The sequence below is a fragment of the Syzygium oleosum genome, unplaced genomic scaffold (genome assembly GCF_021117445.2).
Source record: "Syzygium oleosum isolate NSW1041296 unplaced genomic scaffold, Sole_v2.1 Sole_v2.33, whole genome shotgun sequence".
Lineage (NCBI taxonomy): Eukaryota > Viridiplantae > Streptophyta > Magnoliopsida > Myrtales > Myrtaceae > Syzygium > Syzygium oleosum.
The window spans coordinates 2,388,563-2,500,889 of record NW_026607517.1 but is presented as its reverse complement, the minus strand read 5'-3'; the positions used below and the strand labels follow the sequence as shown (position 1 = coordinate 2,500,889).

The following is a 112,327-nucleotide window of genomic DNA, read 5'->3' as shown; positions in this document are numbered from 1 at the left end:
GATAGGTGGTGCTACCATGATGCCGAGTTTCGTGTGCCATGGGTAGTCGAGAGAGAGGAGGCTCTATCGTTGGTGGCGGTAACGGCGGCCAAAATAGCGTGGTGGAGCTTGATGGCAAGAGACGGTGGCTGGAGGTGATGAGGCAAGCATTTAAGGGTGGTGGCTGGTGCTCGGATGGAGGAATTTTTAGTTCTACTGTTGTTATTAGGGCTTGAAAATTTTGGGAACAAGGAGGAAGAAAGCCATGGTGGTGTGCGTGCTTAGTGTTTTCCTTATCAAGCGTCTTCACTGGATTTTGAGAGGTGCATTAAAGGTTTGGCGTGTTAAAAATAAAACCCGTAACCCGACCCGACCTGTATTCCAGTTAGGGTTCCATACGGTTCGAGTCTCAGGTCGGTTCACACAAACATGTTTCATTTTATTTTCGGGTCGGTAGGACCTGACTCGACCCGATTCATTGACACCCCTACTCATTCGATCTCGCACTAATTCGCTCTACATTCTTACTTCAATTAGGGTATAAGTTTTCCTAAATAGGCCAGGTTATGTTAATATGCACGTATGAGTTGTGTTAAGAAGTCTCAATATTCGAGAATTGATGTGGTGTAAAGCAGTTACTATATCCTAATTAGCCGTTGTGTTAAAAGAAATCTCAATATTTGAGAATTGATGTGGTGTAGAGCAGTTACTATATCCTAATTGGCCCATAACTCATTGGTTTAAGCTTTTGAGTGAAGGTGGGTCCAACTGAATATATTAACAGGCTCAAACTTTGGGCTCCCTCTTGGTGATCTCCCCGGACGAAAGGTATCAGTTTTTTGATACTCTTCTAACAGGTTAAATATGGAAGTATTTTAGCAATATATGTTGGAATGGGTATGAATTGGCTATGGGTTAGGTATGGGTTAGATCGAATTGCATTGCATAGAAAATGAGTCAAAACGAGTTGAATGGGTCTATTCAGTTCGGATCTTTTTTGACCGGACCCAAACTCGACTTGATCCACCCATTTGACGGGTCCAGTTTCAATCGTGTATGGATATTCTCTTTTGAAATATTTCGGTCCAGATTGCAAGCTTATATTTTAACGAGACGGTCCACATTGTGAATTGAATGGACTAAGGCCCAAATGACTTGCTGGGCTTGGGCTTAAACCCCCCAAACAGTGGCATCGGTCGCTCTTACAGATACCCCTCCCATGGCTTCTCTCTGTGGTTACTGCCCGAACATCGTCCTCGCTCTTGGCCAATCGCCTCGCACAGAACACACCCATCAACCTCCTCGTGGCCATTTCAGCTTTGCTGATTGAAATCGAACCAGACCGAGGTACGAAAGACGCGATTTTTCTTTGCTTTCCATGGGCGCTTTGTTATGGTTTTAGGGTTTTCGTTTGTGGTCTCGTCGTGGTTGCATGTGGCGTCTAGCTTCAGTTAACGGATACGGTATCTGGGTACGCTTGCTGTGAGGTTATGTCGCGAAATCGAGCTCTTTTTGGGTCGAAAGCTTCGGTGTCCGTTGGATTCGCTGGCGTTAATCAGCTGAATTGATTCGCGGTGACGGCACATGTTTGCGTGTTCTTGTCAAGCATTTGGCGATTTTGTCTTTGGATGATTCGTTTGGACGATCCCTTTTTTTTTTTGTACAGATTGTCTTGTGTGTGTCGCAGGATCGATCCCCCCCCTTTTTTTTTTTTGTTTTCCTGTTCTTGCTGTGCTTGTCCTTCTGCTCCGAAACCGTGTTGGGCTGCCGCTGATAAATGAAATAAAGAAGAGGAGGGACAAAAAGGGTGCAGTGAGGTCATATCTGGAAGGGTTTGATATGCATCAGCGGGAGGGTTCTGATGAGTTGATCCCGATGAAGGGACTGCGATGTTAAATATGCTCAGGAGCGTGGACGAAACTAAGGAGATTTTTACCAATGGGTGCAATGAAGTAATGGCTTCATGTGTTTATACATCTCGAGATGTAATCAATTTACTTATTATTACTAAACAAGAATATAAACTGAACTATCAAACGTAATACAACGAGGAAGATGTGACTACCTCTTTCTTTCATGACAGATGGTCTTTGAGTCGATTTCTTGATGAGCATAAAATCTCCAAAGTTTTGAGTCAATAGGGCAAATGTGTATAATGAAGGTTGGATCTTCAGTAGGGCAAATTGCCCTCATCTGAATTGAATTGTAGCTTGAGGAGAGCATAATGGGGACCTCATTATTGTTTAAATCCCAATATAGTGGAGATGGCTTCCTTTTTTTTCCCTGTGAAGTGTGGTCCAACAGTTCTGAATTTATTCAGATTCTTCGACTATCTTACTAATTACTTGCGGCATCACTAGCTAAATCCCTGTAGTGATGTCAAACCCATGATGGCTTTTAATTTTTCTCCCTCTTGCTCTCTAAAACATTTGAATAACTCCTCGCATAAAGGGAAGATATGTGTGCTCTGGAGTACAAGTTCAAGATGCATATGTCTATGTAATCCTTGGGCACTTTCATTGCAATGGATGTGGGTGTGGGATAATGAAGGATGTGGCTGAGCTGAGGAAGAATTGCTACCTTTAGCCTCTAAGTGTGTGGCGATGTGATTGTATTAGACGGATTTCTTGTTGAGATTTTGATGTTAGGAATGTGGTCCGTTCCGTTTCTGAAGGGAGAGGATGGAGGTGTGGTTGGACTGACAGTTATGATATGTGGTGTGATATTGTGATGTGGACAGGGAGCAGGTTGGAGCTGTGTTGGTCTTGGTGGCAGCTAGTGCGGACTAGTGGTGGTGAATATTGGTAAGAGGAGTTTTAAGAATGGCTTCAATGAGCAGGAGCCCTAGCAGGAGCAGGTCCAGGAGCCCGATCAATCGAAAGATGCGTACTGAGCGCTTTTCCTATCGTGATGCACCTTACAGGAGAGACTCTCGTCGTGGTTTCAGGTGTTTTGATAATGGCTACTCTCCTGCTTTTGGATTCGATCTTATTCCTCTGTGGAACAGGGAGCAAATCATTAAATCGCGGCTTAAATCTATAAAATTGCGAAGTATGTTTAATATATATAATAAACCTTAATAGTCTTCAGCCAAAAAAAAGGAAGATTTACTTTTGTTGAATATTTGTTGCTTTTAACGAGGTTTGCTTGTTTGGTAAATTTTTATTTGTTTGTTGAAAGATGATGAGATGATTATCCATGCTTTAGCATCCACCCTTTCGCCCTTCTTCTTTGCTTTTGTGTGTGTGTGTGTGTGTGTGAGAGAGAGAGAGAGAGAGAGAGCCATTTCCTTTGAGGGAGAGAAAGGGGTGTGTTTTCACTTTGTTTTCTCTCTTTTTCTAGTTGGGGGTGATGTTGTTGAGGGAGGTTAAAGGAAATCCCCTGAAAAGGTTATATGTCAGGATTTCTCATGTCCTCACTGTATGAAGTTACTGTTCATTTCACTAAGATGTAACATATATAGAATGTTGCTGGATGAGAATGCGGGATTTGCTGCTTTTCTTTTGCTTTTGCTGCATTCTTCTCAATTAGAGTCTAGGGAAGGAACCTTAACAAGGGTTTGGACCCACTGATAGACATTTGAAAGGCGGACATGCTATTTTTTGGATTATCTAATTGCTGTATTGGATTTGTATTATTATACTTTTTCAAAATTCTATTGTCTTCTGTGACCCAAAAGTCAGGTGATTGAATTCGTACAAGATTTTGCTGTCCTTGATTCTGCTTGATCAGTGTTTTTTAACTTTTTCCAGCCGAGATCTGTGCAAGAATTGCAAACGTCCTGGGCATTTTGCTAGAGACTGTCCCAATGTGGCAATTTGTCACAATTGTGGTCTGCCAGGGTGAGTAACTCTTTTCTTGAGTAGTCACTGTGATTTGTATCAGGTGCAGGTGCATGTAGGATGCGTGTTTTCTGTTGAAACATGATAAGGATATACTACCAGAGTAAGTGTATAGCATTGGCAAGGGAGTTTTTTCTGAATAGAACATTAGCTGGGGTTTTTGCTGTAGATTACTCAGTGGAAAAGTTAACATGTAGATCTTGCTCCACTTTCTGACACATTTCCTTCGGCCTGGAATGGAATTTGAAATCTTTAACTCAATATGGATCTGCATGTGGTGGAATGATATGTTACAAGCCTGATTCTTCTTAAGGATTTGCAGTTAAGTAAGTGGTTGTCAGGTGGCTTTTTCCCCAGATTTGAAGCTCCAATTATCTTTGGTCCTCCTTTGATAATATATGAAATCCAGTCTTTTTTGTGTCTAGTAAATAATGAATTCACTATTCTGTGCTAATTCAAGGGGTGATAAGGTACGAAGTCTAATGACTTGAGGAAACCAATTAATTTTTAATACCCTATGTACAGAAAGAAAAAAGAAAACCATTGAAAACACTACCAACAGCATAGAGAGTTCTTTTCTTGTTCTTCCTCTCTAGCCAAAAGAAGTATAATGACTTGGAACTATGGTGTACTGTTTAGTAAAACTAAAGTGATGCCATGTAAGAGTCTGATGTATGGGCATTTCTCTTGTTTTTTGTTACCATCATCACGTCAGCAAATGTGGATTGCCGAGCTTGCTATAGAGTGAGTGATGATGCACTGTTCTTACTTAACTAGGCAGCGTCCCTTTTTTAATTGGGTGGATGGTGTTTTTAGTGCTACTGATGTGCTTCCATTTTGTTTAATTAATTCCCAATGGCTTGCCAGGCACATTGCTTCAGAATGCACCACAAAATCATTATGTTGGAACTGCCGTGAACCTGGCCACACGGCCAGCAACTGTTCGAATGAAAGCATCTGCCATACATGTGGTAAGGCTGGACATATTGCCAGAGAATGCAGCGCTCCTCCTGGTGACTTGAGGCTGTGTAACAACTGCTACAAGCAAGGGCACATTGCAGCTGACTGTACGAATGAGAAGGCATGCAACAACTGTAGGAAAACTGGCCACCTGGCACGTGAGTGCGCGAATGAGCCGGTCTGCAATATGTGCAACATATCTGGGCATGTGGCTAGGCTGTGTCCTAAAGGCAATGTTATGGGAGAGCGAGGGGGTGGTGGTGGTGGGCGCAGCAGCGGTGGTGGTTTCAGGGATGTTGCGTTTAGAAACTGCCAGCAGGTGGGTCATATGGGCAGTGACATGGGAGCTTTTACGATCTGCCGCAACTGTGGTGGACGAGGGCACATGGCATACGAGTGCCCTTCAGGGAGGTTCATGGACCGTTTCCCTAGAAGGTATTGATGGATGGCAATCTGTGTCAGTGTTTGGCCCCTGATAGATTTGAGATGTTGATTCGGCAGTTTTCTGTGGCGGCCATTGTTATTAGAATTTGGAGCTTCTACTTTTCGTGTAGTATTGTGCCCTTTTATTATGGACAGAAGATTTTTGCTACCTTGTTCAAGTCGGCAGTGACTGTTATGTATTGAATCTTCGTCTGGAATCTTTTTCTAACTTAAAAAGAAATTTATAAGGGAGTTAAATAATCTGTAGGGAGGTGATCAGTGTGATGGGCATAGGTGCTGAGTTGCTGAAGATCTGTTGTGGTGGCCCAACGTGATTATTAATATTGTTTGTAGGTCCAATAGTTTGCACTTTTTTATAGTAGAAATGTTTCTGGTTTTGGCTATAGGCGGCGGGTCGTTTGGCAGGTTGAAGGTTTCTTTGAGCAGTAGTGTTAATGTTAACAAGTAGTCACAGCAGAGAGATTCTTTGTGTTTTTTTCTTGTAACCCTTGAAATGGGAAGGTTGTGATTTCTTCCCGTGTGCAAGAAAAGACTATGCAGAATCCAAGATATGTGATGCACCCAGTGATCTCCTACAGCATAATCTGGCTTTACTTGTGCAGCAATCAAGATTATGATCCCGTTTGAAAACTTTCATGATCAGGCTATATTTGTTTGTAGATTCACTTAGTGTTCATTGAATTTTGACTCCGGTTCTTCATTCGCTGTGAGCCAAACTCTGTTTTTACCTCTGTACCTCTAAGCACGAAAAGGAAATTGCTCAGTAGGCGCTGTGAGCCAAAACTCTTTTTTACCTCTGTACCCCCTTAGCACGAAAAGGAAATTGCTAAGGGTGCGCATGAATACCATTCTGTGCCCGGGCGCTATTTCTGAACAGAAATGATTTTTTTTTATTCTGTACCCGGAAACAATTTCTGAGTATTTGAAGGCGTTTGATAAATGTCCAAAATTTCTATTCCTAGAGTAGAAAAGAACAAAATGCGTTTGGTAACTACACAAAATTTCGTTCCCAAATAATATTTTAATAATATTTTGAATTGTTTAAATTTTTTTTTCTTTTTACTTTCTTCTTTGGCCATGGCCGGTCGCGCGCGGCCGTGCCCAACCCGTGCCTAGCGAGGGCGTCACGGACCTCGCCGGCCGCCGCGGAGGCGAGGTTGCCCTCGCCGGCGAGGGCGAGGGCGGACCTCGCGCCCGGGCGAGGCGGCCTCGCCGCCCGGCGAGGCTCGCCGCCGAGGCGGCCTCGCCGTCGCGCCACGCGAGGTCGGCCGCCGTGGGCGCGACGGCAAGGCTCGGCCTCGCCCAGACTCCGGCGAGGCCGAGCCTCGCCGTCGCGCCCACGGCGAGGTCGGCCGCCGCTGGGCCGCGACGGCGAGGTCGGCTCTGCCCGTGGGTCGCGACGGCGAGGCTCGGCCTCGCCAGGATCGGCGGCCGACCTCGCCGTGGGTCGCGACGGCGAGGCCGAGCCTCGCTCGATCTAGGCGAGGCCGCCTCGCCTCAGCGGCGAGGGTCCAGCCCTCGCCCTCGCCGGCGAGGGCGACCCTCGCCTCCGCCGGCGGCCGGCGAGGGCCGTGACGCCCTCGCCGGCCCTGGGCTGTGGCCGGTCGCCGGCCACCGGCGCCGGCGGCGGCTCACCAAGAACAACACCACAAAATAAGAAAAGAAAAAAAGAAAAAGAAGAAAAAAACTGATTCTCAAAATTGTCTTAAAACAAGAAGAAACTTTTTTACTTCTTGTTTCTCTTCCAAAACGCTTTCTCGGCACAAATTTTTGCAAAAATGTGCCGAGAAACAAAAAGTTTACCAAACGCATTTCTGTTCCCAAATTATTTCTGGGAACAAAAGAACAGAAATTTTCACTATTTGGCACGTTACCAAACGGGCCCTAAGTAGGCAATGCGTCCGTAGCAAGTTCCAATGACAGGAGATCGGATGTGAAATTTTCTGCGCGTTTCGTTCTTTCTCGGTAATTACATTTGAAAAGATAAGAATTGGGTCGTGTATAAAAAATGAAACTATATATGTATGAATTAAAGAAAAACATCACTTTCTCGTAAGATACGATAGTAATATGTATGAATTAAGAATCGAGGAACATCATATTGTTACCGAATCAGAAAGAAAAATGACATTGCGGGTGGGATTAAGAAGGAGATTAGAATATGGAAAAGAATAACCAAATTAACAGCAAGCCCCAGAAGTACGTCAAGGTCATCGCCGTCCTCGAATTTGCTCGCGTGAAAATAATCAGCCTTTGGCAGCACGCAACCACCCGCTGGAAAAAAAAACAAAAAAAATTAAAATTAAAACTAAATTAGAAATAGGGTGCAGGCAAATTTTAGCAAAAATCGTCTCGTGTTCAATTCGGTTTTTGTTAGGTCTTCCAAATCTCATCATCGTTCTGCCAAAAGAGAGGGAATCATCATCATCATCATCATCTTCATCATCTTCTTGCGACGAATCTCGTTTTCATCGCGGAATGGGACGAGATCTGTCTCTCTAGTTTCGTCGCCCAAGGGGGGGCGGCCCTTCCGATCGCGCTTCTAGTTTTTCCAATTCGTTCTTCCGCTGAGTTTTTCTTTCCAAGGTTTTTTTGGTTCGGAGGATTTTCTCTCGTTTGATGGCTGCATTGAGACGCGCGCTTCAATTGGGGATCAAGCCGGAGAATCGCCTGGCGAGTCTTCGCGCCCTGAGCGCGTACTCGACCTCGAGCTCGTCGTTGTCGCCGAGTCAGAGATTCGACGGCAGGCAGTTCTCCCAGCTCGTGAAGTCGAACGGGACTCGGGCCTGCCTCGTCGACACGCTGGCCCTGGTAATTCATAGTTTCGCTCCTAATTCGTCGTCGTTGGATCTCGTGTTGGAGGGGGAAAATGATTGCTCTAGGATCCGCCAGAATCAGAGACCAAAGCATTTGTTATGTTGGTTTGTGTACCGTTTGTTTCAGGTGAGGAGCTTGGAAGCGCAGGGCGTGCCGTCGAAGCAAGCTGAGGCGATAACATCCGCGATTATTGAGGTTTTGAATGATAGCTTGGAGAACGTGGCTCATTCTTTCGTGTCGAAAGTAGAAATGCAAAAAGTAAAAACTCCCGGTCTATACAAGCTTTTTGTTTAGTTTTTCTGCATGCCGCCTGTTTGATGATATTCCTCAGTGTGAATGCCTGGAGAATAAGACAGTCGAAATGAGCTGTGTAGTAGTGCTGTTAAGTTCTGACTCTAATCGCTCTGTCTGTGATTTTGTAGACTGAAATTCTTCAAGAATCTAACCTTTCGAAGTTCAAGTCTGAAGTACAGAGTTCGCAGGTATGCATCTTGTGCTATGCCTATTTAGCAATCAGTAGCGCATTTTCTTAATATCCGTCATGTAGTAGATAAATTGAATCATTACTCTTCATTCTCCGGTGTTCTAGCAATTGCGCTCCCAATCAAGGAATGAATGGGATCCCTGCGGATAGTTCATCTCATTTTGGACAAAACGAAATCTGGGGAGAGAACTCCACTCATTGCCCGATCTTTCCGTAGTCGTAGAAATAAGCGAACTTAGAAGACCTTTGTGTTTTTTTTCACAGTTCCATTTGAGCTCTGTCTGTTCCAAAATCATGATCTGGTTTGCATTTAAGGAACTCTGGTTTGACTTGAGTTCTTTGTGAATGTGGTCTTAAATTTTGTCAAATGCTCAACATTTCCAATTTCCTTAGCATGAATGAATGCATCTGCGTTAATGGTGGGGTTATTTGGTGAAAGTCGGTGCTCAGAAGGCGAATAAAAGAGGCATTCAGGGGATGTCCAAATTCCTTCATCTGCTCTTGAGCAAAAATAACTTTCTTTTTTCCTTCTGTTGGCTTGTCATGTTGTTGAGAGGGATTCCCATGGATCAGAGCACACATGTTTGTACTCCAATCTTGACCCTGTCCCCTGTTCAGCTAGTGGTACTATAATCTTGTCCTGACTTATCGATTCTAATGCAACTAGTTACATGATTTTGAGAGCCAGTTAAAGAGTAAACTAATACAAACCCGAAGTTGAAATTTTTGCCTTTGGCTTTTGGCTCATGCATTTCACTTTTGAATGAAAATAAACTTGAGACTTACCAAAGTTATCATTGATGATGTGGAAAGCAAGCTTACAATGTAGTTTTGTCTATACTGTAATTTTTAAGTAAAAAAAGTAACAATTTAGAAAGCTATTTGTTCCAAATACACATGCTCGAAGGCTACATAAGGACAAGCTCTTCGTCACGTGTTTCTTTCTTCTACGGGCTTGGGCGAGTGCTTGTTGTTCAGCATGCATTTGTCAGTGTGGTTTTCAATTGCTTGTCTAGTACAGGTGGCTATAACTTTTGCCTTTCGGTTGTTTAAGTGCCTATCAAATGCTGCTGCTATTGATTCTTTCTTGGCCTTTATGAGTGTTACCATATCGGAGAAGTATTGGCATTACTTTCTCACTGGAAAGTATTGTGCTTCTCATTTCCTACATGTTGATACTATTTATTTGCCATAAAAATTCAAGACACATTTGGCTGAATTTAACGAATCCTTGTGGATTCAAATTTGTTGACTTTTGTTCTTTTTTTGAATATTTCAATCAGGGAAATCCATTCATTATCATCTAAATTGGCATCACTTAACACATGAATATTTTTATGTCCATCAAAAGTAAATCTTTTTATTATGAAGTATATGATATCTGCCAAGACTAACTTTTTTTTTTTTAACAATGCAGGAACATCATTTATCTCTTTTGCAACGTGAGACTGAAAAACTTCGTGGTGATATAGATAAGACGCGTAGTGAATTGAAGTACGTCTTCTGAAAATTGTGGATTGAGAGGGTTGAATTTGGTTCGTCGATTCTAATTCTTGAATGTGATCTTTGTTCAGGTATGAGATAGACAAAGTTACTGCAGGGCAAAGATTGGATTTAAATCTTGAAAGAGGGTAAGCAGTAAAAAACTTTCTACTCAGCATTATCAGTGAAGCTTTTACTACGAGTTTTTCATTGATCATACAGTCATTCTGTTCTTTTTCTCACACTATTAAGCGGAAACTTACTACAGGCGGATACGTGATGAACTAGCTAACCAAAATGCTGAAACCACCAATCTCACAAACAAACTCGATCGGGTAAGGTCAAAATCTTCATTTCAGGAGCTAACGACTCTTTGAAATCTGCTTATCAATTGTGAAACTCTTTTGCAGGAAATTCATGGCTTGAGAGCCCAATTGGAAGCAGCAAAATACGACGTGATTAAATACTGCATTGGTACTCTTGTCTCCATTTCTGCTGTTGGTCTGGCTGTTCTTCGTATTTTGATGTAGGGGGTATATAACCCGACGAAACTTCATTTGTGATTTTTCACACAAATTTGGATGCCAAGGACTTGGAAAGATCCAATTTTAGAGGGTCAACATGTCCAAAAGGCAACTTCTTGTTGGCTGGAGATGTCGTCTTGATTTTCTTGGGATTTGTACAATGGATTGCTTTCAAATTTGTATTGTAGTTCTCAGCAGAAAGTTGATCAATAATTGCAACAGTCATGTTTCTTTGTTATACTAGCAGTAAACAATATTGTACAGCAGTAGACTACAGTTGGTGATTCTAGATAGGATGCTGTCTCTACTTGAAGGAGTAGAAGGATGTTTCATTTGCAAATCAAAGCGTTCCATGGTTCCACATGAAAGAGAATTACTTACAAGTGTATGTCCTGTTGACGCTAAAATATTTGCAGCATCTACAGTGAGATGACAACCGGGACATACGTTACAACCAGAAATAGAGCCAGGAACGAGGATAGTGTGTCAATTTCTATGTCGAACGTTGCATAAAGGCAAGCACGGGCGTTTTTCAAAATTTTTGAATTGACACGTAAGTATTTGAATTTTTATTTTTTTCTTACAATCAATTTAAACTTTCTTCCTTGCTTAATATTCTACTTGGACATTCAATGTTGACTTCTTGAGATGATGTCACGTTAGTTAGTAAGAGACATATTAGTTGTCTAAGTCACTACTTTGATAGCTTTCTCCATTTCGGTCCGTGGCCTCTGGAGTAAGCAGATTTGGGCTTAGATGGAGTTCGCTTTCGCTGTTGTACAGTGAGTTTGAATGACTATAACTTTTCAGGCTCAGCAATCCATGGTTTCATATTCTGTGCACGTTAGGTACACCGCGTTTTCTTTTTTTTCTTGTTTTTCGTAATGACATCGTAAGTATGTGAATTTTTTATCCGTTTTACAATTGATCCAAACGTTCTTTTTGTTCAAAAATTATTTATTTGACTTTTTAAACTTCAAAAAAAAAAAAAACTTCGCATCGTGGACAATAACAGCCTTAAGTAGGCATTAATGGTCCATATTGGCATTCGATATAGCCTTTTTAGACAATGTCATGTGAAACATTTTGGACGACTATTCGTCTAAGTCTCCATTGTCTATTCCTCCTCATCATTCAACACTTAAATGGAGATGGCATATTTTTCTTAAATAAGCTATAACCAGTAAAGGAGCCGCGTAAGAAAAGTCGCGTGACATGATATTTTATTTAATCAAAGTCTCACATTAGCCAAATTTAAAAAGTTGAAGTGCTTGATTGACAAAAAAAAAAGTTCAAATATTCAAATGTAGTACTGACCCTTCTTCATTATCACTTTTGGACTTGAATGGGAATGGTAATGAGATCCTGGACTTGATGACTGTCTTGGACTCATGACATAACGCAAAGCTATCTCTATTATTAAAAAGAAAAAAGCAAACGTTGTGCGGATGAACCTTTCTATCGGAAACTGTTCTTTGGGTATTGCAGAAGTCAACCAGAGAGCCATAAACCAGTGGTGCTCATCGCCTTAGGATAGTGGAGAGTTTCTAACCCCTTTTGCTGGACGTATGAATGATCGACGTTCAAATTGACAAATGCCCTGGACTATGATCATTGCCTACATCTACATGAGATGCCATGTGCATCAAGTTTGGGCATAGAAATCATCGATGATGGTCCGGACGACCAACGGTATCCGCACTTCGTGCAATCCATCTTCCCAAAACAAATTTCCGAACGAGTATCTTCCCTGAACGCTCAGCAGCGAATGGAAAATGACTCTGAACTTCAGCTTGCTCATGGAGGAATTGAACGACAAAATTGATGGCTTAACTCTAACATGGGTGCCGACCGGTGCTTCGAAGCGAGCGGTGTAGATAGAATTTATGGGACCGACGTTCGTAACTATTCTTGATACGGTCACCCGTTGCTTCAGGTTGGGAATGACGATGGAAGGCGAGTTTAGGTTTCTGAGGCAATTGCTTGATTCTTTGCACTGGGTGGGTTTCCCTGTCATTGTGCCAATGGCACTGCTGTTGTAGCCCATGGAACAGAGCAAACAAACATAATCTGATATTTCTGTGTCGTAGACGAGACCAGGATCTGCCGCCCGGTTAGCATCAACATGACCGCCTCCGTAGTCAAATGCATCGGCCTGCTTGTGAGGTGCTCCCTCCGCAACAATGTTTTGGCTGTATTGATCCTTTGTGGAAGCTGCATTACAACAGAAAGAGAGACGCTGAGTGGCCAAAATTAGCATGCAACCAATTGCATTCTGCGTAATATCTCTGTCCTCTTCTCGAAAACTTGAATTTGGCCATGGATGTAGATAGGCATAATAAAAATTATCATGAATCATTGTTTGGTAATCTGATTTAAAAGTGCATTCAGAAAGACAGGTGCTTGTGTAGTGTATCCAAAATGCTTTTTGGGAAGCAATGCGACTCTCTCCCTCGTTTCTTTTTAACTTTCTCATTTGAAGCAACTGAAAGGAAACATAGAATAAGAACCTGTTGTGACTAATGAAGACTTAATCATAGCAGGAGTCCATGATGGATGGATTGCTTTAAGAAGCGCGACGATGCCGGATATATGTGGACAAGACATGGATGTTCCCGATTCTATTTTAAAGTTGAGTGGGGGATCCAGCTGAGATGATGCAGGAGACCATGAAGCGAGGATGTTAACCCCGGGAGCAGTAATGTCAGGCTGCGTATTTCTTCAGATGTTAGGCACTCAGTAACAAAGAAAGTATGATAAGATGTGTGATAGATATATACCTTCAGCACAGAGGGAGATAGAGAACTAGGCCCTCTTGAGGAGAAGACAGCTACTTCAGGGGATATCTGTTTTCCGATGACAGTTCTTGAAGATGTAATCTTGATGAGTGGCTTTCTGTTAGAGAAAAACGGTGAGGCAGGACATTGAATTTATTCTCACATGCCACACACCGAATAACAACTAAAGTGAGTTAAGTGACGGTCTGCATTTTGGTTCTTCTGAAACTGTCGTAGATCTGCTAAAATAAATATTGAATCATCATAAACCCGGGAATACATTGGAATGCTAGAGACTCGCCTTCCTATAGATTCGTGTAAAAAATTGTTTGTTTAAAGACGGAAATATCGCCAAGGGGAGGCATCGCTGTGTGAGGTGGTGAAGGGTGGAGGAAAACAGGGAGTAGTTCAACATATATGATTAGGGCGATTGCATTCATACATTGCAACAAGATGTCATTAGTCATCGTATTAGAACTTACCGAGTTGCCTCGATGTAAGTAACCAAAGAAGTTCCGATTGTAAAATCCACCTGGACACAAGGGATTCGCAAGGATACAGTAATATCTTTTGACGGAAACTGTGCAAAGATCAATCCAACGCCCTTAACTGCAGTGACAGTGCTTATGGCGACAGTGGCTGACCTCTGAGATCGAGATTGGAAGCAGAGAACCACTTTTCCTCTGGCTAAAGTAGCATTTAGTGATCCATCCTCGCAACTCCTACAAAAATAAAATTAATTTATACTACATGAGAAGGATTTTATAATCCAAAAGTTGCGGGCTTGTTGAGAGACAGACACTGTGACGGGATAGTTGTTTGACCTTGCACTATCTTCGTCAGAGTTCGTAGATGCAATATCTTCTCCATACACGATGGGGTAATACCTGTCCCTGAGCCCCCTTGTATAGTAAGCCTGACCCTGTATGAGAAAGCAAAACATGTCTACTTCTGAAACATATCAAACAAGAACATCCGTCATGTGTTTCGTGGATTCTATCGAAGACATTTCCACATCGAATTCATCCTCATCTTTATCATTTTTCCTCCTGAACCCCACCATCTTACCCTTTTGGATAACTAGTTAGGATTAGGTGGCACTTTCTGTCCAATTCTGCCAAAGCCTACGTGGGGATAATTCTGATGCACTTAAACTATGAATAGAACAGGAACGAGAAAAGTACCACAAAAGTCTGGTTGTTTCCCAATGTGATCGCGGTAGGAAAGGCTCTATCAATTGTGCTAGCAGCGACAGTTATGATCCACGGAGCAGTATTTGTGACGGTTTGTGGGTAAGGACCCGAGTTTCCACCCGAGCACACCACTGTGATACCTTTAGCTACAGCATGGAAGGAACCTATCGCCAAAGTATCATCAACGTAACTAGGGAGTGGAGGAGACGCGCCGAGAGATACCGAAAGAACATCTACACCATCAGAAATTGCATCGTCAAATGCAGCGAGAAGATCAGCTGAACTGCATCCACCAGTAGACCAACAGATTTTATAGACGGCCAACCAAGCCGCCGGAGCACCCCCTCTAGCCAGTCCTCGAGCTAGTCCGGCAAAACTCGCATTTTCTACCAATGATCCAGCGGCAGTCGATGCTGTGTGTGTGCCATGGCCAACAGCATCTCGGGGAGACAAGAATTCGACTCCCTGGGTCGTGTTGAGCTTGCCGAATTCAGCTTCATACCCTTTGATGTACCAACGTGCGCCGATGATCTTCCTGCCCAGAGTGTCATAGTAAGATTGTTAGTAGATCCTGGTCATATCTTTCCCTCCAGAACTTTCTTCAACAACAGTTCACATGACACCATTGTAGCATTATGAAACACGTGGACCATTAAGTCACAGACATGTTACGTTACATCCATCATTGCCTCGCCACATGCGTTCTATCATCATGTCTATCAGCTGAGGCTAATGAGTTCTTGATCACGGAAACGGAGCAATGAATTTATCAGATAGCTACACCGTGATGAATGCACATAAAGTAGTCCAACCTACTGCAGTTGGATGCATTAAATCCTTCTCCTCCTTGACATATCCCCTTCCAGCAAGTCGGAGCGTCGGCCATACCATCATCTTTAAAGCTTTCAGATTCTGGCCAAATCCCTGAGACCCAAAAAAAAAAAGGACAGAAAAAAAAATTAACAAAGAAAAAGAGACGGGAAAGACAAATCAAGAATCAGACTCAAAGTTGACATCATCACTCTTGACGACCAAATCATATCTCAGCACAAACCTGTGTCCATCATACCGATGATAGACCCTGCTCCGGAGTGACTCTTTGGAAGAATTCCATTCCGGATATGACCGTTTAGATGAAGAAAATCCCAGCTTCGAGTGGTTTGCACACTGAAAATGCCGTTGGGAATCACACGAACCACTCCGGGAAGATCTGCATCGAACAATTCATTTCATGAGACTCTCAATTACACCACAATGGCACAGTTCAATGCAAGTCCAAGCTAGACAAAGAAAAATCAGAGTTCACAGTGCACCAACATATATGACACCTGCAATAAGCTTTGCTTGAGAATGATTTAAGATTGCCGCGAACCCCGAAAATCCATGCTTGTAGCTGTACAAAATTGACTCCTCGGCAGCCTCTTCACTATCAGATATTAAACATACGCACTCTTCAGATGCCACTGCAAAATATTTCGGTTCATTGTATGTACTATTTAACACACAGGCTCAACATTCAAATTGCAAAAACAGTCTGAATGAACGTCGTCCAAGTGAATGTCGAAATATTCACAGAAGCATAAAGGTGTGTCAAAACTTAATTGAGCTTTTGCACAGCCGACGGACAAATTATTCCAAGCATAACTTGAAGTCACCCAATAACTAGATTCTCCAAAGGTGAATTAAAAACAACACCCATTTATGATGTATCTTGGTGGGTTATTGATAACAAACGTACAGAAAAAAGAGACGTGATGCATTTTTACCACGACACAAGCATTTTTTCCTCCCGAATTCGACCATAGATTGTAACAGATGGGAATGCAGTAGCCAAAATAATTGAAATACTATCCTATCAATGAAAACTAACAAAATCAAGACCTTCCCAAAATGCCCGATAGAATCTCATGATGGGACTCTGGAACGAGCTCTGGTTCATCATGTTGGCGAGCACCCATGTACACAATGTAAACCTAGAGGAAAACCCACGCATCAAAACCACAAAGAGATTCCATCAAACACCGAGTCAGCACAAAATACACGCAACAACAACAACTGGACTCGTTAGGATTCACTTACATTACTGGAGGCAAGAACCGCGGTATTGCCACAACATTGCACAAGGAGATGGTACACAAGAATGCCGAACATCCAAGGACAGGCCATTGCCACACTCACTGTCTGAGATTTTGAGCTCAAAGCAATACAATCAAGAAAAAACACAAGCGAGCATGTGGGTTTTATATACTATCGGTGATGGAAGCACAGTGAAGCGTGCGTGTTAGCGTGTGGGGACAACGGGCTGTTCACCTGCTCAGCTAGTGTTAAGCGCAACTGGTGGTGCCACCTTGATCCTTACGCTTAAATGGTTGACCGATTGGTGCTCCAAGAAAGCCAAAACAAAAAATTACAGTGGAAGGTTATAATACTTACATGGTCACATGGATACTTCAGACAAAGTGCAGGAATCAGTGATTCAAAGAGATGGGATTTGTCTATCTGGACAAAAGCCAAAAGGATAATGCTGCGACACGACAACAGATTTACGAAATTAACCGCTCAAAGATCTAATTTTAAAAACTTAAATTATTAAAATTGAAAATTCTCAGCTTGCATAGAAAATTCAGATAAATTTTATGGAAAAAGTATACTGGAAGTACTAAAACTTGTCGATGCAATTGAATCCCAAAACTTTCAAAAAGTGCAAACAAAAGTTATGGAATATCTCTCATACGTTGACACGTAAAATAACCTGATTAAATTTTATTATCGAATACTGTGTCGTCTATTTGATACCCCCATTGTTTTCCTTTGTGAATTTGTAAAACAAGTTTTATATTTGGGTAAATGACACGGATGATTATGTGGTCCATGAACTCTAAATTTATTTAATATGGTCTATGAATTTTAACCCAATATATAATATCGTCCTCGAACTTTTAATTTGTTCAATGTGATCTCTAAAATTTTGATACATGTTCAATTTAGTCCATGGACTGTATGAAAATATTTAATATTATCCCTGAATTTGAATGTGTGGAAGGACAACATCAAACATTTTCATACAGTTTAGAGACTAAATTGAACATGTGTCAATAATTTAAAGATCACATTGAACAAATTAAAAGTTCGGAGACGACATTATATATTGTGTTAAAATTCATGGACCATATTAAATAAATTTAGAGTTCATGGATCACATTACATATTGGGTCAAAGTTCATGGATAATTCGTGTCCTTATCTCATTATATTTCGCGCATTATATGTTGCTTTACAGATTCTTTTTTTAAGGAAAGAAAATGTGAAGGGGGGCGTTGACTGGGATTTTCCTCGGGTGGGACAAGAAGTGGTGCGAGGTCCTTTCATTTCTCCACCCCCCCAAAGAGGATATACTACTTGTCTGAGTGGAAGATATTTCAATCGTTGTGATCACAACACAAATTGCGTAACACCGTCCCTTGCGTACGGCCCCGAGCGTTGACCGTTGACCGTTGACTTACGTCGGCCAATGTTGTTGCTGCTACTCTTCGCGTTTTTGCCACTTCATTTGAATTTCTAACGTATGTCCTCCCTGATTTATGAGATGCTGAAATATTCTATGAGATCTGTCATAGCAAATCTAACATGTTGCGGAGATGTCTTGCGACCTCCTCTACTGTTGAATACATATGGTTTATCATATGCTCATGAATGTGTTTTGGTTCCCTCCATGATTGAAGGAATTTTCTTCCGATCAATCTTTTGACCTAGGGTTACCCAACATATCCAGCGACACGGTTATTTTTAATTAAGTTTGCATGTAGCTGATGATGTTATTTGTAATCCACAGATTAAAAGTTTGATTGGAGATAGTCCCTACAATTAGAAACCGAAGAAGCAAATATCAATCACATTCAACAACATTGCTATATGGTAACTGTTTGAAGAATGGTAGATCCCATGGTGAATGGCATTAGCCAAGACATCCTCAAAATACTGATTTTTCATCATAGTAATGATCCCCCTCACAATTACAATTACAAGTAAAAAACAAGAAATAATGATACAAATAATCTCTGAATTTTGGCTCAATGTGCAATGTGGTCCCTGAACTTTTAATTTGTTCAATGTGGTCCTTGAACTTTTAATTTGAGCAATGTGGTCCATGGATTTTCGATATATATTCAGTTTAGTCAATATGAAAATGTTCAGTGTTGTTCTTCCAATAATTCAAGTTCAACGACAACATTGAACATTTTCATATAATTTAAAAATTAAACTAAACATATACAAAAAGTCCATAGACTACATTACTCAAATTAAAAGTTCAGGAATCACATTGCACAATTGGGCCAAAGTTCAGGGACCATATTAAACAAATTAAAAGTTCATGGACCACATTACACATTAGGACAAAGTCTAATAGCCATTTGTGTCATTTTCCCTTAAAAAAACTATTTAAATTGTTTATTACGTAGTAACATATATAAAAAAAATTTCCCATGTAGTCAATAGGTCCGGTTGTACTGTGCATGTATTACGTAGTTTCTCCACCAAAAAACAAAAAATCATAGTTCATGATCCAATGGGGTCGGCCAATTCGAAACGCTTCAAAAGATTAATCATCTCAAAAGTAAAAAATCACCAAACGAATTATTACGTCATAAGCGCGTTTGACCATACTTTCAGTGCCGAGCACTAAGTTTGCCGAGGGCTCATTCGAAAAGATAAACCAAAATGTGTTAAAGTTAATGTGTTCCAAGAATCGGGGAAAGCATTTTTTTTTCTATTTTGATCATTTGATTAGGAAACGTTTTTAAATATTGTACTTTTTTTTTTGTCTAAATAGAGATATCATTTTATTAAACCCGGGCCCACCTACAGGAGTAAGGGGCATCAAAACACAGGATTTCCCAAAAAGGGGAAGGGGGGTTACAAACCCAGTTTCGGGAGAGGGTCTTACACATTGACGCATTTACAACTCAGTCTGCTAATCTATTTGAGTCACGGGTGCAAAGGACCAATTCTAGACTCTCAAAAAAAGCCAAGAGGCCAATACAATAAGTGATAATTGGCTCAACATCCCAAGGCCAGAGGGAAGAATCTCTCAAACAGCTTATCAATGTTGAACAGTCAGACTCCAACATTAGTTTTGAATGAGGCCGATTAGCAAAGTGTTTGAGGGCATAGAAACAGGCAAGGGCTTCGGTTTGAAGGGCGGAAGATGCTCGGACTGGTCGCGCAAGGCCTTCCATCAATCTTCCTTCTGAATCGCGACATACGCATGCAATTGCCCCTTCCATGGTCTCTGAGGGGTGAGATCCATCGATGTTTATCTTAAGCAAACCAGGGTCTGGTGATCTCCATCCCGATTTTAAGTTCAGCGGTATTGCTTCACGCTTTAAGTTGCTTCTATTCCACTTCGCGTAATTACAATGCATGTCTAGAGCCAATTCAATTATGTTGATTGGGTCCGTCTGCTCATGATTAAATACTAGGGTGTCACACACTAACCAGATTTTCCAGAGGGTGACTGCGATGATCTCGAAAGGTATGTTTTTCTGGGTCATATCATTGTAGTTTTGCAACCACTCCTCAAATCTAGTGACTTGTTGGTGAGAAAAATGAATGTTGAAATAGGGATTTGACCAAACCTGCTTTGTCTTATCACTGATAAGGAATAGATGCTCGACTGTTTCGGGCTTTTTTCGACACAATGGGCAAAAATGTTCAGATAATACTGTTCTCTTGAACAAGTTTACTCTTATAGGTAATGCATCTTGGCAGACGCTCCACATGAAAAGTCTGACTTTTGGGAGTGTTTTTAGCCTCCAAATTTTGCTCCATAGATCGTTGGGTATTTGGTAGGAAGAAGAGGGCTGCCCAGAGCCATGTGTGGTCTCATTTTTCACTACTTTTATGGGACGTTGCCACTGTTCCAATCTTACGGAGAAAATAAAAATTTCACTCCATTGACTTTCGAATTTAGATTGAGATCAAAGCGTACTGATGAGGAAATTGAATCATCACGAGACATGCGTAATTATACTTAAATGATTAATAATGAGTGAGGAGAAAGCTCGTTTTTGCTTTTCATGTAGGCCCTGAAACTCATCAAATTCAAGTGTTAATTATGTTTCCCGTCGATGTCACACATTTTGGTGCATATCTTGTTGACTAAGGTTCCTATTGCTCCCCTATTATTGTACCATTGACGTGTTGTTCCCTATCTCTCAGTCTTTCTTAAGAAGTTGAACATGCATCAAGTCATCCCACTGATAACGAAACGCGCAAAATCAAAGGGCAATCTAACTCTCTTGCTTCTCCGTTTAGCGCGCTCCACACGCAGAGAGAGAGAGAGAGAGAGGAAGAGAGACGAGAGTGCGGGGTGAGTATTTTTAATAATATTTTAATAAATTTTTTAGAGTTTTTCATTTTTTTCCTTTTCTTCCACTACAAAAAAACAAGGATTTAGCCACGGAAATTAGCGACGAATAATTTTTCGTGGCTAATTTGCAACGAATTTTTTTTTCGTCGCAAATTAGCGACGAATAAAGCGACAAAAAAAAATCCATGGCAAATTTGCGACAGAATTTGCCACGAAAAAAAATTCGTGACTAATTTGCGACGAAAAAAAATGTCGTCGCTAATTTGCGACGGAATTTGCCACGAAAAAAAAATTGTGGCTAATTTGCGACGGAATTTGCCACGAAAAAATTCGTGGCAAATTTGCGACGGAATTTGCGACGAATTCTTTTTCTGCTAATTTGCGACGAAAAAAATATCGTCGCTAATTTGCGACGGAATTTGCCACGAAAAATCCGTCACTAATTTGCAACGGAATTTGCGACGAAAAATTATTCGTTGCTAATTTGCGACGGAGTTAGCGACGGATTTTTTTCGTCGCTAATTTTGCGACGTAATTTCCTTCATGATATTTGCTCAACAAAGTGTTAAAAGCATCACACATGGAGAAACTGGAGAGAGACATTCCAATTATTCTTTGCAATTTAGAAAGGATATTTCCTCCATCGTTTTTTGATTCAATGGAGCATATCTTAGTTCACTTGCCTTATGAGGCCAAAGTTGCAGGTCCCGTCCAATTTCGATGGATGTATCTATTTAAGAGATAAAATAAATTTCAAAATAAATTTCAAAATACTTTATTATTTATTATGTTCTGATAAACTTCTTTCTATTGCAACAAGGTTCTTATATCATTTGAAAAAAAAAGTGAAGAATAAGGCATGTGTTGAAGCTTCAATTTGTAATGCATATATTGTGGAAAGAAGTGACAACATTTACATCATACTATTTTGAGCCGCACATGCAGTGAGCAGGAAGAAATGATGAGGGTCTCATCGATCCCAATTGCAAATCATTCTCTATTTTCAATTATCTCGATCGACCAAGCGGCGCATGTAAGTTTCGTTGCTTAACGGGCGAAGAACAACAGGCCGCCCATACATATATTTTTATCAATTGTCCGGTGGAGCCATACTTCCAATAAGTGTATATTTGCAAATATATGTATTGCGTGTCAAATATTTACTAATATATAAATGTAAATTGTTAATAGGATTTTTCAAAATTCAATGTATGGACTACCACCAAATGAGTTTGACCGTTTATGCGATAAACAATTTGCAGCATGGTTCAAAACATATGTAAGTTGTCTATAGACCAAAACCAAGTTATTAATATTTTATACATCATTTAAATATATATTATTGACTTTGCGTGTGTGATCTTAGGTTCACGTAATCATGATCAAGTTGAAGAGCAAGGATTGCTATATTATCTCGTCATGGGGTCCACAATAAGCATACGAACTTGGCCAAAGATATTTCATAAACGGGTATAATTTTCACACTCAAGAATATGGAATAGGAAAACCCACAATGAATAAAGGTGTGTGTGATCGGTCATCCAATCGTGGTAATTCAAAAGATGATTTTTATGGCTTGTTGGATGAAATCATCGAGATAGAGTACCCCGGACCATTAATGCGGGTTGTGTTATTTAAGTGCATGTGGTTCGACCCCGTCAAAGGAATGAAGGTGCATACGAAATTTAATTTGGTTAAAATAAATCATAAGAAAAGGTATATGAAATATGAACCATTTGTGTTGGCACAACAAGCAATTCAAGTATATTATGCATCATATCCTAGTTTGAAACCCGACAAAGGCGATTAGTGGGGCTGTATGTAAAACCAAAGCATGAAGAAAATCGAGGAACACCTGGAAGGATACAAAGATATCAACAAGAGGAAGTTTGTAACGCGGTTCAAACCGAGGAATATTACATTCCTACTCTACGAGATCCATGTGGACCAACGATAGATGTAGATCTAACCGAAATTCGCGAATCAAATTTAGAAGGTGTTGCGAAATCGATTTTGAGACAGAGGATGATGAGGATGATGAGGATGATGATGATAATGATGATGACGATGATGATGACGATGATGCTCAAGAAGAAGATCAAGATCAAGACGAAGGTGAAGATGAAGATTTAGATTTTTGAGATTTTTTACTAATTATGTCGTAATTATTATTATTATTATTATTATGACAAGAGTTCATTGTTGTTGTCATATTTATTATTGTTGTTGTTGTCGTAATTATTAGTATTGTTGTTGTTGTTGTTGTTATTATTATTATTATTATTATTGCTATTATTGTTAATTAAACGTTATTGTCGGGAAAAAAATGAATTAGGCGTGTGTGGGCTAGTAAAAATGAAATTGTGGCTAAATCCGTGGCAAATTTGCGACGGATTTATCAATGAATTTCATAAAAAATGCCCACAATTCATTTTTTATGAAATTCGTGGTAAACTTCACGGCAAATTTGCCACGGATTTTGCCACGAATTTTAAAAAAATGGCCACAAACATGCCTAAGTAATTTTTTCATGAAATCCGTGGCAAATTTGTCACGGATTTTAGCCACGAATTTCATAAAAAAATGAACGTAGGCATGTGTATGGGCATTTTTAAAAATTCGTGGCAAATTTATCACGGATTTTAGCCACGAATTTCATAAAAATGAATTTTTGGCATTTTATGAAATTCGTGGCTAAAATCCGTGGCAAATTTGCTACGAATTTTAGTCACGAATTTCATAAAAAAATGAACGTAGGCATGTGTATGGGCATTTTTTAAAATTCGTGGCTAAAATCCGTGGCAAATTTTTTATAAAAATGAATTTTTGGCATTTTATGAAATTCGTGGCTAAAATCCGTGGCAAATTTACCACGGATTTTAGCCACGAATTTCATAAAAAAATGAACGTAGGCAATGGTATGGGCATTTTTTAAAATTCGTGGCTAAAATCCGTGGCAAATTTACCACGAATTTTAGCTACGAATTTTAAATAATCCGTCGCAAATTTCGAGTTCCCCGCCCTTAGTCCCAATTTGCCCGCCCTCTCCCTCCATTCTCTCTCTCTCTCTCTTTCGTTTCTCTCTATCAAATCAGATCTGCTTCCACTTCTCATTCTCCTTCTCCTTCTCCTTCTTCCCTCTCCCCCACACTCCCAGACCTCTCGCGCTCGCTAGGGTTTTAGGTATCCCCTTCCCCCCGCACTTCCTCCCGCGACTCCTCCTCGCCCGTGGCCTCCGGAGCCCTAGAGGAAATCGAGCCAGAGAAGAGCAATCTCCGATTCGATCCCTCCCGGAGCTCACCGTCCATGGCGATCATCTCCGACTTCGAGGAGGAAGAGGAGAAGCAACCTGAGGCCAAGCCCTCGGCCTCGTCCTCGTCCTCGGCCTCCTCCTCTGCCGCGGCGGAGTTCATCGCGAGGTTCGATCCGTCCAGGCCACTGGGGTTCATCGAGGAGGCCTTCGAGTTCGTGGCCGAGCGGAGCGATTTCCTCGCGCATGAGGCGGCGGAGAGGGACGTCGCGGCGGTGTTGAGGGCGGTGAGGGAGAAGCAGAAGCTGAGGTAGGTCGAGAGGGAGAAGGAGAGGGAGCGGGAGAGGGCTAAGAAGGCGAAGGCGGCGGCGGCGGCGGCGGCTAAGAAGGTGGAGGAAGAGAAGAAGGTGCAGGAGGTGGAGATGAAGGATGCGGAGGAAGAGAAGGAGGAGAAGAGTGGAGCGATAGGCAAGGGCTTTTGATTTTTCTTGGACAGTGTCGTGATTTGTTGCTTGCTACGCATGAGCGCGATGAGTGCCTGTCGAGACGCTGCTGGGGTTGAGACATCTATATAGCTTAGATGAGAAGTACATTACATAGTGATCGCTCATGATGTGGCTCTTTTCTCCTGCTATAGTTAGGCTGTGACGGTTTCGCGGCCGTAGTCATCTCTATAGCTTGGATGTTTTCTCTGGTTGGCTATTTAATGGCGATGGGCAGGGAAAATGTTTCATTCTATTATGCTATCGATTTCGCTAAAGTGTGGATATTCTTTGATGGGTACTTGCTCCTTTGTTCAGCAATCTGAACTCTCCCGAATAATTAAATTTCTCTCGTGTTGATCTCTCCTATAATCTGTTTAAGCGTGCATTGGCTTATTCAAGTATTCTTTTTTTTTCTGAGATGGAAGGTACTATTGCCCGTACTCATGTTGGTCTCGAAGATAATCACAGCACAGCTTCGAGTTTTGCTGTGGCACTTGGCAACAGCAGTTGGTCTGATCTTCCGTCTCCAAGCTCTTGGAACATTGATATTCTCGTAGATTCAATCAAGCAGCTTGTGAGTTTGACATTTCTGATTCAATCTTTGGCTTTAATGGTATGCGTATAGTACACTTTTAGAAGCAATTCTTTGAATACAGGCGCCTGGAATCAATTGGTTATCAGTAATTGAAAGCCTGGATCATGAAGGATTCTACTTGCCTAATGAGGAAGCATTTTCTTTCTTCATGTCTGTTTATCGATGTGCTTGTCAGGTGTGTTTGCATGTCTTGTCTAGTTTTTGGAAATTATTTTGCCTGATCATGAAGTTCTATTATGAGCCCTAGCAACTTATCTGCTGAAGTTTATGGAATCTTGAACTTGGGTTGTGCAGGATCCTTTTCCTCTCAAGGCCATATGTGGGTCTGTCTGGAAGAATATTGAGGGCCAGATATCATTCTTAAAATATGCTGTGTCAGCTCCTCCCGAAGCATTTACCTTTGCTCATTCTGCGAGGCAGCTGGTATGTGCTATAGAACTTGTAATCCTTCCCTTTATTGTTTATTTGGTTCTAATTATATGGTAAAATTCTGTGTAGGCTTATGTTGATGCGATATATGGTCATAAGCTCCAGCTTGGACATGCAAATCATGCTTGGTTGTGCCTTGACCTCTTAGATGTGTTGTGTCAAATTGCTGAGGCTGGTTACGCTGGATCTGTTCGCGCAATGCTTGAATACCCTCTCAAATACTGTCCAGAAGTCTTGCTTCTTGCAATGGCACATATTAATGTATGCAATTGGAAATGCATTGACACTTTTCATCGTTTGTCTTGATATAATCATCCTGAATTTGAATCTATGTATTCCTGTGCTTGTAGACTGTATATAATCTCCTGCAGTCTGAAGTCTCCCTTGCCGTGTTTCCCATGATAATGAAAAATGCTGGGGGTGTCGGCATGATCCTTTACCTCTGGCATGTTAACCCGATTCTTGTGTTGAGGGGGTTTGTTGATGCTGCGGGTCTTGATCCAGACTGCATGACTAGAATACTGGACATTTGTGAAGAGCTTAAGGTGAGAGACAGCCGGAAGTTTTTACTGATCCATCCTCTAGGATTTTTTTATGCATTATATTGCTCAGATACCCCGACACTTCTTGTCTTTGTCTTTTCCCCATTAAATGGCTAATGCATTAGACTTATTCACAGTGGACTACACCCTGCGTTTGCAAAGATGGGTTAAAAATATCTTCATGGATGTCTGATTGCATTCCTTGATAGGCGAGTGATCTTTACACTGTTGACCTTATTGTATGTTTTGCTGTCAGTGAACCTATAAAAACTGGTATTGGACTATCCTCTACTGAAAATTGTAGATAAGGGTCGAGATCATGTCTCCTTTGGTGCCCTGAACCAATGTAATGAAATGTATGAAGTGATATTAAGTTGCCAATCCAGCATTCTTATCACTGCTGCAATTGCTGGATTCCAGAAAATGCTCTGCATGGATCCTAGAAGAAGCAAGATGCTCTGCAAGAACTTCATGATCTTATTACCTCAAAGAGATCCCGAGCATGGCAAAATACCCTTGAGAGGATTATGTTCAAGTACATTGAGCTATGTGTTGATATGCGGAGGGGGAGATTTGCCAAGGATGTTCAAGTACATTGAGCTATATGTTCAAGTACATGGAAAATGTAAATGAATGTATTTCATTTTCATATTATTATAATAGTTTGATCACATTGAGCTATATGTTCAAGTACATGGAAAATGTAGATGAATGTATTTCATTTTCATATTATTATAATATTTTGATGTTCTTAAGTGCTTAATCAATGTTAAATACAAATTCTAGAAATTAATTTTGCTTTAAATTACATTTAAAATCGAATAAGAAAATGAAATACATTCATTTTGGTGGGTAATTTAAATTACCCACGAATTTTGCCATGAATAAGTTCGTCGCAAAAAACTGACAAAAAAAAAATTTGGTGGCAAATTAGCCATGAATTTTGCCACAAAATGTGTTCGTCGCAAATTAGCGATAAATTTTGCCACGAATAATTGGCAACGATTTTTGCCACAAAAATATTTCGTCGCAATTTCGTGACCAACAAAAAAAAATTTTGAAAAAAATAGCGACGAATTTTGCCACGAATACAGTTCGTGGCAAATTAGCGACGAATTTTGTCACGAATATATTTCGTGGCAAATTAGCGACGAATTTTGCCACGAATAAAGTTCGTGGCAAATTAGTCACGAATTTTGCCACGAATAATTAGCGACGAATTTTGTTTCGTGGCAAATTATCCACGAATTTTGCCACGAATAATTAGCGACGAATTTTTTTTCGTCGCAAGTTAGCGACGAAAATTGAAATTTTCCGTCGCAAAATTTTGCGATGGCCTATTAGCGACGAATTTTTTTCCGTCGCAAATTCGTTTAGCGACGAATTTTGCCAAATTTTTCGTGACAAAATTCGTGGCTAAAACCAACTTTTTTTGTAGTGTTCTCTTTTCCTTCTTTACTTTTTTTTACTATGGCTGTCGAGGGTCGCAGGAGGCCTCCTTGGTTACAGTAAAAAAAAAAAGGAAAAGAGAAGAAAAGAAAAGAAAAAAAATTTAAAAAAAATTTATCCACGTCAGCACCGGCCGTGTCACGTAGAGCAGCTGGCGTTCACGTTAGCAATTTCCGGCAAAAATTGGCCGGATGAATTCAACTGGCAAAACGTGGAAAGGTTTAAGACCCAATTGATACAATTAAAATGTTTAGAACTAAATTGGTAAAAATGCAATAGGTTTATAACTTTATTGGTAATTTTTCCGGAAAAATTAGATGTGCACGACAGCACAAGTTACTCCACACGATTTGCTCCATCGTCCTCTCGTCCATGACGTGAAGTGCAAGGTGGGTTCGATTGCTTGACCCGACCAAATCAAATGAATGCAAATCGTTCCTCACGTATCTTGGCCGTGAATTCTTTCGGACCAGAGGCAGATGTTTTCTTATCATGACAAAACAAACTAAGCTTAGTCGAGTCCGACAAAATATTTTTTCGGACGACCAAGGGATCGCATGTTCGGAAATATAATGAAGCAGAAGACTCGATTTTAGTTGACCATCATATGAAATCGGGTCTCTTGCATTATATCATTTGCTTGGTTGGCACACATGATGACAAGACAACCACTTATTTTTAACTGCTTGATACGTCACTAATGCCACGAATTGCAATTTGCAAATCAACCTTTTTTTTTCGCTCTCACTCGATCTTCACAGCTCAACATCATGCGTGGAGCGTATCTCCGACCATCTTGCATATGGGTACTTGCTACCTCATATATAGAGACGTCCTGACTTCCAATACGCTCATCAACAACCTCGGATCTTTTGATTTTCGGATGGATTCAATAGTCACGGCTCAAACAAAATATTATGCATACATGTGTGGACCCTTGTAGTAATAATCCTCATAGATGATAGCTGTGTTGGTCATGAGCTCTAGGAATACGTGACACTGTAATTATGATACGGCCCATTGAAGGTGATTCTAAATCATAATATTTCACGTGTGAACCAATGATGATGGTAAAACACCGTGATGATTTATACTAGCAAACAGATTGTTAAACCGATTCAATGACGAACGAGTTACTTTATCAACCAAAACTAGCATTGAAGGGGCAATAAAAGGAAAAACCGATATTTAATTCTAGCCTAGGTTTTATCCAATCACCTAGCCAATAAGATATATAGCATACAAAAAATCCCTCAAATTTCTTATCTCATCCTATCCTATCTCAATCCAAATCCTTGTCCTGGTGACCAAAGGCAACGTTAATCACGATTGCCGAAAACGAATTTACTCACCCGGGGGGTTAAAATCAATCTTGACTATTACACATGTTAGGCAAAATCTATCGAAGTCGCATGATAGAATTACTGATAACTAGACGGAGCCTGCGCAGTGTTACACCGAACTAATATGCTTGATATATAATCAAAGACATTAATAGAGAAATTTTTTTGACAAATTATATAAATGACAATATGAAAATTAGCAATTTTATTTCTTTATACAAATTACGGCACATAAATGCATAATATCTATTTTAAAAATACTGCAAATTTAGATAATCTTAAAAAAGGGGTTAATACCAAAAAATAACTCAAAATTGGTACATTCATAATAAATTTACTCCGAATTAATTTTTTAATCATCAAAAATTCAAAATCGATACACATACGATAAATTTACGGCCGGTTGCAAACGAACGGCCCCTAACAAGGAAAGCTCCACCACTTACACGAGGATGCGACGTGTCACTCGATTCTTGAAAGTTCACGGCGGCTGCCTGGGAGCGTTCGTAGCGTACGATCCCTCTCCCCCAGGAACTTCCAATTTGAAAAAGAGACAGAACACAGAGCAGGGCGTAGGACGAAGGAGGGACCGACCGAAGCCTTTGAAAGTGCCCACAGGCCACAGGCACAGGCACTCTCGTTTGAATGCAAATCTCTCTCTATCTCTACTGAACAGTGAACACCAACTCTAGCTCCAGGAGAGATCAGGGAGCGCCATCCCCGAAGGTGAATGGAGGCGATCAGAAAGCAAGCCACTCGACTCAGAGACCAAGTCGCCAAGCAGCAGCAGGTTCTCCCTCTCCCTCTCCCTCTACCTCTCCCTCCCTCTCTCCTTCCCTCTCTGAAAGCTCGCCGATGACGTGGGTTTTGCTTCCGATGGTGCGGGGACTGGCCATTGCGTTCTCCCTCGGCTTGTCGCTGCCGGAACGCGCGGAACGCCACGGATTCTGGCTGCTTTCGTGCCGTCTTCCGTCCCGATTGGACGCATTGCAGTGGGAACCTGTTTAGAACGTTGCGTTGGTAGCGGGCTGTTGATGGGCCGGTGTCTTTGCGTAGTTTTGGTTGAGTTTGCGTTCGTCGGTCAGCGTTAAGCGTCGGATCTAACGGACGGAAATGTGTGTCTCTTGATACGTTTGGCGTGAGGACTAGGAAAACAAGTCGGTGGGAATGTGACCGATGAAGGTTGACGGCAACCCTTTAATCGGTGTGAGCACAATCTTGACTCGACGTGTGTTTTCAGCAGAAAAACTATGCTAGGGACAATAGATGATGCAAACTGTTGCTTTGGAGGAGCACTTTGTAATTTTTTTTTTTTGAAGATAAGGATGAACGTGCAGCTAATAGGATATAGGGTTGCTGCTCGGGGATGCCGACCTTGTGGTGTATTTTTGTCTTCGCGCTCTATGCGGGGCGCAGTGTCTAAATGCAGTGGCAAAGATTGGAGCATGCCAGGAGAAAGGCTTGGAGAAGTCAAAATTGTCTCTGAAAATAACCCTCTTGTGCGTAGTCATAATCTGTCTTGTCATATATAGGTTCATTAGGACTAGAAAAATTGCATAATCTGGAAGAAACCTGGGGATATCCACGGGAATCATATCTAATTCTCCAACATACCGATGCCATTTATCCATAAATTTTTCTTTTCACTCTAGGGAAACAAATGCTTTGTTTTCGTCTGATTGAATTGTGCTATGTCATTGTCCAAGTCTCTAGTTTCTTTAGTGCACATGCTACATGTGTATCCTTTGACGAGAGGCAGCATTTAACCATTTTAACTATTACATTAGGCTGTCCTCAAGCAGTTTGGAGCAGGGGGATATGGAGGGTCAGATGGCATGATCACCAATGAGGCAGAACACCAGCAACATCAGAAACTTGAGAAGCTTTACATATCAACACGCACTGGCAAGGTATTCCCTCTTAACAGTTATGACTTTTTCCATAGTATACATACCCCCTAGGGAGATAAGGCTTGTTCGTTGTTGCATTTTTCTGTATATCCAATACATTAATGGTCAAATTCATGTTCCAGCATTTCCAAAAGGATATTGTACGTGGAGCAGAAGGATACATAGTTACTGGGTCAAAGCAAGTTGAGATTGGTGAGTTTGCAGCTTTACTTTTAGTCTTCGAATTTTTTGGATTTCTGACTGATTTTAGCACGTGTCAATTTTGTGCATGTGTATCCTATTTAACAGGAACAAAATTGTCCGAGGACAGTAGAAAATATGGTTCTGAAAATACTTGTACCAGCGGTAGTACTTTAACAAAAGCTGCCTTAAGTTATGGACGGGCTCGTGTTCAAATTGAGAAAGAGCGTGGGGATCTCTTGAAAGCTCTAGGGACACAGGTTTGGCTAACTTATTCGCTGTTCACAGATTATGCTTATATAAGCAGGTTGTGAATCATGACATGGAGCCTGCGGAGTTGTGTATTTAAAACTATTGTCGTTTTTTCTGGGTTTCATGTATGGAATAAATATTTTTTGTAAGGGCTGTGTAAGTCTTGATGTGCTTCCAGTAAAATCATGAAGACAAGAAAGTTACTTTATTTGTGTAACTGCTTTTTGTTACAATAATATCAGATTTTAAGAGTGTCTGAAAATCAGCTTCTATATTGTTCTGCTTCTTTAGCTTCACTTCATCTGAATTCGTATAGAAATTTTAGATGCAGAGTCCACTTTTGAAATTCTCATCTATGTTTGACATGCGTGGCGATAACCTGATTTTCCTTACCTTTTTATAGCACTTATTGCTTCATTTTATAGGTTGCAGAACCATTAAGAGCGATGGTAATGGGATCTCCGTTGGAAGAAGCACGGCATCTTGCTCAACGATATGACAGGATGAGACAGGAAGCTGAATCCCAGGTATTCTCAAACATGTTCTCATCCTCAGTAACCAATATATATGAGCTCTTTCTTGAAGCAACTTGATGTCAATACTATTTTTAGTAAAAGATGCTTTGTATGCTTTCTAACAGCATCTTTCCTTATACAAGCGCGGAGTTTCTCTTTTACTTCAGATAAAGAGCAGACTTGCGTTAACATGACACTAGAAAATGTGAACTGAAGCGTTCCCTGGAACTTAGACAGGCTATTGAAGTTTCCAGGCGCCAAGCAAAAGTGAGGGAAACTCCAGGAAATGCTGAGAATGCTACGAAACTGGAAGCAGCAGAAGCAAGGCTGCAAGATCTCAAGTCAAACATGGCAGTATTAGGGAAAGAAGCTGCCGCTTCTATGTCTGCTGTTGAAGCTCAACAACAGAGGTTAACACTCCAGCGACTTATTGCCATGGTAGGCCCTTTGGAATCTGACAAGGACCTGATTTTTTTATTTGCTTTTGTTGTTAAAATCAAACGGAAATCTTACCTCTTTTTCTGGATGAAGGTTGAAGCGGAGCGTACTTTTCATAAGAGAGTTCTTCATATACTTGAACAGATTGAAGGCGAGGTATACTTGTGTTTTCCCAACCTTTTCTTACCTTATTCTTAGGTGTGTTGATTGATCTAAGTTAGGATGATTTCTGTTTCTTTTCCTTTAATTGACAGATGATGTCAGAAAGACAACGTATTGAAGCGCCTCCTAGCCCGAGTTTGGACAACATGTGTGCACCTCCATCATATGAAGAAGCCAATGGCATCTATGCATCACATATGCAAAATGGTTCTGCTGATAGAATGAGTTACTTTCTGGGAGAGGTTTGTGAATGACAGGAAAAGGCGTCACTTGATATCCTTAAACTATTGTTATTGAATGAAAGTCTAATAGACATCTAATTTCTTGTAGGTTACTCAGCCATATCAAGCTGAATCTGATGTAGAGCTGAATCTATCAGTCGGTGATTATGTCGTCGTCCGAAAGGTTTACTGCTTGCCCAAATATATATAGAGTATTAGTCGATTGGTTATTCTAAAATTGATTGTTTGTTCCTGTTAGCTTAAGACGTCTCTTAACCCATCTAATTCCACAACACATTTGGTTTATACAAATTCAATTAAATACCTAAGATTAAGATGATAACTTATGTTTGCGGTTGAGTTAGCGACTGTCTTTTTATGCTTGCACAATCAGATTGTCTTTTTTCATCATGTTTATCCATTTTTAGTTTGCTTATTTCCCTACTGAGGGTGTCAGGTAGGGGCCGAGGGTTAAATGATGTTTGTGTATGCTATAGGACTTGTATGATGTGGCATTGCTGTATTCATTCTGAAGTGCAGCAAGCAGATTTTGGCTGTTTGGAAAGGAAATCTCATTCAATAGATTTGGTTTCCAGATTTGGTTTCCGGAACAGGTTCATGTCACACACGCCCTGCCAAAAGATTTTTCCTTTGATGAATGGTCTAATATGTGAATGCGGCTTGAGTGACAACAGGATTAAAATAAGGCAAAGCTTTCACATTCGAAAGCTAAAGGTGTAGTCAAATGGTGTGTGGTAGAGGGTCCTCTACGTGGTCCTTGGGACTTTATCACTTTTATGTGGCTTAATTAGTGTAGGTAAGCTTAACTATCCTTTGACTTAGTAGTAAAACAAAGATTCATCTGAATTTTCTATTGAGGGGCTATGAATGATTCTAACATATTTTCACTGCTTATTTTTATCCCATTTCATCTGACAAGTACAGTTAATGGAATATGTCCATAGAATTGTTCTTTCCATTAACGTTCTTCTCTAGTGCTTGATGTGCCTATGTACGGGGGACAGTATTTTCCTCCCTGTGGGGGCCGATTGCTCAATTTTTTGCCCCTCAAGTTGATTTTTTCCTCACATCTTTTGATTCAACTATAGAAATCAGAAGGGAAATTATCTGTGTGCTCTTCACAGGTGACTAACAATGGTTGGGCAGAAGGTGAATGTAAAGGTAAAGCGGGATGGTTCCCATTTGGGTATGTTGAAAGAAGGGAGCGTGTTCTTGCAAGCAAAATGGCCGAAGTGTTTTAGATTTCTTCAGTATTCTTTTTGTGGGGATCAATGCTTTTGATATGTACGATATGTATTCTGGGGTATAATTGATGTGTTTGTGCAATCGATGGAACACCTAGCCTTCTTGTTGGGTCAAATTGATGCTCCCAGTTTGTGGAACACCTCAAATTGCTGTTGTGAGGGATCTGATCGGAGTGCTTATCGAGCGAGGGAACCTTTCTGAGCTACTGCTTTACATACTTGGGGTTGGAGTGTATCTTTGCTGTTGCTGAAATATGTCATGCTAGAACAATTAGAACATTTCGTGAAGTATGGATCTATTGGAACGTCATTGTATTTCATTGACAAGGATAAAGGTAAATGCAGAAAGTTTTATGTTAAGGACAGTTATTTTTCATTGACATGGTTAAAGGTAAATGCAGATAGTTTTATGTTAACAACAGATATCATGTCCTAAAGCGAAGGATATAAACTTTTTTAATTAGCCTTAACATGTGTAATTTGCACCAAATTCATCGGAGCCATCGAATGCACCAGGATGCACACGATCCGACCATCTCCACCAGGATGAACCTAAACGTGTCACATTGATTAGATTGTTAAGACCACGGTATATCACGAGCTATAGGAACACAAACCAAGGGATGAGCGATGAGAAGAGCAATCCCGGCAGCTTCGGTAATGTCCACTGAATTGTCCTTGCCGTTAACCACTTTCCAGTCGAAGCACTGGATTAAACCAGCGAGTGTCATTTGAATCACTTGTAGAGCCAGAGAGGTCCCGGGACAGCTTCTCCTTCCACTCCCAAATGGCAAAAGCTCATAATGTTGTCCCCTCACATCTATTTGGCTCCTTCCGCTTCCATTCATGAATCTCATAGGCACAAAATCCATTGGATTTTCCCAGTAATTGGGGTCTCTCCCTATCGACCACACATTGACAATGCGCCTTTGTGTTCACAGGGATGTCGTAGCCTCCGATTTTGCAGTGTTGAGTGGATTCTCTTGTGAAGAGAGGACCTGATGGGTGAAGCCTCAGGGTCTCCTTGACAATTGCTTGGAGATAGTGAAGATTAGGCACGTCTGACTCCTTGACCAGCCTCTTGTTTCCTGTGATGGTGTCAAATTTCTTCTCTTGCCTTGTTCAATATGTCGGGATGGTTGATGAGCTACGCGAGAGCCCACTGTATCACCCCTGCGGATGTTCCTGTTCCGGTTGTGAACGTCTCCTGCCAAACACGAAATCGAGGTTTTCATCACTTGTCCTATGATTGTGCAATTCAGCAAACGGCTATTGCTAGTGAACTTTCTATTTCTGTTGGGACTTCCATGATAATAACAGTTGGACTACTCAATGAAACTGCAGCATATCAACTTCTATTAATAACTAAGAAGTTAGAGAGAAACCATACTAAGATGAATGCTTTGACGCTCCCGCGACTTAGCCTCATGTCCGACTTTTCATCTTCCATTATGTCGAGCAGTACATCGACAAGATCCTTGTTACGCATAGCAGGATCACAATTCTTGTTCCTAGTCTCTTCATGCTCTTTCAAGATGCCTTCCATCATTGCATCTAACCTCAAATGCACATCCTGAAGCCTCTTCCCTAGACCTTGTATGTCCACATTTTTACAAAACCAAATATAATCCTGGAAATTGAACTTGCCGGTCAGCGCCCCGACTTCATCCACCAATGTTGTCACCTCACCAGCCTCATCACTAGTCGCTGAACACCTGTTGCTCATCGTCATCCTAGAGATTATTTTATTTGCAAGTGCCGTGAGCTCTTGGCCTACATCAACCGCCTCGTTAGCTTGGCTCTTCCGTAGCATTCCCTTCAAGAAACTCTCGATTTCTTCCTCTTGAACAGGAACGAATTGGTCTAGCGTCCGTCCGCCGAGAAGTTCGGTCATGCATATTTTCTTCATGAACTTCCAGTAGGGCCCGTAGGGAGCGAACCAAAAGTCGGCCGCTCCATAAGTCAAGCACCGGACAGCCACGGTCGAAGGGCGATTGGAGAAGGAGATTTCGTGGGTTTTGAGGAACTCTTTTGCTGTTTCGGGGGGAAGAAGCCACCACACATGGAACGGAGCCGAAGGACAGATAAAGCAACGGGCCGTAGCATCTTGAGAGATTATGGAGCGCTTGATGAGGAACCGGCCTCAGAAGATGAAGGTGTCCGATGATAGGAAGTCGAAAAGGCGACGGCGGGAGCTTATACGAAGACTTAGCCTTTGATAGGATGAACCTCACAGCAAAGAACGAGATGACCCAAACAAGAACGAGAACTGTGTAATCTTGGATGCTGTTTCCCATTGCCGAACAGAAGAGTATCGGTCTTTCGTGACCTGATGAGATCGAAATGAAAGGAGACTAAGCGTTGGTTTTGATGTCAGCAGCAGGAGTGGTCCTTAAAACAAGAGGTTTTCTCGTGTGTATGTCATCAGAAGTATCTCAAACTCTCTTGTTGCTAAGAAAAAACTAAGTAGATTATTGTGCAACGAGACGCCTTCATTGGTTTCCCCGATGTTCTTTGACCACTTCCTTTTGGCATGCAATCAGTTTCCCATGTTTTTCATGCCCTTTTCGTTCTTTGGATTGAAGCTACCTGATCCCGGAAAATGGGAAAAAGAATCTTATTCGCCACATCCACATTTACAGAAAATGTATGATTTAGAAATATATTTTCATCGTTTACAAAAATATTTAGATATGAAGTATTGTCGATAATGAAAATATTTTTTATCGATCAATTATTTCAAATGATACAAACAATCATTTTCAGAAAAATATTTTTAAATCATTTATTTCTATGGAGTCTCAATCTCCAAAAAAATCATTCCAATTTAACCATTCAAAATATATGTAATTTGATCGTAGATAATTGTAGGTTAAATTAGCCGTTAACATGGAAGACTAGTTGACAGTCGTCCACACATATTTTGGGCGTTCAGTCGTCCATCAGTACTAGTTGACAGTCTTTGAAAGTAGAGAAATTTGGGCGAATTACATTTCCCTCCCATATTTTAACATTTGTTGCAAATTGCCCCCTTGACTTTTCAATTTTTACAATTTTCCCCTAAAACCTTGAAATCGGTTGTAATGTTGCCCCTAACGTTGACTCCGGGCCTCCGGCCATCTTTCTATTGCAGTTCCGATCATGTGCTTGTCACGTGACTAATCCGCTCTCTTATGTACAGTAAATCTCTCCAAGAAATAGCGAATTACATTTTGCCGTCTGGGTTTTGGCACATGTGTTGAGTTACCCCTAACTTTCCAACCTTTTTTCAATGTTTCCCTAGAGTATTAATTCAAAGCCACATCGACATTGATCTTGACAAGTTTTTGCCTTTTGGATCTAGTCTCCTCTCCTTGGGAGATCGACTTTGGCTATCTAAGGAAGAACGTCCTGCCGTCACGTGACACATGCGTGTGGCTATGGCATAGTCTACCGATAATGCAATTACCACGTGCTAGACCGCTCCTCCCCATTTCTCTCTCTTTAAATTTCTTATTTATATAATAAAAATTATTATATCATTTCTTTTGATTATAAATATTTGGCTCACACAAGAACTCCTCAAAGTGGAGTATGTATAATGATTTGATATTTTTAACAATACAACTTGGCACATTGTCTCGTCGCATCAACATTTGGTATTCGTGCTATGTTTCTTATTAAGCGATAATAGCACTAAATCACCGTAGCTCAACAAGCAAAACAGTTTATTTATAGTCATCGATTAATTTGTGCGAATAAACAAATTGTGCAGATTGTATTGGATCTTGTAATGATAAAATTGTCCTCTGCATTTCTTAACTTGCTTTCTGTGTTACCCTATATTGCAAACCCTAAGAAGTCATTTTATGAAAACAATAATACCAAATTTGGTTAATTACATGATGACTTTGAAAAAGAATGAAGTTTGGAAGCCATAATTGAAACGAAATATAAGGTTTGATTATTTGAATAATTATTTCTAAAGTATGGGCTAGATTTGTAAGATTATTTAAAGTGTAAGCCTTGATGAAAATTGGCCAGAGTCAACACCAAGTGGGGGAAATTGCGACCAATTTCAAGACTTTGGGGGAACAAAGTAAAAAGTTAGGGGCAAATCAAAACCAGTGCCGGAATTTGGGGGGAAAACGTAATTCACGTTTGATGTCAGACATATTTGCTTTGTCAGAGGACTAATTAGTTGGATGACCAGCACACGATCAAAGCTTCGATTGAAAAATGGTAAAGGATACATTACAATCGATTTCAAGAGGACATATTGCGAATATTGAAAAGTCAAGTGGTAATTTGCAGTAAGTGTTAAAACGTAGGAGGCATATTAATTTCAGTATTTATAACAGCCGCCAATAATTTCTTAAGTTAGGGATTGTCTTGCCTTCTGCAATATTTGGACAGAGAGAGAGAGAAAAGTTGGTTGGTCTGGTCGTTTTCCGGTAATGCCAACACGCCAAGCCACGTTTCTCTGGGCTCAGTTCATTCCAAGTCTGCACCAAACTCCAAGCGAACGAACTGCACAAAACCTTCCCTGTCTTGCTCTCTCTTCTGCTTCAATTTTCACGGCGCAAACATGAAGCTCAAAGCCCTAGCTCGACCTCCCCTCCCTCCCCTCCCGATCCCTGACATGAATCTTCTTCGTCGTCGCAGTATCCTCCCCAAGAAACGGCCTCTCTCTTCGCTTAAACCCAACTCTTTTCATGGTCGGGCTACTTCAGATTTGCGTATTCTCGCTCCTACACATTTTACCAACAAGTTTATCGCCGCTTGTCTCAGTTCTAGTTCTAGCGAAAAGCTCGGCGATACTTGCGATTCAGAGACGGGAGAGAACGATTATGATGAAGAAGAGAGGGTTGACAAGAGGGCGACGAGAGGGGAATTGGCGAATCAGAGCTTGTGGAATCAAATCGTAGAAATCGTGAAGTTTTCGGGCCCTGCAACGGGTCTGTGGATATGCGGGCCGTTGATGAGTCTCATCGACACTGCCGTCATTGGTCAAGGAAGCTCCATCGAGCTTGCTGCTTTAGGTGAGTTCTCAACTATCACCAGCTTGTTGTGGATTGTTAGTTTGGCTACAGGAACTATTTGGCAACGATAAGCTGTTGAAAGTTTTCAGAAGAGTTAAGCTTGTATCAGGGTCCAAGTATAGCAAACAGGAAAAGTTATATGTTGCAAATTTTTATGATTGATAGGATTTCATTTGGATTCACACTGAAAAAGGAAACAGAGGATATTCTAAGAAGAGCTTCAAAGGAAAAACCTATAATAGAGGCATCATTTGAACCAGCTAATAGAATACCGATTTTGTTCCCTTCAGGGCTTGTTCTTATGGTCTGTCCTGTCACCAGTTTATTAAGCGATTTAAGCCGGTGCCTTAACAACCCTTTGCTAATCACATGGTCTTTTAATGCGCTGACTACAACTTTTATATAAATTTGGATAAACAGGTCCGGGAACAGTGCTCTGCGATAATATGAGTTATGTGTTCATGTTCCTATCAATTGCTACCACAAACATGGTTGCCACTTCACTGGCCAGACGGGTTAGTCCTCCCTGCTGTTGAGAGGTATCGTCATTTTTAACATTGAATCGATGTAAGAGTCTCCACTAATATATTACTTGGTTTCGATTTTGTTTAGTGAACATTATCAAGGAGTTCCCCTTGAAAAAAGTCCAACTAATTGTTTTAAAGAAACATTTTATCTAACTTACATCACACTAGTCAAGGTCCATTTCTTTTTCTGTTTTGTTTCTTTTGTTTAGAAGGTCCATATCTTTCTGGTTCTTCGTTCTTGCCACAAAAGAACACTAGCCAAAAGGTATGATGGTTTCACATGTTACTGAATGAGATTCACAGACCGGTTAATCCTTATGCAGGACAAAAATGAAGTGCAGTATCAAATATCGATCTTGCTCTTCATTGGGTTGGTGTGTGGCTTATCAATGCTTTTGTTTACCAGATTCCTAGGAACATGGGCTCTTACAGGTACAAGATATGTGATTATATGGCTAGCTGTTTAGAATGGATTTGCTGCTGCTTTTCTCTAACTATCTAGTTTTGTTCGTCCATCTATCTTTTTCCGAAAATAAAAACCCTTTTACTTTCTTTTTCATTTATATTGTGCTAGGCAATTAGGAGGGAATGAGGCCTGTGGGCATTTTAAAAAGAAGGAAATGTGGACTAATCTGTTTTTTGTCAACATCTTTTCCAGCTTTTACAGGACCCAAAAATGCACACATTGTTCCAGCTGCCAACACATATGTCCAGGTTCTTCTTTTACAAGTTCGATTATTCTGGGATAAATGCTTTGCTCTTTGCCATCTGCTTCATTATCATCCAATCTGAGCCAATGGCTCAGAAATGCAATTGAGTTTTTATTTTACATTTCATCTGTATCTCATGTAAGGCCTCTTCTGAATTTTGGGTTCAGTAGTTGCTTGCAAACAAGTTCCATTAAGGCCACCTTTGGTTTAAACAGGATTCCTTTTTTTTTTAGATACGAGGCTTGGCATGGCCAGCAGTTCTTGTTGGATGGGTTGCTCAAAGTGCGAGGTACTGTCTGACCCTTAATCTCTGCACCCAAGAATGTTCCTTAACTTGCAAAATGTCAGTTACTAGGCACTTTGTCCCTACCGAAATGACCAAGAGGTCAATTATGGACTTTGTTGTCCAGATAAATTGGGAATGTAGTTATTTTTGTATCTTGTCTGATTTCAAGTGGTAGACTTGATCATTCAAATCTTGTCTTCCCACTTCTGATTGATCTCTTATTTCCCAGTCTTGGCATGAAAGATTCATGGGGACCTCTAAAGGCCCTAGCCACTGCTACTGTCATAAATGGAGTTGGTGACATACTCCTCTGCAGCCTTATGGGCTATGGAATAGCTGGTGCAGCATGGGCTACCATGGCATCACAAGTATGTAACCTGCTCGATATGTTGTGCTCTTGTTTGTGCATCCTCAACGTTTTCAAAGTTGTTAGTGAACTCCCTTACACTTATTTATCAACTCATCTCCTAGGTTGTTGCTGCCTATATGATGATTGAAGCTCTAAAGAAAAAAGGATATAATGCTTTCGCCCTTACTATTCCATCAGCCAGTGAACTTCTGACGATAATCGGGCTAGCTGCTCCAGTGTTTGTCTCATTAATGTCAAAGGTAGGTTAGAGTCACTCAACGCTGTTATGTTGTTAAAGTGTATGAGAATCAAATTGTTCATTCATTTTTACTTCAGCTGAGACTATTCCAATACATTTGATATGTTTTTGACGATTCAGGTGGGTTTTTACTCCCTAATTATCTATTTTGCAACATCGATGGGCACGCATGTTGTGGCGGCTCACCAGGTGAGGATGCTATTGCGCTCTGGCTAAACTGTTTTCTTTCTATAGGATCCTGTACAAGAGGAACTAATGTAATTTACCTACACTTATCATTCCTTATAGGTCATGATTCAAATTTACAGCATGTGTGTCGTATGGGGTGAGCCTCTATCTCAAACAGCGCAATCATTTATGCCTGAGATGATGTTTGGAGTCACTCAGAATTTGGCAAAGGTTAGTGATGCCCTATTACAACTGAAGGGCAATATGTTTCTTGTCTAGGTGTATAACAGCTGCCTTGTATTTCTCGCTACCTTTTTTCGTTGAATGTCCTGCATAAGTTTATAATGTTGTATTTCTCTTGAAAGATATTCCCTTAAGTCTAGCATTGTCAAACAGGCCAGGTTACTGCTAAAATCACTTGTAATTATTGGCACGATATGTGGATTGGTAATTGGAACAATTGGGACATCTGTTCCTTGGTTCTCTCCCACTATCTTTACACCTGATCAAAGTGTCATCCAAGAGGTTAGTCATGACATTTGAATATTGGGAGTATGCTTCGCTGTTAGTCTATTCTTTCTGATAGATCAACCTTTGTCTCAGATGCACAAGGTGTTGATACCGTTCTTTATGGCATTAGCAGTGACACCCTGCACTCATAGCCTTGAGGGCACATTGCTGGTACGTCTACAGTGATCTGACTGAACTAGGATGATTTACATTTGCACTCGCAACTCCAGTTTTGCATTAGTTGTCTGTACATCTACTTCCAGACCTTAGTAAACTCCCGAAACTACATGCATTAATATTATATCACGCTAAATTGCTGAGAGTTTGAGCAAAAAACAGTAGGATTGAAGGATTAAGGAAAGAAAGCTAAGTAATTCTCACATCCTATGACTTGCTGAATTGCTCTATCTGTCATCAAAGGAGTTAACTTCTTCATAGAATGAGTTCCTAACAGAACCCCGCTCGTTTGCTAATGCAGGCTGGACGAGATCTTAAATTCATAAGTTTGTCATTGAGTGGATGCTTTTCCTTGGGTGCTTTGTTGCTCTTGGTAGGGGTCTGGAGCTTACTTTCATACTATGAAATTTTATGATGTCTTCAATGTTTTTGTTTATCCAAATGCCCTAACATTGCTCGCTACTTTTTCTTGTAGCTCTTGAGCAGCAAAGGATATGGATTGCCAGGTTGTTGGTGTGCACTTGTAGGATTTCAATGGGTACGGCTAAATTCTTGCTCCTTGGCTTCTTTTTCTGGCATTAATCACTTGCTCGGGGACTTAATTTTTAATGTGGAACGTGTACTTATTTGGACTCGGCTTATTCATGTGATAATATCAGGCTCGGTTTTTCCTCGCTCTCCAACGCCTGCTGTCTCCAGATGGCATACTTCATGACAATGATTCAGGAAAATACAAGCCGAGCAACCTGAGAGCTACATAGCTTCATATCCGTGTCTAATTCGGCCCGTCAACAGATAAGCAATCATGAAGCAGGAAGAAGTCATCAAAATTGAGCTAATGAAGCTTCCGGAGGAATGAATTATGTACACGGACGAGAATAGCCGCGAATCTGTACATCATGCTAAGTTGGACGAAGTGTTAAAAGGCCTTGTCTATTGCCGTTTTGACTGTTTCTGAATTCTGATGTTTCAGTGTAGAAGAAAGGGGCAATGATAGTGATTGGAATGGCTGTGGCTCTGTGACTTTGTCCGGCACCCTTAAAGCCAAAAAAATGCATGACGAGCACACGATCGAAGCTTCGATTGAAAAATGGTCAGAGTCGCCACTAAATGAGCCATTGCAATCGATTTCAATTTTAGAGTACATATTGCAAAAATCAAATAGTCAAGTGGTAATTTGCAATAAGTGTTAAAACCTATGAGGCATATTAATTTCAGTATTTATAACAGCCGCCAAATAATTTCCTAAATTAGGTATTGTCTTGCCTTCTGTGCAATAATTCCGACAGAGCGAGAGAGTGAGGAAAGTGGGTTGGTCTGGTCGTTTTCCGGTAATTCCTAGTCTGCACCAAACTCCAAGCGAACGAACTGCACAAAATCTTGCCTGTCTTGCTCTCTCTTCTGCTTCCATTTTCACGGCGCAAACAATGAAGCTTAAAGCCCTAGCTCGACCTCCCCTTGCTCCTCTCCCGATCCCCAAGAAACGGCCTCTCTCTTCGCTTAAACCCAACTCTTTTCATGGCCGGGCTGCTTCAGATTTGCGCATTCTCGCTCCTACACATTTTACCAGCAAGTTTACCGCGGCTTGTCTCAGTTCTAGCTCTAGCGAAGAACTCGGCGATACTCGCAATTCAGTGACGGGAGAGAACGATTTTGATGACAAAGAGAGGATTGACAAGAGGGCAGCGAGAGGGGAACTGGCGAATCAGAGCTTGTGGGATCAAATCGTAGAAATCATGAAGTTTTCGGGTCCTGCGACGGGTCTGTGGATATGCGGGCCGTTGATGAGTCTCATCGACACTGTGGTCATTGGTCAAGGAAGCTCCATCGAGCTTGCTGCTTTAGGTGATTTCTCAACTATCACCTGCTTGTTGTGGATTGTTAGTTTTGGCTACAGGAACTATTTGGCAAGGATAAGCGGTTGAAAATTTTCAGTAGAGTTAAGCTTGTATCAGGATCCAAGTATATAGCAAACAGGAAAAGCTAATGTGTTGGAGATTTTCATGATTTATAGGATTTCATTTGGATTCACACTGAAAATGGAAACAGAGGATATTCTAAGAAGAGCTCCATAGGCAAGAACCTATGACAGAGGCATCATTTGAACCAGATGATAGAATACCGAACTCGTTCCCTTTAGGGCTTGTACTGATGGGCTGTCCAGTCACCAGTTTATTAAGCGATTTAAGCTGGTGCCTTAAGAATCCTTTGCTAATTGCATGGCCTTTTAACTTGTTGACTACAACAACCCTTTTTAATTTGAAATTTGGATAAACAGGTCCGGGGACGGTGCTCTGTGATAATATGAGTTATGTGTTCATGTTCCTATCAGTTGCTACCACAAACATGGTTGCCACTTCACTGGCCAGACGGGTTAGTCCTCCATGCTGTTGAGAGGTATCGTCATTTTTAACATTGAACCGAAGTAAGGGTCTCCACTAATATGTTACTTGGTTTCGATTTTGTTTAGTAAACATCATCAAGGAGTTCCCCTTGAAAAAACTCGGACTATTTGTTTTATAGAAACGTTTTGTCTTAGTTACGTCACACTAGTCGAGGTCCATCTCTTTTTCTTTTTTTGTTTCTTATGTTTACAATGGCCATCTCTTTCTCGTTCTTCGTTCTTGCCGCAAAAGAACACTAGCGAAAAGGTATGATGGTTTCACATGTTATTGAATGAGATTCACGGACTGTTTAATCCTTATTCAGGACAAAAATGAAGTGCAGCATCAAATATCGATCTTGCTCTTCATTGGGTTGGCGTGTGGCTTATCAATGCTTTTGTTCACCAGATTCCTAGGTACATGGGCTCTTACAGGTACGAGATGTGCGGTTATACGGCTAGCTGTTTAGAATGGATTCGCTGCTGCTTTTCTCTGACTATCTAGTTTTGTTCCCCCATCTACCCTTTCCAAAAAATAAAAACCTTTTTCCTTTCTTTTTCATTTATATTGTGCTAGGCAATTTGGAGGGTGTGAGGCCTGTGGGCATTTTAGAAAGAAGGAAATGTGGACTAATCTGTTTTTTGTCGACGTCTTTTCCAGCTTTTACGGGACCCAAAAACGCACACATTGTTCCAGCTGCCAACACATATGTCCAGGTTCTTCTTTTACAAGTTCGATTATTCTGGGATAAATGCTTTGCTCTTTGCCGTCTGCTTCATTATCATCCAATCTGAACCAATGGCTCAGAAATGCAATTGATTTTTTATTTTACATTTCATCTGTATCTCATGTAAGGCCTCTTCTGAATTTTGGGCTCTGTAGTTGCTTGCAGACAAGTTCCATTAAGGCCACCTTTGGTTTAAACAGGATTCATTTTTTTTCAGATACGAGGCTTGGCATGGCCAGCAGTTCTTGTTGGATAGGTTGCTCAAAGTGCGAGGTACTGTCTGACCCTTAATCTCGGCACCCAAGAATGTTCCTTAACTTGCAAAATGTCGGTTACTAGGCACTTTGTCCATACCAAAATGACCAAGAGATCAATTACGGACTTTGTTGTCCAGATAAATTGGGAATGCAGTTATTTTTGTATCTTGTCTGATTTCAAGTGGTAGACTTGATCATTCAAATCTTGTCTTCCCAGTTCTGATTGGTCTCTTATTTCCCAGTCTTGGCATGAAAGATTCATGGGGACCTCTAAAGGCCCTAGCCACTGCTACTGTCATAAATGGAGTTGGTGACATACTCCTCTGCAGCCTTATGGGCTATGGAATAGCTGGTGCAGCATGGGCTACCATGGTATCACAAGTATGTAACCTGCTCGATATGTTGTGCTCTTGTTTGTGCATCCTCAACGTTTTCAAAGTTGTTAGTGAACTCCCTTACACTTATTTATCAACTCATCTCCTAGGTTGTTGCTGCCTATATGATGATTGAAGCTCTAAAGAAAAAAGGATATAATGCTTTTGCCCTCACTATTCCATCGGCCAGTGAACTTCTGATGATAATTGGGCTAGCTGCTCCAGTTTTTGTCTCATCAATGTCAAAGGTAGGTTAAAGTCACTCAACGCTGTTATGTCATTAAAAGTATTAGAGAATCAAACTGCTCATTCATTTTTACTTCGGCTGAGACTATTCCAATACATTTGATATGTTTTTGACGATTCAGGTGGGTTTTTACTCCCTAATTATCTATTTTGCAACATCGATGGGCACGCATGTTGTGGCGGCTCATCGGGTGAGGATGATATTGCACTCTGGCTAAATTGTTTTCTTTTTATAGGATCCTGTACAAGAGGAACTGATGTAACTTACCTACACTTATCATTCTTTATAGGTCATGATTCAAATTTACAGCATGTGTGTTGTATTGGGTGGGCCTCTATCTCAAACAGCTCAATCATTTATGCCTGAGATGATGTTTGGAGTCACTCGAAATTTGGCAAATGTTAGTGATGGCCTATCCCAACTGAAGCAATATGTCTCTTGTCTAGGAGTATAACAGCTGCCTTGTATTTCTCGCTACCTTTTCTTGTTGAATGTCCTGCATAAGTTTATATCGTTGTATTTCTCTTGAAAGATATTCTCTTAAGCCTAGCAATGTCAAACAGGCCAGGTTACTGCTAAAATCACTTGTAATTATTGGCACGATATGTGGATTGGTAATTGGAACAATTGGGACATCTGTTCCTTGGTTCTCTCCCACTATCTTTACACCTGATCAAAGTGTCATCCAAGAGGTTAGTCATGACATTTGAATATTGGGAGTATGCTTCACTGTTAGTCTGTTCTTTCTGATAGATCAACCTTATGTCTCAGATGCACAAGGCGTTGATACCGTTCTTTATGGCATTAGCAGTGACACCCTGCACTCATAGCCTTGAGGGCACATTGCTGGTACGTCTACAGTAATCTGACTGAACTAGGATAATTTGCGTGCTTGTAACTCCAGTTTTGCATTAGTTGTCTCTGTACATCTACTTCCAAACCTTAGTAAACTCCAGATACTACGTACATTGATATCATATCACGCCAAATTGCTGAGAGCTTGAGTAAAAAAACAGTAGGATTGAAGGATAAAGGAAAGAAAGCTAAGTAATTCTCAAATCCCATGACTTGCCGAATTGCTCTATCTGTCATCAAAGGAGTTAACTTCTTCATAGAGTGAGTTCCTAACAGAAACCCACTTATTTGCTCAATGCAGGCTGGACGAGATCTTAAATTCATAAGTTTGTCAACGAGCGGATGCTTTTCCTTGGGTGCTTTTGTGCTCTTGGTAGGGGTCTGGAGCTTACTTTCCTACTATGAAATTTTATGATGTCTTCAATGTTTTTGTTTATCTGAATGCCCTAACATTGCTCGCTACTTTTTTCTGTAGCTCTTGAGCAGCAAAGGATATGGATTGCCAGGTTTCTGGTGTGCACTTGTCGCATTTCAATGGGTATGGCTAAATTCTTGCTCCTTGGCTTCCTTTTCTGGCATTAATCACTTGCTCGGGGACTGAATTTTTAATGTGGAACATGTACTTATTTGGACTCGGCTTATTCATGTGATAATATGTCAGGCTCGGTTTTTCCTCGCTCTCCAACGCCTACTGTCTCCAGATGGCATTCTTCATGACAATGATTCAGGCAAATACAAGCCGACCGACCTGAGAGCTACATAGCTTCACATCCGTGTCTAATTCGGCCCGTCAACGGATAAGCAATCGTGAAGCAGGGAAAGGTCGTCGAAATTGAGCAAATGAAGCTTCCAGAGGAGAGAATCATGTGCACGGATGAGAATAGCCGTGAATCTGTACATGCTGCGTTGGACAAAGTGTTAAAAGGCCTTGTCCATTGCCATTTGACTGTTTCTGATGATGTTGCAGTGTAGAAGAAAGGGGCAATGATTGGAATGACTCTGGCTCTGTGACTTTGCCCGGCATCCTTTAAGCCAAAAAAATGTGGGCCCGCTGAAACTTCAATCGTGTTGACAGATTCTCGTTCCGTTGGATTGTAATCTCTTTTCCGGGTCGAGAAAGATAGCCCGTCGATGCTTGTAAGCTTTTGGAAATTGATGCATGGAGTAATCAGATTACCGTTTTCAGCGAACGAGAACGCATGAATTTGATTTCTTTGTCGGACGTGGCTCAAAAGATGGACGGTCTCTGTTTTTCGAAGGTAAAGAATTTGATAAATGTATCGGAAGTCCTAAAACTTATCATGAAAGCACAATTGAGTTCTAAAACTTTTAAAAAGTACTATCAAGTCTTAAAACTTATTACGAAAGTGTAATTGAGTCCTAAAACTTTCAAAAAGTGTACTCAAGTCCTAAAATTAGTCCTAAAATTTATCAAGTTTGTGCAATAAGATCCTTTCATTAATTTCGTTCAACTTGATAAATGAAAAATGCTAATAAATTTTAAGACTTGATTGTCCAAACTTGAAAAGTGTTAGTATTTGATTGCACAAATTTGACAAGTTTTAGGAATTGATAGAACTTTTTAAAAGTTTTAAAACTCGATTGCACTTTCGTGACAAGTTTTAAAATTTTTAATCTACTTGTTCCAATAAAGAATGGTCTCTTTTCAATGACCAGGGTTCTGGGGTTGTTGCTTTTCGATCCAAAGCCTCCTGTGAACTATAGATTTATTCCTATGACAACATCTTCGCAGTTGGTGCTAAAGATACAAAATACATTAACTTGTCCGGGGTTGGAAACTTTGCAAGCTCGTGGTCACAACTTCTGAAAAGGATTCTGGCGTCCCAAAGACCGGTCGACTCAGAATATGCCAATGACGTAAACGTATCAAATGTCTCCGAGAGTAACATCCGAAAACGTGGGAAGAACACGTCTCTTGGAATTGGTGGGGAAGATATATTGGGTGATGCGCGTGAAAATTGATCCGGCCATCACATGATTATAATAAAAGGGACAAGAGCATTGAAAGTCTTAAAACTTATCATAAAAGTGCAATTGAATTCTAAAATATTTTAAAAGTATAATTGAATCCCAAAACTTGTCGCAAATTGTAATTGACTTTTAAAACTTTGAAAAAGTGCAATGAAGTCCCAAGAGTTGTCAAATTGGATCGAACAAAGTGCTTCTGTTGATTGCACTCCTTGAAAATGTAAGGATTCGATTGCACAAATCCTAAGATTTCATCGCACTTTTTGAATATTTCAGAACTCGATTGCACTGGTAACAAATTTTAGGACTTTTATATATATATAAAACAAACCACACACGCGACACTCGCTCTCTACCCGCCAAACATCGTCTTCTTTCTTGTGGTTCCTATAAGAAGGATTTCAACACCGCCAACCCTTCTCTCTCTTCTCACCTTCCTTCTCCCGTCTCTGTTTTCCGGTCGCCGCCGCCGGCACCGACCTAATCTGAAACACAATGCAGATTCACTCTCTTCGCATCCCCCTCCGCGGCCCCGCCCCCGGACGCTTCTCCGATCGTTCCTTCCCCTTCCTCGGTCCTCCTCCTCTCTGTTCCCGCCGCCCCACTCCTCCTCGCCGCTTCCCGGCGGCGGCGGCTCAAGCCTCGTCGAGCCCGCGCTTCCTGGAGGCGAAGCGCGGTCGGGATCGGTTCGTCGCTGCTTGCGTTATCCCTAGCCATGAGATTGCCGAGGACGAAGCTGAGACGTCCACCGGAAGTGGCGACGGTGCTCCCCTGCCGCCGCCGCCGTCGTTTGGCGAGGAGGCGGAGGCGGAGGCGAAGAGGAGTGGACTCTCGGACCAGAGTTTGTGGGATCAAATGAAGGAGATTATGGTGTTCGCGGGCCCGGCGACTGGTTTATGGATTTGCGGGCCGTTGATGAGTCTGATTGACACTGCCGTCATCGGTCAGGGAAGCTCGATTGAGCTCGCTGCGCTAGGTAGCTCCATAAACCTTTTACTATTTCGTTGTGAAGTTATTTGCTGGAGGGAAGAACTTAGGCGACCTCCTGAGCTTTGTCCTTTTTGCTTTCAACTGCAGGTCCTGGAACAGTTCTTTGCGATTATATGAGCTACGTGTTTATGTTCCTCTCAATTGCTACCTCGAATACGGTAGCTACTGCTCTGGCAAGACAGGTAATCTTTTCCTTGAACGAATAGAACTTGTCATAGCGTTATTGATAATTGCTTAGGTGTAGCCTTGCAAATTGCATTTGCTGGAGCATCGGTTTGTTTCTGGCCGCATCCTTGGGAGTTATCGGTTTCAGATATCAAAACATTGTTTTCTATGTATCTGGGGTGGGTGAGTTTGGAGTAACCCTGTCTGGCTTTTGAAATTTGCAATATGTTTTGCTGTGGAATGTGGGAATGAAAGCATATTTCCCAGTTCTGAATCGTTTGGCAAGCATGTGCAGATTACCAGCTTGGATGACTTTTAAGGAGACGTGAAAGCTTTCATTATGCAAAATACTCATACCCAATAGTATGTCATGCAGGATAAAGATGGGGTGCAGCATCAAATATCAATCTTGCTCTTTGTTGGATTGACTTGTGGCTTCTTGATGCTCTTCTTCACCAAATTTTTTGGTTTATGGGCATTAACTGGTACTTGAGACTGCTTTATCCCGCAATTCCCGTGATATTTTACCTTATAATCTGTCACTTCTTTTTTGGTGCATCATACCATTTCGTATGACGTGTTGCTCATTAGAAGATTAAAGCAGGCAGAGAAGAGACAACTATTTGACTCATTAAATTTTTTGCCATGTTTGCAGCTTTTGCTGGGCCAAAGAATGTGCATATTGTCCCTGCAGCAAATACTTATGTTCAGGTTCACTTACATTTTTTGCACCCCACTTCCTGACTCTGGTATAGAATGGCTTTTGTTTCAAGCTGATAAGTTCCAATGCACTTTGTTCTTCTAATCTACCCCAAAATCATAACATCAAAGTAGGGCTTGAGAGGCAGTCTTACTTTAAATGTCTGCCTTCTTGTTTGCGATCATTTGAAAGTCATGGACCGTTGGACGTTTGGCAGTATACATTAATGGAAACCTTGAGATCTCTGAAAAATATACATTTTTTGGAAAAACAAGTCCTGAATCTATCAATATCTGTTGGACGAAAATTGCTAAGTGAGACCACCTTAGATTTTGCAATCCCAAATTGATTTGTCCTGCTTGTTCAAGTCAACCTCACAAGTTTCTCTCAATCATGCTCAGTACATCGTGTGAACTATTTACCTCGATGATTTCTAATTCGCTATACTTGACTATCGTAATACTCGTAATACTTTAGTTTGATGAATATGTTTTCTATCTCATTTTAACTGAACAGAATCGTTTGAATTGGTAGATTCGAGGCTTAGCATGGCCAGCAGTTCTCATTGGTTGGGTTGCTCAAAGTGCAAGGTGCAAATAGTTTTGTCGTTCTATGTATTTATATATTGGATCAGCTCTTCTTAATTGGTCTCTCTTTTAATTCACATTTAAGTCCCTGACCTGCTAGTACATATCGTCTTTGATAGGACTATGCTTTTGGTTAAATCTCCTCAAGAAGGTTTATGCAATAGTTTGGTGGACCTTATAGTTCGTACACAAGTTTGAGTTGACGCTGGATTCAAAAGCAATTAAGGCATCTGTGTGGTTGGACTCATTTTAAAGTAAATGCAGCAACTGAGCAATCAGACTACTGAGGCTTAACCTCATATACCCTGAGCTATGCGTAGTTTTTGCACTATCTTTTATTAGTTTGGCATATATTGAATTAATAATGCAACTCCGTTTCCTCTTCAGCTAAAGAGCCTGAGTGTAGCTTTTCTTTTTTCTCTCTCCTGGGAATTCTAGGCGTACTTTTAGGGTAGCTTTCTCCCTTTCCTTCACGTCTGCATTCCTTTTCCTCTCTCTTGGAAATTGTAGACATGCTTTTTAGGGTAACCTTTTCTTTTCCTGAAGCTCTCCATTCCTTTTCAGCCTAGGCATGAAAGATTCATGGGGACCCCTGAAGGCTCTGGCCATTGCCAGTGCCATAAATGGAATTGGTGATATCGTCCTCTGCAGCGTGTTAGGTTATGGCATCGCTGGTGCAGCATGGGCAACAATGGCTTCACAAGTATGATAAATTTTGAAATACTTGTAATATGCCTTTTAAAAGTCAGGGAACATAATCTCATCTGTGCAATTTTTCCTAATCAGAATACTTTCTAGGTTGTTGCAGCTTATACGATGATGGCTGCTCTAAACAAGAAAGGATACAATGCGTTTGCAATATCTGTACCATCAGCTGATGAACTTTTGTCAATACTCGGGCTTGCTGCTCCCGTGTTCATAACAATGATCTCAAAGGTTTGTCTTGCACTATCTGTGGCTTTTCCGGGTTTCACATAACTACTTCGGTGCATATAAGAGAACTTACCTTTTCAGGTGGCCTTTTATGCACTTCTTACATACTTTGCTACATCTATGGGCACAATTACTGTGGCTGCTCATCAGGTTTATTCCATTGACAATGACAATCGTTATCTTCTCTAGATTAGCTGCTTATTTGTGAGAAACCAAGTGTTTCTTGCTTTCACTAATTGTACTCAATCCAGGTAATGGTTCAAACATTTTGCATGTGTACGGTATGGGGTGAGCCTTTATCTCAAACCGCACAATCATTTATGCCTGAGCTAATATATGGAGTCAATCGGAGTCTGGAAAAGGTAACTGATGGCTATCTTACTATGATGTTTGTGTCATTCTATTCGCCCTAGTGCAAAGATATGCTCTACGTTCGATCTTAGTCAATCCCACTCTGCCCATATGAGCTAATATTTTGCCTTTGTTGGTTGAACTACTCTCAAGATGTCTTGGTGTCAAAACAGGCGCGAACATTGCTGAAGTCTCTTGTGATCATTGGCTGCATACTTGGAATCGTTTTGGGAGGCATTGGAACACTTGTGCCTTGGCAGTTTCCTAACATCTTTACACCCGATCAAACTGTTATACAAGAGGTTAGCTTGCAAACTTTCAAGACTCTGAATACATTGGCTTTACCGGAATCAGCTGTTTTAATATGTTGTCATTCGTTAGTTGACATATGAACAATATCAGGAGAAGCAGCATCCCTGGTATAGTTAAAGGATATTCTGTTATTAAAAGCTGCTTGTTAGTATCGAAATTGTTTGGCTCCACCCTTGAAAAATATAGGGTTTAGGGTTTAGTTCTCAATAACAGATTAGATACGTTATGGTAAGTGATTATGGTAAATTGTGAATAGTATTCTGTATAAATTGTGGCGGGGTATGGCGCATATAGTTTCACCAAACTGTGCTGCGGATTACTGTTGAATTCTAATACGATGTCAGGAGCAGTTGGACTAGCACTCTTGTTTCTCGTAGCTATAACAAGCAAATAAGATTTAAATTGACTCAATGGCCGCATTTATTTACATGCATTTGCTTATATTTTCGACGATCATATGCATGTTATTATCTGGAGGCTAGAAAGTTTGTTCCGATTATGGTGTAGCTTCATGTATCCTAATGGAATTTCTTTTTAAGTTACTGAAGGTTGCCAAAATTGCTTCAGGAAAATTTGCTGATGAACTAATCGTATATTCCCCATCTCTTCTGGATATCAAGTATCTGATTTTCTTTGAATGCCTTGTTTATATTCAGATGCACAAGGTGCTAATTCCATACTACATGGCATTAGCCATCACACCCCCCACACACTGCCTCGAGGGTACATTGCTGGTGAGAATGTTATCATTATGTATTATTACGAGTTCTCTTGTTCCTTTTATTGTGAATCAAAGATCACTGCAGGTTACCGTAAGATTCGTGTTGGTCTTATGTTTCAACTCTTCAGTTATTCAGACCTTGTCTGGCTTATGGCGTCTTAGCAATTAAAAAGGCAAAGATAAGGCTCTTTGGCAGACATAATCTTCTCTCACCTTCTTATACTTGAGCTGTATATTATTATACTTGTTAGGAACTACAGAAGTGTAGTTTCTGCTTTCTAAGGATAGTGCTAGTTTTATAGGCATAGACTGGCCATTCGCCTCCATGCCTCTGCAATTTATGGACCTTCGATGTCCTCCATATGGGCTATTTGAACAATGTCTAGCTATGGGGACATTGATTATGTGTTTGTTAGGTGCTTAGGTTACTGTGCATGTCTCTCTGCCTTACCCATGTCAATTTTGCTTGAAGCCTCGTACCTGAGCAACATAGAGAGTAGCTTTGCATGTATATGCATGTTTCTGTGACTTTCACCAAAATGTTATAAACGACTTGTATTCCTGCTAGGCTGGACGAGATCTTAGATTTGTCAGTGTCTCCATGAGCGGATGCTTTACTCTGGGCGCTCTTCTGCTGTTGGTAAGCTGATTTTTCTTTCCCATAGATCATTACAGAACTAGGTCATTTGACAAATTGACTAACCTTTCCTTTTGTTATTAGCTCGTGAGCAGTAAAGGGTTGGGTTTGGCAGGATGTTGGTATGCACTATCTGGATTTCAATGGGTAAGACTGACACTCCTGCTCATATTCATGCATTTTGTCCTAGGCACTTCTCAAATGGAGAAAATTTTTTCAGGCTCGGTTCTTTCTCGCTCTACGGCGCCTTACTTCTGCCAACAGTGTACTGTACACGGAAGATCTGAGCCGTTTTAAACTGCAGAAGCTAAAAGCTACTTAGCTTATAAATCAGTCAATGAGGCATGTGCTCGGTATTAATACTTGACTGATCATCTGGATAAGGTGCCACCACGTGACTTCTCGTGCTTCTCAGCCATCTAATTTACCAGTTGTATGATGCGTGGTCAATCTGTTTCCTCTCATTGGGTTAGGGTTATTCTATTCTTTGTGCCTCGAAGAGGCCAAGAGAATTAAGCAAGGTAGTTCCTTAGAGCTCTCTTTTGCTTCTTCTACAGAAAAATGGGGGTCTGTAATGTACCATATTAGTATAGACAATAGGATTACCTCTTGGAGGTGATACGACTGAGATTACTTCTCTTGTACTCTTAAAGCTATTTATTCAAATCTGGCTCCAATCTCGATACTGTGAGTGTGACTACTTCTTTCCGGCTTATCTTCGGCGTAAACTATACTTTAGTAACGTAATCGACACTTGCACCATCTGTGTTGCTCATTTCTGGGTTAAAGTACCAGACATTCAAAGAAAAAGAGAGCGTTTTGCAAATCATTATTCTCAATAGCTCCACAGCAGTCGCTAAAATTTAGCAGAAAGCCCATGGGACCCGTTTAAGCTTGCACTCGTTGTCATCAGGTTTGGAGAAGTTGCCTTCTCTTATTTTTGGTTTGGGGGGAGGGGATTGCGTATTTTTGCACTCAATTAATAAAAGGAAAAGAGCAATAAAAAATTTCAAATTAAGCCAACTGTGACATATTTATCTTGAATGTTTTTTGCAATACCAAAAACTCTAAACCTGTACTTCTAACATATATATCCTAAAAAAAAAATTTATGACAACAAAAATCTCAAGACTTGTATTTGCGCAACATATTAACCCTCCTTCAAGATTCCTTTCTCCTTTTTTTTTCTTCCACCTTCGCCACCATCCTCACCGTCGCCAAGGAATAAAACAAAGGAGGACAAAAAAAAAAGGAAAAAAGAAAACGAGAAAAAGAAGCATACGAGTAGTTGACATATTTTTGCCGCATGAGCACCACCTCAACACCAATAGCTTTTTCTGTCATTCATGTAAGTAACCACATAAGATTTTTAGTGACGTTTGTCAAGAAAATCTTAACGGAAGGTAAATGTATCGTATGAGTATTAAGTTTGGGATTTTTAATGTTGAAAAAAAAAAACTTGAGGTAAATATACCACGCGAGTACTGGTAAAATTTTTTATGACATAAAAAAAGTTTAGGATAAACGTGTCACTTTAATTATAAGTTGGGGTTTCTTATGACTTCATTTTGATTAGGTAATTTAACGATCTTTACGATTCCACCTCACTGTAGATTTTTCAGTTACCAGCGTCAGTTGGTCGTAGATATATAGAAAAGAAATTTTTAAAAATAATTGAGCCCGTTATGTCGATCATCTATGATGACAAAAGTCGTAACGCTGGCGTACTTCTCTTTTTCCCCTATAGGCTATGGACACGTGAATAGGATCCACACGAACATGTCAGTAGCACAAGACTCCAAGAATGAATGGACCAATATTGTCAACTCATTCCGCCGTTGCAGACGTAGTCCAATCATATCGCAAGGCTGTTGTCTTCTTTCGCACAAAAGAATCCACGTCGGTCCCTACTCCTGGCTTGGCATATGACGGCGAAACCATAGCATAAAGGACGGGGGCGTCGATGGAATTCTGGTGCATTTGTTTTTATTAAATTAATTTGCAACATTCTCCAACAACGGGTGTTTGGTCTAGTGGTATGATTCTCGCTTCGGGTGCGAGAGGTCGCGAGTTCGATTCTCGCAACACCCCTTTCGCTCTTTTTTACTTCTTGTTCGGCCAAAACCTCCCCCTTCTTCATCTTGTTTTCTTTTCTTCATCTTGTTTTCTTTTTTGGTGGGCAGTTGCGGTTGAGCCTGCCTCGCCTAAAATGTGGACCTCTCTTCCTCACTTCATCACGTGAAGATCGCATTTGGCGCACGGAAAAGGGCATGTTATGTTTGACTTCGGAGGTGAGGGAAATTTATCTTCTTATCTTTTCGCATCTCCTCTGAATGCATTCATCCATTTTCACACACGCAAAGGCAAAACGCTGCGGTCCCCACCAAGGAAGACAAAAAATCTAGAGAGAACAAGCCAACATCCTGGTATCACAACCTTTAAGTACTCATGCTGTAATTGAAGCCTCTTATGGTATTTGCAAATTCTCAACTTCTTAACCACAACAAATTGAATTCGCTCGTGAAAGTGAGCTTTACAGGTGATTTTGAGTGTTTTTCTTAGTTCCCGGTTCTGTCCTGCTGTTGCTAGTTTGATGCTTTGGCTATATGTTTCCCTCCATACCCTTCAAAGCCAATAAGGCGGCTCCGTACGCGGCCTCCGTCTGGATGGCCCGGCTCACGGGTACGCCGAGCACTCTCTCGCGTATCTTTATCCATTTCTCGTTTTTCGAGCCACCTCCAGCTGTGAACACTTCTTCCACCGGAGTCGCCCCCAGATCCTTCAGCAAGCTATACGCCTTTCCCTGCACATGTGCAAATTGACATCATGGGTCCAAGCTTTGCACTACATAACCTCATTTCGACTCTTGACAGTGCAAAAATTAGAAAGTGGGGATACACGACCAAATGTCGGTTGTACCTCGATACGCGCAATAGATTCTAGAATGCCATGCAAGTATTGAACATTGCTTTCTGGGCGTGGAAGTAACCTGCATTAACCATGACTATGATTAGAAATCCCATACTTGTTTAATTACTATCCTCGAATCTTCATCAGATAAAGGAAGGTTCACAATCAGGTTTAGCCTTTTCTCATTGCTGCCTCGATTTCAAATTTTGGTTGGCCAATGATCCGGAAGACATAAGAATGTCATCCACGATCAAGAAATGAAGCCAAGGCAAAAAGCTTTAAGATATCTTAACATCCATACCTGGGCATCATATTAGGATCTGCCACAGGAAACCTTTCGCCAGCAGTTTGAAGAGGGTAATAATCTAGAGGTGATGCTTCCGATGGATCTATCTGCTCACTCAATTTCTCTAATTGCTCATCAGTAAAGATTTGTCTCAAAACAGCTCCGCCAGTATTTGAAGCGCCTCCAACAAGCCATTTATCATCAAGGCGATGGCTATAAACCCCATACCGCGCATCCTCAATCCTCCGGGTGCTCAGCAATTTAATAGCAAGTGTTGAACCCAATGAAGTCACCTAGACGTAAAGTATAAGAATAAACTCTTCAAGCATCAAGAAATAGAAAAGTCTGCATACGATTAAAACAGTACGTCTTTGAAACTGTTAATTTATGCCCAGAAATCTCACAGCTTTTCCAGGTTGTGTTGCCCTTGCAGCAAGAAATGCGGCTATACTATCAGTAGTCCCTGTACACACTACGCAATCATTTGAAAAACCTGCCAAAAAATGTCATCAGTGAGCATCAGTCCCAATGTCAAACTTCAAGCCTACCAGCTCAGCAGGAGCTCGATTTAGCAAAAAGGAAGTTCAGCAGGAGCTCATGTCCAGCAAATACACAACACTAAAATCAAAGCGATTCATAGATCAACAGGTAGGAAGATCACTTGCAAACAAAGTTTCAGGCTAGCTAAGAAGGAAAGCATACCGTGTTTTTGAGCAATGTCCTCTTTCAAATGACCAATTGGTTTTCCTGGAGCTATAACAGAAGGCAGAGCATTAGAATATGGCTGAGACTGCAGCCAAGAAGGGTAGGTCTCAAGTTCTGGATCATAACCAACCTGTGGCACAACAAAGCAGAACCAATGATATCTACCATGAAAAATTGTTGACTGAGGAAAATAATTTCTAAAAAACCAACAAACATGTAGCTCAAACGAATAGTACTTTCAATGCGTTATTATAGTCAGAAACTCCCAGCTTGCCATGCAGAAGCCACAATAACCAATCTGCCTGATGCATTAGAACCACAGATCCTTTATCGGTATCGTTGGAGTTCCACCATGACACAAGCTTGCACAGTGTAGATGAACCAGAGCAGACTGTGTGGTTTTCTGGAGCGATGGACTTCACAATTGGTAAAGCATCGGGACAGCTTTCATTATAAAGGAAAGGTCTTCCGAGTGTATCACCAGATTTGCTGCATCAACATATAAGAGGCCTACTCAGTAGCTCCTTTAAAAGAAACGTTACAAAAAAAAAACTCTCTAATCCCAGTGAGCGGTACAAGATTCACCTGTCAATTATCATAGTGGTTGCAGAAGTTCCATCTACCGACATAGAAGAAATGAGTGAGCGTAGATGCACCGGAATGTCTTCCAGGAGAGAGAAAAGAGTAACTTTCCACGAGGAAACCCAATCCCTTGCGTCTCCGCTCTTTCTAGACAAAACAAACGTAACTTCTCAGTACACTAGGGAATGGAAGGTTTCAGATTAGGAGAAACTAGCAGTTCACCAGGGCATAATTTATTACACTTTTCAGACACATTATCTCTAACATCACTGGACATGCAAAAGGAGACGTTCATCAATAAATTGAGTAAATTTTTAATAAGAGGCCATTCATGCCTTTCTTGCTTGATGATATTAGGGGTACAACTGACGATGTTCAAACCACTTTTGACTGTCTTCATTCATTGTGCATGTTATATCCCAGAACCAGCACCATTTTGCAGGCACGAGTATAATAAATTTTGTACAAGCAAGCTTTACATTCTCAATGCTCGTATCGCTCGGTCACCATAAACTGCTTAATAGTTCCATCTTGTGATCATCATTCTCTAAGTAAGAGGGGAAACAATTTGGGAGTGTGCATTGGCTAAACAGTTCAGGTAGCACGACTGACAATGGACAATCTTTTAAGTGCATCGGCTAAATAGGATAATGAAATACTCATAGCTGAAATGGAACCCATAAACAAAATGTGAGAGTGCAATGACTCCACGTTCCAGTTGAATGCCCTGGTGACCCTAAAGAACAGAATAAAAACTGAGTTAAAGTAGCAGAAGTCGAACCATGTATTCAGGGTACTCCCTTTTTCCTTCAGCATGGATATTGCCTTGCTTGTCTATAAGAGCAAATCTGGCTCCTGAAGTACCAAAATCCATACCAAGATACAGCCTTTCACCAATTTCTGGGTTCATTCCAATGCTTCCGCGAGCAGTCATTCCTCTTCTTGGTTTAGTTTTAGTTGCAGAATTAAACAACCCATTTCTTGAAACCAGCGTCTTTGGGCAACAAACACCTAATAATCAAAGAGCAAACACTAGAAATCATACTATATCAACTCGCTTGAATGGAAATCGATCCTAACATGGTGGATTCATTGATTTGAAATTCTCAACACACGTACTCATGCAATTATTCTCTAATCTCTACGGGGGTAAAAATAAAGAAAGGAAGAAACTAGCGGCGGCACTGACAATGGCAAACACGGGACCGGGCCGAAAACTAGAGGCACAGTAAACAGACATGAAGTAAAAGCAGCAGGAACAATTTTCACACGGGTCATCAATTCAGCGTGGGGCACGCATTGCCCCCACCCGAAACAGTGCAAAATGATCAGTATGTTGGACATGGCGAAATTCACAAGCATCTGCACTTGATTGCTAAATCGCGTGAGTGTCACCGAGAGAGAGAGAGACCATGAACTGAGGGCGATCGCAGCGTAGAGGAAAAGCATGGAGGATAGTTGGAGAGGGAGCAGGACATCGTGAACCTCGGCTCTTGCAGTGACTACTACAAGGATAAAGGCCAAACGACGCCACATGAAATGGATGGTAATCCTATTAACGGACCCATCATTTTCACTACCCAAAAAACAAAAAGAGAAGAAGAAAGATAAAAACAGGACATCATTAACAGGGGAAAACAGCAACATGTACAAAGATTAAAGCAACACAAGCAGCAGACAATCAGAAAAAAACAGAAAAACATGGAGTATCAGGAACCAAGCAGAGATTACCAGAGCAAATGTTGGCAGGTTATCTTCTAATAAAAACACGGCCAATCAGAACGAAACAGAAATCACCAGAGGATCAACTGTGCCGATGAGATATAGCAAAAGGTGTCAATGAGATATCGACATCCCGTCGATGTATCTTCTGAACACAGCAAAGCTGGTGATTCTTGTTTCGCCCTGCGAGAATCTGGTAGGTCATGGCGCAAAAGAGGGACACTTGAGAAAGTTGAAAATAACTTTTAACCATGGCACAAGTTCAATCTCATGTTTTAAAAAGAGGAGAGAGAGGGTCACATTGCTTCGCAAAAAATACAAAGCATTTTACCCGTGTTTATACATGAGTTCTCTCTTTATAACCATTGATTTTCTTTTGATCACCGGCAACGGATATTAATTCTCGTCTAATCAATCCGACAGTGAAAATCCATCTAGATCTAAAGGCGATCAATATCAATCCTTGTCAAACAAATATAGCGGTAAAGATCGAATCCACCTACTAATCTAATAATTCTAAAGAACTTTAGGTTTTATCTATTTGGATAGATGATTTAGTAATTTATTCGGAACGGCAGATCGTGGTGCAGACAACAGAGACATTTAAGAAAGGTAAAAAAAAAAGACTTTTGACCATGGCATGGGTTCTTCTCCATGTTTCCTGTTGGTTGCTACGGATGACAATGTTAAAAAGAAAGGAGAGAGAGTCACATTGCTTCCCGGAAAACAATGGTTCGCCTTACCAGGGAACAGTCATTTTCATTTCCCAAAAAATACAAAAAAAAAAGAAGAAATTTAAGTTTTTGGCTTTGAAAGAGATCAAGTCTTCAAAATTTAAGATGTGATTGCTGCACCCGTAGATCATTAACGCAGAAGACTGTAAATTATATCTAAAAATGGATTGATGATTACAAACTTTTGTTTATCAACGCAAGAAAAAAATGCTTCCTATTTTGGAAGTGGAACGTACGGCAAGGTTGTTGGATTGGACCATTTGTTAGTGAAACAGGCCCGCCCATCTCTCCCTCCAGAAAAGTTGGGCCTCCTTGACCCGTCATTCTACGGCGAGATCCCGCCCTTTTCAGCAACATTGACCCGCACACCCAAATGCATTGAGGCGCAGCACTTAACTGGACATCCACAACTAAAGCACTATATCAATTACAAGATCAAAAACAGAGGTAGTATCATTTGCCTATATCTGCCCAAGTACCCTGTAACGAAATGCTGTCTACTGCAGTGGACCAAAGAAAAACTATTTTACCCACCCGAACCGGTCACGGCCCCGCTCGCATGCTACCGAAGTGGCATCTGTTATGCCCCAAAAGTTACCAAACTCTAATCCGCCAAATCCCTTGATTATATATAATAGACAGGTTCTTCTTTTGCAAAGGAAGGACGCAAATGGAACGAATTGACCGGAGGTTATGAAGCCGCACCATACTCTCACAGCCACCCATCAAACTTGGAATCGGATCGGTTCTTTTCTGAAAGAAACGCGATGCAGACCGTGGATCGAGCTCGAGGTGTGCTGTTGCTCTTGCTAGTGAAGAATCTAATGGCATGTGGAACCCTCACCCGCTCCCCCCGTCCCCAACGAAAAGAAAAGATGAAGGAAACATTACACGAGCGCGCCCTGCAGATGATGATCGCACGTGACCCACTTGCTGCCCGCACTGAAAAGTAGAAAGGTGACAGCTATTGTCAGCTTTGCTCCTCCTCCTGCTTCTGCTGATCATTCCGCACTGAATTCCCTAATTAGGAATCCATATGAAAATCGCTGGTCTTTTTTATCTGAAGTAGATAAACCATGGACCCGTTTGAGTGCCCATCGTTAACCTTATGGATCAGGTAAAGACGCGATCTAATTACGATTCGGGTAAGTAAACTAAACGTAGAGTTATTTATACTTGATATCGTGGAAATCGAACTTGTGCTGTGCATTTAATCCCACACGTATAAGAAATACTCTTTAACGCTGAATTAAATCATGAGGTTCACCATATCGTTATTCACTCAATAAGCTAAGAAAAAAAAAAGATCGACAGAGTGTATGCACTTGCGCGAACTTATTAGTTGAGCTCTTGTTTCGTTATATCAAACACAACTATCCATAACTTCTATCGGAACAATGAGATTGTAATATCGAACCCGTAAATATAAATACTTTGCTTTTTTGTTTTTTTTGGGAGATTCTCTTGGGCAATTGGCCGAAACACCAAGAAGCAAGGTTGGGACCTTTTCCGCATGTGCATGTCGACCCCCCCACAAGAAAAGGAATGTGGTTAAATTGCGATGGACTCCGCACATCTATTATTGCTTCGTTTGCACTCCTCCTCGTTTCAAAAGAACTCGCGGTGTGCATGGGAAGGAGGGAGCCACTCCAACCAACAAGAGAATAAGAGGACAAGATTCAACGCTACTACATGAGGCGCAGTAAATCTCTATTACATCTAATTCGACATTTGCTTGCTGTCTCCTCCATCGAACGCGAGGCGTTTCGCTCGATCTGGTTGGTGGCCGTGGTAGACCCGTTGCGTACGAGAGGAGGTGCGTGCGTTAACTTAAGCGCCACTTTACTTCTCACCTTTTCGAATTTCTTTTCTTCTTTTCTTTTCCAATTCGAGGTTCTTAATCTACATCATTGGATTGGATCGCTATAACGGATAGACCTCATAGGCTTGAGAGGGGAAAAGAGGAAAAAAAAAACAATAGCATTTGCAAATTCAATTGATTCCAGCCCTGTTGGGACATTGACTGCAAAAGCGTTTTCCTTCCCGTTTTGAACCGTGATTTGATATAAAACCTGTCGAAACGAATCATAAACCCATTCTTAAGTCATATGTAGTGAGCCGAATAGTTATATGGATTAAATGTATTCAGTAAATAAATCATAAATGGATTTAAACATTATATAGATTTTTTTTTGTCATAACATGAGTGTTAAATTGATCATCAATTGATCGTAAATGGGTCATATATGGGTTTTGAGTGTTAAATGGATCATAAATTGGTCATATATGAGTCTACAGCTTATTTAAACCCGACCCATATTTATGACTCTCTCTGCTCTCACTCGATCTCGGACTCACTTATTCTCAGTCTCACCTCAATTTGAATATGAGTTTTCTTATATTTGATTAAATATGGAAGACGGGTCAGGTCGAGCATGGATTGGGTATAGATCACTAGATTTGCACTGCATAGTTATTATGGATCTATTTTGATTAGATAATTTTCACTCCGACTCATCCGTTTGACGAGTCTAATCCGATCCGTTGTTTTGTCCTCTTATTCACGTCTGCCCTCGGTCAACTTAACTCGATGCTCTTGCTCCTCGCTAGTTCTTTGCTATTGTTAATCCCCATGCGGCCCCATCGTAACAGTATTCAACGAGAGCTAACAACACCTTGACATGTCTGTCGGTAGATACAGGATTCCCACCCCAGAGCCGCCCTTTAATCGTAAAATAACGAGACAAGTGACAACATTAGGTCGTAATTACTATATATCGGAACATCATCAGCACTAATTGTCTGTTCACAATAATGTAATTAAGAAACGACATAATTTCATTGTCCCGAGTCAACTCGAGCGAGGGAAAGCTTGTTTGATCATCTTTCATTTGTCTTATTCTCCATCATGTCCCAACGAAATCGAAGGCAAATTTGGAAAGATATATGCAAAATCAGAAGTGAGTCTTCATCCCGGCGGCTTGAGTATGTAAAAATAGCTTATGCAAGATATCACGACAGTTTGAACCAAAAAAGAAAGGACGAAAATTGCAATGTTTAATGCGGATTTCGCTTGTCATCGAACTCGCCTCACGCCCGAAACATTTTAGTTTATTAGTCGAAGTAGTGCGAGAAAAACGTGAACCGTTGAATAAACCCTACTTTCGCCTAATTAATCAAGATTTCAGGGTTGCGTGCCGACTTAGGCGTCGAGAAGCCAAATTTGTTGCGGCAAATACAATCGATCGAGGGTTAGTGCAATGATCAAGCTGGATTGTATTATATCGTTGCAACATTTTTTGCTCTTTCTAGCGATGCCGCAATTTGACTCCCACCATCTTTCTCCTTTGGAAATAAGGGAACAATGGGAAATGTGGTGAGTTACGGGCACGACAGGGTGCAGTTCCTTACGTGACAAGCAACCACGGGTACGAGGAAACGTTAAATCGACAATAAATAGTTAAGAAACGAAATAGATTTGTTGGTTGATCCGTCTATCAACCCCTCACGTCCTATATCTTAAAGAAATGAAAAGTTGACCAATTTTCGTGCCAAAAAATATGTATGAAACTATATCGATTATATTTGAGAAAGAAACATAAATAGTTCTTAAACTTTGCCCACAATGTATAATGTCGTCTCATAACTTTTAGTTTGTTTGATATGGTCTGTGAATTTTAATTTAATGTGCAATATTGCCCCAGTACTTTCGACTTGTTCAATATGATCTATGAACTTTTGGTACATATTCAATTTAACCTTTTGACTATGTGAAAAATATTCAATTTTATTCCTGAACTTGAATTAATCGAAAGATAATATTTAACAATTTCATATACAATTGAAGTGTTAGATTGAACATTTATCAAATTTTTAGGGATTGATATCGAACAAATGACACTACATATTGGATCAAAATTAAGAAGTCATCTATGTCGTTGTTCCTTTATATTTAAAAAATATTCGATATTTGCCCGTTGAAATGAAGCCCACACGAAAGGGAAAGCCCCACATACGGTTTCGTTTGCTTAGGCTGACGTCACGTCGCAGGACGGAGAGGGGAAACCAGGGCCAACAGCGGATGATGTCGCCGAGGAGGGAGGAGGAGGATGCGAAAGGACAATCATGACCATATCAGTGGCTTGGCGTTCGTCACATCGCCATCCTCGAATCCGACGTGGAAAGCTGAGGACAGGTGGAAACACCAATCACATGGGAGAGGAGGGAGAGCATCTTCCCCCCCCCCCCCTTCCACCGTCCATTTTTACAGCTCCCATATACACATGTCTCCCTTGCTTCGCCCCGCGCGTGGCTTTGCACGCTCCGTACATCTAATAGTTCTCCGGAACGAAAGCCGGACGAAGTTGGACAAGGTCGATTGACCTCGACTCAAACCCGCCTTGATACTTACTTGATAAGCTATTAATTATATTCCGAACTCTTCGTTACCTATGTAAAAAAAATTCTGAATATTAGTATCGGCAATATCGGATCAAAATATGAGCTGCAAAAAGGCAATGTGAATTTTACACGGCATGATACGCTTGATCTGTACATTTACAAGAATTGGCCCGTTTTCACTGTTGGTCGATTATTTGGCTCATATGATCCACCTCTATGTATCAATCAAAAATTGATGCACGTGGTAATCTTAAATTGCAATTCTCAATGGGAGTTTTCATGATCTAATTGCACTTTTCAATAAAAATGTTTAGGAAGTAATCGAACCGATTGAAATGTTTAGAATTCGATCGCACTTTTTAGTAAATGATTGTAATTTGATCGACCAATTGAAAGTTTTGGAATCGACGTTGCACTCCGCATAAAAATTTTGGGACTTGTGGTCAATATCCCAAAATTTTGAATTTACTTACATTTAAATCCATGTTGGAATTACCTTACAAAAAAAAAATCCATGTTGGAATTAGCATTTATTTCGACTGCTGCATCTGTCTAAGCAAGTTATGTCTAGTCTCTACATCTATTTTTTTTTTTCCTTCACCTCAATTGCATAGTGATAACAATTTACTCAAAACTCACGCACTGCACTTGGTTGAACCCGCGCTTAAAGAGCCAGACTTCGTGATGGAGCAAGATCTTAGCTCGGCCATTGATGCAAAATTAGATTCGGATTTCATTAGTCGCAACAAATATAAAAAAGCGCTCTTTAATTCAACACAGATGAAATTAATGAAAGGACTTAATCACGCTATTTAAAATTTAAAAAGCTCATCAAACTCTAATTACATCACGAATTTAAGAACTCCTCACCCAATTGTTCTAGCAGCAAACATTCGTAGAAGAGTTCCCGAAGACGAGAGATGGATGAACAGCGAAGTTAATGGACAAAAACTCCTCCGTCCACCGACGCAAACCTCACGCGCTCCAGCAGTAAACCATCTTTTCGCCGACTCCCACAACACGCCTGCGGACGCAGTCGCTCCCATTAACCTTTCACGCCAACTGCTCGCACGCGCCTCTCCTCCGTTTTAATCCCACTCACGACACTAACCGCGATGCCGGAACCCGCAGTTACCGCGTCCCACAAGCACGTGCCCGCCTCTCTCACCGCGAGTGCGGACTCCGATCTCACGCGCGCGAGTGGGGGGTCTCCCTCTCCTCCCGGGGGGGGGGGGGTGGGTTTGAAAATTTTACTATTTTTTCCAAGTCTGAGCCGGGCGGCGCCACTGTAATTCCCGCTCACTTAGCGGTTTATTTCCAATTTAAAAAGAAAGCCCCCCGTCTAAGTGCGCGCGCGCGCGACGCGATTATTTTGTCTTGTCCCGTGTTTAAACGCCGAAACACGAAAGCGCCACGTCACCTCACCACAGTGAATTTTTCTCCCCCCCCCCCCCCCCATTTTTTTTTTTAATTTCTCATTTTTTAAAAATCTCCTCACCACCTGCACCTGCAGCACCGAAGAGCCGATCATTCAAATTCAAAACTCGAACAAATGGGAAAAAAAAAACAATTAATTTTTTTTTTGCAGAAAGGGACAACAGAAATTCGGGAAATCCCCCATCGCTCTCTCTCCCTCCCTCAACCTGGAATTGCAACCCAGACCCATTCATCGCTGCTCTCTCTCTCTCTCTCTTTCTCTCTTCCGCCGAGCATCGCCTCTGAGCGCGAGTCTCTGTCTTAAAGAAGAAGGGACGCAGGAGGAGCTCAGTCTCTCGGACAAGGGAGCTAACAGTGTTGCAGAGCAAAAAAAATTTTTTAAAAAAGAAAAAAAATAGAAATAACCGAAATGTGCTTGGTCTCTGCCTTTGTCCATCTAGCCATGTGAGCTCACTGACACATTCTCTTCTTCTTCTTCTTCTTCTTCACCTTTTCCCTCCGCGTCCCTGGTTCGTTTGGTTTTTGTATTCTTCCTTCGGCATTCGGGTTCCGAGTCATTTTGACTTCATCGGCTCGCCCGAGTTGACCGGCCTCCTCCTCCGCCCCCACCTCCCATGGCCTCCTCCTCGTCCCGGGCAAGGAGCAGCTCCCCGTTCTCGTACCGCAAACCGTCCAGCCCGTACTCCTCCACCTCCTCCTCCTCCTCGCTCTCCAACCCGCGCCTCCTGCCTCGCTCCTGCTCCTCCTCCGCCACCTCGTTCTACAACCCCGGCGGCGGCGGCGGCGGCGACGGCTTCGGCTCGCGATCGATGACGCCGAGCCGCTCCCGGTCGGATTCGGCGGACTGCGGCGGCCCGCGCGCGTGCGACGGTCGGTCGCCGGTGGGGTTCCCGTCCGACGAGCTGATGGGCGAGCCTCTGGACGCGCCGCCGCGCTCGGCGGACAGCATTTCGGTGACCATTCGGTTTAGGCCGTTGAGGTAAACGATAGATCTGTGGTCATCGGATCAGATCTAAGGGGATTCGAGTTGGCAAAAGTTTTGACTGATGCGGTTTCGTTGTTGCCTTTTCTGTGCGCGTGTGATTAAATGCTGTGGATTTTGGCAGCGAGAGAGAGTATCAGAGAGGAGATGAGATAGCGTGGTTTGCCGATGGGGATAAGATTGTGAGGAATGAGTACAATCCAGCTACTTTTTATGCATTCGGTATGGTTCAATCTCTAATTTGCTTATTGCAATGTCAACTCACGTTGTTGGGTACGAGGCGGAGGAACTGCTGAACTGGTTATTAGGTATGTTTTGGACTGACCGATGGGTTTGTTATGGCAGATAAAGTTTTTGGGCCGCATACGGCCTCACAGGAGGTATATGAAGTGGCGGCGAAGCCAGTGGTCAAGGCTGCGATGGAAGGTGTTAATGGTAAGTTTGAGCTGCACTTTGAGTTTCAGTCGTGTCACATGGAAGAATTTTTTGTGAAGAGAAGTATTGCAGTTGCTATGATGATTTGCTTGTCGTGTGGCGTGAAGCTCCGTTATTGGTTGATTGGACTCTGCTTGCTCGAATGCAGGAACTGTCTTTGCATATGGTGTTACGAGTAGTGGGAAGACACACACTATGCATGTAAGTTTGGCTGCTAACTCTGATAGATCTTACATTCTCTCTCTCAGTATTTCATGCTGCAACCCGGCGACAGGAACTCTTCTACTCATGAGCATTCATTCTGACTGAAGAGTGTCTGGTTGTTCTTAGGAGCTCAATGTCTACTCCAGTGGCTTTCCATTGACTTATGTATTTCTCGCCTTTCCATCTCATAGATGTACCTATTTGGTACACAAGCTGTTGTATGGCCGACTGATGTCGATATAGGGGGAAAAAGCTTAGAGAGTTTTCGCATAATTTGGACCACTTCATGTCTCATGCCAAGTTTCCGCGTAAATTCAAATTATCGCTTTATTATGAGTAGAGTCCCTCAATTTGCAGAGTAGAGTTCAAGATGGATGGATACTAGAAATGGCTATTGACCCACTTAGACATTCAATTGGGAATGTAGGCTATTGTTACATTCGAGGCTCCCTCCGCTTGTGTTCGATTAGTGAGTCTTTAAGGGATTTGTGGTTATCCCTAGTCTTTTGAACTTGGTTCTTTTGGATATGTATACTTACATGTTTGATCAGAATGGCCGGACTAATTACAGCATTTATCTAGAGGATTATGTGTGTACTGCATAGTAGTTGGGTTGTTTATTCTTGTCCATTGTCTAGTTTACTTTGCTTATTCCATTCAGCCGATGCTTACATCATGCTTGTTTTCTAGTAAGCATATCATCTCGTGAGAAGACTTGGTGAAGGCTGAACTTTTCCAGTCTCAGCCTCTGCTATGTGTTTTTTTAAGTAGCATCCTCTATACTCATTCTTGGCGTCTGCTAAGCAAATATCTGTCCCGAGCTTTTTGAGTTAGTTGCTGCCTTTACCTAATGTTAAATTATCTGTCATTATAAATCTTCAGGGTGATCACAATTCTCCTGGTGTCATACCGCTGGCTATCAAGGATGTTTTTAGCATGATCCAAGATGTAAGTGACTTTAAAGTTTATTAGCATCTTTGAGGCACTGCATGTTCACATAGGTTCTCTTTTGTTTGATGGAACCAGTTTGATTTCTGTAATGTGGGCCTACTAAAATCAGAGGTCTGGTTTGAGATCAAGATGGCATGATTATTTTGGAAACTGGTTCAACATCTGTCATGTTCGACGATTAAGGTCATAGGGGTAGTTCATGGTTCTGAGGGTACGAGTCTTGAAACTATGTATTTTACCATCAAATCTCATTTGTTGAGAAATTACACTCATGTACACAGCTTTCCAGAGAGAAGTGGGATGTTTTCTAGTTTTATTTGTGTATCAGCCTTTTGAGTGTCAGGCAACAATTGCAGGTTACTCTTATTTCCATGATAGATGTATGCTGTATACTTCCGTACTATCATTTATCCACGGTTTGTTGTCACAGACTCCAGGCAGAGAGTTTTTGCTCCGTGTATCATATCTTGAAATCTATAACGAGGTCAGTAGCATCAGAATTCGTCCCAGCTGATTCATGTTTTTTGGCATTACCTGTTTGACTATTGTGGAAGTTATCTGATCTGCATTGCCACTTACGTTTATTACACCAGGTGATCAATGACTTGCTTGATCCAACCGGTCAAAATCTGCGTGTTAGGGAAGATGCACAGGTTTTCTCTTCTGCACTAATTGTTGGCCGTTAACATTTTCATATTGAAACACGTTTCATATTCGCATCTCAGTTTTCACTTTTGTTTGGATCCTGTTTTCAAATTATTCTCCTTAGCTGTCTTATTCTGTCATATGGGCAATCATTGTTAGCGAGGAAAGTTTAAAAGCTTTTGCACGGAGTTCTGTACATTTTTCGTTTTTCCCTGTTAAGAGTTGATGGTATTTCTTGATTATTATGATTCTTTGTTCTTATTCCTGTTGCTGCATGATTATAATCTATATTATTTTTCATTGATTCTCCAACTGTCCACTTGCTTCTTTTCTGAAATATCTATGACCATAAAATTTTTGCAATACTTTGGCTAAGTCGATAATAAAACTTCTTAGGGAACTTACGTTGAGGGAATAAAAGAAGAAGTTGTTTTGTCTCCTGGGCATGCTTTGTCATTCATTGCTGCTGGGGAAGGTATTCTAGTCTCTGCCTCTACTGCTCTGTTTTCTTGAGGGTACTTCTGAAAGATACCCTGGTGAAATGTCTAACTTATTTATTGTTGGTTTGGCAGAGCATCGTCATGTTGGATCCAATAACTTCAATCTTTTGAGCAGCCGAAGTCACACCATTTTTACTCTGGTAAAGATCTATAAATATGAGTTAGAAAGACCTATAATGATCTAAAATTCAAAAGATGTGATTTTCATGTCATTCACAGCATTCCTTCGCAGTGTAACTTGATACCATTGTTTCTTTTTTTTTTTTATTTCTGTTAGTTTCTTGAGATTTTTCTTTTGAGTAGATTATCTTATTGCAGCTCCTTAATACATTCGTTTAGGGCATTCTGGGTAGTACGCGAGCTTTATTAATTCCTTTTTAATTAGTTCTGTAGATTTTTGCATCCACTTTAATCTGCAAGCAACTACAATCTTATTAATGGAGGCAAAGCTCTACGCCTTGTCACAAACAATTTCTTCTGGGGGAAATTTTTTTTTTGATTTCGTGTTCATCTTGGCATGGTTGGAGTAGCCGTTGTGCCGATTATCATTGCCTTTGGTGGAAAATATCTTAGAGAGCCCAGTGCTATCTTTGGGATACTTTTTACAGCAGTCAAGCTTTTCTTGGCAAAAAAACTCCTGGCAGTTATTTTTTCTGTATTCTTCTGAGGCCTTGTATAACTACTGGTGTTCCTGCAGATGATTGAGAGTAGTGCCCATGGTGATGAATATGATGGAGTGATCTTCTCTCAGTTGGTATGATAGGATTAGATTTATTATTTACCTTATCAATCATGTTTCTGCTGGTATACATTTCTAATTTCGTTTTGGATTCTCCCCTAGAATTTGATTGACCTGGCTGGATCTGAAAGCTCCAAGACTGAAACAACTGGACTGCGGAGAAAGGAAGGATCTTACATAAATAAAAGTCTTCTTACTCTTGGAACTGTAGGTTCCTTCTATTTTTCTGGTGATAAAATCCCCAATTTCTTTCCTTGTGCCTTAGGGTGATCAATCTGCTTTGTGATTCATCTGCTTTGTCCAATAGAAATAGAAGTACTGATCTCACAAAACCACATGCAAGGAATTTAGCTGAAAACCAACATGCAGTGACAATCATAGTCCATGATATACTATACTTTAAGATGGTTGTTCCTTTATAATCCGGAGTTTGTAGTGTGTCAGAAAGAGGTCTTGTGCTTATAATTTGATGATCTGCCTGCTTTATATAGGTGATCGGCAAACTGAGTGAAGGGAAAGCTTCTCATGTTCCATATCGAGATTCTAAACTCACTCGCCTTCTCCAGTCTTCATTGGGTGGGCATGGACATGTTTCGGTAAGTTCTATCTTTGGTAAGCCTTGTGAAATTGTATAATGAGCCTCCGATAACCTTTCCTTTCATATGGAGACTTTCTGAAATCATCTTTTCTTGTTGCTCTGATCGAGCCAGTTTATCAGTAAACAATTCGAGTTTTTCTGATCCAGGTTAATTTTTGTGATGTAGATTCTTTTGGATGTGTTGCAGCTAATATAATCTCTTTCCCTCTTTACTTTGATGTGCTTTTGACAGCTTATATGTACTGTTACTCCAGCATCTAGTAACATGGAGGAAACCCATAACACATTGAAATTTGCAAGTCGGGCAAAAAGAGTGGAGATATATGCCTCACGGAATAAGGTCTGTTATACCACGAGGCAATTTCTGGGCAAATGAAGAAAGTTACATAATTTCTAATTTTCTAATTAAGCATCTCTCGTCTCTCTTTCAGATTATCGATGAAAAATCTTTGATTAAGAAGTATCAGCGAGAAATTTCTGTTCTGAAGCAAGAACTTGATCAATTGAGGAGGGGGATGCTAGTGGGTGTGAGCCATGAGGAGATCTTGAGCTTGAAGCAGCAGGTTCTTTTGATGGACATTTTATTTGAAGTCTGCTTTTATTTACTTTGACATGGTGACAATATATTGATGTTTCATTTGATAGTTAGAGGAAGGCCAAGTGAAAATGCAGTCGAGATTGGAGGAGGAGGAAGAAGCCAAGGCTGCTCTCATGAGTAGAATTCAGAGATTGACAAAGCTCATTCTTGTCTCTTCAAAAAATACAATTCCAGGATGTTTGGGCGATATTCCTAATCACCACAAGAGCCATTCTGTTGTTGAAGATGAGGCAAGCTTCCTTTGTGCTATTGTCCTGTAGCAAGTATCATGGCCTCTGTTATTATGCATGTTTCCTTTTCTCCACTCTGGGGCCATTGTTCAAGCATTTAAGTAAACCATCTCTAAGTTTAAGTCTTCTTTGCAATTTCCATTCGTTTTGGTCTTCATGTCACCTGCCAAAATAATTGCCACCACAGAAGAAGACCGACAATCTTGAAGAATTCGCCGGGACATCTTATAGTCAAAACCAATTTGTAATAATTCCGCAAGTGACAATTTGATTTGTCCTCATCTTTGTCAGAAATCAGATGGGCTACGAGATTGTTCTCTGCTTAGTGATGGAGAGAATCAGAAGGATCTGCCATGTTCTGCCTCTGTTACTATGTCTGATCCGTCTTATGAACCCACACATAAAAGATCCGGTAGCAAATGGAGTGATGAATTCTCACCTGCTGGCAGTGCAGTTACAGAAATAACTCAGGCTGGTGAACTCATAGGTGCAAACAAATTGACAATGGTGCGTTTTCCACCAACTCATAATTTGCTTGAAAATCCATTATTATGATTTCCTTGAAAATGCATTATCAAAATATATTGCACAGTATGAAAATAGCAGTAATATTCTGTTGGCCAGTGTTTGGCATGACTGACTGGAGTTTTTCTTTTATACGTGTTAATGTAGGATTTATATGTCAAATTTTTATGTTAATCACAGATGAGGTGTGCATGTATAAACTATTTGTATCTTAAGATCCTTAGTTGACCACCACGTATGAAGTGCATACTTAAACTATTTGAGTGCTTAAATCTGACTTCTGCTTGGCATTTGTTAGTCCCAGAATAATTGATCTCATCCTTTTATCCTGGCATTAGGGTGGGATGTCAATTTCAGATCAGATGGATCTTCTTGTTGAGCAAGTAAAGATGCTTGCTGGGGAGATTGCGTTTAGCACGAGTACTCTGAAGCGCTTGGTAGACCAGTCTGTGGATGACCCTGAAAGTTCAAAAAATCAGGTACATTTCGCTGTTTTGTGCTCATTTTCCTGTCCATTTATTATACTGTCCCAACGTGTTCTAATTTGATGTAAGGAAGATGCTGTCCGCGAGTGCAAATAAATAGTAAAAAGTTGTTTGCACAATCGAATAAGCTGATAATGAGCAGAATGTGCTCCTTAAGATGGGTATGTTTGCACCATGCGAGAGAATGGAGAGAATGCCAGCCTGTTTAACCACAAATCTTCAATCTTGTTTTGGATTAACCATTGCATACTGGGATTCTACATGTAGCATGATAAGATCAAGAATTATTAATTCTTGGGTATTTGCAGTCTGCATATTTATGTGCTTGTTATCTACACATGCCTTCTGACATTTTCATGTGTGGATTACGAAATTGAAGATGAGGCGACTGCATTGCAGCTTTAATAACTTGGTTTAGCAACATGTCTTCTTGTGCACAAGATTTTCTAATGAATATTCACTTGTTTATTCGTATTCATGTTTTTCTGATATAGATTGAGAATTTGGAACGTGAGATTCATGATAAGAAGAGGCAGATGAGCGCACTAGAACAGCGCATTATTGAGAGTGGCGAAGCTTCTATCGCTAATGCATCCCTAGTTGAAATGCAGCAGGTACTCTCTCTCTCCCTCTCTCTCTCCAGAAGTTATCTCTCCATCATTTGCCATATCACAATAGATTTTGACTCCATTAATATATTGTAACAGACAGTCATGAGATTGATGGCACAATGCAATGAGAAAGGTTTTGAGTTGGAGGTAAGTTTCTTGAGTGCTAGATCAATTAAAAGGATGATAATGATTTTGTATTCTTGTTTCCTGCAACTTGAAATAGCACTATTGATTGGCCTGTCCATTTATCCTGCCATCCTTATGTAGATGACGGTAATGTTCTTACTGGCTGATATATTATTCATCGCAAATGCAGATAAAATCTGCAGACAATCGGATCTTGCAGGAACAGTTGCAGAATAAAGTACGAACCTCATTTTCCTATATATAATTTTTATTCGACAATGTATGTTTGCATCTGCTGAGTTCTATATACTTGCACTTTTTTTTATGTTGTGCCCGGCAGTGTGCAGAGAACAGGGAACTACAGGAAAGAGTGAATGTGTTGGAGCAGCAATTGACTTCACCTAACAGTGATAAGATTATCAAGACATCAGTCTCTTCTGAACTGAATATTTCTGAGGGTAATAGCAACGAGCTGAAAAGGAAGATTCAAACTCAGGTGATTACTTATTCTTTCTTTCTTTTGAAAGTATAGATGAGAAGCATAATGGAGTTAGAACCTCGTAGATGAGTACAAATGGAAACAGCACAATGAGAATTGTCATGTAGAGCAACAAATTTAATATGGTGAAGTGCATTTGTCGTGTACATATGTTTTGCAAAGTTCTTCACTTTGTAAGATTGCTCTGTGCCTTCGCCGCAGGAGATTGAGAATGAGAAATTGAAGCTGGAACAGGTCCAGCTTTCAGAAGAAAACAGTGGCTTGCGTGTCCAGAATCAGAAACTGGCAGAGGAAGCTTCATATGCAAAAGAGCTTGCATCCGCTGCTGCTGTTGAGCTGAAGAATTTGGCTGGGGAGGTTACTAAGCTTTCCCTGCAGAACTCAAAGCTAGAAAAAGAACTCTTGGCTGCACGAGAATTGGCACATTCTAGAGCTAATGGTTTAAACCGCAAATTCGGTGATGGTGTAAGGGCGGCTAGAAAAGGTCGTCTATCTGGTCGTTCCCATGACCTGGGATCTGCCTCTGATGAGTTTGATGCCTGGAGTCTTGACCCAGATGATTTGAAAATGGAACTACAGGCAAGAAAGCAACGTGAAGCAGCTCTTGAAGCTGCATTAGCTGAAAAGGAGTTTCTAGAAGATGAATACAGGAAAAAAGTTGATGAGGCAAAGAAGAGGGAGGAAGCTTTAGAAAATGACTTGGCCAATATGTGGGTCCTTGTTGCTAAATTGAAGAAAGACGGGGGAGGCATAACTGAGCTGAACTCGGATGACAGGTCTTCTGAAGCAAACAACATTGATGAATTGAAGCCTACTGACAGTGATAGCAATGGCATCCTAAAAGAGAGGCAAATTCCTGATGTCTCGAGACCAACTGAGGAATTTGTCAAGGAGGAACCTCTAGTTGTTCGCTTGAAGGTAGTGTCTGTGGATGTTCTTTCAGCATCTACGCATGTACTTCTGTAAGTTTATTTGAGAAACAAATGGTTCTACTGAATATTTCTCCAAAGTATACTTGGGATCCAGTGGGTTGCCCAATCGAATCAGCAATATTTTCTTTTTTTAAGTTATCGTTCACTGTAGTTTAAAATATATCTGTGTTTGAGCTGTTTAATTCTTCAGGCGCGAATGCAAGAAATGAGAGAAAAGGAACTCAAATCCGCCGGAAACGGAGATGGAAACTCGCATATGTGTAAAGTTTGTTTTGAATCACCAACTGCAGCTATCCTTCTACCCTGCAGGCATTTTTGTTGTAAGTAATTGAAGATTTTGCCACTTAAAATTCCATATTTCTGCCGATCTTTTTTGACTAATTACTGTACTTCCCATCTCTTCTGCAGTGTGTAAATCCTGTTCTCTAGCTTGTTCTGAGTGTCCTATTTGTCGTACAAAAATTGGAGATAGGCTGTTTGCATTTACTTCTTGACTCCGCCGTTTATTTCCTCCTAAAGGTATGCAAATTGGCTCCATCTACATACTTTTCCTCTTAAGTACATGCTTGGTGGACCATCAACTGGTTGTTTTAAGACATGATCTATGGGAGAGCCAAGCTAAGTGTGAACAAGAGACTCTATATGGAGGCTGTCTATATGTACATTGGACTTTGTTAGTAATGCCACATGATTTTGTGAAGTGTCTTATACATTTGTCTGCTTCATGTGCAGGGTTTTCTTACTATTGGTAGCTATTTTGCTTCCAATGGCAGGTGCATTCTTTTATTACTTTCTCCTGTACGTAGCTCCTGCAATGATATATCAGCCGTTTCTTTTCTGTAACTTTCCCAAAGAGATGTAAAATAAGCAGGGAAAAGTTCGGAAAAAAGAAGCGAAACATGTCAAGAGAACTATACGATTTCGAGTTTATGGGGCAAGATGTTGCTCTGCCATTGAACATGTAGCAGAATGTTGACATGTTCGAAGTTCTAAAACTTCTGTGGAGTCGGGTTACATATACAAATGGTGTAAGCCTCTGTAAAAAAAAAAATTCCACCCTTCCCAGTGTAATTTCGATTCTGAAAACAGAGGCTACTTGTGCTTTGATTATCTGCAAATGCATTATCAACCATCATTTGTTCGTACATCAGAAATATAAAGTTGAGGTTCTGATCAGTGGCCATGTTCTAGTATGTTCAACAAAAAGCTTCACGGTTTTGTGCTTGAGTAACCGAAAGCTCAGAACCTTCCTATCTTGGTTCTATGTTTGCTTAAAGCAGCACGGAAAAGAATCTTGTACGATAATGATCAATTTACTTGTATCTTTTGCCATTCTTCTCAGCTAAGATCGATGGGATATCTCAGCCTATGCAAGAAAACAATCGCAAATCCTTTGCCCTTCTAACTCGATGCAATTAAAAGCGTCGATGGCCTTTACTGATGATTGGGGGGTCTCTATCATTTGACTGACCGTGCATGCTGTATGAGGAAAATAATAAAAAAGTCATGAAATTATTGTATTGGTGCTAATTTTGTTCTAAAACTTTTAATTTGGTCAATTTAGTTTTAAATTTTTTCACATTTTGCCAATTATGTTTACCGGGCCAATTTTGGCTGAAAGTCACTGATATGGAATCCGGCCATTTTAAGTGGCATGGTTGGTGCCGATGTTAATATTTTAATAATGATTTGAATTTTTTTATATATTTTTCTTTTAATTTGGCTGGTGAGGGTCTTTGTGCCTGCGCGGCCTTACCAGTCAAAAGGAAAAAAAATATAAAAAATATAATTAAAAATTTTATTGTTTTTTAAAAAATTGTTTACTTAGTGTAGGCTATGCCACGTAGGGCGGCTGACGTCCACGTCAGCGATTTCCGGCCAAAATTGACCGGATTGACTCAATTGGCAAAATGCGAAAATATTTAGGTTTAAATTGATCAAATTAAAAAGTTTAGAATTAACTTGATACCAATGCAATAGGTTTAAGATTTTTTTGATACTTTCCCAATACTGAACCGGTGGATGTTTGGTCTAATCTTGAATCTATTTCTGATTAATGGCTTATCTATAAATCTGCATTTGCTCTTGAGCACTCTTTATGATGACATGGAATTTATGGAGAATGTAATTATATCTTTCTTACTTATGAATACTTGAAGAATGAAATTATGGTAAAGAGGCCATAGGAAAAAAGACAATTGTTTGTCAAGATGCATGAGAAATCTTGAGCAATCAGATTAGAACATTCAAAAGCCACAACAAACATGCCGGGACTTCTTGAGAGGTTTAGAACTGACATCTGGAACTGCATAAACTTCACTCTCTATCTTATGATTTTGTGTGCTGTCATCCTTCTCGGAAGCATTCATGCCGGTGAGTAAATCACACTCAGATTGGGAAAGAGGAAGATATACGGACTGAGCCAAAACGTCGAGTATCCGACGCGCGTCTCTGCTAGTAATGTTTCCGTGATCACTATCCTCTGTCTGCAAAAAAGAACCATTCAGAAATGTCAATGGACATTCGTGAAATTCGAGCGTGTCCGAGGGTAGAAAATCTACAGTGTTCTGTGGACCTTACAGTAACTATCAATGGGAGCTGATGGAGAATCGAGGAAATCATCTACCCGCCAACCAGGCAGCATCTCGGTGAAGTACTCCGATATGCTGTTTGTTGAGAATGAGCTGGTGTCGATGATATGAGTATCGTCTTGGCGAGCATTTGAAGAATTTAAAAACTCTGCTGATTGTCCATTTTCATTTTTCAGTGAAGACGGCGGTTCCTTAGTTCGGGTACTGATGGATGTGTCAAGGGCAGTCGATGACGAGGAGGGAGCGCGGTGCGTTGAGGAAGAACCGGAGATTTTCACTCCGGTGAGAAGGAATCTGCTGTGCTTCTGCATGTGCTCATTGGACTTGTGTATGGGAAGGTCGCACTCTCTGCAAAGAATTGCTCTGTCTTCTTTGCAGAAAATCCAACCACGCTGCTCCTACGCATTCAAACCAAAACAATCAGCAAAGCGAAAGCATGAGATTCGACGAGTTTGGTGAACTTTTAGTCCCACCAATATCTGACTTTTCTCATAATGTGCCTTCAAAGTCAAACAGTCAATGCATCACACAACCTCAGTTGAAAAAGTTGACCATTAATAGAACTTCGATAAACATACCGAGACGACTCCCAGCTGTCCGGTGATAATACAAAGTTGACCCTCTCCGTAAAATAAGATAAGGGCAAGCAAAATCAGTGAGCCAACTTGAATTGCAGAAGTAAGAAATTTTCAGGTATTATCTTCTTCTCAGGCGAAAAGTCTTCAGGTATTAGCACCGGATTGTGGAAATCTTTGGTATCATGTTAAAAATTTATACTTAAACAAGAGAGCTCATATTCCAACGTGATTAACCAATTTTCGGTCAAGGAGGAGGTTTCTGAGAGAAATAAAGGGATTGCAGTGAGCACCTGGCAAATATCACACAGAGGAAAATCTTGGAAGGTGTGGCGGCGTAGGGAGTGACGCTTGTGCTGGCTCACGAGCTTGTTCGCATTGTGGACACGCCGATCGCAGCCATCGCAAAGAGCAGCTTCATCTGCTGAGCAAAATACAGCAGCCTCTTCTTTGTTGCACACATCACATTGGATCTTCATGGTCAAACTCGTTTCTGTCTCTTTCTTTCTTTAAGGCACTCACAAAACTCTTGGACTCCGGAATTAGTCCCAATGGGTTGAGCACTCACAAAACTCTCGACTGTGGAATATCATCCAACGGGTTCGAAGAGAATGCTTCTCGGGTTTGAGCACTCGCTATACAGAGCAGTGGGCGGACGGCAGAGAGGAAGCGAGGTCGATACTGTTCGAAGTGTCGAGCAGCTAGATGGGTCTATACATGTGATGGCTTCTCTCAATAAATATTGTGAGAGCTCTCTCTGAGAGAGAGAGAGAGAGAGAGTTGGCTCTAAGATTGTGTTATGAAATGTCGAAGCTTTGAGTCTAGGCTTGAATAAGGAAGGGGGCAGGGGAAGCTTTATATCGACCATTTACAGTCCGTGCTTTCTTTGCCCATTCAAATTTGCATCTGTCAATACAAGTTGCAGAGAGAGAGAGAGAGAGAGACTTGAGATTTGGTGAAACAGACTCGCATGTTAGGACGGTGTTTGAGGGAATAGATTTCAAAGCCGAATAGGGAATTGTGGAATTGCTTGGCCTTGAGCTAGGACGGTGTTTGAGTGAGACGACTGGTCTCGAGAAAATAAACGATAATTGACTCGAAGCGCTAATTGACAGAGCTCAACTTTCGGTCGGACTATTTTGCCTTCCTTTGACAGGCAACTCGCCCCATTCTTGGCCGCCCAAGCCGCGATCCGGCTGGCGTTTTGTGAAAGGCGTGATTTCACATATTTTCTCAAGGCCCGCAGTATGATTTCATCGAGCAACTTCAACATGTATTCCATGGCTGACATGAGGCAGCAACCCGACTAGACAATAGCTTTCGCCGCTGTAATCTCGGCGGCGACAACATGCGTTTTTTTTCTTTTTGCTAACTCTTCATCGTGTCGCCATGTCGATTTGCGTGTCATTCAATTTGCCCTCGTGTTTCATGTGTCTGGTGTGTGGACATTAGGGGCGATTCCGAAAATCGATGAAACAACAACCGTAAAGGATGAGTCCACCACTGTTGCTTACAATTGATGTTCCATGATCTTGTGAATCTTCATCTCTCATTATGCCCCCTCCTAGAATCAAAATTAGAGGGTTAGTAATGGGAATTCCTTAAAATAACATACACACTTTAACGTGATATTTGCATTCATATGCACTTGGCAAGTAGGAGTTTAGTTATCTTCTACTGCATGTGCAATTAAAGGGACGAAATAGCCTCCACCACCTATTAATCAAAGTCCGTACAATAGTACCAAAAAATTACACCTATTATTATATAGACCCCGCAGATAATTAATACGTACAGCTGCACTATCATGTTCGTTACTTGGTGTAGCATGTTGTGTTAATGGTATGCTGTTGGGGTCTAGGGTGATTAGTCACTTGATTCTTCTTGGACATAGGAAGAGAGACTATGAAGTATGCCCACGTTGCAATGCGAGTCAAAGTTAACGTGCAAGATGCAAATAATCAAAACTCAGAATGTGATTCGAGAATTCAAAAGTATCTTTAGCTTCTTAACTTAATTTAGTGAGAAAATCTAAAGGTTAATTAGATGGGGATTTCTAGATAATTATGAACGGACTACAATTACAGCCATTTCTCTAGTAAAATATGGTCAACTGTGCTTAAAGCATTGTGAATTATTTAAGCATTTTCATCGTTTTCAGGTTTGTCGCCTCAAAGTCATCACCAGCTCTGTGCTGCTAAGGCGTACAAATGATACAAGCGAATGATGGATGGAATACGTGGCAAATCCGATGTCGTTTTAGAAAGGTGGTTCCATACTAATGCATCCCATCTATGTTATCGTATGCGCTTTCGAAACGGGAAACGAAGAAAGTACTAAAAGATCAAACGAGTTGAGCTTGAACATCATCCCCGAGCTCCATGCGTTGACATGGAGGCACGCTCCAGCGAAATGGGAAATCAAGAAAATCTAGCTGAAGGAAAAGAGGGGAGGACATTGGCTCCGATTGGGAACGGCTCTCCTTAGGCAAATGCAAAATATCGTTTGACAAATTTTTTGGAGAGATATGGGAAGATGCGACCGCATTTCTAAAGGCCTTTAGCCCGAGGCAGGTTCGGAGGTGCTTTGAGCATTTCCGGAATACAAATACAATTTTTTTTCTTTTCCAATTCTGCCATCGCTTAACTTTCGTAATTCCGGAAATGTCTCTACCTCTCGGGATGTCACCTGCCAGCGAGACAGATCTGGCTATCGGCAAGCTAGTTTGGCACCAACCAAGTCGCGTGTCCTTAGGCGTCCTCGGGCGTTGCCTTGGTCGGGCATCCTCAGGCGAGACTGGCAAGCAGCCGATTCAGGAAAATATTTTTCAAATAATTTATTTTTTACGAAATAAATGGAGTCTGAAAATCTTTTGCATTTTTTCAAAAGCTTTCCCCCAAAATGTTTCCAAACACACCCATTAATGCTACGAGACAAGCTTTCACTTTTTCCACATGTGGATTTGGTCAGTGCTGGACGATCTCTTCAACATTATCGCTTGAGAAAAAGAGAGAGAGAAACGAAGACGCAAGAGATGTCAACGTTTCCAAAATTTGAGGCCGCCGAAGCACGGAATTGAAGTCAAAGGAAGTATAATGCATTACTTACGATTAGGGGTATTTGCTCATCTTGTTGGTGTACAGACTTTATGGACTCCTCTTTGTTCCTGTGTATTGCTTGGGTCAACGTGATTAGATGGCCTAATCCAAAGGCCGTATCTATTCTGAATCATGAATAGCTTTGAGGGTCATGTTTTATGGCGTATCAATGGATTTTCCAGCCTCGCATCTTTAACCTCGTTATTGTCTGAAATCCCATTTTCTCGTTTCCCGTTCGTTCGTTCGTTCATTTGCTTTTGTTTCCACCCAAGAAATAGTCCTCGAAGAACCCTCTGAGGACATTGCCATGTCGCTTCATTTTCGAGCTATCATCGTTGTCCTGTCGGTTAACTAAAAATTATAATGGTATTTCATCGTTATGACTAGTTTTTGGGGGAGAGGGGCTTTGTTTGCACGGGTTATAGCGTGTAAATGGAATTTTTCAGACTCGCATCTTTAACCTCTTCGTTGTCTGAATTCCCATTCTCTCGTTTCCAGTTCGCTTGTTTGCTCTTGTATTCATCCAAGAAATAGTCCTCGCAAAACTCTAAGGACATTGCCATGTCGATTGAACCGCTCACTTCAAGCTATCATTGTCGTCTTGTTGGTCGACTGAAAAATATAAAGGTACTTCATCGTTATGACTAGTTTTGGAGGGTGCGAGGTTTTGTTTGTATGGGTTCTGACGTATAAAATGGGACTTTTCAGTCTCGCATTTTTAACTTGGTAATCGTCTCTAAATCTCGTTCTCTCGTTTTACGTTCGTTCGTTCGCTTTTTTTGTCCATCCAAGAAATAGTCCTTGCAAAACCCTCTAAGAACATTGCGATGTCGCTTGAACTGCTTATTTTTGAGCTATCATCGTCGTCCTGTCGGTCAATTGAAATCGTTACGAAGCCACTACCTCAGACAAAGAGGGGGAGATGGAGAACAATAGGGGATGATGTGAGATTGGAGCTTCAGTGGACAAAGGAGAAAAAAAGTGAAATTGGACTGAAGCTTCACTTAGAGGACAATTGTTTGTGATTGTTTCTTTCTTTTTTTTTTTTTTTGGTCGAAGATTGTTTCTTTCTTTAGGAAGCATTGGCTTGAGCTAACTTGAGAGATAAGAAACCTCAGTTATGGTAGGATGATCAAAGTTTGGTGGAGGGGAGATGTTAAAAGTGTTGGACGGAGAATAAGTGTATGCATATATTAATGGATATTCTGAACATTTAATAAAAAACACGTGTGATTTAACCAAAATGAGTAGATTTGTCATTCGAAATGAAAATCGATACGATGATATCCTTTTAAATTCAAGTGCGATTCTCAGTAATTTCAGTTCTTAACGGTTAATTTCGTTGATAATTAGTGTCGTATATTCTTTAATCTTAGATTATAGACGGATTAAATAACTTGTTTAATTTACAGATGTGATTAGACGAGGGCAGGCTGGAGATGGGCTTTCCACACCACCAAGTACAAGAGAGAAACTTCTAAAAGAAGAAGCCTTTGGACTTAAAGGAGTGCTATATAGCATTCAAAGCAAAGTAAACTTAATTGATAAGTTCTTTTAGACAATACCAATCTGCTTCACGAAACATGTATTAATAGTAACGCGTGTTATACTAAATCGTAATAAGCTAATCATTTTTTAGAGAAATTATTATTAGTAATTACGTAATCACTATCGAATAAGCGATACGGGTTTTCGGAATTATCTTTACGACCTAAGTCTTCTACATATTATATATCTAATTAGTGAATCTATAAGCAATATTTTACATCGATAGTTAATCTAATATAAATTAATTTTCATAGAAATAATAATTTTTTACATTAGTTTGCGAAATAACTATTGTTATGATTTTTTTGAAATTTGAAAATTTGGGAGATATGGTATGAATTCCCGATATCGCGAATTGAACGGCCAAGATTCTCGCTCCGCATTTGCAGCCCCTCCCCAAAAAAAAAAAAAAGCGCAAAAAAATGGGAAAAAGCGAGAAAAGGGGAAAAGTTAAAAAGCGAATCGCGGCACGCAATAAAGGCGCGACGAGAGAGGAACCCGACGCTGACGTGTCGAGTACCGATTGGGGAAATTCACGTGGAGCAAAACTTCTTCTTGAGCGACACGCATCACGATCAGATCATCATCATAAAGTTCATAACCTCCCCCCCCCCCCCCCGATCCGATCTCTGCTGCAATTCTGAGTTTTTCTCTGCCAAACATCATCCAGCCATCCATCGAGAGAGAGAGAAAGAGAGAGAGAGAGAGAGAGAGAGATTGGAATCCGAGAATCGGCTCAATCATCATGGAGATGAAGATGGAATCGCTGTCGTACGTCGACGAAGAGCTCGACTTCGGCTTCTTCCACGTCGAGTCGGAGGCCGAGGACGCCATCTCCGCGCAGTGGGAGCTCGTCAATGCCTCCGACGCCGGCTCCGATCGCTCCGATTCCGACGCCCCCGACAGCCCCGTCTCCGACGGGCCCGTGTACGATCTTGGCCTTGCGAACGGGATCGCCCGCGTCGATGATCTTGACGAGCGGGATCCGGTGGGCCGAAATGGCGATCCCCGCATTTCCCGCCCGATTCGCCTTCCGGAAACCCTAGAGTTCCGCGCGGACGATTACGTTGTGAAGGCGGACGTCGAGGGCGATTGGCGCCGAGATGGTCGCGATGACGACGACGACGACGATGATGATGAAGACGGCGATGGAGGAGAAGAAGAGATGGACGAGGACGACGACGGGCTGGACGATGAGCTCGTGCCGCGTCACCTGAGCGGCAAGTTTGGGAGGCAGAGAATAAGGAAGTTGGGGAAGAGAGCCTGCTCGAAGATGAATTACTCCAAGAGGTCGCCTCATCTCTTTGTGAAGCCTGGTTGTCTGCACGGGAAGCACGGGTTGGGCTTAAAGCACAGTCTTTGATCTGAGGTAAAATTTGGGGAGATCTAAAGAGGTGGTGGGTTGATTGGGTTCGGGTTCGATGTAAGTACTTTGATTGATCAGGGTTGGCTTGGCGCTCCGGTGATAGTAGATTGGGGGCTAGTTCTACTTGTTGATATCATGTTAATAGATCTTTTAATGCTGACCTAGTTCGTTTCTTCGATCTTTCTCTTGCCCGTCCCTATCTTGATTTTCTCTTTTCGATATTCCGGTTGCCATTTGCATTGTTTTCGATGGTTTTAAAACTGCATCGTTGCATTCTTTTGTACATTCCAAATTTTCCTTGGGTTGACATCCGTAGAAGAATCTAATGGAAGAACAATAAATCTTTTGTTGAGAACGATAGATCAGTGGTTGATCTTGATTTGTGGCCATACGTAAATCGAGGCTGGCTGCTTTTGGATGTGGGGGGGTAAATGGTGCACAATGTAGGAATGGGGGCATTAGAATGAAGCAGGTCTGTTTGCAATTTGCATCGGATGTTGGCCTTTGGGAAGGGACATCACTCGGTCACAGAGCTCATTCTGTTGATGGTGGCCCTTTAAGCTCTAACCACCCGACTCCGATGGAGTTTTCCTGGTTGCAGATGAAATCTTGTTTTCAACTGAAATTGTTGATAAAAAAATTGAAAGAAATGTTCGCTATAGGGGCTCTCTGGTTAGATCAATTTGATCTTGTCTTCTATCATTGTGTTGAGTTTTGCCCTGCATTGGAGATTTTAAAAGAATGGATCGATTGTCCGTTATTTAGATAACTCGAATATCAGTTCTGGCAGTATTGGTTTCTTAAACATCACCTGGACAGAATTTACAACTTGGTCAATACGGAGGAGGTGTATAGAATGGTGCCTTACTTTTGCCGTTTTATGGTTAGTGGGATTAAAGCAGATATATGTGTGGTTGTCCTTCCATATTGTTTGATTGTTTGGTAGAAATGCAAAAATGGTATTGATTATGGTCTGCTCGCCTGTTCAGATTGAGAAGAGTGCTGGTTTTTTCTGCTTGCTGCCTTACCTTTCTCAAAACCTGGGATTTCTCGATGCTAATTTGGATTTTTAACAGCTTCAATTTGGCCATCATCGCTCTCTCTCTCTCTCTCTCTCTCTCTCAGATATTAATAGCCATATCTTAAGTTATTCAGATATATGTGTATACATGTAGCATGAAGCTTTTACTCGTGACTTCGAGTAAGGAATAGGATCTGCTGCCTTGTTCCAAGTGATGCTTCTTTAGCTAACTTCTGGATTTAGCAGTCATGGAGCAAAAAGTTGTTTGGATGTTCGTGAGTTACCTTAAAAATGAATGGATCAGAGTATGGGCCGCTGGCTTGTCGGAAATATTTATGGTTTTAGATACTTCTGGTTCTCAGATTTCTGAACTACAATTTGGTGATTAATGGTGCAAGACTTTGCTTATAAGGACATAATTCGAGCTCCTGTATCTTCTAAGGACAACTGACGAGTTCCTTCTGGGGAGGTATCTTGCGGAGCTTTTCTCATTTGGTTGAAAGGAGTTGCTTTTCCTTTTTCTGGCGGAACTTTTCAAATTTCGATTCTTTATATGTTGTATATGTTGTATCATCGCCATCCGATGAAATCCGCCACAAACAAATCCGCCACGTTTTCTTTTTCCCCTTCCCTTGTCTAAAGGCTTGAGATTGGAAAAATTCACGTATTTGGGCTGACTCCCACACAGTCATCGGAAAAGCTTTCGACTCGATCATGAAGTCTTTCATACATTTGTGATTATCCGCAATTACTCAGACTTTCCATTCTGGAATAAAGTTATGTTGATTTTTGAAGTACTTATCTTTCGGTGTGTCCGCCACGGGAAGTGATCGGGTCCAGGTGCACGAGTTCTGTTTGGTATTGGAAAATCTCACATGACAATCATCATATTGAGAACAGTAGCTAAAATATGAGGTTCATACCAGTCGGGCATGCGTATATTGTTTAAAATGGCCTTCTTCGAGGTACTTATACAAGCCTCTGTCCCAAATTAAAAAAAAAAAAAGAACCGGTAATTTTTTTTTCGGTTGAAAAACACCTGGTAATTACACAGGCGCAGATAAACCTTGATTAACAATCGATGTGATTTATGAAATGATGTTACAAGCATCTCTATGGATAACTAAACAAATGAAACACGTTAAAGCAAAATTAGAAAAAAGGAATATCAAAATGGGCTCAATAGCAAAGGAATTGACCTGAATGAATGGACTAGAGGTGGTCAAGGTAGCTTTGATTAGCCATTCTATTCCATCGAGCGAGCTTTTCACGGCAGCGATCGGAGTTTTATTCCGCAGGGAATCAAGTGGGAGTAATCAAATCACTAAAGAAAGAATACGGTCAATAATCCCAACCCACCACCACTGGACGTCCGAAAGAAAGAAGGGAGAAGGAAGAACCGCGGGTCTTTCGGCACAAGGACGAATAAAGAAAAGCTGTCAGAACGCATTTCCTCCTTACGGGCTTCCCTGTAAATTTTCGCTGTGTGACGAGAGGAGGGGGGGGCTTTGATGTGAATTGTTGACCATCGTCTTATCTCCTCTTTTTCTTTTCTCTCCCTCCCTCTCTTTTCTTCTTTTCACGCCTTTCGGTTCTCTACTTCAGCTCTACCATCACTACCTAACCTCTCAATTCTCAATTTCTGTAGTAAAGAAGCTGATCTGCCAATCGATGCACTTTACCTTAATTGCCGTTATGGACTCCATGCTGGACTCTGGGCAGCGTTCTTTTGCCTAGAACAAGTACCTTAATTGTTCTGCAGAGATGGTGATCAAACTCTCCAATGAAATGCTGCTGTGATCTCCAGCATGATCGGAATAGAAAAGATGTCCGCTTGTCTGAGGTGCATCGCGATCCTCTGGAAAAAGAAGAAGAAAAAGCTGGGAGAGAAGAGTAGAGAACCTTTCTTTGAGGAAAGAAAATTAATATAACACCACCCCAATAATGGAGTCACTTAAGACACTTACCATGACAAGCAGATCACCCCCCCAAAGCCTAAAACTTTTAAAAGCTAGCTCGTATTCACAGCACACACCTCATCACTCTCCATCAAATATACTTTCTTATTCTTATACTCAACTTTTGTTCTTGTTTTATGGTACCCGACTCAGGGAATCATAACTCTTCTCCACCCACAACACACGCGATAAAGATCTGAAGCAAGAAGGGCAAGCACAAGAACACATCAAGAGAGTGTTGTGAATAGTGGTTTTGCTCCGGTGTCTTCTTCTTCTTCTTCTTCTTCTTTTTCTAGTTATATTATATCGCACTTTGTCTCATTTCTGGGTGGGGGAGAAGAAGATGATGATGATGAGAGGAGGGCAATCTGGGATGAGCACGAGCTCATCAAGGTGTCAAGACTGTGGGAACCAAGCCAAGAGGGACTGTGTCTACAGGAGGTGCAGGACTTGTTGCAAAAGCAAAGGCTTTCCCTGCCAAACTCACATCAAGAGCACTTGGGTTCCTGCCTACAGGAGACACCAGAGACATCAACAGCAACAGCAACAACAACAGCAGCAGCAGCAACAGCAACATCAACATCTCCCACACAATGTTCCTGTTCACCAACAGCGCTCCCTCCAACCCCTAAACCCTAAAAGGCACAGAGACACTTCCACATTCCCAGGTAGAATCTCTCTTTTCTTGGAGAGTGCTATTCAAAGGACTGTTAACGAACTTAGCATCACCCGGCCAACAAATCGTTTGCGTGTGATGAACGTTTATTTTCTAAATAGTAACCTAGCAGCTTTTACTTGTTATTGGGGCGAAATAGCATTTGATTTGATTTTGTTATTAATTTTTTGAGATTTTCATCTTTCGAAAATCTAGGGTTGGGCGCTGAAGGGAATTTCCCTGCGGAAGTGAGCTCAACAGCCACATTCCGGTGCGTTAGGGTGAGCATTGAAGATGATGATGCAGCTGAGCATTATGCGTATCAGACATCCGTGAACATCGGAGGGCATGTTTTCAAGGGCATTCTCTATGATCAAGGTCCCGAGAGCCGCTACGGCACTGCTGCTGGCGAGAGCTCTTCAGGTGATCCCGCCTTACCTAGTAACAATGGTGATAATAATCCCGCCATATGCACTTTGGCTTCGGCTTCAGCTCCGGAGGAATCGATATTTCCTTGCGCATATCCGTTTCCTCTAAGTGCTTCGATCTCGGGGACGCACTACATTTTCCCGAAATCATAGCGCCTGTGCGGTTAAATTCTCTGAAAGGGAGAGCGGATTTAGAAGTAACGGCCATGATCAATGCGCTCACGGTTGAATGATTTTCATCAGAAAAGCATTAAAGGAGGTCAGTAGAACATCCCTTGATTTCGACCAAAAAAAAAAAAAAACATCCCTTGATGTCACTCGAGTGCACTGTCGTTGAAGACAGTGTGCAATTTATACGTCTTTCTCGTGTGCTAACATATAGTGTATTACTCTATTCCTCCAAAATGAAAAGCTGGACTTCTCTTTCATCAATTCATTTGTTGTTCTGATATAGACATGTATCTACTTAGATGCCGCGCATGTTTTGGATAAGTCCCATGATTTGTCCCATTGTCCATAGTTTAATGATCTTGTCTTGTGAGTTTAAGTCCAAGTTCGCTTCTAAGTTCTTGTTGTTTATGAACTTCGAAGCTGCTTTGTTCCCTATAATCCGCTTCTTTGCCTGCTCGGACGTGAAAAAAGTAAATTAGTTTAATCCTAAACTTACCTAACATGAACGTCTCAGGGTTGCATCTTGTAGGCAACTAGCTACGTTGTCTCTCCTCGTTGTCATGGAGACAAAACCCCCATAATCCGAGGAAGACACGTATGTAGATCTTTGCTTGTCACCAAGTAGTTGCCTCTGTCAGTGCATTGATTTCCAGGACACGAACTTCTCTGTCTAAACACGACAAAGATTCAAATTAGTCACTTTGCCGACGCGAATTGAAGTAAAGGGGAGAACGGTTTCGTTTGCTTATTATAATATTGTCCTGTTACACACTTTCTTCTCATGCAAATGCAAAGCTTCTCTTTTCGCGTCTTTTAGCAGTATATGTGATGTTGATAGAACTACACCATGATATTTTATTAGGGTGTTAAGATGTCGAGGGGAATCGCCCTATGACTATAAAGCCGAAGCTAAAAGCCCTAAACCCGATTAGTTTAATCTGAATAGAGAGAGAACCTTAGGTTGGGGGGGCATCTTGTGGAGTTTTTACATGACGGTGACCTTAACCGAAAAGCTGCTACATATAATATATAGTTTTCTAGTCCCTTTTGTGTTAAAGAGACGCGCAAGCAAAAATAGAAAAAGATAGATGCCCCCAAATATGAAAATAAAACCAGCTGGAATATATACCTCTGTACTCGAAAGAAATATACCAAGTACAAAAGCCATTGCTTGCGGTGGTTATATTCTTTCTACTACTCTAGTGGGGAAAGGGGTCACCCCTGAGAAATCCATGCAACAAAAATTGATGGCCCTAATCCACTAAAAGGAGACTTCTAATGTTAGGTTCAATCTCAATTTTGCTCCAAACTTGTGTTTGTTCAGATTAAAATCGCCAACTTTTACTTTGCTCCTAAATTTACCCTAGTTATCAATCCGTCCAAACATCGCCCCCGGTTTCTTAAAAATCATCAACATCAGGAGGCTGTTATTGTTCCATATGAAGGCGGGGGTGTTGATGAATAATGAGTGTTTTATTGACTCTAATGTTGATAATTTTAAAGAAACTAGAGGTGATTTTTGGACGAAGGGTTAATGGGAACATATTTGGGACTAGTATGAAAGTTGGTGATTTTTTAGGGAATTAGGCCTTGATTGACGACTTTTCCATTCTAGACGCAAATTGAAATTATTGGAGCTTCATTTGGATAATTCAGTAGAAAAAAAAAAGGAATTCTCAATAAGAAACTAATTGATTTAAGTGGCCTAAAAGTTTATTAGGTGGATTAAATTCACTCGTGTTGGATAGAGTCAATTACAATGCAAACAACGTGTGAAAACTTTATGTTTTCTGAGTAGTTACCGGTGTGTCCATCACAGTTTGACTAGACTTATGCACTAAACTTCTTGAAGCTCAAACTTGTGGTGATCGGTTCCCGGTCCGGTCCGGTCCAATGGAACCGGTCACTTAGGATTTAGTTTACATTTTACTAATTTTTATCAATGAATTTATGTCAATGAAGTTAACTTAGGGTTTAGTTCACATTTGACTAATTTTTTTGAAGAAACAATATAAATAAAAAAAAGTATATGTAGTCAGTTCGGTTCCCCCTTGGAACCAGGAACCGGACCACTCGGACACCAATTCCACTTTTAGGAATCGGGAACCGGACTGACACTCCCGGGAACTAGACTAAACTGACCGGTCTAGTCCGGTCCGGGCAATTCCCTATTTGGGCGATCCGTTTTACATACCCCTATCTCAAACTCAGTTAAACTCTAGCACACTATATTGTCAGATGTTAGGGGATACTTTAATGGAGTCCCAGTAGGCATTATAATGATCCGTGTGTTTCTGCATATTTTTTTCTCCTTCCTTTTTCGGCTAATAATTGAATTTCGGCCTCTTGAATTTCTTTTTCCCCTAAAAAGTTAACCAATAATCATATCTACTTACTTTTGCTGCAACATTTGGGACCGACGCTGATTTAGACCTGTGGAGCTTGAGAGATAAATTGTGCTCTAAACTATCTTTTTGCGTGGTGTGTTGATCAGGACATTGTTATGGAATTACTAGAGCGCGCAAGTAATCCAAACGACATAGTATCATGGAAATATGGTATGAATTTGCATCTCTACGTGTTCATGCAAGATTATCATTCTTTCAGACTTGGTACAGTATACGGTTTGCGTATTCTTTTTTTGTACACAAGCGATACTTATTACCATCAATCAGGCAGTTATAATTTGAAATATCGACCAACTATCCATATCAACGGTGAAAAACACGGGCTATGGGCAAAAATGGGTACACAAGCCGTGTGAGATGGCATTTGTTAGCTAGTGCCTCAATGGCTCTTGTAGGAGGGGCACTTGTTAAGTGAATAATTAGGGAAGTGTTATGATTTTCAGTATATTAACTGGTGAAACGTGTGATTAATGTATTGAAAATAAAAAAAAAAAATTCTTGTACATTTCATCAATGCACTTTGAGACACTCGTTAATAAGATCCTTTATATTTTTTCGTCCCTTTCTTCGATTCAATGGTTTCAAGAGCTCTTACTAGAGCGAAGAAGGCTAACAGAGTCATGGTCATTGGGGACGCAATGAATAGGTTTTTGATCTTATGTTATTGCAGTAATGAATACGTTTTTGTTTTTGGCCAATAGGAAAACTGACATTGAATGATAAATTCGCGAGCCTAGCGTGATAGTCTAGTGGGATTGACCGTGGTCTTGCGTTTTCGTATTCACCGACCAACTTATAATAAATCCGGCTCCTTTATTTTGTGAAAAATCAACTATTTAAAAAATACTTTCTTAATAACAATCGCTCGTATTGCTTAAAAAAATAAATGAACAAAAGATACTCTCATTGTTCGTGAAAATATTTATATATAAATGATTGTCGACTACAACAAAAATATTTTTATCAACTACTTATTTCAAACTATGTAATCTATTATTTTTAAGAATATATTTTTCGTAAAATAAATGCACATAAATAAATTGGTATTACATTGTTTCGAGAGTTTCAAAATGAGAAGTAAATAATAAACTTATAATGAAAACGAAAAGGGTGAAGAAGAAAACAAGGGATGCGCGGCGCCTTTTCCTAGAGGCCATCGTTTTCCCGACATGTCTTCATCATATGAAGTTTCCAGCCGCTTCGCTTTTGTCCCCGGGAGGATAAGGCCGGTGCTACACGGATCAGGTATTTTATTGATTTTTAATGCATGACCTAAATTCTACATGGACAGTCAAATTTGGTTGAGACACCCGCATGGATATACCCTCTACAATTATTTTGAATTCAAATCATTATGGATAGATCTTTCACAAAATCACGTGTACATCGAATTTCTAAAGATCGTTTATAATCGCTTCGTAGTTTCGATTGGTTTATTTCTCTCTTTTTCGAATTTCTGTTTTGTTTACCACGATATGGAGGCAAATTTTATTTTCCTAAGAAGTGCGTCTCGGTGTAAAAGGAAAAAAATTATCTAAATTCTGAATTATTATGAATAGTAAAAGTGCTTTTGCTCCTTGCAAAGTGGGGGTGCCTCAACTCGAGGCACGTTTTCGATGAATTAATTAAGTTACGAGTCTCTTGTTCTCCCCATCCTTAGCCTTGTAATTACCGGAATTCACCGCCTATAAGAATGACGATTGGGGATTCGCCTTAGGCAATTACATGTAACGGATGGATGCGTGTTGTGTAAGGAAAGATTTACACGAGCCATGTATTTAAGATTGATCCTAATTTTCATCAATTAATGAAGCACATCTATATGTTTGGGTACATGAAACGCCCTTGTTAAGACAAACTCACTTATGATGCAATTAAAAGTAGGCACAGAATCACAGCTTAATTTCAATATAGACCCGACCGAGATCAAAACGTCGTCGTAATTACGTAGGATGCTAATCACCCACGGCCAAATGATGATAAATGGGGGACGCAACAGGATACACATCTGGGTCTCGGCCCACTCGAAAGACCAAGGAGAAAAAACAAACGAACACGTAAAAAGTGGAAAAATAAAGAGGGAAATAAAATAAACAAATGAAATAAAATAAAATAAATAAGATGTGAATCAAAGGAAGGAGCGAGGCGAGGGACGAAACGTGGTGTGGTGCTAAACTCCAAAGCCATCTCTCAGTTCCTCGTGTCACTGAGATCGATCCATCGATCGATTCATTCTCTCTCTCTCTCTCTCTCTCTCTCTGTGCTTGCTCGTGTAGTGTACAGGGCGGTGTCGAGGATTGAGGCGAGAGAGGAATCGAGAAGAACCGAGGGCTGAGGATTCGCGGCGGCGATGGGAGAGAGGCGGCGCGGCGGAGGCGGAGGAGGATGCTGTCCTCCGATGGATCTGTTCAGGTCGGAGCCGATGCAGTTGGCCCAGGTCATCATCCCCATCGAGTCCGCTCACCTCACCGTCTCCTACCTCGGCGGCCTCGGCCTCCTCCAATTCAAGGATGTCCGTACCTCCTCCTCCTCCTCCTCCTCCTCCTTGCTTCTCCGATTCGATCGTTTTGTTCTCTTTGGGATTTGCTCGTTCGCTCTTTTTTCTACTCGCTTCGCCGTTTGGATTCGGTTTGTTTGTTTTTTACCCCGTCCTCGCTGCCGATGGTTTTCGCGATCGGCGAGGGGTTTTTGCTGTCGCCTTCTGTTGTGGACTTGTTAGGTTTCGAGGTGAATTTTAGGCTTTCGGACACTTTTTAGGATCGATAGTCGTTTGTTTGTTTGGAGTCGAATTGACGCGCTTGATTTGCTGCAATTGAAATTGCTAGTTCATTCGCCGCGGTACCCTGTTGTGTTGCTGAGGCCGTTTGATTGAGCTGGTCTAGGAAATCCATATGTTCGGTAGTAATCTAGTCGTGGTCAGAGAAACTGTTGGTGTAAAATGTGAGTGCCGGCATCTTAGATGCGTAAAGAGTTTCTGGATAGCGCACTACTTGATATAGAGACCGGTATCTGGTAATTCCTTCAGAAGTGAAGGAGAACAGAGAGAACAAATAGAAGTTGGAGAAATCGAAATCGGCACGTCATCCACGTGTGATTCAGAAATGATGATATGAAGCAATGTTACGATGGGGATAACACACGTGAGCTCTGGTATATCCATTTCCAAGTCCATTGCTGTTTGTGGGTGCAGATAACTATTAATCATGATGTCTTAGTTTTTTATATCATATGGCTCTGAATTTAGGAAAATGGATTCTCATTTGGAGCGAGAATTCTGCGGGAGGATTATTTCCTTTACTTTTTAGATGACATTAATCATAACGAGCTTATATTATACAAGTTTTATATCAACTGTTGTCTTTGATTCTTTTGGTTATTATAGTGCCAGACGAGCAAATGTGACCACAATGTTTAGGGGAGACGCATGATCTCTCTTTTTAATATTCTATCTGAAACTTTCGGATATATGACATTTTGATAATTATTCATCTCTAGCTGATTATTCTGATAAAATTGTCCTTTTCAGCTCAATGTAGACAAAAGCCCCTTCCAAAGGACTTATGCCGCTCAGGTACAGAAGCCTTCGTCATTTACAGCTAAATTTAATTCTTGTGTACTTTGATTTGCTTCACTTCATCTTCTTCTTTCGAGCAGTTGCTGTCTATTAAATTTAAAAGTCCTGGGATAAGTGGTTAGAAACTTGGGTCTAAGATTCTGATACTACGTATGAATGTTCGTCTAAGATTCATGTATTTTCCTTTCTCTCTCACAGCAATTTAATTGTTATTCACAAAATATTCTCTAGTTCTTTAGATAAATGGATATGTTCGTCTAATGGTTTCCATCCATGAAGATTAAAAAATGTGGAGAGATGGCGCGCAAATTACGCTTTTTCAAGGAGCAAATGTCAAAGGCAGGTTTGGTGCCTTCTATCAAATCTACTACCCGAGCTGATATCAATGTGGATGACCTGGAGGTATATTGGATTTTCATTGGTCTGGTAAACTATGAATCTTCCATTGTTACTCATGACGATAGTTTGTTTGCCATAGACAAAACTTGGAGAACTTGAGGCAGAGCTGGTGGAAATTAACGCAAATGGTGAAAAGCTGCAACGTACTTATAGTGAGATGCTGGAGTATAAGCTTGTCCTGCAGAAGGTATTGCTTTGTCCTACTTGGAGGGATTGGCTGCAAATTGATTTTTGAAGTTGCCTGCATGACAAGCATGCTTGCACAGACATATATATGGTGTCGAATTTTTTTTCTTTACTGTAGATCCTTGCCTGACTATTCAATGAGATTAGGGTCTAATTTTTGACATGTGTGCGTATAAAATTAATATTAATTTCAAATTACAGGAGTTGTAATTCTGTTTCTTCCAGGTTAGTGAATTTTTTCACTCAGCTCAAAGCAGTGCCACAGCACAGCATAGAGAGATAGAATCACAGCATGCTGGTGAAGAATCCATAGACACACCTTTATTACATGATCAGGTATATAAAGCTCAGTTAGGAGTTCTTGGAGCCATCTTAATAATTAAACTCACTCTTCCTTTGTTATTTCGTTAAACTACTTTGAAGGAAATGGTGACTGATGCGTCGAAGCAAATGAAGTTGGGGTTTCTCTGTGGACTTGTCCCTCGAGAAAAATCCATGGCATTTGAGAGGATCTTGTTTCGTGCTACCAGGGGTAATGTGTTCTTGAACCAGGCAGAGGTTGAAGAGCCCGTTATAGATCCTGCTTCAGGTGAAAAGGTGAGGTTATGATTGGTTGAGTCCTTGCTTGCAATTTTCTGTTGATCTGGTAAGATGTAAACTATGTGCAACAGGAGTATTATCCATTGTTTCCGGTTCTCACTTTACTATTTTCTTCGCTAATTTCTGTCAGCCATTTGTTTTTGCATTCCGTTACTTTTGTATTTGCTTGTTTTTGTTGTTGGAGAGAGAGAGAGAGAGAGAGAGGGAGAGAGAGAGACATGACATAATAGGATTCTGGGTTTTGCAGAAGCTGGTCATAAATTGAGCTTATGCCATCTGATTTATAAAACCTTCAGGCTATGTTTGGAAGATGCCTAGGAGATGAAAATGAAGGAAAAATGCCTATAGTTTAAAATTTCCCTCCGCACCTTACCTGCAAAAATTTTAAAATTTACTTCATATCAAATTTTCGTTCTCCCCATTCCCCTAATTTCTCAAACATAGAATTAATTAGAGATTAAGGTATCTAGTGCTATTGTGTTTGATTTTTTACATTGTTATGTCCAAATTATGGGTCATCCACAAAATATTTCGAAGAAGGGAAAACCATGCTTTGATCGAGGATGGTAATGGCATGCTTTTAATTCCAATTGACCATAAATATTTGATTGCCTTTTGAAGTGATTAATTTACTAGTCGATCAGTTAGATAAATAAATCTCTGAACATTTAATTTGGTTTGGGGTTGTGGGTTTGTGGACTGTAGACTGGAGACATGTTCCTGTTTCTTATGGCATATAGTGCAGGCTTCTGTATCAAACTTACTTTTTACAGTGTTTGGGCAAGATTTTATTTTATACTCTTGCATGATGCAGTGTCCGTGTTATATTTAATTAATGTATAATTTAAGTCACGTCCTTCTGGGCATATGTTCTAGTTAGATGGCGTTTCCTTCCCCTGACTTGAGACGTTAATTTTCAGGTTGAGAAGAATGTTTACTTAATTTTCTATTCTGGAGAAAGAGCGAAGAATAAGATCCTGAAAATTTGTGAGGCTTTTGGAGCTAATCGATACCCTTTCAATGAAGACTTGGGAAAACAAGCTCAAATGAGTTCAGAGGTATTCTGAGTGCTCGTATTGTTTTATATATTTGTCACTTAGAATCATCTTCTCCTCTCTTTCCTCCATTCTGTCCTATTCTCTGCATTGCCATAATGGTCAATTTTGCTAGGGCGCCACTGCCAGAACGACATCCATCTTGCTAATGATAATTTATCTATTTATGATGGTTGTCTAATGCCATCTGTTGATTGATTGTGTTGTAAATATGGCTTTGTGAGATTGTGGTTCAATGCCCTATTTGTTGAATGATTGAAACGCCATAGTTTTCTGGAGCAATAGCTCCAAGCATACAATTGTTCAAATTTAAGTGTGATCTTGATTAGGTTATGGCGAGACTTTCAGAACTGAAAACCACTATTGATGCTGGACTTGCACATCGTGGCAACTTGTTGCAGACCATTGGAGATCAATATGAGCAGTGGAGCCGCTTGGTAGGCGTAATTATTATTATGAGGATATGCTTAATTATGTTATTAGAAAGCTTAATAGTATTGTATCGAAAGTATCTTGTTATAAATCGGCTCAGTTTACTGACTGAAGATTTTGATTTGTCTCCCCAACTTTACATTAGCACAAAAATTTCAGATCTTTGAAGAAAAGTTTTGTTCTTTAGGATGGACAGATGGTACATTGCCTAACATTTCTCTTTAATCCTGAAGGTGCGGACGGAGAAGGCTATCTATCACACATTGAACATGCTTAGCCTTGATGTGACAAAGAAATGTCTTGTTGCAGAGGGTTGGTGTCCAGTATTTGCAACAAAACAGGTTTTTGTGGCACTCTAATATGTCTATTAGTGGGTGATAAACAAGGTAATCATCTGAATGTTGGTGCTGGGAAACCTTGGACTTGTTGCAGATTCAGGATGCATTGCAGCGAGCTGCATTTGACGCCAATGCTCAAGTTGAAGCCATTTTCCAGGTTTTGCATACGAAGGAGTTGCCGCCGACATACTTCCGCACAAACAAATTTACTTCAGCATTCCAGGAAATTGTTGACGCATATGGGTGAGTTTTAAAAAATTTGGAAGTACACAGGGATTAACTCATGGCATGTCTGAAGTTGGAAAATGTTATCTGACTTATAGAATTGTGTGATAGTATTCTCATGTTGTTTTTTTTGCTGGTCGAAGTCTCGCGTCTCTCCATTTGTCTAATATGCTCTGTGAAGTTCAGCCGCATGCTGATAAGGTTACTCCTTCTCTTGATTATGCAGGGTGGCTAGATATCAGGAAGCAAATCCTGGAGTATATACAATAGTTACATTCCCTTTTCTATTTGCTGTCATGTTTGGTGATTGGGGACATGGAATATGCCTGTTACTTGCAACATTAGTGTACATATTTAGAGAAAAGAAGCTTTCTGGTCAGGTAATATTCAAATTTAAATTATATCTTGTATCTTAATTCCAACAAATTTTCAAAAGTAATCCCTGTCTTTGCTTTTTTGGAGAATTATAGAAAGATTTCTCTTGAGTGTGAACTCGTTGAAGCTTCTTTAATTTCCTTTATTAACATGGGCGAGGCAGGTTCCTTAAATTTGGGATAAGATCCTTAAGCTTGATTGTCTGATAATTTTTTTGCTCAAGAACTGTTTGTTTGGTTAAATCATACTGTAGTGAGCATAATGTCTTCATACTGGGATTAATTCTCATTTTCAATGTTAACTGTTTTGCATGTAATGGAAAATACAATTAAAATTTTCAGATTTGGAGACTAGACTTTTTAGTGATGAGCCAGACTAATAGGATGAATTGAAAATATTTTCTTTTGTGAACTTTGTATCTTCTATTCTGAAGACCACTAGTTTTTAAAGCTTTTCCCAGGGATGTTTATCTATCTGCTTTGATGCCTTTTGTAAAGAGTCGCTAATTAGTGTTGTATGTTTTGGCAATTTTAAATTGATTGGTATCGAGAAAATCTCAGAACAAAATGTCAAATGATACTTTTCTTGTCTCTGTCTATTTTCACTAAATATTCCCCAAAAAAACACAAACTTCATGCTTTCTATAAAAATACCATGTTGAAAAGAGATGTCCGAATTTATTATTTCATATCAAAGTAAGCCTTCATTAGTTTGGTTGTCAAGGATGTCATTTAAAATTGTGACAGAGCAGCTGAAGTGGTATTTTTTGTGTTCCGATTGATATTTGTCTTTAATCGTATTGCATAATAGTTAATAATTTTACTCATAATGGCAATAACAGAAACTTGGAGACATCACAGAGATGACCTTTGGTGGCCGTTATGTTATTCTGATAATGGCACTCTTCTCAATCTACACCGGTTTGATCTACAATGAGTTCTTTTCAGTTCCATTTGAACTGTTTGGTCTCTCAGCATATGCATGCCGTGATTTGTCTTGCAGGTTTGTGGATGTATCTTTTGACACCCAGTTATATCATAATTTGATCGTCTTGCTTCTACTATTTGGGGCATATTTGCTTTTTCACATCTAGTGTTGTTTCACAGGGACGCTACAACAGTGGGCTTAATTAAAGTCCGTGACACATACCCGTTTGGTGTGGATCCTGCCTGGCATGGCACAAGAAGCGAGCTGCCATTTCTTAATTCTTTGAAGATGAAAATGTCGATTCTACTTGGTGTGGCCCAAATGAATCTTGGAATTATATTGAGCTACTTTAATGCCAAATTCTTTGGCAATTGCGTGAATATCTGGTAATTGTAGTCTTTGATATTTTCAAACTTCAGGCTTGATCTCTTTATAAAATCTTTTGAGTTATTTTAGTTCTGATACATCTTTCTTTTTAAAGTTTTGGGTATAAATGAAATGATGCTTTGTTAACGCATTGTCTCAGGTTCCAATTTATTCCCCAGATGATATTTCTAAATAGTTTGTTTGGGTACCTATCTCTCCTAATCATTGTGAAATGGTGCACTGGTTCACAAGCTGATCTATACCACATAATGATTTACATGTTCCTAAGCCCTACTGATGATCTGGGTGAGAATATACTTTTCCCTGGCCAGAAAACTGTGCAGGTAATCCTTCTTCCGGCCAGCACAAAATTCACAATAATCGACCTATCAGATATATCAGATGTGTATATCCTCATTTATATTGGTTTATTGCCAGCTTGTGCTACTATTGCTGGCACTTGTTTCTGTGCCATGGATGCTGCTTCCAAAGCCTTTTCTTCTAAAGAAGCAACATGAAGAGGTCTCATTTTCTTTTTGCTTAAGCCAACTAATTTTAGATTTTTGGACTTTGTACATATTTTAATTGGTCCTGATTTACATTTTACAGAGGCACCGAGGCAATTCTTACATGCCACTGGAGACCACGGAGAACAGCTTTCAGTTGGAAACAAGCCATGATGCCCATGGGGATCATGAAGAATTCGAATTTAGTGAAGTCTTTGTCCACCAGCTTATACATACCATTGAATTTGTACTCGGGGCGGTCTCCAATACAGCTTCATATCTTCGTTTGTGGGCTCTTAGGTATGCTGCTTGGACCCGTGTCATTTCTCAGTCTCCATCTAGCAATACTCTGAGCCTCCGTGTGTTCTGTCATATCATGTATATTTTCCTGCAGACAAAATAGTAGCTAATTTGACTTCTTACTTTACCTACACATCTGTTCAGTCTCGCCCACTCGGAGTTGTCAAGCGTGTTTTATGAGAAGGTTCTGCTGCTTGCGTGGGGGTAAGCTTTCTCATTAGTTTTGCCTTCTTATCTTGCTAGTTATGGTTTGTTGTGAGGTTCTCTTGGGATTTTTTCAGAATAGATGGGCAAGTGACATGGGTTTATGCTGCTTGTTGACTTGCCCATTTGATTTTCTGCACTGGTCTTTTAAGACAGGTTTTTTGCTGGTAAACTCAATATATGGTATTTAAGATCTTGTGGGCATTAATAACACTGGAACAGACCTTCCGTGCCCCTTGGAACACAAGGGGATAACTTTCTACATGCAATGAAAACAGTAGCTGTAGCTGAAATAATTGGGTACTTGAATGTAGGATTTCTGTTCAGTTATTGCATCAGATTCGTGATCTTTGGAGACTGATACGATGTGTTGCAGGTTCAACAACGTGATCATTCTCATTGTTGGCATCATCATCTTTATCTGCGCAACTGTCGGCGTGTTGCTGGTGATGGAGACTCTCAGTGCTTTCTTGCATGCCCTGCGACTTCACTGGGTGGAGTTCCAAAACAAGTTTTACGAGGGAGATGGTTATAAGTTCTATCCATTCTCCTTTGCATTGGCCAGTGATGAGGATGATTTCTGATTCCTACTGTATCACCCAATATATAGTGATGGATTGTTGTGTCACATGCATGATGCGTGTTTGGTTGGGTCTGCGTCGATTCTTTTATTGGAAGTGATGGGAGGCTGTTGTCAAGTTTCACCTGGAACTGCCTCCATTGCGCGAGCCGTCCCTTCTCGGTATATGTTATTAAAGAAATAAGTTATGATCAGGCTTGATTAGTGTAATGATGATTGTTATCACTGTCGGTAAATTATTGATGTATGTATTTATTTTAGATACTCAGAAACCTGGAATGTACTTTGGTAAACTGTTTGGTGTAGTATTAGCTTTTATCAGGCGGGAAAGTCATCGTGAAGCTCGTTTAGATATTTGGCGCAGACGGCTGAACGAATAACTGGCGCAGCCTAATGTCTCGCCCCAATAAAGTCTGGACCTGTGGGCTCAAGGACCCAACGGTAGGCTTAACCGCAAGTGTCTCAATCTATCGGCTAAAAGGCCCAATATTCCCACCTAGCGGGGCCTCATGGTTAGTAAGGCCCATGCTCGTAAGCAGACCAAAGCCCGGCTTTATTTTTAGGGGCCGAGGAATGCCTATTCATGCTATTATGGTGGCGGTGGCCCATTCACGGCGCTTTATCAAAGCCCAAAACGCCCAAAGCCCGGCCTGTCAGACCAAACATGGGCCTATTGTATAGGCCCAACGTCCGGCCCCTTAACAAGCCCAAAACGTCCAACTGGGCATTAGGCTGGCCGGACGCCCAACACGGCCTATTTCGGCCCAAAGAGGGCCCACGCATGGGCCAGCGTACAGTCCATTCTAAGGCCCAAAATACGCCCCATTAGGGTGGCCCAAACTTCATCAGCCGAAACTGCGGCCCCTAGCTAGCGCTACAGGTCTTTCGAACAAAAAAAGAAGAAGCTAGCACAATAGGTCCAATCTGGGCCCATTTATGCAGGCCCAAAGCAAGGGTCATTGAGGCCCAACCTGGCCCATTGATGAACTCAACCTACAAGCATTTTGAGGCCCTACAGGCCTATTGATTTGGCCCAAACTAGGCCCGTTATACCCCAATCAGAGCCCATTTACGCAGGCCTAAAACATAACCCATTTTGAGGCCCAACAGGCCCAATCGGAACCTACTAATCCAAAGTCTGGCCCATTAGTACGGCCCATCGGGGGCCCATTAGTCACACGTGCGGCCCATAACTAGACTAACAGGCCAATCTGGGCCCATTTCTACGGGCCCAGGCCCAAAAGCGTTGCCCGTTTTGAGACCCAACATACAGCACGGGCCATCAGCTAGGCTCAAAGTAACGGGCAATCATATAGGCCCAAAGCTTCTATCAATTTGTCCAAGAAGGCCTAGCCGGGCCATTTTGTAAAGGCTCGGCAAGCCCAACTATGGACCGCTAAGTCTGCCACGAAGGCCCAAAGGCCAGCGACCAGTCTACATTTTTTGCCACGAAGCCCGTGCCACTCTTGTTGAAGATTTCCGGCGTTTTAAGTGTCGACGTCAATATTCTTCCTGTTATATTTCGTTTTTCCCCCCTATATTTGTGCTTTCCCCAAGTGGGCCCATTTGCGTGCTTATATTTCTAACTGATTTACATTGGGTTGAATGGGATCCAATCCCGACCAATACAAATTTGGTAGAGCAGATCATAAAGCTAAATTTTACAACATTTTGACACTCACACTTTCGGAACTTCAGATCAGACCCACCCTCGAAGCAGAAAGTAACATTTTCTTTTTCCTAGACAACATCAGATTGGCACACTATAATTTAAAACTACTACAGCTTGACAAATGTTGTAATTGCCATCCTTATTTACAAGGCAAGTACCTCTAGCTCAGAGGCTAGTGGGAGCCAGGGGTGGTCTGAACAGCTGCCACGGTAGAGACCAATGAGTCTACTCCACACGGATTGCGGCCCCTGCAGATTTTATAGTATCCATTCTCTCCCCAGTTCTCTCCCCATGAGTTCTTTATGATCCAGTACGGCTTATCCTTCATCCTAATGGGAGCATAACCTGCAGAACCATACCCAACCAACAACACCCCATGGTCCAATCTCTTGGAGCATATGAATGGGCATGAAACCCCTCCGATGTATGTCTGCATGAACACAGCGTTGATGCCCACTGTTTCGACCAAAAAAAAATTTTGGTACCATTACCGTAAGATAAGCAGCATGCACATTATCTGAGCCAAAAAAGAAAAGGGATAAAAGTAAAAAAAAAAAAACTCTATATTGGGGTCATGTGTCATGTACCGGCAAGTGGCCCATTCTTCACAAGATTTGCTGCAATTTGATCTTCATCAAGGGAAACAACGCTGAAGTTGGCCACGGATGCAGCAATCTTGGATTTGTCGAATTTGCAAGTTCCACGATCAGTGCCAGTATAGGGGTAGTCGCCCTCTCGCATGAGCCCACCTGCTTTAAGAGTGTACTCAAAAGCACTGTTCATCAATCCACCATTGCATCCAGAGTCACATGAACCAGGTTCATCTGGATCACACTGCACAAAAGTAGAACCTCCATTTGGTAATATTTACATAAGTTAAACATAAGAAAAATCGACGAGTGATTTAAAAAAGGCATGCACACTGAACAGAGTATTAGGCCTTTTGATGCCAGGGAAGAAAATAAGCTACTCTTACAAGGGAAATATAATAGGCTAGTGGAGAACCGATTTAATAAGAGTAAGCATCAGGTGTTCAGCTTTCATGACAGAGCCATATTACTAGTGCTATTAGAAAGGTTTCATAAGTCGTCACAGATATTGTGTCAACTTCCAGTTTCATACAATCCAAGAGGGAGTGGGAGTGGAGAGATAGCACACAACACCCAACTACAAACTACTCCAACGGCCGACACAGAGGGTGGCGGTGATGGAAGTTCCCCCCTCCCCCCTCACATGCTTTTAGGGGTAGTGAGAGATCAATTGCTCATCACATTTGCAGAAAAAACTCTACTCGCAAAAGAAATACTTGCAGAGAAACAAGGAAATGGAATAGGACATAATCTCCAATCCTCGGTTCACTTTAGGCAAGTTCATTGCCAGTTTCATTTTTCCTCACCCTCTGCTAGCTTTATATCCTACCGATGAAACTTCAAGTTTCTCATTTGTGGAAGCTTGACTGCATTCCTATATCCCACATAACTTGGCTGGTTTTGCGTTCGACAAGTCACTTTTTTCCTAGCCGTATGAAATTAGGAATTTATGATTCTTTCACATACCATTATTCAAGTAACTTTCACACATTGGCAATTTATTTAGATGCTCCTTATTTCACTAATCAATTAACAAATTTTCTGTCCAGAGAATTCGGGAAATAGCTTGTATGGTTGCAAATAACTCAAGCAACTTATGCGCCATTCAAGCTGGAAGACTACTCAAGTTTCCCTTGATTTCTTCTAAAAATTTAGTGTTCATATCCTAAACACGAGCACAATGAATTGCACAGCATCTGTGTGATGAGATATGTAACAAATAGGACTTATGGCTTAATAAAAGAATCAAATTGACTATCTGGAAAATGGAAAATAACTCCATGGATTAAAGCATCTCTAAACATGATCATTCAGGATGCAGATGATGCCATGTTAAGAATAGATTAAAACGAAATCCGGTTCCAGCTCCCACTCACATTCGTATGCCTGGCCCTGTTTTTATATTGGAACAGAATTCTGCAGAATGCTCATCCCCTTCCATGAGTGAAGAAATTCCCATCCTCTTTTAATTCCACAAGATTATTCCCTAACATACCTCGTTTTGGCCTACTTCATACATCATTCGAAGCAAAGTTTTTCCATATAAATTTTTTAATCCTTCTCATTGATGAAAGAAGATTAACAAACGGCAGTACCAAATGCAAATGAAGCAACCACGAGAAGACACAATGACATTACCTCATGATCACAATCCACAAGTTGTTGCTCGCTGAGGCTAACTAGTTCTCCAGTAGCAAGGTAGTGCGCGCCTTCCAGTGCTCCTGTCGTGCTGAAACTCCAGCATGATCCACACGAGCCCTGATCTCAGCAAAACAAACAGCAGAGTCGGCACTTCATGAGAAAAAAACCAATGAAAGAATTTTCTGAGGAAATTCATCGAGGATTCGGAGCATGGAGCAATCCAAAATACCTAATCAATTAAACAAAATGAAAACAACAATCGATTTGCATTGCTTTGGTTACTTCTGAGAAAACCTATTTGGATGCATTGCTCAGAACGAACGAACGATAAACTCACTTGATTTTTGACATTGGTGACAGCTCCGTGATCTCTCCAATCGAAATCCTCGGGCAGATCATCGGTCGGCAGAAGCGGCGCCTGATTCGCATCCTTCGGCAACCGAAGCCCACTCCTGATCCCCAAATGACTCCTCTCGAACTCGGAGGGCGTCAGGTCGGAGAACCGGGTGACGCCGTGGACCGCCGAGGGATCGAGCTCCTGGTGCCGCCTCGCCCGGCGCAGGTTATCCCTGAACACCTCGAATCGGCGATCGTGCTCTTCCTGGGAGGAGTACGACTTGCCGAAGCGTCTCTTGAAGAGCGAGAAGTGGCGATGATCGGCCGAGAGGTCGCCGCCATCCGCGGCGGCGTCGTCCACGACTTGCCGGATCAGCAGCGGATCGCCGTCGACCTCCGACGAAGCGCCGGCCGAGACGAAGACGAAGGCGAAGGCGAAGGCGAAGGCGAGAGAGAAGAGGGCGATGAGAGGCAGAGAGCGATTCATGGTTCGAGGGAGAAGAGCGCGACGCAGAAGAAGAAGATCTGGAAGTGATAGAGAGAAGAGCAGAGGCGGGGCTATATATATATATACACACGTGCGAGAGTGTGGATGGTGCCTTCAAGCGAGAGAGAGTGGGAATTGCTTGCAGTGCAGGGGAAAGGGGGGCAGCCAATCAGGGAATGACAAGTGGCGAGGCTTTTGAGTGATGGATTTGATTGGGGTTGCTTCCTAGTTTTGAGCGTCGTTGTCCTACTCTTATGTCGATCTGTGCTGGGCAAGAGAATCGTCGTCACTCGTCGTGATTTTTCTTTTTCCTTTTCTATAAAAAAGACTGTTTGGTAGCTAATTAATGAGATATCTTATTTAAAAAAAATATGAAAATATACGGCGCACGTCAGCTTATTTTGTAACGATCAATTTATTTCTCATATCGATGACATACTTACTGATTTTTCTTTCTTTTCTTTTTTCAAATTATAAAGAAAAAGTCAGGATGGCCAAACACGTTTTCTCGAAAAATAAGGATTTTAGGACACGCGAGAGCAAATGTTTGGAGTAGTCCCGCGATTATGTCCCGAAATCAAGATCAAATTTTCGCTGGAGCGCATGCATATGTGCGTGGACTCGAATCATAGCCTCGGCGGATGTTCGAATCGCTAGACATATGGGTAATACTTTGTCTTAAGATCATTGAAAGTAGAGTTCAAATCTAAAATTAAGCAGCTCCTAACAGAGTTTGTGTCATATGTGAGCAAAATGGAGGGATGTGATGATCGAAAGGGCTTTTGGTACAAGTTCTGCGACACTGCTCATCAAGAGAGGTCATTGGAAACAAAAACGATGCAAGTTGATGCAGGGGACTGAGATCTATGAGCAGGCTCAAAAAGCAACAGGGGAGATGGAGCCCCTTCCACGAGGCCATAAGGAATCGGACCTTACCTGGTCCTTTGCAAGTTTTTTTTTTTTTTTTTTGATTTTGCAAGTTCATCATGAAATAAACCAAAAATAACCTAAAAATCCAAACCAAACCGGTTTGACCTGATTGATCAAATTGGTTCGGTTAGATTTGATGTGCTTTGCCAAAGCAAAACCCATGGTTAGCCTTACTAATCATTTCTTCCTTGAACTTCTTGGTTAATAAAGAAAACAGAATTACAGGCTGCACTGATCCATTGATAGCATTATGATATATCTATGGAGGCTATTGCACACGGTCGAGAACATCCTTTTTATGGTTAATCCGTTAAACTGGCATATCAATTTATAACCGGGTGAATTCTCCATCTTCAGAATCTCCATCAGAACACCAACATTTTCAACTGTCGATTCTCGAGGGAACACAATCCTAATAATCGATAGGTAGGACCAACGGTTTCCTAAGTCGCCTAGAAGTGACCAAAGACGTCTGATGTCCACTTCCTCTGAGACGAAAGTTCGAGGTGCAACGAATGTTAGATTCTGCAGGGGGGAGTGTTTGTAGGTTGGGAGATGGCTTTTCAGTAATCGCTCGCTTGTTCTTCTAGTTCAGTCGTTGTTCTTGTTGGAATTGTTACTTTGGCCTGCTTCTGGATGCAGCAGTTGTGTGTAATGGAGGCACAACGGGTGCTTTCGTGCGCAAGGCGGAGAAAGTTCCTGACCTCCCTCTAGACAGTGATATGATTCACCCTAACGGGGGTAAGTTGTTTTCCTAGTTCTGACGTCAAGTTTATAACTTCTTGTGAGCCTCTTTAGATTGATATGCCAGAAGAGCTTTTTTCCCCGAGTTTAGTAGGTACTCTTGAAGACCGGGGTTCTTGTTTTATGGTTTCTTATTGGGTTCAGTTCGGCAGGAACTAAGGTAAGTATAGGACAAGGGGATCATGTGGGGAAAGGAGTGAACAGTGTCATGGGTGACTCGGGATGAACCTGGGTGCAGTGAAGGGCTATGCTGGAGCGAAAACAGCGAGCTGAAGAAAACAGCGAAGGGCAACTTATTTACTTATTAGACTTTGGGATACATTTCGTCATTGCACCCTTGACAACTTGAAGGCATGTTTTCCATCCTGGCGAGGGAATTACCTTCATCGAGATCGATCGCACCATTTCCGGTGATTGTGCATTTTGGTGGCAGTTCCACCCCAAAATACTAGTATGAGGTCGGGATCAGGCACAATGTTCGTGTGTTCTGGTTCGATACCCCTCCAGGGGTTGGGCCAAATGTTCCACACACTTTTCGCCTTATTCATTACCTTTCATCAGATCAACTTATTGGTTGCCTACCTAGCTAGAAACTCAGACAGAGTAACTCCAAGAGCGCATCATCGAACTGGATATCTCGATAAAACCATTTGTATTATATTCTTCAAGACCGCAGTTGGGTCTGGCGAGTGATTGGCAACACAACTAAATTGAGAACATACGAATACGGGGACTGTTTCTTAGTTAGGCTCGAGATTCGTGGACATCATCCAGGGGATCTAGACCAGAGTTTCGATAACGTGACACACACATTATGAATGAAATCTGCGGAAAGGATAGATGGTGCCGTTCATTCGAGACTCATCTTATGCAAATAATTATAACCATGGTAACGTGAGGTGGGATATATGGGGAAGGTTTCTTGAAAGAAATGCAGCTTGTCGAGAAATCCTCCAAGAACATATTGAAGTTGACAAAACAATCCACTAATACATTATGAGCTTGATAAATGCAAATATTGTCTATATTTTAGGTAATATCCGCTTTTATGGAACTTAGACGTACATAGCAAAAAGATTTGTGAAGACCGGGAAGGACCTGTATCATAAATACTTGGGGGCACCAAGGTGAACAAGAGCACAGGATCTATATCACTATCATACTCAAGGTGAAATGCAGTATAATATCACCGGTAAACCTACTATAACCGGGAAATGCTGATATTAGTGGCGGAGCGCTTATAATACCTACACAACAGCTTATCACATGCTCATGAAGAGCTATACAAAAATATCCCATGATAATTTTTATTTGAACATTTAAGGCAACTATTTATCTGGCTTGGATTCCTAAAGGAAGATATTGATTGATTATCTATCTCGTGAAGAATTTACTTGGAAGATCCCAATTATGCATGATATCTTGATTGATTGCCAATAATCTAGGAGATAGATTAATTTCCATAATTCAAGCTACTCTATTTATTGAAACTGAAATATTTGATTGTATAGGTAACCAAAGTTCTGCAAACTCAGATTACTTGACTTCAACGGCTAAATTGATATGATTACTTGACTTCACTCCTTCCGGTTAATTTTGGTTGAATTTTGGTGATGTGGATGCCGGCGGTGCCACGTAAGCCTGCCAGTGATGACGTGGACAAATTTTAATAATATTTTAATATTTTTTTCGATTTTTTAAATTAAATTTCTGATTTTTTCCTTTTTTTTTTCTTTTCTTTTTTGGCTTTCTTCCTCCCATTGCCGGTGACCGGCCATGGCTGGGTGGGCTACCCTCGTCCGGCGTGGCCTGGGCGAGCCCCGGCGAGGGCTCCCCTCGCCCAGGCCAGGGCGAAGGTTGGCCCCGCCAGATCTGGCGAGGGGAGCCTACGTCGGGGCGAGGGTCGGCCTCGCCCAGGCCAAATTTGGTGAGGCCGGCCCTTGCCCAAGCTAGGGCAGCCTCGCCAGATCTGGCTTGGGTGAGGCCGACACTCGCCGGGCCTTGCCTGGGTGAGGACTCTCCTCGCCAGGGCTCGCCCTCTCTTGGCCCGGGCTCGCCCTCGCCTGGCCGGGGCTCGCCCAGGCCGCGCTGGGCGTCGCTTGGCTAGGCGAGGGCAACCGACCCAGCCATGGCTGGTGGCTGGTCGCCAGCAATGGGAGGAAGAAAGCCAAAAAAGAAAAAAAAACCAGAAATTTAATTAAAAATATTAAAATATTATTAAAAATTGTCTATGTCATCACCGGTGGGCCTACATGGCATTGCCGGTATCCATGTCACCAAAATCTGGCCAAAATTAGCCAAAAGGACTGAATTGGCACAGAGACAAAAGGTTTAGGACTTAATTGGCACTAAAAAAATATTTATGACTAAATTGATACCAATGCAAAAGGTTTAGGACTTTTTCAACACTTTTCCCGGCTTGTGCGCTCATCTTGTGTCAATATGATCATCGGGGGTGTCTGTTTATGAGCAAAAATGGGCTCAAGCGTAGTTAGAGGAGGAATTCGAAATCTCTTCTTTTCTTTGCTTCGGCCAATTCTCTCATCAATTCCGAATCATCGTGCAATGATCTCTTTGGAAGATACCTAATTAACAAGTAATCATAACTTCCTCTGTGGTCTCCATCGTTAGGACAAGGGTGAGGAGTTGCTGTTTTCTGCATTCTTTCTTAATTAAGAGTGGAAGCAATGTATTGATGTGGTTAAGTTAAATTGAATATTAGTGAACTTGAAGTGCATCTTGATTATACAGAATCTAGTGGATCATCCTTTTCTTCATTATTTTCAACATTCTAGAAGTTTGTGCTCCCGACCCGAATCTTTCTTCTCGCACCTTCTTTCTTTTTTGGAAAAAAAAATTGACATAAGAATCGCACACTATTAATTTTCATCGTATCAGTGATGCAAATTAATAATTCAATTATCTTAATCACTGCGGGTTGTGAAACGATGTGACAACATGTCACAAATTATCATCCATGTCGGCCATCATGTAGGATCGTAGACGGCGAATTTTCACGGAAAATTCAATTGATGCTATAATCGTCCCACGAGTGTAAAATAGTGCTTTTTCAAAGACTTTTGATATGTCATGTTAAAAGAATTTTTAATGTATAGAAGGCTATACTTTCATCGAGACGTTTTAAAGTAAGGTTGTACCTTTTAAAGACATTTCAAAAGTCGAGCTAAAAAGGATTAAATAACGGGATTCACATGATTTGATACCGATTGACATGAAATTGGCGGTGAACATATATCTAGGGGAGCTTGTATTGGTGGCTTTTGACTTTAATAGAAGAAAATTGGTCCCTTGGGCATATCCCGTGCACCAACTGGATTGGAATAGGACAGGTGCTAGTTGATCTTTTATTATTATTTCAATTTTTTCGGCTAATCCATTGGTGTTGCTTATCTCCCTTTCACACATTTGGCTGGCCTCTTGTCCTAGCTAATTTCGTATTTATTATATTACTCTAGATGATGGTATGGGCATAAATTTTCACAAAGAACAATAATAATATACAAAAAAAAGAAACATTCGTATTAATCAAACTTTGTGCCAAAGTTTACGTGAAGTATTACTGAAAGTGTCATGTGGGTTTATCCTCTGATTAAGTAAAACAATAACACAAAAAATTGCAACATTTGTTAAAGAATAAAATGAGTACATGCAATATCTTGAAATACGAATCAATAAAAAACACCAAAGCACAAATAAGAACGTAACTTCCTCTCTCTTTTGATAGTTTTCCTCCAATACGTCAAAATCTTTAAACATATTATATAATCTTCCCCTTGTTAATTAATTAGGAAAGGAGCTTATAAGCTACTTGTCTGAGTAGAGAACAAGAACATGGACATGTGGTGCAATGGATGCGTGTAAAACAAATATTTTGCCCTTTGGCATAATAAGAAGTTTAATCCGATTAAGAAACATGTCGCCAGTTCCTCGTGATGGAAGAAGATACATGAACCTTTGGACTTTTGGAGCAATTTCTTTTCGGAAAGCGTATGCTTTCTTGTTGCATAGTGGTGTTATTGTTAACTGAGCATTAAGAAGTG

General features: G+C 41.0%; 14 protein-coding genes, 1 non-coding gene and 3 pseudogenes across 25 annotated transcripts; 13 read left to right on the top strand and 5 right to left on the bottom strand.

Moving 5' to 3' along the window:
• Positions 1 to 1,180: 1,180 nt before the first annotated feature.
• On the top strand, positions 1,181 to 5,465 carry LOC115672656 (uncharacterized). Its single transcript, XM_030594525.2, has 4 exons — positions 1,181 to 1,326; positions 2,720 to 2,926; positions 3,732 to 3,821; positions 4,689 to 5,465. The coding sequence occupies exons 2-4, from the start codon at positions 2,802 to 2,804 to the stop codon at positions 5,221 to 5,223; spliced, it is 750 nt and encodes a 249-aa protein (XP_030450385.1). The 5' UTR covers positions 1,181 to 1,326; positions 2,720 to 2,801; the 3' UTR covers positions 5,224 to 5,465.
• Positions 5,466 to 7,585: 2,120 nt separating this feature from the next.
• LOC115672875 (protein FMP32, mitochondrial-like) lies at positions 7,586 to 10,770 on the top strand. The gene is made up of 7 exons (XM_030594861.2): positions 7,586 to 8,036; positions 8,169 to 8,300; positions 8,465 to 8,524; positions 9,944 to 10,020; positions 10,101 to 10,157; positions 10,277 to 10,343; positions 10,419 to 10,770. Exons 1-7 carry the CDS (start codon positions 7,845 to 7,847, stop codon positions 10,536 to 10,538), a joined length of 705 nt encoding a protein of 234 aa, XP_030450721.1. The 5' UTR covers positions 7,586 to 7,844; the 3' UTR covers positions 10,539 to 10,770.
• Positions 10,771 to 11,831: 1,061 nt separating this feature from the next.
• LOC115672929 (subtilisin-like protease SBT3.9) lies at positions 11,832 to 16,808 on the bottom strand. The gene is made up of 11 exons (XM_056304858.1): positions 16,582 to 16,808; positions 16,384 to 16,475; positions 15,831 to 15,928; positions 15,557 to 15,712; positions 15,315 to 15,426; positions 14,494 to 15,037; positions 14,134 to 14,231; positions 13,792 to 14,031; positions 13,313 to 13,427; positions 13,043 to 13,241; positions 11,832 to 12,746 (listed from the first exon to the last, which is right to left on the bottom strand). Exons 1-11 carry the CDS (start codon positions 16,666 to 16,668, stop codon positions 12,178 to 12,180), a joined length of 2,310 nt encoding a protein of 769 aa, XP_056160833.1. The 5' UTR covers positions 16,669 to 16,808; the 3' UTR covers positions 11,832 to 12,177.
• Positions 16,809 to 23,968: 7,160 nt separating this feature from the next.
• LOC115669567 (protein BOBBER 1-like) lies at positions 23,969 to 24,618 on the top strand (annotated as a pseudogene).
• Positions 24,619 to 25,009: 391 nt separating this feature from the next.
• On the top strand, positions 25,010 to 26,935 carry LOC130135496 (uncharacterized). 2 transcript variants are annotated; one of them, XM_056304926.1, is made up of 5 exons: positions 25,010 to 25,180; positions 25,263 to 25,376; positions 25,496 to 25,624; positions 25,700 to 25,891; positions 25,981 to 26,935. In XM_056304926.1, exons 1-5 carry the CDS (start codon positions 25,025 to 25,027, stop codon positions 26,287 to 26,289), a joined length of 900 nt encoding a protein of 299 aa, XP_056160901.1. In that variant the 5' UTR covers positions 25,010 to 25,024; the 3' UTR covers positions 26,290 to 26,935. The 2 variants fall into 2 exon arrangements, with proteins under 2 accessions (XP_056160901.1, XP_056160902.1); XM_056304927.1 differs by lacking the exon at positions 25,263 to 25,376.
• Positions 26,936 to 29,564: 2,629 nt separating this feature from the next.
• Positions 29,565 to 34,023, top strand: LOC115672413 (SH3 domain-containing protein 2-like). Of its 2 annotated transcripts, none has more exons than XM_030594216.2 (10): positions 29,565 to 29,754; positions 30,752 to 30,874; positions 30,997 to 31,066; positions 31,163 to 31,314; positions 31,732 to 31,833; positions 32,059 to 32,259; positions 32,353 to 32,415; positions 32,514 to 32,663; positions 32,752 to 32,826; positions 33,788 to 34,023. In XM_030594216.2, the coding sequence occupies exons 1-10, from the start codon at positions 29,695 to 29,697 to the stop codon at positions 33,902 to 33,904; spliced, it is 1,113 nt and encodes a 370-aa protein (XP_030450076.2). In that variant the 5' UTR covers positions 29,565 to 29,694; the 3' UTR covers positions 33,905 to 34,023. The 2 variants fall into 2 exon arrangements, with proteins under 2 accessions (XP_030450076.2, XP_056160900.1); XM_056304925.1 differs by lacking the exon at positions 29,565 to 29,754 and adding an exon at positions 30,320 to 30,463.
• A 462-nt stretch (positions 34,024 to 34,485) lies between these two features.
• On the bottom strand, positions 34,486 to 36,257 carry LOC115672505 (cytochrome P450 93A2-like; annotated as a pseudogene).
• Positions 36,258 to 38,310: 2,053 nt separating this feature from the next.
• Positions 38,311 to 42,937, top strand: LOC115667344 (protein DETOXIFICATION 46, chloroplastic-like). Its single transcript, XM_056304924.1, has 14 exons — positions 38,311 to 38,928; positions 39,349 to 39,443; positions 39,779 to 39,887; positions 40,114 to 40,169; positions 40,399 to 40,454; positions 40,681 to 40,819; positions 40,923 to 41,060; positions 41,180 to 41,248; positions 41,348 to 41,458; positions 41,624 to 41,752; positions 41,831 to 41,908; positions 42,216 to 42,287; positions 42,390 to 42,452; positions 42,574 to 42,937. The coding sequence occupies exons 1-14, from the start codon at positions 38,475 to 38,477 to the stop codon at positions 42,673 to 42,675; spliced, it is 1,671 nt and encodes a 556-aa protein (XP_056160899.1). The 5' UTR covers positions 38,311 to 38,474; the 3' UTR covers positions 42,676 to 42,937.
• Positions 42,938 to 43,029: 92 nt separating this feature from the next.
• LOC115669671 (protein DETOXIFICATION 46, chloroplastic-like) lies at positions 43,030 to 47,975 on the top strand (annotated as a pseudogene).
• A 1,126-nt stretch (positions 47,976 to 49,101) lies between these two features.
• LOC115672844 (protein DETOXIFICATION 46, chloroplastic-like) lies at positions 49,102 to 54,826 on the top strand. Of its 3 annotated transcripts, XM_030594809.2 has the most exons (14): positions 49,102 to 49,723; positions 49,825 to 49,919; positions 50,279 to 50,387; positions 50,558 to 50,613; positions 51,137 to 51,192; positions 51,754 to 51,892; positions 51,988 to 52,125; positions 52,204 to 52,272; positions 52,374 to 52,484; positions 52,647 to 52,775; positions 53,442 to 53,519; positions 54,075 to 54,146; positions 54,228 to 54,290; positions 54,364 to 54,826. In XM_030594809.2, exons 1-14 carry the CDS (start codon positions 49,243 to 49,245, stop codon positions 54,463 to 54,465), a joined length of 1,698 nt encoding a protein of 565 aa, XP_030450669.1. In that variant the 5' UTR covers positions 49,102 to 49,242; the 3' UTR covers positions 54,466 to 54,826. The 3 variants fall into 3 exon arrangements, with proteins under 3 accessions (XP_030450669.1, XP_056160898.1, XP_056160897.1); XM_056304923.1 differs by lacking the exons at positions 54,075 to 54,146; positions 54,228 to 54,290; positions 54,364 to 54,826 and adding an exon at positions 53,643 to 54,046; XM_056304922.1 differs by lacking the exons at positions 54,075 to 54,146; positions 54,228 to 54,290; positions 54,364 to 54,826 and adding an exon at positions 53,592 to 54,046.
• Positions 54,827 to 56,162: 1,336 nt separating this feature from the next.
• On the top strand, positions 56,163 to 56,234 carry TRNAP-CGG (transfer RNA proline (anticodon CGG)). Its single transcript has one exon. It is a non-coding gene; the product is annotated as a tRNA-Pro (tRNA).
• A 271-nt stretch (positions 56,235 to 56,505) lies between these two features.
• Positions 56,506 to 60,571, bottom strand: LOC115672874 (D-ribulose kinase). 3 transcript variants are annotated; one of them, XM_056304966.1, is made up of 9 exons: positions 60,358 to 60,571; positions 59,408 to 59,637; positions 58,630 to 58,769; positions 58,281 to 58,533; positions 58,042 to 58,174; positions 57,744 to 57,832; positions 57,355 to 57,632; positions 57,063 to 57,132; positions 56,506 to 56,946 (listed from the first exon to the last, which is right to left on the bottom strand). In XM_056304966.1, the coding sequence occupies exons 2-9, from the start codon at positions 59,558 to 59,560 to the stop codon at positions 56,746 to 56,748; spliced, it is 1,317 nt and encodes a 438-aa protein (XP_056160941.1). In that variant the 5' UTR covers positions 59,561 to 59,637; positions 60,358 to 60,571; the 3' UTR covers positions 56,506 to 56,745. The 3 variants fall into 3 exon arrangements, with proteins under 3 accessions (XP_056160941.1, XP_056160938.1, XP_056160940.1); XM_056304963.1 differs by lacking the exon at positions 60,358 to 60,571 and adding an exon at positions 60,038 to 60,296; XM_056304965.1 differs by lacking the exon at positions 60,358 to 60,571 and adding an exon at positions 59,746 to 60,295.
• Positions 60,572 to 67,149: 6,578 nt separating this feature from the next.
• LOC115672572 (kinesin-like protein KIN-7D, mitochondrial) lies at positions 67,150 to 77,156 on the top strand. Of its 2 annotated transcripts, XM_030594396.2 has the most exons (25): positions 67,152 to 67,899; positions 68,027 to 68,124; positions 68,248 to 68,337; positions 68,486 to 68,538; positions 69,424 to 69,489; positions 69,923 to 69,976; positions 70,086 to 70,145; positions 70,534 to 70,612; positions 70,710 to 70,777; positions 71,335 to 71,391; positions 71,479 to 71,583; positions 71,868 to 71,972; positions 72,207 to 72,314; positions 72,406 to 72,537; positions 72,620 to 72,802; positions 73,094 to 73,309; positions 73,666 to 73,806; positions 74,307 to 74,426; positions 74,520 to 74,570; positions 74,740 to 74,787; positions 74,890 to 75,045; positions 75,250 to 75,966; positions 76,171 to 76,300; positions 76,389 to 76,499; positions 76,713 to 77,156. In XM_030594396.2, the coding sequence occupies exons 1-24, from the start codon at positions 67,535 to 67,537 to the stop codon at positions 76,472 to 76,474; spliced, it is 3,288 nt and encodes a 1,095-aa protein (XP_030450256.2). In that variant the 5' UTR covers positions 67,152 to 67,534; the 3' UTR covers positions 76,475 to 76,499; positions 76,713 to 77,156. The 2 variants fall into 2 exon arrangements, with proteins under 2 accessions (XP_056160813.1, XP_030450256.2); XM_056304838.1 differs by lacking the exons at positions 76,389 to 76,499; positions 76,713 to 77,156 and having other exon boundaries at positions 67,150 to 67,899; positions 75,250 to 76,010; positions 76,171 to 76,196.
• Positions 77,157 to 78,168: 1,012 nt separating this feature from the next.
• On the bottom strand, positions 78,169 to 80,029 carry LOC115672573 (B-box zinc finger protein 20-like). 2 transcript variants are annotated; one of them, XM_056304903.1, is made up of 3 exons: positions 79,440 to 80,029; positions 78,561 to 78,963; positions 78,169 to 78,466 (listed from the first exon to the last, which is right to left on the bottom strand). In XM_056304903.1, the coding sequence occupies exons 1-3, from the start codon at positions 79,623 to 79,625 to the stop codon at positions 78,456 to 78,458; spliced, it is 600 nt and encodes a 199-aa protein (XP_056160878.1). In that variant the 5' UTR covers positions 79,626 to 80,029; the 3' UTR covers positions 78,169 to 78,455. The 2 variants fall into 2 exon arrangements, with proteins under 2 accessions (XP_056160878.1, XP_030450257.2); XM_030594397.2 differs by having other exon boundaries at positions 78,561 to 78,969; positions 79,440 to 79,988.
• Positions 80,030 to 84,432: 4,403 nt separating this feature from the next.
• LOC115672574 (transcription elongation factor spt5-like) lies at positions 84,433 to 85,336 on the top strand. The gene has a single exon (XM_056304921.1). The coding sequence runs from the start codon at positions 84,538 to 84,540 to the stop codon at positions 85,153 to 85,155; it is 618 nt and encodes a 205-aa protein (XP_056160896.1). The 5' UTR covers positions 84,433 to 84,537; the 3' UTR covers positions 85,156 to 85,336.
• Positions 85,337 to 87,196: 1,860 nt separating this feature from the next.
• LOC115672561 (protein SHI RELATED SEQUENCE 1) lies at positions 87,197 to 90,199 on the top strand. 3 transcript variants are annotated; one of them, XM_056304919.1, is made up of 4 exons: positions 87,202 to 87,650; positions 87,828 to 88,022; positions 88,478 to 88,805; positions 89,009 to 90,199. In XM_056304919.1, exons 2-4 carry the CDS (start codon positions 87,963 to 87,965, stop codon positions 89,371 to 89,373), a joined length of 753 nt encoding a protein of 250 aa, XP_056160894.1. In that variant the 5' UTR covers positions 87,202 to 87,650; positions 87,828 to 87,962; the 3' UTR covers positions 89,374 to 90,199. The 3 variants fall into 3 exon arrangements, with proteins under 3 accessions (XP_056160895.1, XP_056160894.1, XP_056160893.1); XM_056304920.1 differs by having other exon boundaries at positions 87,197 to 88,022; positions 88,481 to 88,805; XM_056304918.1 differs by having other exon boundaries at positions 87,202 to 88,022.
• Positions 90,200 to 93,936: 3,737 nt separating this feature from the next.
• On the top strand, positions 93,937 to 102,187 carry LOC115672423 (V-type proton ATPase subunit a3). The gene is made up of 18 exons (XM_030594228.2): positions 93,937 to 94,311; positions 95,326 to 95,370; positions 95,653 to 95,775; positions 95,852 to 95,959; positions 96,184 to 96,294; positions 96,382 to 96,555; positions 97,479 to 97,616; positions 97,943 to 98,050; positions 98,279 to 98,386; positions 98,478 to 98,626; positions 98,835 to 98,988; positions 99,825 to 99,985; positions 100,090 to 100,296; positions 100,437 to 100,620; positions 100,715 to 100,798; positions 100,886 to 101,082; positions 101,227 to 101,286; positions 101,663 to 102,187. Exons 1-18 carry the CDS (start codon positions 94,150 to 94,152, stop codon positions 101,868 to 101,870), a joined length of 2,481 nt encoding a protein of 826 aa, XP_030450088.2. The 5' UTR covers positions 93,937 to 94,149; the 3' UTR covers positions 101,871 to 102,187.
• A 1,280-nt stretch (positions 102,188 to 103,467) lies between these two features.
• LOC115672424 (cysteine protease RD19A) lies at positions 103,468 to 106,607 on the bottom strand. Its single transcript, XM_030594229.2, has 4 exons — positions 106,107 to 106,607; positions 105,767 to 105,886; positions 104,126 to 104,372; positions 103,468 to 103,994 (listed from the first exon to the last, which is right to left on the bottom strand). Exons 1-4 carry the CDS (start codon positions 106,590 to 106,592, stop codon positions 103,711 to 103,713), a joined length of 1,137 nt encoding a protein of 378 aa, XP_030450089.2. The 5' UTR covers positions 106,593 to 106,607; the 3' UTR covers positions 103,468 to 103,710.
• Positions 106,608 to 112,327: the final 5,720 nt, after the last annotated feature.

Bases quoted from the DNA above. Each gene is read 5' to 3' on its own strand.
- LOC115672573 (XM_030594397.2), bottom strand. From the start codon at position 79,625: ATGAAGATCCAATGTGATGTGTGCAACAAAGAAGAGGCTGCTGTATTT. The intron at 78,970-79,439 runs GTGCTCACTGCA...TTGAATGCGTAG, and splicing joins CTCTGTGTGATATTTGCCAG to GAGCAGCGTGGTTGGATTTT.
- LOC115672423 (XM_030594228.2), top strand. From the start codon at position 94,150: ATGGGAGAGAGGCGGCGCGGCGGAGGCGGAGGAGGATGCTGTCCTCCG. The intron at 95,960-96,183 runs GTATTGCTTTGT...TGTTTCTTCCAG, and splicing joins ATAAGCTTGTCCTGCAGAAG to GTTAGTGAATTTTTTCACTC. The intron at 98,387-98,477 runs GTTTTTGTGGCA...GACTTGTTGCAG, and splicing joins CAGTATTTGCAACAAAACAG to ATTCAGGATGCATTGCAGCG.
- LOC115672875 (XM_030594861.2), top strand. From the start codon at position 7,845: ATGGCTGCATTGAGACGCGCGCTTCAATTGGGGATCAAGCCGGAGAAT. The intron at 8,037-8,168 runs GTAATTCATAGT...CGTTTGTTTCAG, and splicing joins TCGTCGACACGCTGGCCCTG to GTGAGGAGCTTGGAAGCGCA. The intron at 10,344-10,418 runs GTAAGGTCAAAA...ACTCTTTTGCAG, and splicing joins TCACAAACAAACTCGATCGG to GAAATTCATGGCTTGAGAGC.
- LOC115667344 (XM_056304924.1), top strand. From the start codon at position 38,475: ATGAAGCTCAAAGCCCTAGCTCGACCTCCCCTCCCTCCCCTCCCGATC. The intron at 41,249-41,347 runs GTGAGGATGCTA...CATTCCTTATAG, and splicing joins ATGTTGTGGCGGCTCACCAG to GTCATGATTCAAATTTACAG. The intron at 41,459-41,623 runs GTTAGTGATGCC...ATTGTCAAACAG, and splicing joins TCACTCAGAATTTGGCAAAG to GCCAGGTTACTGCTAAAATC.
- LOC115672413 (XM_056304925.1), top strand. From the start codon at position 30,368: ATGCGGGGCGCAGTGTCTAAATGCAGTGGCAAAGATTGGAGCATGCCA. The intron at 32,416-32,513 runs GTATACTTGTGT...TTTAATTGACAG, and splicing joins TTGAACAGATTGAAGGCGAG to ATGATGTCAGAAAGACAACG. The intron at 32,827-33,787 runs GTTTACTGCTTG...TGCTCTTCACAG, and splicing joins ATTATGTCGTCGTCCGAAAG to GTGACTAACAATGGTTGGGC.
- LOC115672656 (XM_030594525.2), top strand. From the start codon at position 2,802: ATGGCTTCAATGAGCAGGAGCCCTAGCAGGAGCAGGTCCAGGAGCCCG. The intron at 2,927-3,731 runs GTGTTTTGATAA...AACTTTTTCCAG, and splicing joins GACTCTCGTCGTGGTTTCAG to CCGAGATCTGTGCAAGAATT. The intron at 3,822-4,688 runs GTGAGTAACTCT...ATGGCTTGCCAG, and splicing joins CACAATTGTGGTCTGCCAGG to GCACATTGCTTCAGAATGCA.
- LOC115672424 (XM_030594229.2), bottom strand. From the start codon at position 106,592: ATGAATCGCTCTCTGCCTCTCATCGCCCTCTTCTCTCTCGCCTTCGCC. The intron at 105,887-106,106 runs GTGAGTTTATCG...TGCTGAGATCAG, and splicing joins TCACCAATGTCAAAAATCAA to GGCTCGTGTGGATCATGCTG. The intron at 104,373-105,766 runs GTAATGTCATTG...ACTTTTGTGCAG, and splicing joins TTGTGGATTGTGATCATGAG to TGTGATCCAGATGAACCTGG.
- LOC115672929 (XM_056304858.1), bottom strand. From the start codon at position 16,668: ATGGCCTGTCCTTGGATGTTCGGCATTCTTGTGTACCATCTCCTTGTG. The intron at 15,929-16,383 runs GTCTTGATTTTG...AATATCTGATAG, and splicing joins CTATCGGGCATTTTGGGAAG to TGAAGAGGCTGCCGAGGAGT. The intron at 13,428-13,791 runs GTAAGTTCTAAT...TTTCTCTAACAG, and splicing joins ACTTACATCGAGGCAACTCG to AAAGCCACTCATCAAGATTA.
- LOC130135496 (XM_056304926.1), top strand. From the start codon at position 25,025: ATGGAAGGTACTATTGCCCGTACTCATGTTGGTCTCGAAGATAATCAC. The intron at 25,377-25,495 runs GTGTGTTTGCAT...TGGGTTGTGCAG, and splicing joins TTTATCGATGTGCTTGTCAG to GATCCTTTTCCTCTCAAGGC. The intron at 25,625-25,699 runs GTATGTGCTATA...AATTCTGTGTAG, and splicing joins CTCATTCTGCGAGGCAGCTG to GCTTATGTTGATGCGATATA.
- LOC115672874 (XM_056304963.1), bottom strand. From the start codon at position 60,104: ATGTCCTGCTCCCTCTCCAACTATCCTCCATGCTTTTCCTCTACGCTG. The intron at 58,770-59,407 runs GTTCGACTTCTG...TTGTCTAGAAAG, and splicing joins GGGAGTACCCTGAATACATG to AGCGGAGACGCAAGGGATTG. The intron at 57,633-57,743 runs GTGAGATTTCTG...CTTTACGTCTAG, and splicing joins CAACACAACCTGGAAAAGCT to GTGACTTCATTGGGTTCAAC.
- LOC115672561 (XM_056304919.1), top strand. From the start codon at position 87,963: ATGAAATGCTGCTGTGATCTCCAGCATGATCGGAATAGAAAAGATGTC. The intron at 88,023-88,477 runs GTGCATCGCGAT...GTGGGGGAGAAG, and splicing joins AAGATGTCCGCTTGTCTGAG to AAGATGATGATGATGAGAGG. The intron at 88,806-89,008 runs GTAGAATCTCTC...TCGAAAATCTAG, and splicing joins AGACACTTCCACATTCCCAG to GGTTGGGCGCTGAAGGGAAT.
- LOC115672844 (XM_030594809.2), top strand. From the start codon at position 49,243: ATGCAGATTCACTCTCTTCGCATCCCCCTCCGCGGCCCCGCCCCCGGA. The intron at 52,273-52,373 runs GTTTATTCCATT...TACTCAATCCAG, and splicing joins TTACTGTGGCTGCTCATCAG to GTAATGGTTCAAACATTTTG. The intron at 54,291-54,363 runs GTAAGACTGACA...AAATTTTTTCAG, and splicing joins CACTATCTGGATTTCAATGG to GCTCGGTTCTTTCTCGCTCT.
- LOC115672574 (XM_056304921.1), top strand. From the start codon at position 84,538: ATGGAGATGAAGATGGAATCGCTGTCGTACGTCGACGAAGAGCTCGAC.
- LOC115672572 (XM_030594396.2), top strand. From the start codon at position 67,535: ATGGCCTCCTCCTCGTCCCGGGCAAGGAGCAGCTCCCCGTTCTCGTAC. The intron at 71,584-71,867 runs GTAGGTTCCTTC...TGCTTTATATAG, and splicing joins GTCTTCTTACTCTTGGAACT to GTGATCGGCAAACTGAGTGA. The intron at 72,315-72,405 runs GTCTGTTATACC...TCTCTCTTTCAG, and splicing joins TATATGCCTCACGGAATAAG to ATTATCGATGAAAAATCTTT.